Source organism: Sciurus carolinensis, chromosome 11 (genome assembly GCF_902686445.1).
Source record: "Sciurus carolinensis chromosome 11, mSciCar1.2, whole genome shotgun sequence".
NCBI lineage: Eukaryota > Metazoa > Chordata > Mammalia > Rodentia > Sciuridae > Sciurus > Sciurus carolinensis.
Window position 1 is genome coordinate 1,824,351 of NC_062223.1, and position 134,590 is coordinate 1,958,940.

General features: G+C 62.4%; 6 protein-coding genes across 29 annotated transcripts; 5 read left to right on the top strand and 1 right to left on the bottom strand.

The window, feature by feature from the left end:
- Positions 1–18,836: 18,836 nt before the first annotated feature.
- Syt8 (synaptotagmin 8) lies at positions 18,837–24,260 on the top strand. 7 transcript variants are annotated; one of them, XM_047519401.1, is made up of 9 exons: positions 18,837–19,027; positions 22,036–22,141; positions 22,231–22,397; positions 22,827–22,925; positions 23,033–23,191; positions 23,269–23,436; positions 23,521–23,626; positions 23,711–23,844; positions 23,940–24,260. In XM_047519401.1, the coding sequence occupies exons 2-9, from the start codon at positions 22,048–22,050 to the stop codon at positions 24,171–24,173; spliced, it is 1,161 nt and encodes a 386-aa protein (XP_047375357.1). In that variant the 5' UTR covers positions 18,837–19,027; positions 22,036–22,047; the 3' UTR covers positions 24,174–24,260. The 7 variants fall into 7 exon arrangements, with proteins under 7 accessions (XP_047375357.1, XP_047375354.1, XP_047375356.1 ...); XM_047519398.1 differs by having other exon boundaries at positions 23,711–24,230; XM_047519400.1 differs by having other exon boundaries at positions 23,278–23,436; positions 23,711–24,230.
- A 1,392-nt stretch (positions 24,261–25,652) lies between these two features.
- Tnni2 (troponin I2, fast skeletal type) lies at positions 25,653–28,061 on the top strand. Its single transcript, XM_047519405.1, has 8 exons — positions 25,653–25,730; positions 26,323–26,352; positions 26,547–26,553; positions 27,024–27,065; positions 27,145–27,273; positions 27,376–27,465; positions 27,576–27,752; positions 27,836–28,061. Exons 2-8 carry the CDS (start codon positions 26,345–26,347, stop codon positions 27,929–27,931), a joined length of 549 nt encoding a protein of 182 aa, XP_047375361.1. The 5' UTR covers positions 25,653–25,730; positions 26,323–26,344; the 3' UTR covers positions 27,932–28,061.
- Positions 28,062–37,412: 9,351 nt separating this feature from the next.
- Positions 37,413–69,294, top strand: Lsp1 (lymphocyte specific protein 1). Of its 3 annotated transcripts, none has more exons than XM_047518872.1 (11): positions 37,413–37,613; positions 59,789–59,926; positions 61,122–61,295; positions 62,951–63,092; positions 63,395–63,487; positions 63,721–63,764; positions 63,896–63,977; positions 64,519–64,653; positions 64,902–64,979; positions 65,063–65,165; positions 68,856–69,294. In XM_047518872.1, exons 1-10 carry the CDS (start codon positions 37,546–37,548, stop codon positions 65,150–65,152), a joined length of 1,044 nt encoding a protein of 347 aa, XP_047374828.1. In that variant the 5' UTR covers positions 37,413–37,545; the 3' UTR covers positions 65,153–65,165; positions 68,856–69,294. The 3 variants fall into 3 exon arrangements, with proteins under 3 accessions (XP_047374828.1, XP_047374830.1, XP_047374829.1); XM_047518874.1 differs by having other exon boundaries at positions 37,417–37,613; positions 61,122–61,286; positions 68,856–69,293; XM_047518873.1 differs by lacking the exon at positions 37,413–37,613 and adding an exon at positions 47,372–47,575.
- On the bottom strand, positions 64,119–71,160 carry Prr33 (proline rich 33). Of its 2 annotated transcripts, none has more exons than XM_047518856.1 (2): positions 67,979–69,850; positions 64,119–67,846 (listed from the first exon to the last, which is right to left on the bottom strand). In XM_047518856.1, the coding sequence occupies exon 2, from the start codon at positions 67,835–67,837 to the stop codon at positions 66,503–66,505; it is 1,335 nt and encodes a 444-aa protein (XP_047374812.1). In that variant the 5' UTR covers positions 67,838–67,846; positions 67,979–69,850; the 3' UTR covers positions 64,119–66,502. The 2 variants fall into 2 exon arrangements, with proteins under 2 accessions (XP_047374812.1, XP_047374811.1); XM_047518855.1 differs by lacking the exon at positions 67,979–69,850 and adding an exon at positions 71,107–71,160 and having other exon boundaries at positions 64,120–67,846.
- Positions 71,161–72,912: 1,752 nt separating this feature from the next.
- Tnnt3 (troponin T3, fast skeletal type) lies at positions 72,913–89,227 on the top strand. 14 transcript variants are annotated; one of them, XM_047518858.1, is made up of 17 exons: positions 72,953–72,979; positions 75,625–75,658; positions 75,783–75,796; positions 76,272–76,289; positions 77,765–77,785; positions 77,960–77,977; positions 78,984–79,004; positions 79,195–79,209; positions 81,681–81,699; positions 84,023–84,068; positions 85,117–85,233; positions 85,309–85,386; positions 85,618–85,731; positions 85,819–85,928; positions 86,049–86,139; positions 87,614–87,654; positions 88,974–89,227. In XM_047518858.1, the coding sequence occupies exons 2-17, from the start codon at positions 75,642–75,644 to the stop codon at positions 89,026–89,028; spliced, it is 795 nt and encodes a 264-aa protein (XP_047374814.1). In that variant the 5' UTR covers positions 72,953–72,979; positions 75,625–75,641; the 3' UTR covers positions 89,029–89,227. The 14 variants fall into 14 exon arrangements, with proteins under 14 accessions (XP_047374816.1, XP_047374819.1, XP_047374814.1 ...); XM_047518857.1 differs by lacking the exon at positions 87,614–87,654 and adding an exon at positions 87,060–87,100 and having other exon boundaries at positions 72,964–72,979; XM_047518860.1 differs by lacking the exons at positions 76,272–76,289; positions 87,614–87,654 and adding an exon at positions 87,060–87,100 and having other exon boundaries at positions 72,913–72,979.
- Positions 89,228–105,016: 15,789 nt separating this feature from the next.
- Mrpl23 (mitochondrial ribosomal protein L23) lies at positions 105,017–112,717 on the top strand. Of its 2 annotated transcripts, none has more exons than XM_047516879.1 (5): positions 105,017–105,146; positions 107,579–107,701; positions 108,618–108,700; positions 109,303–109,376; positions 112,447–112,717. In XM_047516879.1, exons 1-5 carry the CDS (start codon positions 105,130–105,132, stop codon positions 112,606–112,608), a joined length of 459 nt encoding a protein of 152 aa, XP_047372835.1. In that variant the 5' UTR covers positions 105,017–105,129; the 3' UTR covers positions 112,609–112,717. The 2 variants fall into 2 exon arrangements, with proteins under 2 accessions (XP_047372835.1, XP_047372836.1); XM_047516880.1 differs by lacking the exon at positions 105,017–105,146 and adding an exon at positions 105,220–105,355.
- Positions 112,718–134,590: the final 21,873 nt, after the last annotated feature.

The following is a 134,590-nucleotide window of genomic DNA, read 5'->3' on the forward strand; positions in this document are numbered from 1 at the left end:
AACACAGAGAGAACGAGGAGTGGACACAGGAACAGGAGGGCTGTGGGGACACCGCTCCTGCCAGGTCTCTGGAATGCTGCACACCCCAGTCCCACACTATGGAAGGAGTTAAACCTTTCTGGTACATCAGCTCTTTTAGCTGAAGATGCTTGAAAAACAGCAGGTGCAGAGAGATTACTGTGACCTTCCTGTCATTTCTTAAAAGCAGGAGATGAAATTCTGTGAAAGATGCAACATCCTTATCTTCAAAGACTGCAGGGCTCCATTTGGCTCTCATTAGCTCTTATCTGGGGCGCCTTCCTACAGAATTCAGTTGCTCTGCCCCAGCTTACTCCTTGGCCCAATGCAGTGCGAGGTAAGGCCTCCTGGCACCCCTTCAGGTCCCGTCCTCAGGAGGACCCCAGCCCGTAACACTTGCATGCCTCTCTCCTGTTGCTGCAGTCTAATGCTGGGGCCCGCCAGGACCCAGGAGGACCCAGAGCCCGTGCCCCTGCATTCCTGCACCGTGCTATCTGTGAGGCCTCTGGAGGGAAGGTGTCCACCCTGGGCAGAGGCAGATGGTCCAGAGCGATAAAGAAGAGGTCCCGGTCCAGGGCTGAACAGCTCGATAGCAGCTCCTCGTGAAATACGAGATTCCTAAGCTCCAGGTTCTTCCCGTGTGGAGCAAGCCCTCCGCACCAGCAGTGCCCTCCGAGATGTCCCACGTCGCTCAGGGACCAGCACGGGGAACCCGTGCCAGCAGAGGCTCAGGGGCTCCGCCGCCCGCTGTGCTGTGAGGACGCTGCTCAGCTGAGCAGCCGGAAGAATCCGAGGACAACAGGTTCCCGAGTCGTGGTAGACCATCCGGCTCCACCGTCAGAAGACTCAGCTGCCGAGACGGTCATCACAGCCAAGTCCCTCTGGAGAGCTCACACGGTCCCCATCAGAAAGCCACCAGGATCCAAAGCTTCTACGGAATCGCAAAAAAACTAGAAGAGCCAAAGTAAGTTTTTCAAAAGAGAATAAAGTTGAAGTCACCACTCTGCCTGGCTTTCGGGAGGAGTTCTCTGCCGTGACGCTGTGGCGGTGGAGACTGGGGCCGGTGCAGCCTGACTCAGGTCCGCAGCACAAGTGCAAGCCCAGAAACGGGCCCAGAAACAGGCTCACCGGAGAGGCGGATCGCGCTTGCCAAAGGCTTGAAGCAAGCGAAGGGAGGATGGTCTCTTTCACAAAGGGTGAGGAACCACCCGACATCCTCTGCACACGAAGCGAATCAAAGCTCAGGCTGCACGCCACACGGGAGAAAAGTTAGCTCAGCGGCCATCACAGACCCCGTGGAAGGGTGGCCCAAAGGCTGGTATACCAGCTTCATCACCAGGGAGCCTGGCTCTTCCAAAGACCCCACAAAGACGAGGAGAGGGCCAGCTCCCCGCCTGGAGAAAGCATCAGAGACGCAGGTGTCTGAAACACGTAAGCCCTCAGCATCTAACCAAAGAAAACGGCCCGATAAGACCGCGGATGGAAGACCCCACATGCTTTACCAGAGACACAAGGATGTGGGCACGGGAGACGCTCAGCATCAGCAGCGCCACACCCAGCCACCACGGCTACCCACCCTGCTGCAGCCTCGAAGACGGCTAGGAGCCTCTCTGAGGTTTTGGGTGTCCACAGCCCACCGGCCCTCTGGCAACCAGGACGGCCCCTCACCGTCCAGCACAGGGAACAGCCCCGAGCCTTCAGCGGATGTTGGAGAGACACCCCAAGATACTGCCCCACCTGGGAGGCCACCGAGCAACGGAGGAGCAGACCCTGCGGACCCCAAGGACCCAGCGGACAGGCGTCTCGGAGCCTCCAGCACAGGGAACTGACTGAGGGCGCTGTGCCCTGGTCCCATTCATGTGACATCCTGGAAGTGACAGAAACTATAGGGAACAAGGCCAGGTGGGTGGCTGCCAGGCAGGAGCGCCAGCCACCCAGAAAGCTCGGGCACCGATCGTTTGTAGAATCCTTGTATGTCCCCTTTTGATGGAATCCCGTGACTTTACACAGCCATCGAAAAAGCTAGATTCACGATGGGAGATCGGGGGCATGTGACATCGCGGAAGCCTTCACAGAGTTCCCTGCCGTGGGGCTCCCTCAATCCTCTCGGGAAGCAAGGTCCAGGGCAGCCACAAACCCCCATCTGAGGGATTATCAGCAAGCATTTTATTTCCACTTTTTAGAAAAGCCTTCCAAATTAGTTATTTCACTGTTTTTTTTTAATTTTATTTATTTATTTATTTATTTATTATTGTAAACAAATGGGACACATGTTGTTTCTCTGTTTGTACATGGCGTAAAGGCATACCATTTGTGTAATCATAAATTTACATAGGGTAATGTTGTTTGATTCATTCTGTTATTTTTTTCCCTTCCCCCCCCCCTCCCACCCCTTATTTCACTGTTTTTGAGCAAAGGTTGGTTCAGCCACACCCAAACATTGCACTTAGTGAGCCCCTGGTTTCTTGGGCTTGCTCTCTGATCGGCTGGTCTCTGATGGACACCTGGAAGGTCTCGCTTCCATCTGTGGGAGCGGCGCTGCCGGGGGCATTCCCAAGGAAGTGTCGGAGGGGATTTGGGTCTCGGTTTCTCTTGGGCCCAGGCCTGGGGATGGGACAGGGGCCACGTGGCACCTCCGTGCTCAGCTTTCGGAGGAACTGAGGACCGTTTTCCATAGCAGCTGCCCCTTCTGTCCCTGTCAGCAGCATGCGATGGCTCTGCTTGCTGGGTATGGATGCTCGAGGTCACCTTTTCAATCATAGCCATCCTAGGGTGTGAAGTGGGACCTCACTGTGGCCTCGTGGCATTCCCTGAAGGCTAGGGATGGGAGCCGCTTCTCATGTGCTTCTGGGGCATTTAAATGTCTTCTCTGAAGGACCGTCAAGCAGTGTGGGTCTTGGTTCGCACCCTGACACGCATGAGGTGGACTTTCTTCCCACGTGGCTATTGGTGTGGGCATTTCCAAGCTTTCGGAGTGATCACTTACACATTCACTTTTAGATGTTTTTAGTGGTAGATGGACACTGTATTCTTACGTGGTGCTGAGGATGGAACCCAGGGCCTCGCACGTGCTAGGCAAGCGCTGTGCCGCTGGGCCCCAGCCCAGCCCCGCCTACACATTTTGCCGTTTCCTGGTGCTGTTGTTTGATGATCTGTTGCAGCCTGACTTCCGTGGCTCTTCCCACAATGCCGTTGATGAGCGGGACTCGATGGGGAGGGGAGCGAGGGTTCCTCTTTTCTGAACGTCACCCAGGACGTCCTTTCCTGTCTATGGACAGGCCCTGCGGCTCTGTGACCGTGTGGCCTGTGCCAGTCCCAGGGCCTATGAAACTCTCCTGTCCCACACTTGGACACACATTCTAAGGTGATGACCATCCAGGTGTGCACAGGTTGCCTCCTGGGACTTGCCTGCCTTCTCGTCAGTCACCACTTGGACTGTGCAGGGAGCAGGCCTGAGGGTGCCCTGGCATTGGATGGGGAGTCCCTGGGCTGCTCCGTTCTCAGGGGCACCTTGGCTCTGGGCCCTGTCCATCTCCTCCCAGTCCATCCACTTCTACAAACTCCAGGGGATATGTGGATGGAGGCCTGATGCAACCCACACGTCGTTTTGAGAATAATGGTATCTGCAGAATATTAAGGTTCGAAAAGTTGACGTGCCTTTATTCTTCGTTATTTTGAGGTATGCTTGCCTTGAGCTCTGTAAAGTACACACCCGCCTGGTAAACGGAGGCACGCAGAGGCAACATTGGCACTTTTCCAAATGGTTGTAGTGGTCAGTGCAGGGCCAGTGTCCGAGCCAGGGCCCTGCAGCTCCACACCCGGTCCCTGGCCTTCTCGGGCTCGGTGTTCCTGCCGCTTGGATGAGAATGTCTACTTCACTGTGACTTGTTTCTCCAGCCACCGGTGTGCGCCTCCTGGTGTGTCTACTTGCCCACTCTCGATGGCAGCACCTGCCTTCCCTTATTGGTGCTTCGAAGTTCTTTCCACCCCAGGCAGGTCCTTTCCAGACCTGTGTGTGCCACGCACCCTGTCCCGCTCCTCGGATGACGGTGCTTACTCTTTATGGGAATCTATTTAATCAACTTCATTGAGATACGATTAAAGACAACGCAGCACGTTCCTGGCGCAGGGCGCAGGCAACTCTTGCGCGCATGCGTGTCTGCCGCCGCATGCGGCACCACGCCCCCTTCCTCGGCCTCCGCGCAGCTGCCCTGGGGCCTTTGCGGCCAGTGCGCCCAGTCCCGCGCGCCGGTCACCTGCCGGTCACCTGCCGCACTGCGCCGCCGGTCTCAGTACCACCCGCGTGGCTCCAGGACGCCACCTGGCTTCCTTCTGTCAGGAGCTGGCGCTGGACTTCAGGAGCTGCAGTAGGTGGACCCTGGCCCAGCGCGGATGAAGCCCGGCGAGCCCGCCTGGTCCGCTGCTGAGGGACCTTTGCGTTGCTCCAGACTTGCTGCAGTGGACAGTGCTTCCGTGAGCACCTGCGCGGAAGCCTGAGAACGTGGGTTCCTGCATCTCTTGAGTAGGTTTCCGGCAGAGAGGTGGGAGAGCCGGTGTGTCGGCTCCCTGGGTGACCGCAGCGCCTGTCCCCAGCTGCCTGCTTCCCAGGATGCCCCTCGCCACTCCAAAACGTCCCGAGTCGTTGCTGTTCTTCTTTCTTGAGTCGGGGTCTCACTGCGGGCTGGGTGATTCTCCTGCCTCAGCCTCCCTTATGCTGGGACCAGGTGGGCTGCTGTGCTCAGGTATGAAGACAGGCATACTGGGAGAGGATGGCCGCTGCCTAGCCACATGACCCCGTGGCCTTCAGACACGTGGGCACTAGCTTTCCCACCGTCGGGCTGAATCGGTGCCTGGCAACCCACCTTGTGTGGACAGAACTGGCCCCAGGGGAGGAGCATGTGGTTTCCTGGACAGGATTGGTGGCCTGGTTCCCTGGACAGGAACCAGGAAGAATCATGGGCAGATCAGAGACCAGGCATCCAGGGGTGGGAGCTGTGGACAGACATTTGAGAAGGCACAGGCCTGAAGACCCCTGGAACATGTCCACCCCGAGGAGCACTTGGGTCTTGGAACCAGCTGCCCAGACCTGGTACCCATGAGTGGTTCGACCATGAGCACACACATAGGCCACTGCGTGGACGGCCACTCACCAAGGCTGAGCTGGCCACTGCTGCCTCAGAAGTTCAACTGCCAGCAGCCAGGGGCAGCACTGAGCTCCCGGCTTTGTGCTGCTTCCTGGCGCCAGGCAGCCACACTGGATCCCTCTCGTTCTGGAGGGCTGGTGCCTTCTCATGACACAGGTTTGCCTTTCCTGTCCACAGAGACCCTGCCTGCCCCACTGTGGTGAGCTTATTCCCGATGCCTGGTCAAGGATCACACGAAGGCGCCACCCTGCCTGGGAACCCAGGGGAGGAGGTGGGGAGCGGGCCCAGGAGCAGACTCACTGGGCGTGCCACAGACCACAGCACCAGGAAATGCGGGCCTTGCAAAACACCGGAGCCGTCTTGGAGAGGTGCTGAGTGAGGGCTGCAAGGAGACCATGCAGGACAGGAGGGCACACCTTCAGGAGTAGCTGTGGCCAAGTCAGACGCAGCTGGCCACCAAGATCTGCTGAGGAGAGTGGAGATAGGAGGGGCTTAGAGAGGAGGGAGGCGGGTGACACGTCCCTGCCAGCCTTGGGGCCTCCCCCAGGACCAGCGAAGCCCCATGTCCTATTCCGAAGACACTGCAGCTTCTATTCACTTCTTGGGGGCCATGGGGCAGAGCACCACAGTGGGCGACTCAAAGAGGCAGACAGCCATTACCCCCTCGTCTTGGGATCCAGGTGTCACTGCAGGATCCAGGTGTCCCTGCAGGCTCCTCCTGAGCCCTGCAGATGGTGTCTTCCCCCTGTGACCCACATGGTCCTGTGTGTCTGTGCTGATGGCCTCTCCTCCAAGGACAGGATCACATATCCTGTGCCTGAGCCCACCTTGACCACCTCCTGGAAGACCCATCTCCCTGTGTAGGAATCTGGGCGTTAGGGCTTCAATGTGAGAATCTGGGGGAGGGACCCACTCAGTCCCTAACGTGGCTGCTCGGCACACATCTAGGGGCTGCAGAGGTGAGTCGCCCAGTGCCCCCAGCAGGGGTTCCACCATCCTCCATGGCCCAGAGGACAGAGGTCATGCTTATCCCCGGGACTGCATCTCCAGGGGAGTCAGGAGTCTGGTGGGCCAGCCCCTGCACAGCCCCAAGAAGGAGATTGCAAAGAGGAAACTGCACTGGTGTGGAGAGGGACACCCTCCACACCCTGAGAGTCCTCTCACTGTGGGGGACTTCTGAGATGGGGAGGGTCCCAAACGAGCCTTTGCCACCTGCCCCTGGCTTCCTGGAGTAGAGGCTTCCTTTCCCACTGGGGATCAGCCCTGGCCTCACTGAGCCGTCTTGGGCCTGCCAATCACTGCTGGTCATGCCAGCCAGGAAGGATGTGATGGACAGACAGGATGGCCTGGGACCTGTGCACTTGCTCCCCAGGGGCCCTAAAGGTTGCTTCTCCCCAGCAAATGCCTCCAGTTCTTTTTCCCTAGCTGGAGTTGACCAGGGGCAACCAGAGCAGTAGCCAATACTAGGTCCCCGATGATCGGGCTGGGGTGGGGGCCCACAGGCACTGGTGATAACATCGAAGAGTGGCTGGGCCCTGAAGCGTGGGCGTGGGGCCCTCTGGGTTGCCCAGTGCTCTGGGTGGCATATCAGTGGCAGTGCAGTCTGCCTCCCAGGAGAAAGACCAGGAAGTGGCCCAGGCACCCGCTCCCCTGCCATCCTCCAGGAAGGGCGCTGTGGGCGGCAGAGACATCTCCTTGCTGGGATATGGACACATCCACATCTGTGCCATCGATGGGGTGGTGGCCCCTGCCTGTCACACCAGCAGTGTCAGATACAGAGCTGCCAAAGAGGTGAGGTGCCCCACCACGGCAAGGCGAGCTCCAGGCCGTCTGGACGAGACCCCACACAGCGGGGCCCTGCAGCCTAGGGTGATGACCAGGCGGCTTGGAAGATACGCCAGCAGAGTGGCCGGTGGGCAGCATCACACCCGGGACAGCGCCGCAGAGGAGGGAATCTCAGGTGTCACCAGGACCCGCAGGTGGCCGCAGTTGGCCACCAAAACCTGCCTTGGAATGACTGGCACTCGCGCAGCTGTGCACATACCTGTTTAAGAGCAGACCTCTGTCTGCCCGTTGTTCCCAAGCGGGGTCTGGCTGAGCAAGCCACTGGGCGTCCACACAACCGTCCTGTGCAGCGGAGACAGGACGGGAGGCTTGGCCAGTGCAGTCCCAGCCTCAGTCTCCAGGACCTTAACCTGGACGGTGGGGACAGGGCAGGGTGGGGCCTGGTAAGCCATGGTCTATTACCTAAGAGAGGAACTGGACGAGCCTAGATAGACCTCGAAAGGTGAGAGAGAAAAGCAGGTTAACATAAAGGACCACGCACAGGGCAGAGAGGGCAGGATAGAGGAGGCTGTCTGGGGTTTTGCCATTTTGAAAAACTTCAAAGTCCAAGAAATACCTCACACAGGTGTGGAACACAGGGAACCAAGGTACAGAGCCCTGGAGAGGGTGGCGTGAGTCTTCAAGTCGGCGGCCCTCCCTCCAGAAAGAGTGTGTTTCAGCGTCCTGAAGGCAATGATTTGAGGACCTCCTCCGTCCGGCGGATGAGCGCGTGTGTTGGTGTTGTGCAGGAGCCGTGCACACCGGCAGCTCCGCTGCAGCCGCTAGGAAAGAGGGTTTCCACGTAAAAACAGGTACGAGCCAGAGTCCAGGAAAAGCGGGAAATCTTGCACTCGAGTAGGAAATACCAGGGCGACTTCAAGATGCCTTTTATCTTTACGAGCGTGCATCTCCGGCACTGGTGGAAAACAAAAGCACTGTGCCTGCACTCGTAGGAGCCCAGGGCCCTCAGACCCACGGGACGGGAGCAGAGGAGCAGGCCGGAGGACCTGAGTAGTGTTCAGTGGGGCTGGGCTCCGGCACGGGAGAGGAGGAAGCTCTGGGGCAGAGGTGGCCATGGCTGCACAGCAGGGTGCCCAGTGCCCTGGACTGAGCTAAGCACCGTCGAGATGGGGAGTGTGCCTACGTCTTGCCACGACAGAAAGCAGGGGGGTTATTTTCCGACCCCAGCTACTGGAAAGATCTAGAAACAAAGTGCACTGTGGCAGGTGCACCCGATGTGACCCTGTGGGGGTGACCCGTGTGACATAGCTGCATGTGGCCCTCCCCAAGTGCTGGTAGGCACATGCCTTGCTTTTAGCCAAGACTGTAGGGCAAAAGCAAGGGGGATCTGCAGATGTGACTGAGGACCTGGCTGGTCCAACTAGAAGGGCTGGTGGTGGGCCTGACCCAACAGGAAGCCTCTCTAGATGGTCCAGCCTTCTCTGACCTTAGAGGTGGACAAAGCAGAGGCCCTCTCTCTTTTGCTGGCTTTGACACAGGAGCTGCCAGGACTTCCACAGCTGCATGGAGATGGATCCCGCTGGCCCCCTGCATGGGTGCCAGCTGCTGGCCCTCCCTGGGCCTTGATCGCAGCCTTATGAGGCCCTGCACAGAGGAACCAGCCGAGCAAGGCCATGAGAAATGGCACTCATTACCCATTAGATATGCTTAGATCACAGGTCCACATTTGTGGTTTTGTAATCATATATATATATATGACATAAGAAAGTGTATCTTTTGTGCCCTCCCCCACCCCCAGTGCTGGGGGTGGAACTCAGGGCTCCACACATGCCAGGTAAGCGCTCTGCCACTGAGCCACATCCCCAGCCCCAGAAAGTGTATCTTTATAGAAGAATTCTTGCAAACTGATGATGAAGAAATGTGGGATTTGGAGAAAGGCACCTTGCAGCCCCTAATTGATCATATATCTGGCGTAATGGTGCACACCTGGGGCGATCGCAATGTCTGGAGACAAGCCTGATTGCACTGAGGGTTGCGCTGGTGCCGCGGGGTTAGGGACCAGGGACGCTGGTACATACCCTGTAGTACGTAGGACAGCCACACCACAATCAGGTAGCTGGAAGACAGACCCTGAGGTGACTCAGTGCTTTCGGCTTGCTGTTGTCCATGCTTCTATCTACTCCCCTCACCTTGAGAGCTGGTGCACCTGGGACTTGCTCCTGACTGGTGGGGACAGTTGTCACACCCAGGACAATGTCACAGTATTTACAGTGCCATCCTGGGAGAAGCAAGCTGCCTGAGAGACTGCCTAGGGAGAGGCCCATAGGCTCCTGGGGCCATGGGGTCGTGGGGGAGGACGTGGGTCCCCCAACCACAAGGAGCTGAACTCCTGGCTCACAAGCTGAGTGGGCCCAGATGCAGAGCCTTCTGGCTCCACCTTCAGAGGAGAACCAGCCCTGGCTGGTGGGGCTGGGACCCTCAAGCGAAGAACCCATCCCAGAGCCATAGCGCTGCCTTGCGGGAACCGAGGTGGTAAGTGCGTGGCATTGTAGAAGATGGCCAGTCCAACGGCTGGAGGCCAGAGTGTAGGGCTGGCGAACCCTGGCCTAGGGCTCGTCCCTCCTGGGAGGGAAAGGACCGGTCACCAAAGGTCTTTTTTTTCTTAAATTTTGAAGTTCAGTTGCTCCATGAGTCGTGCACGGCAGTAGCACGCGTTTATACATTTTGATAGATGGTGTACACGAGGTAACCACGTCTGCTTCACTCTGCCATCGTGGCCAGCCGTCCTGGTCTCACCAGCCCTCTGCAGCGCCCTGCTCTGCAGTGACTTTGTAACAAATAACCAGCTTGCAGCAACTTCCTGGCCCAGGAAATGGGCCCTGAGGAGCCCCTGGACCAGGGCCAGTGGGGCCAGACATGGGAGGGAGGGGCAGGAGAGGGAGGTCAAAATGGATAGGTCGACAGGAGAGTGGATAGAGGGTAGGTGGGTGGCTGGGGGGTGAATACATGCAGAGGTGTAGGAATGGGTAAATGAATGGATTGAGGATGGACATGTGGAATGGAAGTATGGGTGTGTGGACTACAGACAGACATGACTGGACAGATTAATATAAGTGAATGGGTGAGTGGGAGAATGGGTAGATGGGTGGATGGGTGGTGGGTGAATGGATGGGTAAATGGGTGGGCGGATGGGTGAATGGGTGGGCAGATGAGTTGATAGGGGGCTGGACGGGTGGTGGGTGGATGGATGGGTAGCTGGGTGGATAGGTAGATGGGATGGGGATGGATAGGTGCATGGGTAGATGGGTAGGTGGGTGGAAAGGAAAGGACAGATGGATGGATGGATGGATGGAAGTTTGGGTGAATGAACTGATGGATAGATAGATACATGCAGAGAGGTGGAGTGATTGACAGATGGACCCACATGCAAGGAGAGACCCAGTGCAGAGGCAGAGCCTCCTGGATGTGCCCGTGGACATCTCAGCAGAGGGATGCTCAGGCGCTGGCTGTGCACCTTGCACCTCCCCGTCAGCACCGATTCTGTCCTCACAGTAGCCCTATAGGCGGGCACAGGGGCCGTTCCGGGTCACAGAGGAGGGAACTGAAGTGCAAAATGTCCCAGCCTCGGACAGAGTCACACCAAGTGCCTGCAGGCACCAACGGGGACTCCCAGAAATGGAAGGTCACACAGTGCCCTGGAGGTCACAACACAACACAGCCAAGCTGGCAAGAAAAAGCTGGCAAGGTGTGACCATGGGTAACTCCAGAGCATGAAGAAGTGAGCTCCCCTTCTGCCCCTCCCAGACCCGGGAGCCACAGCCCTGAAGACCCTGCCCTGCAGGGGGCTCAAGGCCGGCCCCACTCTCCCCTACTGTGCCCTGCACCCTCCTGAAGGGGCTGCACATTAAGCCGGACTGCTCTGACCCTCGGGGCCCCTTGCCTAAGGTCAGGGTCAGGGCAGGGGTCCCTGCAGCTCCAGCCCTTGACTGGGTTCAGTTCAGAATGGGCAAGTGAGGAGAGGGAGGCCACATGGCTGTTGGGGACCGGGCTGGGCAGGCAGGCTGAGAGGGCAGTGCGTCCCAGGCACAGGCAGGCTCCTGGGCCATGGAGAGTCTCTGCATCCCCTGCCTATGGGGAGGGGCAGAAGCCAAGGACACAGGTACTCAAATCCCGGGGAGGCGGGCAGCACGCCCTCAGTCACCACACGTGGCTAGACACACCATGTTGGGCAGAGGAGAGAAGTGCCGGAGAGTGGGTCCTGTCCAGCTGGGTGGTGCTGGTTGAGGGTGCCTGGAGGAGGGTGGCAGGGCCTCTCCCTAATTCTGCTGGATGAGGCTGGATTTGGTTCTGTAGCAGTTGCCGGCCACCCCAGACCCCCGTGCCCAGCATGAATCCAAGGCCGAGACTGTGGTCAGGAGTGAGGGTGGAGTTGGGGAGCCTCGCCGAGTACTGCCCGGCTGCACCTGCTTCCGGGCTGGGGCCGCGGTCCTTGTGCCTCTGTGTGTAGCTGTCCTGCTGGGCAGTGCCAGGTGCCTGGGAGCTGGTGGCCATCGGGGAAACCAGACTAATCCCTTCTGTGGTGGGCCGAGGGTTTCCACCAAGCAAGCAGCAAGGCGGGAACAGAAAGGCACCCTCTTCCGGCTCCCCGAGCAGGTGGGATGGCCTCTTGGGTTTCAGCTTTGACAGGTAGCGTGCACCTGCTTGTGTGCACGCGGTCCCGTGTGCTCCTGTGTCCGGGAGTCCTGTGCCCGTGCCCGTGCCTGTGTTGGTGTGTCACACACCGGGGGGACAGCCCCCGCCTTTCCAGGAGGCGCTGAGCGGATGGCAGGAGCCCTATCACCAAGTCCACCCAGGGAAGCGGGGGGCTCTCTGGGGCCCTACCCTTATCTCCTCCCCACCCCCTCGGCTGTCCCTGCCCCTAGTCTTCTGTCCACTCCCTCAGCTGGTGGTCTGCCTGGTACTCTCCCACCAGCGGGGAGCCATGCGCCATCTGCCTGCTCCCCGCGAGTCTCTACTTCCCTCCCAGGACCCCACTCGGCCTCCGCCCAGGGCAGGGCTGCACAGCTCTCATCCCCCCTCACCCTGGAGCTGGTGGCCTCTCCGCGGCAGACCATCCGCAGCCTGGCCCAGCACACCTGGCTCTTCTGTGTCTGGAGCCCTGTGCGGGCCTCATGCTCCTGGGCCACTTCCCGCCTCTCCCAGCCGCTGGTGACTTCTGTGCTGCGGCCTGATCTTGGGGCCCTAGGCCTCTGGGTTGGAGGCTGGGGGAGATCCAGGATCAGAAGGCCAGAGCTCCTTCCAAGATGATCTGGTGTCCTGGGGTCCCAGTGAGCCCTGCCCAAAGCTTGTGTGGGCAGGAGAGGGTCCTGGGGGAGGGCTGCCCAGAGGGGACCCGTCCAGAGCATTCTGCCCAGCCCAGACCCCCCAGCACTGAGACTTCTACCCAGAGAGCCGGTCCTTGTGTGGAGGGAGCCTCGGCGGAGACTCTGAACCGCCAGGGGCCCAGGACAGCCCTCCTGGGAGGAGGGCCCCGGCTGTGGCTGGTGGTGGAGGGCCCAGCTGGAGGACTGTGTACGGAAGGGGGCGCTCAAAGGCCTGCGGGAGGGGAGGGGAGGGCAGGGCGGAGCCAGGCTGGCCAGGCGGGCGGGAGGGGAGTGTGAGCAGGGGTCGGGCGGGAGCCGAGGTCAGGCCGCTGTCAGGAGCGGCCAGCAGACAGCAGGGGGAGCTGGGAGCCTGGCTGGGCCTGCCCGCACTGCGCACAGCCCGCCGCCCCTGACCTCCCAAGCAGAGCGCACTGGCTGGGACCAGGCAGACCTTTCAGGGCCAGTGATTGCCCTTCGGATGACCCCCGAGGCCAACAAAGGCCCTGAAGACCCATGTGGAACCAGTCTGAGCCACTCACAGCCAGTTCAGGGACCGGGGCTTGCTGACCTGTGCACCACTGGCCAGGCAGCGGGGAGAGCCCCACCCCACTCAGACCCCTGGCCTGAGCAAGGGTTGCACAGAGAGAGGTGTGGCCCAAACCAGGTCCCCCTGGGCTGCAGGGAGACTGGCCAGAGGGCTGCTTCAGCCCCGAGCCTGTGACCCCTGCGTCTGACCACAGTGTGTCACTACAACTCTCACCCAGGGTCCCCACAGCGGGGTCCCCACAGCCGAGCCAGGGCCCATGGGGCTTTGCTTCATTCAGGCCCATCAGTCAAGTTTCAGGAAAGCCTTGGCTGGCCCCCAGAGACCCCCAGGCTGTTTGGAAAGGGTTCCTTGTCCATCCTCTGGGCTGTGTCCCCTGGGGATCCTGGAGGTGGGGCCGGCCTCGGAGGGTGCAGGCGAGGTCCTGAATGAGCAGCAGGGCAGGGTGGGAGACGCTCTCACCAGGTCCAGAGCTCAGGAGCCTAGGCCAGGGAGCAGGCCAGGCAAGGCCGCGGGGCAGGGTGCTCTGAACCGGAGGACCTGGGTCACCCAGAGAGGCGTCCTGCAGGGCAGGCCTTCCTCCACCAGAGCTACCCAGACTCCCTGGACAGAGGATGAGCGTGGCTCTCGGTCTCACTAGGACCCTGAGTGGCTCTGGCACCCCACGCATGCAGCACCAGGAGTCCCAGGACAACAAGGGGGTCATGTACTCGGTCCTCTTCACCTCTGACCCCAGGAACAATCACCAGGCGGGGAGGCCGAGCCAGGGCCATCCTTTAGAGAGCCACAGGGGACAGGGAGTGCAGGAGCAGAGACCCACCTCCCTGGGTCTTTCCCAGTGTTGGAGGGGGGCAGGGGTCTGCATTCTGGAGGTGAGACCCCATCGTGCACCCCTGCCCCAGCTGATGCTGACAAGTCTGGCAGCAGGGGGCCCCCCTTTCCTGGCTGGGCGGCAGTGGGTGGGCAGCCTCATCAGGAAATGGCGGCCGCGGTGGAGGGATCTGGCACATTCCTCCCACCCAGCACACACGGCCCCTCCTGCTGGCAGCTGTCCAGGCCGTGCCTCCGTCTCGGGGCTTGGCCCCGCACCCCGACGTCCCCTTGGCTGGAGGAACTGTGGACAGGGAAGGCTTTCATCGCATGCCCCCGAACCGAGGGTCCCGCTCTCCCTCCACGCCGCCCTCCCTCGGCCGTCCTGCGCCTGCTGCTGCGGGTGCTTGCGCCAGCAATGCTAGGGTTTGCGTTGGCTTTCAGCCAAACCCCGGAATGTGCCTGCTGGCTGCACGGCAGCTGTTCCTGGAACAGGGGTGACAATGGACAGACTGTCTTGGAGATGGGGGCGGACGGGGTGCAGACTGCCCAGGGCCACGCATGAATAGGGCACAGAGTCCCGAGACAGGGATGAATGGCCTCTCCCGAGCCCAGACACCCCTGAATGGGCCTGGGGCATCCAAAGACGCAGTGGAACTTGGCATGTCCACCTGGAGCCCAGGCTGGGCCGGGGGCCTAGGTGAGCCCTGAGATGTGGGACTGGAGGTGCTGGACTTGATGGGTGCAGAGACTGGACCACTGGGGACACATGCACTTGGGTAGTGAGTCGCAGGGACGTCTGAGTGGGGCTCTGGAGGGGTACGAGCTACAGCACCTGATTCCAGATGATGAGGAGGTGCTCAGTCAAAGGGCACGTCACAGTACTTGGTACTGAAGTTTTGGGTTGCAAGACACCCAGATCTTGGGTCAGTGGGATTCAAGTCCCTCCAATGCTCCTCAGATGGGGGCTGCAGACCTCCAGGGAGGGGCACAGACCGGATGCTCAGGAGGCCAGGTCGCCTGCCCAGCTCCAGGCACGCACAGGGCACGGAGGTGCTGGACAGGGTGGATATGGCCTCCGGAGCTAACAGGCCTGCCTCCATGACGGGCAGTAGCACCAAGGACACAGTGGGACTTGGAACTGGAATGTGGGCCCATGGGAGAGACAAGTGAGGGACAGCCGGGGGTGCCGGGCTGCCAGAGCCCCTGATGGAGGGGGATACGCAGTTCAAACCCTTGGGCGACAAGAGAGAAGGAGGACACGGGATCGCAGCAGGCTCCAGCTCCCGATGCTCCGTGGAAACTGGGCTTCAAGGACTGTGGGTGACGCCTGAGGTTCTCGTCACCTAGATGTGACGAGGTGTGGAGGAGTGAGGAACAGGCTACCAGACACAGAGGGGCCCGGGCTGTAACCTGGGGCCTGAGCAGGGGCCACAGGAACAGGGGCCAGGCTGCAGGTGGCCCAGAGGCTAAGCATCCACTCATTCTGAGGGGCCATGGTGTCCAGAAGCTTGGGGGCAGCCCTGCAGGGGAGGGCAGGACTTCTGCAGCCTCGGTGGCCAGGAGGACCTATGAGGGTGTGGGACTTGGTCACACAGAAACCTGGTGGCTGAGAGGCCTGGAGGTTGGGCAACTAGACCCTCAGCTGGAAGGAGGTGGCCGTCTAGTGTCCCACGGCGGGAGTCTCAGCACCCAGTCATTCTGAGGCTGGGGTGCAAGGCGTCCAGACGTCCACACGAGTGAGGTGCAAGAGTCCTGTGAATGATCACCTGGTGTCCAGGTGAGCAGAGTCCAGGCAGCAGACACGTCAGGGAACTGTGACGGGCGCCAGCCGTCTCTCCAGGACATGGGCCAGGCCACAGCCCTAAAGTGGGGTGCAAGCACTCAGGGCACCCAGAGACCACCAGGCCCTGCTCAGAAGGCGGCAAGCGGCAGGGGCCAGGTGCCCAGAATAATGGGGGCAGGGACTCAAGTGCCCAGACTAACGGGGTACAGAGACTAGGCTTAGGCTAATGGAGTACAGAGACTAGGTTTAGGCTAATGGGGTACAGAGAGTAGGCTCAGACTAATGGGGTACAGAGACTAGGCTCAGGCTAATGGGGTACAGAGACTAGGTTTAGGCTAACGGGGTACAGAGACTAGACTTAGGCTAATGGGGTACAGAGACTAGACTCAGACTAATGAGGTACAGAGACTAGACTCAGACTAATGGGGTACTGAGACTAGGCTTAGGCTAATGGGGTACAGAGACTAGGCTCAGACTAATGGGGTACAGAGAGTACACTCAGACTAATGGGGTACAGAGACTAGGCTTAGGCTAATGGGGTACAGAGACTAGACTCAGACTAATGAGGTACAGAGACTAGACTCAGACTAATGGGGTACAGAGACTAGACTCAGACTAATGAGGTACAGAGACTAGGCTTAGGCTAATGGGGTACAGAGACTAGGCTTAGGCTAATGGGGTACAGAGATTAGGCTCAGACTAATGGGGTACAGAGACTAGGCTCAGACTAATGAGGTACAGAGACTAGGCTCAGGCTAATGGGGTACAGAGACTAGGCTTAGGCTAATGGGGTACAGAGACTAGGCTCAGGCTAATGGGGTACAGAGACTAGGCTTAGGCTAATGGGGTACAGAGACTAGGCTTAGACTAATGGGGTACAGAGACTAGGCTCAGACTAATGGGGTACAGAGAGTACACTCAGACTAATGGGGTACAGAGAGTACGCTCAGACTAATGGGGTACAGGGATTAGGCTCAGACTAATGGGGTAAGGGACTAGACAAGACTAATGGGGTACAGGGCACAGACCCCGTGCACTGAGACCAATGGGGTGCAGACATTGGGCCCCTCTGGTGCAGGAAGCCAGCCGAGGAGTCCCGGGCAGGGCTGAGTTCGTCTGGGCACAGGTACACAGCCCAGACACCTGGGCGCTTGGGGTGGGCAGACGGCCAGCAGGCTAATGAATGGCACACAGAGAGGAGAGACAAGGGTGAATGGGACACATACAGCCGTGCTAGGGACCGGGCACAGCGCGTCCAAAACCACAGGAAGAGGGCACGGCCCCCGGGCCCTGGGCCCAGCATGCAGGCCCCCGAGCTGTCAGTGGGGGATTTAGTGGGCTCCACAAGCCAGCGCAGGCTGTCCAGGACCCTGGCGACCACAGAATAGAGCCCTATTCTGACGGGGGCAGCTCACTCAGGCTGTGTAGGCACTCGGGGTCGGCTCGTGGCTCAGGTATTCACAAGTGGTCAGGGCCCCTGACTCTAGGGGTCCCAGCATGAACAGGGAACCTGGGATAAAGTGCAGGGGCTCACACAAACCTACCAAAGGAGCCCCCAGGCCCCCAGGCCCTGTACCCCATCTTCCTGGGAGATGCAGCAAGTGGGGGAGGCACAGAGACCCCCCGCCACTCGGTGAGTGGGTTCCAGGCAGTGAATGATGGGTACGTGTCCCCAGACCTCCAGGCAAATGGGGTCACCTAGACTCCAAGGAGTGGGGTTCACAGTCCTGGAAGCCCAGATCCTCAGAACATGGGCCCTGCACCCAAAGAACCAGAACACACTGTCACGGTCAGAGCGGGGAGCAGGTACCAGTGCTCCAAAGATGGGGTGCAGCTTCTCCAGAAGTTCAGACGGGGTACAAGTTCCTCACATGCTGAGATTACAGCGTAACCTCCCCAGATATTCAGGAGACGGGGCAAATTCTGCCCTGGGGCTTGGATGATGGGGTCCAGTTTACCTCTGCTGTTGGAATGTTGGGGTGCAGCTCCCCAGGTGAACAGAGCATGAACGCACATAGGCTGGGACACAGAGAATGGTCTCAGGGTACAGAGGCAGGGCCGGCTGAGCACCCCAAGGCTGTCCCAGGCTCCAGGTGAGAGGGGCTCCCCAGGCAGCTGGGTGCACAGTGAGGTCAGCGCGGGCGGAGAGCACACGGGCCGAGCAGGCACGTCTCACTCATCTGTGCCAGCAGCACACGGCTCCCCGGCCAGTGTCTGCCTTGTGTTCCAACCTCAAACATTCCCCAGGCGCCCTCAAAGGAAGAGCCCCCGTCCAGGAGCCCCGCCAGGGTCTCCATGGGGCTGCTGGCTGCCAAGCCGCCGTCTCGGGGGCCGGGGGGCTGGCCGCGGGGCTGGGCGCGGGCTGCCAGCGCTGTTGGGTTTTCTCCTTCCTGCCCAGGAACCTCAGACGCCGTCTCGCCACGGAGGCGCCCTCATCCTGGGGAGGCACAGAGCCCTACACAGCCAGGCTGGGGAGCCGCTCACAGGCTTCCAGTCTGCTGGGCTCGGGCCCCAAGGTCCCCCAAAGCACAGGCGCCTGCCTGCTCAGGTGCCCTGTTGGCCCTGGACAGTGCCAGGGTGGCCCCTGACTCAGTTTCTTCTTAGGTCAGACTAAGGCCAGACCCATCTGCATGGAGGGATGTGGCCGTCCCTGTGCCCCACCCGCCGACCAGCCACACAGGCACACAAGTGCCTTACAAGCCACCCCACGGCCTGAGCATCCAGGGCCTGGGCCCCACCCATGCAGCAGGTTCTACGTTAAGCATTAACCAACCTACGTCTAGCTGCCAGCAGCAGATAAGGGGTTTGGTGAGACACCCTGGCCTAGGACCTGAGTGACTGGACCAGATTAGCTGGCCAGAGCACAGTGGGGGAGCTCGGATAATCAGGCCCAACTGAAGCAACAACCACTGAGGCTAGACTGCAGTGAGGACCTTGGCCACTGGCTCACCAGCCACCCGGGTGAGGGGTCACTCTTTGGGAAACCAAGAACTCTAGTGACTGGGGCAAAGGCACAGACAGGATGGCTTCCAGAATGTTCTCTGGTCCTGGAAGCCAGGTGGCAGCAGGACCAAGCAGGACCATGTGGCCCTCTGAGATCCACCCAGCATTGCTCAGGGCGGCCCCAGCCAGAGTGCCCTGCAGCCCCTGCCCAGCCACACCTCGCTCAGGCTTGCCGCGGTGGCCAGCAGGGCCAGAAGTCTGCCCCATGACTCAGAAGCCCACTTGGTGTGCAGCACTGCTCAAGCCAAGTCTGCCCCTCACCAGGTCAGCCTGCTGGGCCCATTGCCTCTCCAGCCTGGAGGACCCCTGGAAACAGGCTGGAGCCCAGACACTCAGACCTGGGCTTAAGGGGAGCCTTCCTCCCCGGGGGAGTTTCCCGGCTCCTGAGGGCCAGCAGTTCCGGCCGCGAGGTGGGGCTCCTGAAGCCCTGCCTCCCACGCTGGGCTTTCCTGATCCCTCGAGGCAGAGGGAGCGCCGGGCTCCAGCCACAGCAGCAAGCGGGCCTGGCCTCTTGGTGTCCAGGGTCTGAGAGGAAGGCCTGAGGCCAGCCAGCCAGGGAAGTGGTGGGCATCAGGTGAGGGGGCCACATGCCTGGGGTCTGCCAGCGGCTCGTGGGGTAATCTCGCTTTTCGGGGGGAAAGGCACACGGAAAGACACCCGAGTTTCAGCTGACTGGTGGTGGAGGAAACTAGTTAGCAGGCCTAACTAATCAATAGTAAGTGCCCAGCCTGGACTTTCAAAGAGTGGCACAGATCTGCCTGGGTTCCTGCCTGGGAGGGACTTCAGAGAGGAATCCAGCACAAAGCTGGCAGCCTGGAGGGCTTCCTGGAGGAATGGGGCTTGCTCAGGCCTCGAAGAGCTGGCGGGATGGAATGGGAACAGTGGGAGCTGATCTTGGCAGCCTGGGGAACCCTACCAGCAGGGTAGAGCAGAGCTGGGTGCAGAGGGACAGGGAGGGAGCCTGGGGGCGGGACCTCAACGTGGGAAGGACACCTGTTTCTCTCTCCTGGGAAAACTGCATTGTCCCCTAGAGAGTCTTTTCCTCTCGGGGCCACAGAAGACAGACAACTAATTTCAGGCAGCAGCATGAGAGGCCAGACTCCCCCTCAAGGAGGACGCTATCCCAGGCTGTCCCAAGGATGGCTCAGTCCCTGGGATGGGGTGGGACTCTCGGCTCTGAGCTACTCTGGCCCTGGACTCCTGGCTGCTTTCCCCTGGATGCCCAGTCTGGAGGCTGGCTGCTGCCCAGTGATGGGGACCAGTGGGGCGGACGGCGCCACCTGGTGGCTGTGTGCCTGCCTGAACCTTTACCACCATAGGAACCCAGGGGTCCGACGGGACCCTGTGGATTCTTCCAGCTCAGCAACTGGTGTCCTCAGGGTCCCAAGATCCTCCATGTTCAGCTTCCAGCCAACCCCTGTGGTCCTCTGCTGACTGGCTTTGCCAGGCCAGCCCAGGAATCCTGCCCGACCGGCAGCCCCAATCCACCATTTCAGGGTCCATCCCTGCCCTCTACCCCACCCTCCACTTTGATGAAGGGAGGTAGGACCCCAGGCAAGAGGGACTGAGGGAGGCCAGGCGGCCATACAGAAGCACACACTGATGGAGTCTGCCGGTGCTCTCCCGCGATCTCAGCCATAAAGTCTCAAAGGAGGCTGCTTCGGTCACAGAACGCCTCTCTGTGTGGAAAAGGTGGCTTTGAATTCTAATTAACAGGGAGCAGGGGGCTGTTTGGACCTTGCCGTTTTGTTCCAGGGACCCTGGGGGACCCAGTGAGACCCCTGAGGCTCCTGCCAGCTCAACCCATAGGCAACCACTGCGGGCGCTCTATCCTCGGGAACAAGAGGGAGGGCAGTGGGCTGAGGGCCCCCGACCAAATTATGAACTGAAATTATGAAGTTGGGGTGTGGAAACAAATTATAGACCAGATACACAATTTGTAGGGCAAGCATGGAATGAAAATATGCAGTCTCTTATTCAAAAATCAAGAATTTCAGGAGCAATGATAGGCATTCAACCCAGCAGGGGTCCCTGTCTGGGGTGGGGGTGCTCTGTGCTGCAGGTCGTAGCCCCAGAAGCCAGCCCACCCTTGCTTCCCTTTTTGAAGCCCATAACACCCCCAGGCCCTGCCCTGGGGTTGCATGGGCTCCGGCCTTGGTCCACGCTCCTGAACACTTCGCAGGGTCAACCTGTGTTCAGCCTCTGGCCGCTGAGGCCGGCTGTTCTGGGACCAGAGCTGCCCTCCTAGCCTACTGGCAGTGAGGCACTGAGGTTATGGGTGAGGGGCACCAGGAACGAGGGGTGCCGCGGGGGAAGGGAAGAGGGGGGGTTCCAAAAACTGGTTATTTCTGGGGGGCTGGCCCCTGAGGCCTGTAGGCTCAAGTGCTGGAATCCAGACTCTTGGCTGGCTACTGCCCTGGGGGCGGGAGGGAACTGAGCCAGAGCGGACCCTCCCTAGGGTCACAGAGGAACCCCAGCCCCCAGCTGGGGACCTGTCCTCCAAGCTCCTGGGGGCGGGACCACCCCCCCGGCCAGGTGTGCTTCCTCCCCAGCCCCAGGCAGGTGGGGTGCAGGGTGGGGCAGCTGTACCTCACCCTCCTTCCCACCCGCATGCCAAGGGGTGGGGGCAGGCAGGTAGGCGAGTCTGGGCAGGGCTGCGTCAGAGTGGAGGAATGTTCTGGCGCTCCCAGCTGCACCCTGCCCCTGCCTGCCCCCACCTCGCCTCATCCCCAGGCACTGCTGGCCTGGTGCCCACTAACAAATGTACCTGGGCCCAGGCCTGCTCCAACGAGCCCCTGCCCGCAGCCAGCCCTGTTCCCCAGACCCCCAGCTCACCCCCATGACCCCACAAAACTCCATGTCCATGGCGCCAAGCAGCCTCTGGGCCTGGGGCCACAGTGAGCAGGTCCACCTGAGAGCAGGTCCACCAGTGAGCAGGTCCACCTCTGAGTAGGTCCACCAGTGAGCAGGTCCACCTGAGAACAGGTCCACATGAAAACAGGTCCGCTCTGAGCAGGTCCACCTCTGAGCAGGTCCACCTGAGAAAAGGTCCACCTGAGAACAGGTCCCCTCTGAGCAGGTCCACCTGAGAAAAGGTCCACCTGAGAAAAGGTCCCCTCTGAGCAGGTCCACCTGAGAAAAGGTCCACCTTTGAGCAGGTCCATCTGAGAACAGGTCCACCTCTGAGCAGGTCCACCTGAGAACATGCAAACCCTAGCAGGCCCCGGCAGGAAGGGGGTGAAACCCCCACCCCATGAACAGGGAACCCAGGAAGGGCTCAGGGCCCAGGAAAGGGGCAGGGAGGGGGCTTCCTGGAAGGGGGACTTCCTGCAGTGGGGGAGAAGGTCCAGCTGGGGAGCAGCCATGAGACCGACCTGAGGCAGCCGGTGCTTCGGCCAAGGCCCTGTGCCTCCCTCCCTTTGGCTTGCTGTGCCCAGAACCCTTGTCCCTGGCCACCCCTGGCTCTTCCTCGCCCAGGCAGCCCCAGCATAGTTACTGCAGGCAGATGGGGCAGCAGGCAGGAGCCCGAGTGGCCATTCCAGCCAGGTGACCTGGCCACCTTGGCCATCTCTCTCGAGCCAGCAGGGCAGGAAGATGGGGCACCCACCTGGTCCCCCCAGCGCACCGGCCCCAGCTGGCACCACGGCTCTGCCAGGGCTCACTCCGGACCTCGTTGCCCAGACGCCCTGTGAGTGTGGAACCCGGAGCAGGGCGTGGGGATGGCATGGCCAGCTGGTCCCAGGGCGTCCACAGAGGCATCTCGGTCCCTGGCCCCAGGGCCCCGCTGGGCACTCGTCCTTGTGGCCCTGGCTGCTGGTGTGCTCACTGTGTCCTGCCTGCTGTGGACCTTCTGCTGCCGCTGCCGCCGCCGCCACAAGAAGCACCTCAGGGACAAGGAGGCTGTGGGCCTGGGCAGTGCCCGCAGCAGCACCACCACCCACCTGGTAGGAGCAGGTGCCTGTGCCTCCCTGGTGCCCAGCTCCATGCGGGCTCAGTACAGAGAGGGCAACGCAAGGTCCAGCCTCGGGAGCTCGGGGCAGCACAGGGAGTTAGGGATCAACTAAGCCCCCAGGGACAGTCTGATCTACCCAGAAGCAGGGGCAGGGAGGGCCCTCCTGGCAAGGCAAACGGGTAAAAAGGGTGAGGGAAGGCATCACAAAGGAGGGACAGATGATAGCCCGTGGGTCATGGGGAGCCACAGCAGGTTCTTGAGGAAGGTGGTGTTGCAACAGGGGTTGGGGGACTGGCCAGTCTTGCAGAGCTGAGCTCAGGAGGTGAGCCATCTGGCAGCCTGGCCTGGAGGTGGGAGGCTTGACCCACATCGTGGAGCTGCTGTTTGGGAGCACAGGGCTCTGATGGGGACATGATTCCAGGTGCAGCCAGATGTGGATAAGCGGCCAGGCACCCTGGAGGACCCTCGGCAGTGGGGGCGCCTGCAGCTCTCCCTGGAGTATGACCTGGGGAGTCAGGAGGTGAGGGCCCCTCGGCAGGCCCCGAGGTTCTGAGGCTCAGGAGGCTATGGTGGGCACAGTGTGGGGGTGCTGGAAAGCCCCTGGTGACCCGCTCTGCTGCCTCCCAGATCAGGGTGGGCCTGAAGCAGGCAGCTGACCTGAGGGCCAGGGGCACAGCGGACCCCTACGCCCGCGTCAGCGTCTCCACTCAGGCCAGGCATGGGCACGAAACCAAGGTGCACCGCGGCACGCTCTGCCCCGTGTTTGAGGAGACCTGCTGCTTCCACGTGAGTCTGGGCCGGGCAGCCTGGGTGGGCCAGGGCCAGGGCCAGGGCCAGGGTCCGACTCACAGGCCTGCTGGCAGGTCCCGCAGGCAGAGCTGCCCCGGGCCACACTGCAGGTGCGGCTGCTGGACTTCAAGCCCTTCTCGGAGCACCAGCCCCTCGGGGAACTCTGTTTGCCGCTGGGGGCCGTGGATCCGCAGCATGTGCTGGAGCGTTGGTACCAGCTGGGCCCCCCGGGGCCCGGAGAGGTGAGGGCCCAGGGTGGAGCAGTGCGGGCCAACTCCCCCCGGCAAGGACAGTCCTCCAGCCGAAGCCCTTCTTGACGTCCACAGCCCGAGCAGACCGGGGAGCTCTGCTTCTCCCTCCAGTATGTCCCCAGCTCAGGCCGCCTGACCGTGGTGGTGCTGGAGGGCCGAGGCCTGAGTCCAGGGCTGGCAGGTGAGGGCCATACTTGTCCACTCGGGAGAGGGCTGGCGGCCTGGTGCGGGACCTGGGACCTGCAACCCCTTCCTGTCTTCCCAGAGCACTACGTGAAGGTCCAGCTCATGGTGAACCGGAGGAAATGGAAGAAGAGAAAGACCTCTGCCAAGAGAGCCACGGCCACCCCCTACTTCAACGAGGCCTTCACCTTCCGGGTGCCCTTCAGCCAGGTCCAGGTGGGCTGGGGGCGCGGAGGCTGGTGGGGAGGACCTTCAGCAGGGCTGAACCGACCAGGCCTTTCTTCCTCTCCCCGTGCTGCCTGTCTGTGTAGAGCGTGGACCTGGTGCTGGCCGTCTGGGTCCGTGGTCTGCAGTTCCGAGCTGAGCCTGTGGGCAAGGTGCTGCTCGGCTCCCGGGCCTCCGGCCAGCCCCTGCAGCACTGGGCAGACATGCTGGCCCATGCCCGGCGGCCCGTTGCCTGGTGGCACCGACTAAGGCCTGCCAGGGAGGTAGATGGCATCCTGGCCCTGCAGCCCCGACTGCGCCTGCCAGTGCCCCACTCCTGAAACCATCAGGAGCCTCCGTTCTCCAGGGCACTCCTGGGAACCCTGTAATAAACACCTTCTTCCACCATGTGTGTTCTGCTGGGCCCTGGGGGGACAGGGACACAGAGCGGGGCTCTATCCCCAGCCATGGACCCTCCCAAGGATGGCGCAGGCTTTCCTCTCCAGACTCCTGGGGCCCTGAGCCTCTGCCCAAAGTCTGATCCCTGGGTGGGGGTGGGGTCCTGCAAGAGGCTCAGGTCCAAGCAGGGGGTTGGGGACCTCCCATCTGGTGGGCTGGCAATGGTATGGGAGGGGCCCGGAGCTGTCCCACAGGGACTTGGTGTGGGAACAGGGGGCGTTGTGGATGGGGACAGGCGAGTGAGGGGACCCGGCACCTTCAGGGACCAGCAGTTATGGACTCCCCCTTTCGGGCAGCAGGGGGCAGTAGACACCTTTGGAAGCTGCTTGGGGGCCTCAGGGGGAGCAGCCCTGGCCCAGGATGCACCTCCTAATCCCCGCACATCTGGAGGGCTTCAGTGCTCCAAACCTCCTGCATCTCGTGTCTCCTCTGATCCCCGTGGGCTGGGGAGCCTTCAGGGCTGGGCCAAGCGCCCCACCACTCAGAGAGGGTGCCAAGTCACGGCCGGTGCTTCTACAGGGTGGGGCCCAGGGGCGGATGGGGAAAGGGCCCTGGCCGAGTGAGAGGGCAGCGCAGGCCTGCCAGGCGGCAGAGGGGCCCCGAGCCCCCGCAGGTCAGAGAAAGGTTCCCAGGGCGGCACTGTGCTGTCCTGGGGTGGAGGACATGTTCCGAGCTGTCAGCCGAAGGCGCAGCAGGCAGGCAGGGCGCTGCGCAGGCCGGGGCGGCTCAACTGCTCACCCAGGGCCCCGCCCTGTTCCAGCAACCAGGCAGGAGGCAGGTCACGCAGAGGGAAGAGTCGCACCCCAGCCCGGGCACGGTCAGGGCCAGGAGGCTGAGTGTGGGCGTCCACTCCTCCCCAGGAGTGGGCTTGCAGATCTGCCTGAACAGCCAGCCCTGGGACTCGAGTGGGGGGCAGCCACCCAGCAAGCAGTGAGGGAGCCCTGTGGAAGCAGCTGTGGGGGAGTCCGAGGGGCATCCGACATGGACCTAGGCAGCCGGGTGCTGTGGGCAAGCTCGCGGTGGAGGAGGCTCCCCTGATGCGGGAGTTGGGGCCTCCCAAAGGCCCACACGCAAAGCCACCCAGTGTCCTCAGGGTCCTTGTTCCTTACAAGAACACGGGAGGATTCTCGAACTCGTCACTGAGCCCTAAATAGAGCAGCCCAACCGCACCCCCCCCCCCCCCCCCCCGCAAGACTTCTTGGACAGGACGGCAGCACGCGGCCAGCAGCAAGTGCCTGGGCTGGGCCGGGCCAGGCGGCCTGGGCAGGTGGGGAGGCCTCTCTGCTCTCTGTGCCCCCATTGGTCTAAGGAAGTCTCCATGCCCTTTCTGAGCAGGGGCCCAGCCTGGGGGAGGCCATTTATACCCCTCCCCCGGGCCCACCAGCCTACTCTCCACTGCTGGCCTGACCTCGCTCCCAGCCCTGCTGCCCAGACTCTAGGTGAGGCCCAGCCTAGCCCACTGAGGCCAGCGGATAAGGCGCTTCTCAAGTTTGCAGGACGGCCTGGGTCAGGGTCTTGAGGGTGTTGGGGGGCTGCTGCCAGCACCCCTCCCTGGGGGCTTTCACAAAGCAGGGAGTGAGAAGCAGCCGTTTGGGGAGGTAGCCAGGATGGGGCAGGGGTCTTGGGGGGCCCTGATGACCAGAGCTTGAATGGGGACACGGGCAGGAGTTTGCAGGTCAATGCTGGGACCTGAGCCCCCAGCCGCAGGGGCGTCTTCGGCATGCACTTGGGTCCAGAGCAAGAGGAGCAGAGTTAAAAATAACGGCACCGCGAGGGCAGCCACCTGTGCTGGCCCGTCCTCCCTCCCTGGGGACAGCTGCAACTCCTCAAGCCCTGCCTCAGGCATTTGGGAGCCTTGTGCCCTGGCTGCCCACCCTGGGGAACTCCTCCAAGCCCTTGCCCTCTGAGGAGGTCACGCTGGGGCCAGCAGGCAGGGGGAGCAGTGGACTTGAGGGCCACTGCCCTCGCCACCTGTCTGGGCTGGCCTCGTGTGGCACAGGCCCGACACCTCTGCCCCTTCTCTCCCCACAGGCTCCGAGCTCAAGACCTCAGGATGGGGGAGTAAGTGGCACCAGCACGGGGCCCCTACCGCCCCCACCCTCCCCTCATGGGGTGGGTGTCCCCACAGCTCCGCAGCAGCGGCCCCTGCCCACCCTGGCCCCATGAGCCCCTGATACCCCCACGCCGTGGCCACATGCTACCAGCATGGCCTAACCTCTCTCTTCTCTCCCTTTCCTGTCTTCCTCCTGGGACAGTGAGGAGGTAAGTACCCATTTGTCAGCCTGAAACCTGGAGGGGACATACCCCCCGGTTCAGGATAGGTCAGTGGGCAGCGCTGCCAGGCCGTGAGGCCCAAGGAAGATACTCCCGACCCCTGGAGACGCTGATGAAAGAGAGGAAGTGGCTGCCTGCTGCCTGGTGGGGCAGGGGAAGCGTGGCCGGGGCCTGGACACCCGAGAATCACTTCTTCTTTCTAATGTCTGCACCCTACGCACCTCCCCAGCCTCCCCCACCTCTGCGGCCCAGCCCCAGCCGCATCCCCCAGCCCCCTTCCCCAGCCACATGTTCCACCAGGCAAAGTGTTCAGCCACAGGCATGGAGTCCTTGGAGGAAGGCCCTGGGGTGGGGTGCAGGCCCTGGGGCCCTGCAGCCCCTGGAACCTCCAGGCTCAGCAGCCTGCAGGAGCCCCAGCCTGGCCGGCCTGACTCTGCCCCCTCCGCCCCGCTTTGCAGAAGCGCAACAGGGCCATCACGGCCCGGAGACAGCACCTGAAGGTCGGTACGGGCTGCGGGGGCCGCCAGGGGTGTGGCGGCCCGCAGCCCCTCACTGCCTACCTGCCACCCCACCCCGCAGAGCGTGATGCTCCAGATAGCGGCCACTGAGCTGGAGAAGGAGGAGAGCCGCCGCGAGTCGGAGAAGCAGAACTACCTCTCCGAGCACTGCCCACCGCTGCACCTCCCAGGCTCCATGGCCGAAGTGCAGGTACGGGCGCCACGCGCCCCAGGGGAGCACAGGGCGGGGGCAGGAGCTGGCCACAGCCGGTGTGGAGGGCGCCCACCCATGCCCACCCGCCCCCGCCCGCAGGAGCTCTGCAGGCAGCTGCACGCCAAGATCGATGCTGCCGAGGAGGAGAAATACGACATGGAGGTGAAGGTGCAGAAGAGCAGCAAGGAGGTGAGCGGCTGGCTTTGGCGGTGCCGGCACAGGGCAGGCGCGGGGCGCGGGGCGCGGGGCGCGGGGCACAGGCGGGCGCCCGCACCCACCCACGGGCCTCCCTCCTGCAGCTGGAGGACATGAACCAGAAGCTGTTCGACTTGAGGGGCAAGTTCAAGAGGCCCCCGCTGCGCAGGGTGCGCATGTCAGCGGATGCCATGCTGAAGGCCCTGCTGGGCTCCAAGCACAAGGTGTGCATGGACCTGAGGGCCAACCTGAAGCAGGTCAAGAAGGAGGACACAGAGAAGGTGAGCCCGACTGCCCCGCCAGGGCCCCGCCGCAGAGGGACCGCAGGGCGGGTGGCGGGGCCTGACATCTCCCGGCCCCCCAGGAGCGGGATCTGCGCGACGTGGGCGACTGGAGGAAGAACATCGAGGAGAAGTCCGGCATGGAGGGCCGGAAGAAGATGTTCGAGTCGGAATCCTAGACTGCCTGCTGCCCCTCCCCAGGCCCCAGTGCCCAGCAGAACCCACTGGGGAGGCGCCCAACACCCAGCCCAGTATGGTGGCACCTGGCCTCGGCCTCATCCCAGTGGTCAATAAAGGATTGAGACCCCACGACTGGTCTGGTTTGGTTCTTCCCTGGCCTGCGCTGGCCTGTAGCCCTTTAGGCTCGGGGCGGGGGGAGCCCGGGAGAGCCCCATGTGGGATCCACCCCAGGCTGCACTCCCGTTTCCTCAGGCCCGCTCTGGACACGTCCACTACCACAGGGCCCAGAGAAGGCCCTGAGGGCCCCACCACGTCTGCTGGGGAGTCCCAAGGGGAACTCACTGCATCGTCATCAGAGGTGTGCGGGGTCCGAGGAACCTCCTTAGAGGGGCACAGGGCCAGGCTAGGACTTGGCAGGCACCCCCTCCCCCGCCTCTCCCTCCCTTTTGAGGCCGGAAGCTGGAGCCACCTTGGGTCCCTGTCTGCTGTCCCCGTGTTCCCGCCCACATCAGTGTGGCGTGGTGTCCTTTCCTGGGACCTCGAGGTATGCTGTGCCTGCCCCTGGTCTGGGCACTGGGACCGAGTCCTCACTCTGTCTGCACAGGACTAGTGATGCCACTCCCCACTGTGCCAGGGGGCCTGAGCACCTTGGCTTCGGTGCTTGGCTGCAGAGTTAGGCCACGGGCCAGGCCCCAGACCCTCCCACAGAGGCATGCAGGTCACCTGGGCAACAGCCCTTCCAGGTGCCTGTGCCCACCGGGCAAGGGCTGGGTCCTTCATCTTGTGCTAGGACTGACAGCAGGTCCAGCCTGGCCACCCCCTGGGCCCAGAGGAGCTCGCCTCTGGTTTCTGTTCAACCCAGGCCCTGGCTGCAGCAAGAACAGTGTCCCTAACAGTCCCTGACGAGAGCTCCGCAGCAGGGCTGGGTGTAGGTCGCCCTGTGCCGTGGGCCCTCAGCAGCCCCTCTGCACAGTCTCCAGCGGGAGCCCAGGGAGGCTGCCAGCCCTTGCCCTCCAGAGGTCCTGTGCTGGTCTGCAGGGTTCCTGGAGGTAGTAAGGGCAGTGGCAGGTCAGCCCGGTGCCCTGGATGGCCTCACTGCGGACAGCTTCCTCCTGCCCACCCAGCTCTGGGGTGCCTACTGCACTCCTGTCAAGTACCCTGAGGACTCCCCAGCTTGGGGATCCTGTCACCCCAGCCCGAACTTCTGCCTGGGCACCAGCTCCTGCAGGGGAAGACAGCTCTCTGGAAAGAGCCCTTGTGCAGGGCCGGCGACTGGGCGCTAGGTGGGCACAGGTGCAGGGACAGGCTTTCGCACACGTGGCAGAGCATGTTGGCACTCGGGCCCCTCAGGTCCCGTGAGTAGGGCCCACGCCAGCCTGGGGTCGGGTGCCTTCATGGTGACATGCCAGAGCAGTCCCCAGGGACGATCAGGGAGGGAGGTGAGCAGGAGGAAGCAGGGTGTTCCAGGCCCAGGCGCGTCCCACCACTGGGACCCCACACCCAACGGGCAGGACTCAGCCTCTCGTCTGGGCTGACGCTGCAGGAAATTCCTTTTCATTTTAAGGCAAAGGCATAGAAATGACTGGGATAGGCAGGCTGAGCAGGGGCAGAGCAGGGCAGAGCCCCTGAGCTTTGGAGTTGGGCTGGATAGAGGACACGTGGACACCTGTTCAGGTCTAATGAAGGAGCAAGTGAAGTAAGGAGGCTGGTGCGGTCGACCAGGCCAGCAGATGACGTGACACGGGCCCAGCTCTGCCCCGGGCCAGGTGCTGCCCTGCGGCCCACGGGTGATTCAGGTGTCCCAGCAGGAAGGGCACAAGTCCACAGAGAGCAAGGACCCAAAAGGGCGATTCCTGTGAAGCACCTAGCTCAACACCTGGCCGGCACTGTCCTTGTCCAGCCTTGCTTTCTGGAAAGATCTCAGCAGGTGGAGAACAGGCAGAGAGCAGGCAAGACTGGAGGCAAGACGGGGGATGGAACCTAAGCCCGCACTCTCGCCTGGGGAAGGGGGTGGATGGAGACGCTGAGACCTCAGGCCTTGGTGCCCGGGCAGGCATGGAGCAGTGTGCCCCTTCTCCAGGGTTCCAGAGCATCAGGGAGCAGCGGTGGACCTGTGGGCTTGGGCCTGTAGGAGCTCTGCCGGCAGAGGCAGCAGAGTGGGGCTGGCCGGAGGGCAGATCAGGTGCCTCGGAGACAGAGACGCAGACTAGGTGCAGATCTTGGCAGATGCGCCGGGCGAGTCTGAGGGCAGGAGGAAGCAGGGAGCTGCGCCTGCGGGTGAGGCTGGAGGTCAGGGAGGGCAGGCCACAGATGTCACAAATGACCTGTGCCTGGCCATGCTGGGGGGAAGTGGACAAGGCACATAAAACCATGCTTTCCAAATCACGGCTGCTGGAGACCAGGGGAAGGAGGGCTGGAGTGAGGAGGCCAGCAGCGTGGGCACCTCAGCTGTCTCCCGCTGGACGCCCAGGAGCCAGGAGCAAGAGGGCGGGGCTCCGAGACCCTCCCCTTCCAAAAGCCCAGGGCTCCCTGGAGACACAGCGGTCTCGGGGCTGGGCGGGAGATGCACAGAAGAATCTGAGTTCTTTCTGCACCAGGAAGGCCACAGGCGGCTCAGACAAGGTAAGAGGAAGCAGGGGAGCCGGCTGCGGGCCAGAGACGGTGAGAGGAAGTCAGGTTCAGCGTGAGGCCCTGGAGCACAGCCAGGCTGGCCAGGGCCCTGCTGGTGTTGCCTAGTGCTGGGGTAAGAGAGCCGAGGGTTCGGGTTAAAGGGGGACAGGAGGGAAGGGAAACCGAGAGGCACCTGCACAGAGAGGGGCAGAGATGACAACAGGGGACGTGGAGGCGAGGGCGGGTGACGAGGGTTCGGGGCTCCCTCACTGTCCTTGTTCTTGAAACTTCTCTGGAAACTTGAGATCATTTCCCAAAGAGTCAAACTTCTTCACCTGCTTAGACAATAAAATTCTTAAATGACAACAGAAAAAATTAAGTAAAGAGCCAACAGGAGCCGGTGATGAGACTTCAGAGGCCAAGGTGTGGCCGGAGGGTGCTGCAGCCCAGGGAGCCATGCTGCTCGGGAGGATGCAGGCCCTGCCCCAGTCCTGGGAGCTCCTGAGGGTCAGAGGAGTCCACACCACTCAGTGGACCCCTTGGTCACGGGTGGCCACCACCTCCAGGGACAGCAGGAGCAGAGGCCAGACGCTGGACAGAGCAAGGGACAACAGGGTTCTTTGGGGCATAGGTGGGATCAGTGGAGGCAAGGTCTGGGGTCTGGACTCCCCACCTGGTCAAGAGGGCACCAGCAGTGGGTCCTGCAGGCTAGAGCACCCCCAGATGCCCACCTGCCGTGGCACCTCAGCCACTGGGCACCAGGACCCAGGCCAGCCTCTCCCTCCGTCTCCAGCCCTGCCTCACCCCAGTGACCTCCCCAGCTATGTCCTCTCAGTCCCCAACACCAGCTGGGCCCTGGCCAGCCTTGGTGTGCTCCAGGGCCTCACCCACCTCCTTGAACCCCTCTTCCTGGCTCTGGCTTTCCACCGGCCCTGAGCCCTTAGCGCTGGTCTAGGGCTCAGACTCCACTCCACCCAGATGCTCACAGCCTCCCGGCCTCAAGAGGAGAAGGGAGCACTTGGCTCTCAGGATGGGCACAGGTACCCCCGCCTCCCACCGCCCTCCCGTGGCTCGGTCTCTCCTGAGGGCCGCCCAGCCTGCCCCCAGCCCCGGTCCAGGCTCCCGGGCTTCACAGCCCCCGACCCGCAGTCTCGGCCGTTCTCCTGGTGATTTTCCAAACTGCCACTGACTAGCTCCTCAGCCGTGTGACTGGCTCTCTCCCACTAGGAGGTGAGCTTGGTGAAGCAGGGCACATGGTGCTATTCCTTGTGTCTCTGAGGCCAGGCATCGGCCCAATGCCCTGGGACGCCCTTCCAGCAGATAAAGCCACCAGACCCTGGGGCGGGGGCAGGGTTTCCCTGTCCATCACCCACATGTCCGTCACCCGCCTTGGGCTGCTCACACGGCAGTCTCCAGGGGACAGTCCCCAGCTTGCAGGGCTAAGTGTGGCTGTTCCAGGAGCCCAGGGACTGCCTCTCCACCGTGGCCGTATCTCTAGGGACACATGTCCTGTGGCCACAGCTCTGATGCCACGTGCCACGGGAGCCAGTCCCCCTGCCCTGGCACTTAGGCTGGGCCTCTCTCTCCACTGCACCAAGCTGTGAAACAAAGCCAGGCTCCCTCGGACCTCACGCCACTGCCTAGGGCACCTTCTGGGTCAGCACCCTCTGATTCCCGTGTTTCCTCTTTGCTTGGCTACTGCCCATTGCAGGGCCTCTCCACTGTCTGTGAGGGGCTCTCACCTCTCCCTAAATCCACTGGCCTCCCTTCAGCCCTACCTTACTGACCCGTCCACTCTGAATCCGTCCTCAGGTCTCCTTCCTGGCCTGGGGCGAGTTCCTGCCTGTTTCCTGGAGGGCAGAGAAGCACCAACTGGCCTGCAGAGAAGTGTCTGCCCCCTCAACCCTGCTGGCCAGGCTCGACCCGTCCATCCCCCACGCACCCCGTGGAAGTGACTCTGCACACAGAACCTTTGCGGGGATCCACTCCACCCTCTGGTGGGCCCAGCATCCCCCGATGCACCTTCTCTCTCCCTACCCCTACATCTTGAGGCCATGGAAGCGGAGGCCATGGAGGCTGGCCCCCACACAGACTCCCTTTCCTCCAGGGGCACGTCTTCAGCAAGGGAACCCCCTGGGGGGAAGGTCTGGGCCTGGGACCTCCCCTGCTTCCCTAGGTCTCTCTCCAGCCCCTGCCAGCCGAACACAGAGGACCAGGCCACTCAGGTCCCTGAGGGTGGAGCCTGGGGTCCCAGGACAACTGTGGCTGAGACCCTCCCCAGGCCAGGCCTGAGAACACTGGGCAGTGAAGAACTGGCCTGTCCACCCTGAATCCCACTTTCCTCGACCCAGGGGTGCGACCACTCACTACGGGCGTCTTGCTTATGTGACCAACCTCACCCCTGTGGGAGTCTCCCGGCAGCCGCAGCAGACGGCCACCACCGTCCCCTGTCCTGGGGCTGGAGTCCAGGATGCAGGTACCTCTCCTCCCTGTGTCCTCACCTGGTCCTCTGTGTCTGTCCTGGTGGATGTCGTGCTTGATGAGGGCCACGCTAGCGACTCGCCTCTTTAGGGACGCGGCTCGTGCTCAGCCACGTTCTGAGGAACGGCACGAGGGTTCCGTCCTGTGCTGGTCGGGGGCGTGGGCACCCTCCAGTCCTCAGGCCCAACTCTCCCAGCCCGCACCACACCCCACCCACAGTCCCTCCTGGGCCTGAGCCCTCCGTGTCTTCCTGCAGAGACGTCCATGAGCTCTAGACGGCTCCGGCTGTCCCTGCAGCTCCACTCTGCCTGGCCACGGCCCGCGGTGCAGCTTGCTGGCTCCCAGGCTGCCTTGGTGTCCCCAGGACAAGCCAGGCCATGGACACCTGAGAGCTTGCCTGGTGCAGGCCAGAGCCCCCTGGGACCAGTGGTGCCGGTTGCTCAGGCTGCAGTCACCATGCTGCCGTGGTCCCCTGGTGTAGGGTCCATGTCCTGGATCTCGTCCCCACGTCCTGGACTCTCCTCCTGGATCAGCCCAGCCACTCTGTCCCCTAGGCGTGTGGCCCTGACACTGCCAGTGGTCCGCCTGCCCCCATGTCGCGTAGAGAGGGCCCATCTCCCCTCAGCCCTTCCGCCATCGACAGGACACCCGAGGCTGGGGCCTTTAAAGGACAGAAATCCATTTTATGCTGGTTCCGAGCGCTGGAGGTCCAGGGCCAAGACTCTGGGGGGCGTGGTGTCTGGCGAGGGCTCTCTGCTCAAGGAGGGCAGCTCGTCTCCGCAGCCCCACTTGGCAGAGGGCAGGGGGCACGGGGCCCCGGCCGTTCCCCTGGCCTCTGTGCCGCCGGCATCCTGCAGGAGCCCGAGCCTCCACGTGCCCCTCAGAGCCCCACCCGACTGCTTCCCCCTCCCACATCTGAGCTGGGCCACAGTGCTGGCCACAGCTCCCCGCCGGCCGTCCCTCTGCGACCCCCATGGGTGCGACACTGTCTCCCAGCAGGGCCTGGATGTCATTCTGCCCCAGCCCCTTGCCCACCCGCTGGGCGGTTCCTTGTCCCCAGTGCCTCTTGGACTCCCCTCTCCCTCCCCCCTCGCCAGGCCCCACACCCCTGCCCACCTCAGGGCTGGCCTGCAGTCTGTCCCCTGTGCAGCTGTGGATGGCCTCAGAGGTGGACTTTGTCCAGCTCACCCCCTCCCGAAGCTCTTCAGAGTGGTCCCCAGGGGCCTGCAGGCTCTGCCCAGCAATCCTGGGCTCCAGGCCACCTGCAGCCCGGGCAGGCTTCCCTTGGTCACTTCGCCTGGACCATCCCATGTCCCTCTGCCCTGCCCATCTCACCGACTTCCTCCTGGACCACTGGGCTCCACCTAGCTGCCCACCGCATCCTGCCACAGTGCCTAGCACCTGGGTGGCCCTCTGTCCCTCGTGTGCTGCTTGACCGTAAGCTGCTTGCTGGACCCTCACCAGGCCTGAGGACAGGGGCTGGACATGGTGAGGTCCCACTCCCACATACAGCCTCAGGGTTTGAGGGAACGATTCCAAGTGAACCAAAAGTTGCGTCTGATTCTTGGGGAGACGCTCAGCTCCTGGGGTCCTGCTCCCGAGTCCGCTGCCAGCAGAGCCTCTGCAGCTTCAGGAGCTCACACGGGTGCCCGATGGGTGCTGGCCCCACCAGGGACGCTCTCTGGTCTGCCTGCTGGCCAGGTGCAGTGGGAGTGGGGCAGAGGCCAGGGCCTGGCTGGGAGGGGGAGGGGGAGGGCCCACGGCCTGTAGCTGACTCTGCTCTGGTTCCCTGCGTGTGGGCCTTGGGAGGCCCGCGCCTGGCACGAGAAGAGGGCGGGGTCCTCAGCAAAGGGCCCAGGAGTGGACGGGCTGGACGGAGAGCTTGGGGAGCAGGGCTCGGGCGGAAGGAGCACCTCTCCAGGATTTGGGAGTGGCTGGAGTCAGCGATGTCCTGGCCTTCACTTCCTCTGATATGAGGAGGGGCCCGGAGCCGTGGCTGGGGTGACTGCATGTGGCCCCACAGTGTCCAGGCTCCCAGCATCCTCATGGCCTGCTGGTCCTGGAGGACAGGGAGGGTGGTCCCACCCCACTGGACAGACAGAGGGGTTATTCAAAGGTCCTGTGGCACCACAGATGGGACTGGAGCACCATGGACGCTGGAGGCTGGACCCTCCCAGTCTGGTCCCTCCCAGGCTGGAGGCCCTGTCTCAGCTTCTCTGCTCCTTGGGGCCCTTGGTCCCTTGTGCGTGGAAAGGTCGCCGAGCTCCCCCCATCATGCTGTGCTGTGCTCCCAGCATGTGACAAGGGCACCAGTCACGCCGGAACGGGACCTTCCCTGCTGACCTCACCTTCTGTCACATCTGCAGCCACCCTGTTTCCAAATATGGTCCTGGAGTCAGGACCTCAGCGGACGTAGCAGGAGGGGCAGGTTCCTCCCTTGGCCAACAAGGAAGCACATCCCCTTCAAGGGCTGGGGTCTGGCTAAAGCTTGGAGGGTAAAAACTACCATCTCAGATGGGACTAAAAAGTCGGTCCAGGCGAGCTTGGAGGCACACGACTGATCCAGCGGCTCTGGAGGCTGAGGCCCAAAGCCAGCCTCAGCAGCTTAGCAGGGCTCTGAGGAACTCGGCGAGACCCTGGACGACTTTGTGAGTCCCTGTCCCAAAATAAAAAAGGACCAGGGACATAGCTTCGTGGTGAAGCACCCCTGGGTCTAACCCCCCACCAAAACCAGTGGTCGGGCAGGTCACAGTGGGCCTCCAGGTCCTGAGTGTCCTAGTCCCTTCTCTGTGGCTGTGACAAAATGCCTGACGGGGTGATTTATGAAGCACGGTGGTTCGTTGAGCTCAGGGTTCTGGGGGTCAGGTCCAGGAGCACGGTGCCGACATTGGATGCTTCTTTGAGGTCTCACAGTCCATCACAGGAGAGAGGATGAGCCTCGGAGAGGCCGTGCAGCCACAAGACAGTGCCCTTCCATGATGTCCCCCACTCCCTGACGTGACTCCTCGACATGCCACCCTAGTCCTGCTTCCAACATAGGCGCGTGGGGCACCTCTTTCGCCCCAGCTCCAGGCCCCCAAGGGTAAGGAGTGGGCCAGCCTTCAGGCAGTGGCCAGGAGAGGGAGGACAGGGGCCTCCGCCGGGCCTCCTCCTGTCTCCTCAGAACAGTGGCTGGGGTGAGCGGGGACTGGGGCTCCCAGCCGGGAGCCTGTGGGGATCTCAGCATGGGCTCCAGACGTGGCCATCCCAGAGCGAGCCTCTGGGCTCTGCCAAGGTCATGTGCACCAAGGGGAATTGGGGTCCCCGACCAAATGAGGGAACAGAAGTCCAGGGGTGGGCAGTGAAGGGGAAGCAGCCAGCTGCCCTTGGGCCTTAGGCCTTCCTGGTGGCCCCAGGCCCGCCCCGCTCAGGACTGCCAAGTGCTTGTGGCGTGGGGCCCCCGTGCTAAGGGCTGGTGTGGCGCCTTCACTGCCTCTTAAATTGTGTGCTGGTGGGTGGGTGCTGCTGGCCTCCGGGCCTCTCTCCTACCCCTCTATGCCTCAAGTCCCTGCGGTTGGGTTTCTCAGGACACCCGCTGGGTGGGACTGGGCAAGATGGCACTGGGCCCAGGGTGTTTCCCTGGGGAGCCTCTGCTGCCCCATGGTTGTCCGGCCTAGTCCACAACACCTCCGCCAGAGTCCCCCCAGCGGCACATCGGGGCCACACCACCCACCACCCCCTGCTGGCACCACTGCCCAGCCCCCCAACCAAGGACAATGGAGGGTGGAAATGGACTCAGTCCACTCTCAGTCCTGCCAACACCACCCAGGAAAGTCCCCGAGACTTCCCCCCAGAGCCTGGAGACTCCAACCAGCTTCAGGGACAGTTCCAAGAACCCAGAGCACAGAGGTGAGGGGCAGTGGAGTCCAAGGGACCCGGGAGAGACGGAGACCTGATGGCACCCAACAACTGGGATGGGCAGGGCAGGGCAGAGGCTGCTTGCAGAGCGTAGGCCTGCCCAGGAACACGGACCACACAGATGCCCAGGACGTGACCCCCAGGCAGAGAGCAGGCCCGCCGGATCAGGGGGCACAAGGTCGGGCCTCCGGGAAGACCTCCTCTGGACATGTCAGCCCCCTGGGGCTCCAGGGGGAAGCAGTGTCTCACAAAGGCATTGGGGGCCAGGGCGGCTGGCAGGGGCCCGGGAGGTGCTGGGTGTCCCAGCGGGGCCGCACCGGCCCTGAGCGGCAAGGAGCTGCCCGGCCCCACCCCTCCCTGTCCCCTCTTCCGTCACCCTGGGCGCCTGCAGCTTGCTTAACGCTTCCTGAGGGGTGGTTTGGGGTTTACCGTTTTTTTTTTCCTCTCCTCTTGCAGCAACAAATTAAAAACAACACCCCAACCCCAGCCGATAGGTCCCGAACCTCAACCTGCGGCGGAAGGGAGAAGTGAAACCTAGCTGGGCGGGGGCCCAGGACGGCTGCGCCTGCTAGACGCTCGAAGCCCTGGCACACACCACACCGGGCGGGGGTCCAGACGTGAGGACATGGCGGAGGCTCCCAGCGACCTGGTCTCTGAGGAGCGGGAAGACCTGCTGGCCCAGGAAGGCACGGGGTAAGGGTGTGGGGCCGTGGCCTGGGCTTTGCAGCTCCCCTGCGGTTCCAGAGGTGCCTCCTGGGACCCTCCTCACCGCCAAGGTGGATGGCCCTCTGTCTGCCTCTGCAGCGTGGCCTCCCCGTGAGCCTGTAGCGTCCAAAGCCCAGGACAAGGACAGAGGGGGCAGGCTGGGCACCTGGGCCCGGCCCCTGGCTCCCGGCCCACAGGCCCGTGCGAGGGCTGCTCTGTCCTGAGACCCTGGGGGGTGGCCAGGCCTCATGGGGAGGGGAGGGTCGCCGGCCCTGGTGGTGGAGGAGTCCCAGGATGCGGGCAGATGCCTGTCCTGGGCATCAGTCTCGGTGCTGTCCACTGAGATCTGAGGGGAAGTGGGCAGAGGCTGCGTGTGGGTGGCTAAAAGGAAAAGAAAAGAAAAGAGACCCCTGGTGCGGCCGCGCCAGACCTGCGCAGAGAAACCCGAGGGCTGCCAGCCTGCTCTGGAGCCGCCGGACACCTGTCCTGCGCGGGGGTTGGTGTGAGGGCTGGGCCCCTTGGGGAGGCCTGTTGGTGGTCAGACGTCAAGGCCCAGTGTGGCCCTGCGCCTGAATTGCCTGGATATCCATCTCAGAGGACTTGGGGGCAGGCAGGGCACTGAGGAGCCCAGGGGCTTGTTCTGATGGTCAGAGGGGTGGGGAGCCTGGGCTGGGGGACTGGAGGCCGGCCCAGAGCCGGACAGTAGGGCTGCTGCCCAGTGATGTGGGAGGGAAGGAGCTGGATGCAGGTTATAGGGCGATGGGGAGACCCCGGCCTGAAGCTGCTGGCAGGGCTGTGGGCAGGGGTGACCTAGGGCTCTGCCTTGTGCTGCTGTGCAGAGCCCCGTCTAGCAGTCGGGTCTCCACCACCTCTGGCCGGCTTGCCAAGTGGATCTGGGCCCTGCTCCTTGCAGATGGCAGGTGGCAGCTCCGCCTGAGCCCACGGGAGGCCAGGAGAAGGGAGCCGAGTGCGTCTGCGGTGAGGGAGGGGCAGGGCTGCCTGCCGCCAGCCCTCGCTGCACACGCTGCTTTAGCTTGTGGGCACCAAGGGCCCTGGAATGGCAGCAGAGGCAAAGGAGGCTGAGCAGAGGCTGGGCCTGTGAGAATGCGGGGCCTGGCCTAGGCCGTCAGGGCCACATGCCCCATGGAGGGCTCCATGAAGCCTGTCCCCCAGGTAGGGGCAAGTCAGCATGAGGGGCCACGGAGGGCCAGAGGATGCCCTGCCCAGAGGGCACGCCCCGCCAGGACACAGGCTGCTGGTTCTCAGACAGGGAGGCTGGGTGACAGCTGTGTCCCAGCCGGGAAGGGTGAACTCATGTCGGTGCCGTCCCCCGTGCTGGACTTGGCTCCTGCCGCCTCATGCCCATAGAAGGACACCGACTCGGTGGCCTAACGGGCCCGCCTTCCTCCTCAGCCCATCCTTGGCCACGCCCTCCCAGCTGCCTCGAATGCGCCCAAGACCCGGCAGGCACAGCTGATCCCCCGGCGCTGGGTGCAGGTCCGGGGTCTGGGGCTGCCCTGCGTCAGGTCAGTTAGGAGCTGGCCAGAGACCCAGGCAGACCCTCCTTGGACCCTGAGGGTCGGGGCATCCCCCAAGGACCCTCCCCAAAGTGCGCGGAGGGAAAGCGTGACACTGACGGGTCAGAAAGGCCCGCGGCGGGTGGGGCCGTCCTCCTGTGAGGCGGCTAGATGACTGGGGTTTTCCTCTGCAGGGTGTCAGAGAAGCCCCTCCCGGGGTCCCCAAGAGGGCCATGGCTGGGCAGGGTCAGCAGGACTGGAGTAGAGCGGTGGAGACCAGGGCCCTGCACCCAGGCCCACGCGGGCGGAGTCCCTCCACCGGGAGGGCAGGCGGGGCCCATGGCCCACCCTTCGGGACCACAGAGCCTTGTTTCCTCCTGGGTGCTCCCTCCCTACACCTGCTGCCCAGCAGCCGGTCATCAGCGTGCTTGCCTTTGTTCCTTGGGGACAGGATGTGACATTTGCACAGGGTTCCAGGCTGATGCAGAGCACTTTTCCCTTCTGTGGTCCCCCATGTGGCCCCCAGAGCAGGGTCACCTGTACTGTGCCACAGTCTTCAGGGGCCCTGGAGGGGGCAGGTGATCACCAGGTACCCTCAGGGTCCTGGATTCAACATGTCCAAATCCCGGAGCTCCATGGGGTCCCTCGCACCCACCCTCGTTAACACCGAACCTGACCGCCTGGCTGACACACACCCAGGCCCAAACCAACGGCAGAGGCCTGCCACCTCCTGGAGACATCCTGGCCTCCCCTCGGGCCTCCCGGGGCTCACTGCATAGAAGAGGCCACCTCCTGGAGTGCCTCTCAGGCCCACAGTGCCTCCCTCCACAAGCCATGGGGTGGGAAGGGTGTCCTGGTCCTTTCCTGGGCCGTCTGACCCTCTGACCTCTGAACCTCTGAACTCCAGCTTGGAAGCCTCAGGAGCCTTCACCTGAGGAGTGGGCGTCCACACAACAGAACCTGCACCCCTTGCCCTGGGAGGGGACTGGTCACCTATCCCACCCTGGACGGGGTCTGTGAGGGTGGGAGAATTGGGGCCAAGCCCCTTTGCCCAGGCTGCTGGGGTCTAGACCTGTAGGCAGCAGGGCCAGGCCGGCTCCCTGAGGGCCTCCTCGCCTCCCCTGGGTGGGGAGGAGGGAGGCCCAGCCCAGCCCAGGGGACAGGTAGCCGCTTCCTCCTGAGCTGGGGCAGGCGACCACGGGCTTCTCTCAGCTTCTGACCTTTCTGCTTCCCGGCGTGGGAGCAGGTGCCTGGCACGGGGCCCCACAAGCCCTATGCCTGCAGGTTCTGGGAGCCAGTAGCCTGTCCCTCCTGCTCATTCATGACTTCATTGTCCCCTTATGGGACAGTCCTCGGTCCCCACACGCAGGACCAGGAAGGTCTTAGGGACAGGAAGCTTAGGATAGAATGCCTGGCCAGAGTGGCGTTCTGAGTCTCACAGTAGTTGCCCACCCTCTGCTGCCTGCCCGCCTCTGCCTCGGTTTCCCTGAGAAGACGCCAGAGGGGCTGAGCAAGCCCCTGGGGAAACGCGGGTCTGGGCCAGTGGCGGTCTCGGGTGGCGGTGCCTGTGGTCTTTCCCAGGGAGCGCTTGGGCCGGTGGGGAGGGTGGGCTGGGCACGGCCCCTGCACGCGGGGCATCTGCTGCTCTGACCAGGTGAGCCCGGCCTGTGGGGCTTCAGGGTCTCCACCTGTCACCACTCAGACCCTCCACTCGACCACGTGCGTCCTGAGACCTTAAATGCAGGCTCTTGACTACATTCCGTAGCCGGGGGAGGGGGTCCAGGACCCTCCCGCACAGACAGGTACCCCGAGGCTCTGTTGAACAGTGTCTCCCCTGGGTGGCCTCCAGAGCTGGTTGGGAGCGTGGCTAACACTGCTGTGCCTGGAGGGGCTGGGTCGGCGTCTCCTGTGGGCTCCAGCTGGGGTGCTGGCTGCGCTGGGCCGCCCCGCATGGGGGGTCCATGCCCCCAGTGTGTCATGCTGCCCGTGCGGGCTGCCAAGGGGCCAGAGATGCACATGGGCGCAGCTCAGGCAAAGCAGAAGGTCTTGAGTGGGTTCTCTCCAAGGTTCTGAGGCAGCCCAGCCTCAGCCCAGCCCGGCCCTCCTGCCTCAGGGAGCCTGCTCGGCAGGGGTTTCTGAAGGCCTTCTGGGAGACGGGCCGGGACTACAGGGCGACCACAAGGGGGTTCCCAGCTGCCCTGAGGTGGATAGAATCAGGACCTCTGGATGAGGCTGTGATGAGACCCAGATGGGTCCCTTCTCAGGGTCAGCATCTCTCCAGCCAGGCACTGGGAGAGCGCCTCGGAGGGCTGGATGGAGCTGAGCTCATAGGGGACCAGGGATGGGACAGCCCGGCCCCCAGCCCTATCCAGAGGTGGGAAGGTGGGAAAGCCTCTGGCCCTGCCCTGGGCCAGGCCAGTCCTGGACAAGCTCCTGCTGCTGACTGCCTGCAAGTTGGTGGGGAAGGGAGCTATCTGACGCCACTGAGTGGCAGAGGGGCTATCTGGATGCCGGGAGTGGCCTGTGTCCCCCAGAGAGCCCAGAATGACTAGGGAGGGCCTGGGGTTCTGCCCTCCTCTGTGCAGGGCAGGTCTGTAGAAGGCTGGCAGGGTCAGCCCCTGACACCCCACACCCTAATCCTGGGATCTCTGGTTGCTCAGTGTGGAGGGAGAGCGTGTACGCGCACACACACACACACACACACACACACACACGCATGCACTCACACGTGCACACACGCATGTGAAGGGTGTCAGGAGGACCCATCTGCCAGCTGAGGTGGGTCCTAGATCCAGTTCCATGGCTTCTCCAAAGGCTACATAGGTGAGTCAGGGATCCCATCCCTGGCAGGTGGGGCCTCAGATCCTGCATCTTCCTACCTGGGCAAGAGCAGAACCCTTGTCCCAGCTGAGTCTGTGCCCCACCTCCTAGACAGGACCTACTCTTGGAGGGTGGCCTCCAAAGAAACCAGCGGCTGCTGGGCTCTCCTCTCCTCCGGTTCTCTCCTGGAAAGAGCTATGACTCCTGAGATGAGTGAGTTCAGCCAGTTTGTTCCTTAGGAATCTGGAAAGAAGCCTTTCACATTTCTCCTAGCCCCAGCCCCAACCAAAATCTGACCTTCATGACCACCACCCACCACCCGGGCCCTTGCCCCTGACTGGTTCACTTGCCCTCCGTTAGAGGTGCTTGCTCAGAGAGGTGGACTCACTGAACTGATGAGTGCCCAGGGCATCTGGAGGTTGCTGCCTCTGTTGATCAGAAGCTCCCCAGGAGCCACTGAGACCCCCAGCCCTAACGTCCTCCACCCCCAGGGACCTCACTGCCTCTTGTGGCTTTCACAGGAAGCATGTGTTGTCAGAATCCGTCTGTGCTGGGGATCACGGGAACATGTGTACTGCACTTCTCCAGGCTCTGCTTAGCCTCCTTCGTGGTTCTCGGTTTCCTGGGCCATGAAGGCCTGCTTAATTCTCAGCCACGAGCTATGAACCATGTCTTACTCACAGAAGAAATGAAATAAGAGAATAATAAAAGGAATAATGATGGAAAAAGTATAAATAAACAGAAAGGTGAATGAAGAAAAGTAGGAGATAGGAACAATGGGATGGATGTGTGGGTGGGTGGATGGATGAATGGGTGAATGCATGAAGGGATAAATGGTTGGATGGATGGATAAATGAGTAGATGGATGGTTGGGTGGGTTTATGAATGGATGAAAGGGTAGATGGATGGGTGGATGGATGGATGGATGGAAGGATAGATGGATGGGTGGATGGATGGATGGATGGATAGATGAGTGGATGAATGGTTGAATGGATAGGTGTATAGATGAATGGATAGATGAGTAGCTGGATGGATGATGTAGGAACGAGTAAATGAGTGGATTAGAGTATGGATGCATAGAAGGAAAGAATGGAAGGTGGATGAGTAGAAAGGTGGAATATAGACACTGGAGTGACTAATAGAATGATATCTAAAGAGATGATATGAATAAATATAAATAATGGATAGATGGACAGAAATACAAATGGGCAAATATAACGAGAGAAATGGATTGCATGATAAATGGATAAAAAATAAACCAATAAGGATGAATTGGTGCTGGATGGACTATTGACGACATTGATAAGTAAACAGGCACTTCTCAGTTGGAATGCAGCATTCTTCCCAGAATTGTTTCTCGTGCTGTGAGTATACAGTGCTCCCTGCACCTATCTCTTGTATGTTTTTCTCAAATCTCTTCAAGTAAGCTGCTTTTTCCCCTCCTATGAGGCTTTCCTTGACTGTCATATACAAAACATCAATTCTCTCCAGAGTTCCTCATTCCCTAACCCGATTTATGTTTTCTGAGTATTTATCGTCATCTAATATTTTACAATATATATACTTATTTGTTTGTTCCCCCTAAAATGCCAGTATCATAAGAATAGGAACTTTGTTAATGCTGAATTGCCATACCTCAAAAGAGCCTGAAATTCAATATGAATTTGTTGAATAAATATACAGATAGATGGGCACATACATGATATGCAAGTGGAAAGATGAATGGGGGCTGTTTGGCCGGACGCATGAGTGAGTGGTGGGGAGTTCTTGGCACTGTTTAAGGTGACTATTTTCCAGGAGTGATCTTAAGCATTAACTCGCTTGGCTGATTATGGGTACAGAAGGATACACACAGGTGGGTTCATGACTTGCTAGGATGGGAAGATGGGTCAAGGTATCCATGTGGAAGAAATGATGGATGTGATGTACAACAGGCAAGGAAAAACAGTAGAACATCTGGACAGATGAATGACAACAGTGACAGAGGAATATTTGGACATAGAAACGTGTATTAAAGAAATCGTCCAAGCTAGCCAAACAGACATGCTGATTGATGGGTGAACATATAGACAGTAGTGATGAACACTGAGGAGTGGTTTTTATGATCCAAAGGGATGGAAAGTTTACCAAGTGCTTCTTCTGAGTGTTCTACATGTATTGAGATAATTAAATAAGCAAATGGATTGATGGGTGTGTGGATGGATGGGTGAATGCATGGATGGATGGGTGAATGAATGGATGGATGGGTGGGTGAATGGATAGGTGGGTGGGTGGATGGATGGGTGGATGGGTGGATGAATGGGTGATTGAATAGATGGATGGATGGATGGATGGATGGATGGATGGTGGATGGATGAGTGGATGGGTGAATGGGTGAATGAATGGGTGAATGAATGGGTGGATAGATGCATGGATGGATGGGTGGATGGGTGAATGGGTGGGTGGGTGGATGGATGGATGGGTGGATGAATGGGTGATTGAATGGATGGATGGATGAGTGGATGGGTGGATGGGTGAATGAATGGGTGAATGAATGGGTGGATAGATGCATGGATGGATGGGTGGATGGGTGGATGGGTGGGTGGGTGGATGGATGGATGGGTGGATGAATGGGTGATTGAATGGATGGATGGATGAGTGGATGGGTGGATGGGTGAATGAATGGGTGAATGAATGGGTGGATAGATGCATGGATGGATGGGTGGATGGGTGAATGGGTGGGTGGGTGGATGGATGGATGGGTGGATGAATGGGTGATTGAATGGATGGATGGATGAGTGGATGGATGGGTGGATGGGTGAATGGGTGGGTGGGTGGATGGATGGATGGGTGGATGAATGGGTGATTGAATGGATGGATGGATGAGTGGATGGGTGGATGGGTGAATGAATGGGTGAATGAATGGGTGGATAGATGCATGGATGGATGGGTGGATGGGTGGATGGGTGGATGGGTGGATGGGTGGGTGGATGGATGGATGGGTGAAAGGATGGATGGATGGGTGGGTGGGTGGATGGGTGGGTGGGTAGATGGATGGATGGGCGGATGGTGGGTGAATGAATGAATGGATGGATAAATGAATAGGTGGGTGGATGGATGCTTGTTCAATGGAGAAATGTAAAGAGAGACATGAACATAGGTATGGATGGATAGAAGGTTGCTTAAAATGATTGACTAGAAGAATGTACTACGTTTCTGCAAATGAGCGAATGGATAGGTATATTGAGGAGTTGGTGAGCTGATAAATGAGAAATAGCAAGACAGACATCATGAAGAAAGGATGGATCTATGGATGAAGAGGGAGAGAGGGATGGAGGGAGGGATGGTGGATGGAAGGAGAGATTGGTGGTTGGGTGGGTGGATGGACAATTAATAGTGAAGCTGACATCAAAATTCCACCCTGTTACCACACCATACCATGTCCTAGTCAAAAAACTATGTACCTTGGCTGCCATGTTGAAGGATCAGCTCTTGCCACTCCCCTCCATCGACATTTCTGAAGGTTGACCATGCTCCCGAGGTAGCCCTCTTCTCTGTGGGAATAGTCTTCCTTCTTTTGAACCAAAATTGCCTTGGCCACATTTCTTTCTGGTTGTCTAGCCCAGGATGGGAACAGGAGGTAAGGGACAGGTGGGCTTACTTCTTCCCCCGCATCTGGATTCCTTGGGATGAGGAACTGAGTTTGACCTCCATCTGAGGCCCAGCCCTCCTCCATCAACCTCCTATTCCAGTAGAATCCTGAGGTCTCTGAGGCTCTGTGAGTGCTGGATTGGACAGTGGGTCCAGCTGTCTTGTTGTGCCCCCAACTCTCGCTGGCTTGTCTTGGGTGGTGTGAGGGAGTGGAGATGCTGCCAGATCTGCTCCTGGGACTGGCCCAGGGATGCACCTGGGGTGCGTGGCAGAGTGCTGTGCCTGCCTTTCCATGCGGATTCATTCCCATATGTGCCTCCTTGTCTCTGATCAGTCCACTCTGTAGTTCCTTGGTCCTGACTGCTTGACCTGGCGGGAGGTCACACCACCTGGGGATGAGAAGGGCCAGTCCTCTGCCACACGGGGCCAGAAGGCAGCTGGGAGCAGCTGCGGTGGGCGTCCAGCAGTTGGTAGACTGGCGTGGTTCTGGCTCTGCCGGCCTGACTCTGGGAACCTGGACCCCAGCGCTCCTGGCTGGGCCTCAGCTTTCCCACCCAGGATGTGGTGGGCACAGTGGCATCTGCCTCCTGGTGGCTGTGCATGTTGGCAAGCCAGATGCAGGCCTGCTCGCCCAGAGCTGGCCCACAAGGACTCCTACGAATGCGTCCCCGTCCCGTCCAGCCACTAGCCTCCAGTGTTCTCAGTGAGTCACGGTGACTAAGCCCAACCAGAAAAACAAAGGGCTGGGCTGCTTGTTTCTGGGTCTTGGCCAGAGGACTAGGCGAGGGGGGTCTGGCTGGCAAGGGCACTGACCAGTGCCCATGGCCACTTCTGGAGACCATGGCTCCCAACCCAGAGACGCGCTGTGCGCGGCATCTCTGCCTCCTGTGCCTCCCGCTCCCAGGGCCATTTGGTGGCCTTGGGGAAAGCAGTGACCTCCTCACCTGGGCACCAAGGAGGGTTCCCAGGTGCCCGGCCTCCCCTGTGGGAGGCTGAGCAGAGAGTTGGGAGTAAACAAAGAGAAGATGGAGCCCCAGAGGGAGGGAGGAGGGAGGGAGAGGGAGGGAGAGGGAGGGAGAGGGGAGGAAGGGCTGGGGAGGGAGGGGGAGGGAGACGGAGATAGGGACAGAGGCACCAGGGGAAGCCAGCGGAGAGGGCGAGGGCGAGGAAGGGGAGGAGGGCAGCCGGCCAGGAGGGCCCGGCCTGGCAGGGCAGGAGCAGGTCTAGAGAACTAGGCCAGGAAAGGAGGGCAGCAGGAGGCCAGGCCAGGGCCAGGGCAGGCGCAGGGGCTGGAGAGATGGGGGTGGCAGGGGTGTCCGGCGCCCGGGAGCGAGGGACGGGGCAGCAGAGTGGGGGACAGCAGCAGCTCCCAGGGAGCCCAGGGAGAGGCCAAGGGAGGGGCGCAGGGGAGGGAGGGGGCAGTCGCGCTGCCCATCAGCGGCCGGCCGCAGAGGGCCGGCTGAGCCCCCGCTGCGGGCTGGGAGGGTTCTCTCGCTGACATTTTTACTAGTCTCGGAAGGAGGAGGAGGTGGAGGTGGAGGAGACCAAGGGGGGCGGAGAAGGGGCTTGGGGGACAAAAGGAAGCAGCTGTGAAGCCTCCTGAGGGAGGAGAGGGAGCGGGACCCACAGAGGAGGGACCCAGGGACAGTGGACGGCCCAGGGCCGGCAGCTGGGAGCCAGCCCAGGACCCCCAGCCCAGGGCCAGAGGGACCAGACGGGCAGACAGAGAGAGGGACAGGGACAGGGGAGGGCGGGAGGGGCAGGAGGGGTGCAGAGGAGGGGGAGAAGGAGAGGAGAGGGAGGAGAGGGAGCCGCAAGGCAGAGCAGGCAGAGCAGCCCAGCCGGGAAACAGGAGCCTTTGAAGAAGGCGGCCGCGTCCCCAGGGCCGGGGTCAAGCCAGGTCGCGGGCGGGCCGGCCAGCATGAGCCGCGCGGCGCTCCTCAGGAGGAACCCTAGCACGCGGGGCCTGGAGACGCTCTGCAGGTAGGTCCCTCGGGCCGGCAGGTGCCTGCGCCATTACCCCGGAGTGGCGGAGCCCAGCCTCCGGCCTGGCTCCCGGCGGCAGGGCCGGGCACGTGCGCGCAGAGGCAGCTCGAGGTCACCTCCCGCCTGGGCCCTGCCGGCCTGCGCGCCCTCCACAGACCTGCCCACGCCCTCAGGATGGAGGCCGCGGCTGCCTCCAGGACCCAGGCTCTCCTGCGACCCTGGGGCAAGGCCACCCTACTCTGCAGATGGCGGCATTGAACTTGCAGCCCTGGCGCAGGCTGACCTGGCTGGCGCTCCAGTCCTGTGTGGGAGGCCCCCGTGCCTGACCACAGGCCTAGGGTCAGCAGAGTCCTCTCTCAGGCTCAGTGTCATCCTCTGTGCCGTGTGTGGTGGCAGAGGCCTGGGGGTCACAGTGGTAGAGCTGGCAGCAGAGCCCAGGACCCACAGAACACAGCACGGCGGGCTCGGAGCTGCCCTCTCAGTGACTGGCTGCTCACTGCCACCCTCTGAGCCACCCGCAGCGCCCTTCCTCCTTCTCAGTTCTTCCGGGATTTTCAGGACCCACGGCAATGCCACCTTCTACAGGAAGTCAGCGGTGGTCCTCTGGTTGCTGGCCCCCTTCCCTGGCAGGGAGCACACGGGTCTCCCCGGTAACCCACCACCCTGTGCCCTTGAGTCCTGGCTCTTGGTGGGAGGCTGCTGGAGCAGAGGCAGGGATGAGTGGCAGTGAGTCTGCAGTCCAGGTGGAGCTGGGAGGGCCTGGGTCCTGGCTCCACCTTGCCAGGGACATGCAGTGCAGAGCTGACCTCTGCGGGTCCTCACCCAGGCACGGCCCCCGCCCACCCCTGGCCAGCGGCAGGACCAGCACCGGGGTTGGGGGTGGCCTGGTGGCATGCTCCCTAGCGGCCTCCTGCTGCCCCAGGCCCCCGACCACCCCCTCTAGCACCCTCCACCTGTCCCTAAGACCCAGCTCCTGCCTGCCCAGGGCCCTGAGGCGGGCTGTGAGACTCAGGTCAGACGCTCCCTCCCTGGCCAGCAGGAACACCGTCCCCACGGCTCTGCACAGGCCCCAGAGGCTGTGTCTGGGGGTCGAGAAGGGACTCAATCCCCTGGCTCACCAGCACCGCTTCACCGCTAGGGAAACCAAGGCAAGGGAGGGAGGGCCTGGCCACAGGCGTCTGTCCACTGTGGCCTTGGCTGGACCCAGACCCAGGACTGGGCTGCTGCCCGTGACCAAGAGCACTCAGAGGGCATGCCAGGCACGGGGCTTGGCAGGGCCAGGCTGGGCAGGAGCCCCAAGGACCCAGGCAGAAGACAGGGAGGGGGCCTTAAGGCCAGGGCCCGTGGACAACTGGCCAGGCGCAGGGCAGAAGGAGCTGTCCCCAGAACTCCCTGGGAGCGGGACTCCGGGAGAGAGGGGCAAGGACAGGGAGCACCTTGTAGAGCCCACCAGCCGTGAGGAGGGCGTGAGTCCAGAGCCCACGGGAGGCCGGGTGCAGCTCACCTGCACACCCTGGACACCGGGAGCCTGGGTGGACAGGGTCAGCCGGCTCAGCGCACACGTACACACACGCTACCACCGGGACCGCCAGGCCCCTCCGCCACCCAGCACGAGGTCACGTCTCTAGCACCCCCGTGGTCTCTACCGCTCCAAGCCCTGGCCGGCAGGCCCTGCCTGGTCCCTGTTAGAAGAGAAACCAGGCTCAGAGAGGTTGAGAGACTCACCCAGGGACCTACAGCAGGGACTGGCAAGCCTGCCTGCCTCGTCTACCCGTGTCACCCCGTCCTTCCCGGGGATGCCGAGCTCTCCCACCAAGCCCGCGTGCAGGCCCGCCTGGCCTTCCCTGGGACCAGCTCTGCAGGGCTCTGCTGGCCACCTGCCTTGCCAGGGTGTAAACTGAATCCAGTTTAAGCTCATTTAAAAGGATGCCATGGGCCAGCGGAAAAAGTGTCCTCCTGACCCACCCGCTCTCCCTGTCCAGGTCGGGGTGTGAGCGGGGCTTGTGCAGCCTTGGCCACCCGGACAGCCTCCCCCAGACTGTCCCTAGCTTCGGACTGACGGGGCGGACCCCAGGGCCTGTGCCCCTGCTCTTGCGGGTATGTGGCAATCTTCCTGCACCCCACTCCCCTCCTGCCTGCCCCTGGGGGCGTCCAGGCCCTCCCAGGCCCAGCTCGGGCTAGGACCGTATGAGGGTGGCCAGAGACCTGCCCCTCCCAGGTCACCCTGGTCTGTGGCCCTCCGGGGCCTGGCACTGTGAGGGGCTGAGCTGACCTAGAACACCCTGTAGCTGGCACAGAGGGAGGGAGGGGCTGCGCCAGACCCACCCTGGCTGACTCCTGCTGGGCACTCTGGCTCTCCTGTCCATGGCCAGCTCCCAGCCTGGGTGCCTGTCCCAGGGGCCGGGGGCTCACATCCACCCAGAGACACCGTGTTCTTCTGCACCAGGGCTCTCCCCAGGGTTCTGAGCACCTGGCCCGAGGGCCTCTGGGGACCCATGTGGCCAGCTGGGCCGGGGCTGGGGCTGGTAGCCTGCTGGGCTGGCCCCACAGGGCTGGGTAAGCCAGGCCTCCAAACCACAGTGTCCAAAGGGGCGTGGCTACCGGGCCCTCCAAGGCCTGCGATCCTGAGGCTGGGGTGGCCCCCGCCCTGGCAGGGCCTGGCGTCTGGTGGGCGGCACCGTCTCCGGTCCGGGTGGTCTGTTGGCCAGAGCCCATCCTGCCCGGAGCCCGGCTGAGCCAGCAGCAGGGGGTACAGGGACCAAGTGGCCCAGCCCCTGGGCAGGGTGTCAGGGCCAGAGCCCAGAGGGCTGCGATTCCGACTGCAGTCCCAGCCGGCAAACCAGAGCTGGGCAGAGCGGGCGGCGAGCGGCCAGGGTGTCCCGGCATCTGGGACTCACCTGCCTGACGCAGCTGCTGGAGCCCCGAGGGACGCCCTGCGGCCCCTGGGACCCCCGCGTGGCCAGAAGGGCCCTGCCCCAGGGACCTGCGCAGAACTCAGAGGCTCGGCAGAGGATGGTGGTCAGAGCTGACCACAAAGGCCTTCTGAGGGCAGGTGGGCACGCAGTGGCTGGCGGGTGTTCTGGGAGTCAGAGACCCTCTGGCCCTGGCGGGGGCCGGGGCGGGCGGGGGGTCGGCCTGGCCCCAGGTGCGCAGGTGTCGGGCCTCACCCTGCGCCCGGCGGGCTGGGCGCCAGGCCACCTTGGAGGCACCCATGGGCTGTGAGCGGGGCTGCCGCCTGGGACGCACAAGGACGGGAGGGGTGGCCGGGGGTGGAACCGGCCTGGCTGCTGGTGGCCGGTCCCAGGCACTGGGCGTGCTGGGGGCGTCTGGGTCCCACCGAGAATGCGTCCTCCGGGCAGCAGAGGAGAGCAGGAGACCCGGGCGGGAGGCAGGGCCGGGCACCCTGCGAGGGGCGGTGGGCAGGAGTCCTGGCACCCTGGGACCAGGCAGGGCAGTCACGTCCCCCCGTCCCCCGCACTTCCCAGACAGGCACTGGGGCCTGAGCCGGTGGGGGGCAGGCGTGGTGGACGTGGGCGTCCGCCCTGCCCCGCATCCTGCAGACAGGGGAGGACAGGGCACAGGCACTGCGAGCCCTGAGTCGGGGGCGGGAGGAGGGGCAGGTGGACGGCCCCCAGGGAGGCCTGGTGCTGCCTGGCCCGCCCTGTCCTGCACACGGCTCTCAGGGCCCAGGACACTGACCTCCACCGTCACTGGCCTCCGTGGCTCCTGGCCCTCGGAACCTGGCTGGGCGGGTGGGGTCTCCGTGAGGACCTGGTGTGCCGGCAGGTGCCGACTTTGCCCCTTTAAATGCGGCAGTGCTGGTCTGACCCTTGGCCTTGGCTGGGGCCTTGGGACCTGGAGACCAGAGTGGACCTCAGCCACTGTGACACGCAGAGGGACGAGGGTCTCCCCTAGCCTGCTGAGGCTGGCCTTTCAGGTTGGACAGTGGAGCCTTAGGGACCAGAGCAGCTCGCCCACCGCCCTGTGGGCAGGTGGCGGGGTCCAGGTCTCGGGAAGCACGGTGGGCTGCACGGGAGGGAATGGGGCCAGCGCCCGCCCTGGGCCACCCACACCCCGACAGTCCGTCCCACAGGGCTCGCGTCACCCGAGGGGTCAGGCAGGGCTGCCGGGCTCCACGGGCCCACACGGCAGAGGGGAGCGTGGGGTGCAGAGGGGCTCAGGCCGGCGGGAGCGCCAGGCTGCCTTGCCCACAAGCCCGGGCACTCCCACCACGGGGGCCAGGGTGGGACGAGGTGCCGGGCGGGCTCGGGCAGGGCGCATCTGGCCGCGGCTGTGGGCAGAGCCGGGCAGGGCCTGTGGGGTGAGGTGGATGTGGGCACGGGCGGCCAGCAAGGGGGGACAAGGGCACAGCAGAGCCCCAGCCTGTGCCAGCCACCACCGCGTGTCAGGGGAGTGCCCAGCCTCGCCTGGGAAGTGCTGCGAGCGCCCTGCCAGGGCAGCCCTGCTGCGGGCTGAGGAGACGGGGCTCCAGACCTGTGCTGTGCACCCCACTGGCTCTGGGGGACGTGGGGACACAACCCAGGTGCAGCTGAAGCTCACCCCCCGGAGGATGCCCCGTGGGGCTCGGGTGCCAGGAAAGTCTCCAGGGCTGCTCTGCACTTGGCCTGAGCCCCTGCGGCGTGTGGTCAGTGACACCAGGAACAGAAAGACCCAGGGACGCAGCGCGCACAGTGCCAGGAGGGAGGACGAGCAAGCTGGGCCAGTGGGAGCCACAGCCACACCAGGATCCAAGAGGCTGGGAGGGCGAGGCCCTGACCCCTGACCCCAGGTCCCCAGGGGCAGGACTGACTGAGCAGAGACAGGCAGAGATATAGAAGAGTCACAGTGCTGGGGTGAGGAGGCTGTCGGCATCAGGTTGACCATGGAGCACATCACAAGAGGTAGGGCACCCAGACTGAGGGAGGTGACAGTCTGGTCAGCAGGACATCTCGCTGTGTTCTGGACCCCACACTGAGGGCAGAGGAGGGAGGACCCTGACCTGGCCTCTGAGGGAATCGTGGGATAGGGGAGCTGAAGGGGACGTCCTATTTCCAGTCTCAGGGGTCTTTAGGGCTCTGTGGAGCCCAGCTCTAGCCCTCTGAAGAAGGCGTGGGATCTGGTCCTGAAGGTCAGAGCTGCCTGGTGGTGTGTGGGCACCTTTTCCAAGGCTGTGTGGGCAGCTCTGGGGGTCTCCTGGAGACCTGGGAGGTGCGATGGGACGCCTGGGCTGCAGCCCCTGACCAGCACTAGCAGTGGGGCTCCCGAGGGGCTGTGGGGTCCCCAGGTGGCCACCACACCGGCTCCGGGGTCCTGGTGCGGTGCAGGGCTGAAGGCAGAGCTGTCCAGGCAGAACCCTCCCCACCCCAGAGCCGAGCGTGGCAGGGGTGGCCGCAGGGCCGGGCAGCCAGCTGGGGAGAGGTCGGCAGCGGTGGACGCGGCGTGGAGCAGGGTGCCCGGCAGGAGGCCCGGGGAACGGCCTGTGCTCCCGGGTCCTGCTCCACCTGCTGGCCCCAGGCCCCTCCTGGCGCCCTGGCCCTGGCCCTGGAGCTGTCTCCGGGTCCCCAGGCCCCTGTGCAGTTGCCGTGCCAGTCCCTGCGGCGGCCTCTCCACGCGAGCCCCCAGGGCGGTGAGAGCACAGGACCCTGCCCGCAGGAAACTCCCTGCGCTGCACCCCAGAATCTCGGAAGAGGGGCCTCCCCCGCGGCCGACCCTCAGGCGAGCCATGGGCCCTGGCCTGGCAGCAGGGGAGAGCACCACGTCTGGGCCCTGGCACCTCAGGGAAGGACCCGGCCACCATGAGCCCGGGCGGGTGGCACCTCAAGGGAGGGACCCGGCCACCATGAGCCCGGGCGGGTGGCACCTCAGGGAAGGACCCGGCCACCATGAGCCTGGGCAGGTGGCACCTCAGGGAAGGACCCGGCCACCATGAGCCTGGGCGGGTGGCACCTCAGGGAGGGACCCGGCCACCATGAGCCTGGGCGGGTGGCACCTCAGGGAGGGACCCGGCCACCATGAGCCTGGGCGGGTGGCACCTCAGGGAGGGACCCGGCCACCATGAGCCTGGGCGGGTGGCACCTCAGGGAGGGACCCGGCCACCATGAGCCTGGGCGGGTGGCACCTCAGGGAGGGACCCGGCCACCATGAGCCTGGGCGGGTGGCACCTCAGGGAGGGACCCGGCCACCATGAGCCTGGGCGGGTGGCACCTCAGGGAGGGACCCGGCCACCATGAGCCTGGGCGGGTGGCACCTCAGGGAGGGACCCGGCCACCATGAGCCTGGGCGGGTGGCACCTCAGGGAGGGACCCGGCCACCATGAGCCCGGGCGGGTGGCACCTCAGGGAGGGACCCGGCCACCATGAGCCCGGGCGGGTGGCACCTCAGGGAGGGACCCGGCCACCATGAGCCCGGGCGGGTGGCACTTCAGGGAAGGACCCGGCCACCATGAGCCTGGGCGGGTGGCAGGTGGGAGAGGCGGGGAGCCGGCAGGCTGGACTGCAGTTAGTGGGGCTGTGCAGCAGGTGGGGCCGCACATGCGGGTGGCAGAGGCTTGGCCCTCCCCTCCCCCAGAGCCAGTGGGGAGACTCCGAGGCCAGCCTCATCCTCCCCGATCTAACCTGGGGGACAGGCCTGCTCGGCAGGCTGGGAGCTGTGTGGCAGCTGGGCCGGGCGGCTCTAAGGGAGGTCCCGTGGGCGAGGGCAGGGTCCCCCGCGCGTGCAGCGCTCTGCCTGAGCCAGAGTGGGAGGGCGGTGGGTGGACCTCCGCAGAGGCGGCCCTCCCTGGGTCAGCCCCGACCGGCACTGAGCTCAGGCAGCGGCCGGGCCGGCAGGAGCAGAGCTGCCTCAGCTTTGGGGGTTCTGGCGAGGGTCCGTGGGCTCCCGCAAGAGGCTCTGCGGGCTGCCCCACGTGGGGAGAGGGGGCCAGGGCCGGGCCGCAGGGCACAGGGTCGCAAACGCGGCAGAGGCCCGCTCTCGGCAGCACTGCCCTTCCTGTGCAGGGCCCTCTGCAACGGCCATCTGACCTCTAGTCAGGGCCCTTTCCCACCCAGGGCTCAGCCAGGTGCTGCTGCCTGCCCCATGCCCGGCACTGCTCTGGGGAGGAGGCAGCCAGAGCCCTGGATCCGGCAGAGCCACGCCGCCTCCTCTGGGGTGGTCCCTGCAGGCAGAGCTTGTCACAGGGCCAGTCTCCATCCCCACCAGCTCCTCGGCGCCCCAGCCTGGGCCACTCCTCTACTGCCCACAGGGTGCACCTTTCCCTGGTGGTAGGGAGGCCAGCCTTGTAGGCAGGAGCCCAGGGAGGCTCCCAGATGTGATGTGCCTGCCCGGGCCAGGGGGACATGGGCAGGGGCCCTGGGAGGCCTTGACTGGGCCCAGCCGGCTCCTGGTCCCAGGACCGGGGAGGAAACGCACTGCTCAGAAAGGGTCTCTGCGCTCATCCTGCTGAGCAGGCCGTGGCCTCCCTTCTTTTGCACAGAGGAGTGGAGGCTGGGGAGGGTGGGGCTGGGCTTGGACAGGAGTCAGGGAGACTGAAGCCCGTCCCTCGCCACCTCCCCTGGGGGTCCCCTCAGGCACCGTCCCTGCTTCCCCATCCCTTCTGTCCTGGCCTTCCCGATACCTTCCCCTCACCCTGAGCCAGCCGAGGGCAGCAACAGGCTTCTGCCTCCACCAGCAGCCAGAGGCTCCTGACTGCACTGCTCAGCCCCTCCCCGCCCAGAACCTGCCATGACCCACAGCCACTCAGCACCGTGACCATGCCCGGGGTGTCACGGCCTCCCTCCAGGAAGGGCCCTGAGGACGTCCCCAGGAGAGCGTGTGGCTCTGCACGGTGGCCACTTGGTCCCTGCAGAGGGAGGCGGCTTGGGCGGCCAGGCTGGAGACCTGAGTTCTGGGGCTGGCCACGGTGGAAGCAGTGAAGGTGGCCAGGCCGACCTGAGCTTCCCCAGCCCCCCGGGCTCCTCTCCGCTGCCTCCGGCTGCCCAGGTGCTGCCCGGGGTCCCTGACGAGTTCCCACCCCGGGGCCAGCGGGGCCTCCTGCAGCTGTGCCTGGTGCTGGCCATCTCTGGGGGTCCCCACACAGCCCACCTGCAGCCCAAGCTCTGCCCACGTCGCCCCAGACCGTGCTCCGTTCTGCCTCCCCACAGACGGACGCCAGTCTAGCCCTGGAGGCCCCGGTCCCTGTCCCCCATTCCAGCACAGCCCTCTGCATCCCTCTTGCTTTGGTCCCTCCTCCCTGTCCACCCTGCTGGCCCTTCCCAGCACAACTGGCCACTTCCACTCCTGCCAGGGGACAGCCAGGGCCGTCCAGAGCCCTCCCTCAGCTCTGCGGCCTTCCCGACTTGACCCTCACCCCCCTCTCTGGCCCCGGGACCCCGGCTCATCTTCTAGACCTAAGCTCAAGGTCACGTCCCCTGTTAGGGTGGAGCAGGGTCTTGACCACAGGAAAGGTGCCACCCACCCCCGCTCCGTCCACACGGAGCAGAGCAGACTCCCGGACGGTGATGGAGGGAGGGCCACTGAGCAGAGCAGACTCCCGGACGGTCATGGAGGGAGGGCGCCTGAGTGTGGGCAGGCCCAGTGCCAGGCACCTGGGTCCAGGCATCAGGCAGAGCACCCCTGCCCTCCTGCCCCCACCCACCTGATGGCCCGGGCTGTGCTCCTGGACCAACTGGCACCCCTGCCTCCGTGGCCTCCAGGATGAGTGACAGCCAGGCAGAACCACACCCTTGCCCGCCCTGCCCAGCTCCCGGACGAGGTGCCTGCCACCCTCCCCACAGGCTTCCAGGACAGACCCTGACCTCTGCCCTGGGGGGCCTACTTGTGAATGTCACGGGCAGGGGTGCATGCTGTCCTGGATGTCCTCCTTTTCCCAAGGGCTTTGCAGTTGCTCAAGAGACAAGTGTCCGTACTGGTGGACAGTGTGAGACGCTGGGGCAGCTGGGCTCTAGGCAGCAGAGACTCTGACGGTCCCAGGGAGCCAGCTCACCTACTCCTGGGGGCCACCAGCCAGCTCCCAGGCCTGGTCACTTCCAGCCCCCTAGTCTCCAGTGTCCAGGAGACTTGGGGTCAGGAGAGTTTGGGTGGCCTGAGGAGGAGTTGCTCCTGGCCATTCTTGCTTCGGTCCCAGTCCCACAGCTGAACCCTCAAGTCCTCCCCAGGGCTGGGGACAAACGCTGCCTGACCTTCAGGCTGGGCTGGATGGGGCAGTCACCCAAGCAGCCTGCAGGGGGCAGAATTGGGACAGGCACCGAGTCTTGCTGCCCCTGCAGGAACTATCCAGAGGGGAATGGCGGGGGTGGGCAGCTGGGAGGGTCCAGCCCGGGACAGGCACTGTTGGGGTCTCAGGGGGGACTCTCTTGGGGTCTCAGGAACCCCAAGAGCAGGGAGCTCCCCCTCCCCAGCCGGCAGAGGCCACAGAGCGGGAGGCCGGCCTCTTTGCAGTGATGGGAGCCAGGTGTAGGGAGTTGAGGGCTTCCTTGGGCTGCAGTTGAAGGCCGGTGGAGATGAGGCAGGCAGCTGGCGGAGGGAGGCTGGAGCCCCATGTGGCTGGGGGGCTTCCTGGAGCCTAAGCCTGGGGGTATTGTGGAGGAAGGAAAAGAGGGGTAGGTGTCCTGAGTTGGGGGCTGCAGATACTGGACATGGTCACAGGGAAGCCTGAGCTCAAGAGCCCCACTGAAAGTGGGGACCAGGTCTGGGGTCTGTGTGTGGGTGCATTTGCTCAGGGCCGAGCCGTGCTGAACCCAGGGCTGTGCAGGCATGGGGGCCGGGCCCCCGCTCCCTGGCCCGTCAGGCTGAGCCCTGGGCCCTGGAGCCAGAGCAGACGCAGGAAATGGCTGATTGCGTTCTGCTCAGGAACACCAAATCCCTTGCAGCTGCGCTTGGCGGGCCAGGGCCCCGGGCGGGGCGGCCATCGCCAGAGTCCTGACAGCTCTGCAAAGCTTGCCAAGGTCCCGGCCAGCGCCTTTCCCAGGCCAGAGGCCCCCACCCCACCCCAGGAGAGCCGCCCCTTTCAGTTCCCAGAACGGAGCCCAGCTGTGGAAGAGCGAGGGGTGAGGTCATGGGAGGGGGCCCATTACTCACATCCTGGGGCCGGCGGGAAGGGAGGAGGCAGGGAAAGAGGCCCAGAGGCCTCCTTGTCCTTGGCTGCTGGGTCAGAGCGGGGGCTGGCGGGGTTTCTCCCAGCGTGGGAGACCCTTCCCCGCGCTACCCTGTCCCCCCAGCTCCTGTCCAAGGAGGGCTAAGTGGGGGTGCCCGTTGGAGGGACCCTGGCTCTGCAGCAACCATGTTCCCAGAAAACACACCTTGCCCCCACCAGGCCCTGCTCACTGTGGTCCTGGTGATGTGGAGGAAAACAGCACATAGGGAGGTGGGTTCACCCCCAGCATGAGCCTGGGAGGGGGACGGACCTGCCGCTTTGAAGCCCTGCTCCTGAGCCCCATGTGCAAGGCTCAGGGACGTCCACGTGTGTGCCAGCGCTGTGTGGGGTGCCCACGTGGGCCCAGGAGGGCAAGCGCATGGGCGTCCACCCTGCTGGTGGGACCGGGAGAGCCACATGGGCTCATGTGACTCTGCCCAGGGCCCTGTGGCGTCACGACGCTGTGCAGGGGTCCGGGGAGCCAGGCTGACCCCATCCCATTCAGTGAGAGGCCACGGGAGACCTGGGGCCAGCCCCAGGAAGGAGCGTCTCTGTCCGGGGTCCCAGCCCCACATGCCCACCTGGGCACATGCTTCCCGCCCACACACGCTCCAGAACCTCCGCACGTGTGTGCAGACTTAGAGGCACGTCCGCCTGTGCACACGGAGATCCCCGCTGGGAAGAGCTCACCCCGCATGGGCTCTCCCTGGGCCGCCTGGGGGAGGCAGGGACACCCCACCTGCCAACTCTGACGGTCCGCTGGGGGGCTGCTGGGGTGCCAGCAGGAACCCCAAGAGCAGGGAGCTCCCCCTCCCCAGCCGGCAGAGGCCACAGAGCGGGAGGCCGGCCTCTTTGCAGTGATGGGAGCCAGGTGTAGGGAGTTGAGGGCTTCCTTGGGCTGCAGTTGAAGGCCGGTGGAGATGAGGCAGGCAGCTGGCGGAGGGAGGCTGGAGCCCCATGTGGCTGGGCCTTCCTGGAGCCTAAGGAGAGGCCTGGCTTTCGTCTGGCAGGCTTAGGGGAGACCTGGGGAGATTAGATCATGTGCTGGCAGGGCTGCCTGGCCAGGGGACTGAGGCCCAGAGGGGAGCGGGCTGTGGGGTCATGCGGCGGACACGGGCCGGGAAGGACTGAGACCCCAGCAGGGAGACACAGCCCTGTACCAGCTCCGGCCTGGGCTCCTTCCCTGGTGGAGGGGGCAGTGAGACCCGAGACGGTCCCCCTCCCCAGCTCCCCATCCCCTTGGCCTGGGGATGGTCAAGGCCTGTGGTGCCTGTGGACAGCAATGGCCAGAGACCTACTGGGCTGGGGTGCAGGTCCCGGGCCCACCTTGTGCCTGGCTGTGTCTGTCCCCAGCCCTGCTGTGAGGGACCCTAAGGCTGGTCCAGAAGCTGCTCTGCCTGGACTCTCTCCCCGACTTTGAGCTAGCCCAGAGACGCCAGAGAGGGCTCTGAGGAGAGGGTGGGTGCCGGCTGGGGCTGGGCAAGCGCTCAGTGGACACGGAAGGGGCTGGCAGGACAGGACTACCTGCTGGGAGGCTGGGTGCAGACCACCCTTGGCTGTGGTGTGGAGCCCACCTCCTCTTGACACTCGGCTGCTGAGGAGGAGGAAGGCCTGCCCCAGTTGGGTGGGGAGAGGGTGGCTGCCTGACCGGTCACCTAGTGGCACCGTTGTCCAAGGTTGTGTGACCTCAAGAGGCCAGTGTTGGGTCTGGACCCCCGGCCACTTCTTCCCAAGCCCTTCCGGAGCAAAGCCTTACTGCTCTAGGTCTGTGCAGTTGGGTCCAGGGAGGCAGGCGGGTGGGGAGGGCAGTCTTGAGTTCCATCTTGGGTTTTTCAGGCCCACCTGGACATTGAAGCCCCCTCTGTCTCCAGGTGCACAGAGATGCATGGAGCCCAGGGGCCTCCCCCTAGACCAGAGGCGGCTCCATGGCTGCGAGCATGACCTCTGTTTTGAAGATGGGTAAACTAAGAATGAGAGAACCTGTCCAGGACTGACCCTAGCCAGCCAGGCAGGGCTGTCCACTGCTCTCACCACATGAGCCCTGTCTCCACCGTGCCATGACTGTCCCTGTCTCCCTCCAGGCTCACCACTCAGTGGAGTGTGGAGGATGAGGAGGAGGTGGCCCGTGAACGGCGCCGGCGGCAGCGGGAAAGGCAGTTACAGACCCAGGACCAGGAGGAAGGTGGCCATTACCCAGACCGGCCGGAGCAGGAGGCACTGTAAGCCACCTGGGCCCTCGAGCGCTGTCTGCAGCAGCCCAGGCCTGGGTAGAGGGAAGTGTTGGTGGTCAGGCCCTGGACTTTGAGATCCCAGTGTAGGACACTCTTGGGCAAAGGTGGTCGGCAGCCTTGGGTGACCCCATCTGCCGGACGCCTGCCTGGCCAGAGGGTGCAGAGAGCCATGAGAGGACACCCCTCCCGGCCGGGCTCCTGGGGTCTGACTCAGGCTCTGGACACTGCCTGGTCCCAGCCCTTGCCTGGACCGGTGCTGACCCCAGCCTCGGCCCTGGCCCCCGAGCCCCCCGCCCAAGTTCCCTGCTGCCGGTGACTCATGGAGGCCACGTCCAAGTTGGCGGCCACAGGCCTGCTCGTTTCCTCCCCGGACCCAGGAGGCCTCCGTGGCTGGGCTGGGCTGTCTCTCCAATAACGCTCCCTTCCTCCTGGCCGGTTTGTTCCATTTTCTCCGAGTCAGCAGCTCGGGGCGGGGTGGGGTGCTGCAGCGGTCACGGTCCCTCGGCCAGGCCCTCGCTCACCCTGAGCCTGAGAACCCCTTGTAGCCCCTAGCCCATGCATAGCTTACCCTGCTACGCTGGAGAGTCAGTGAGGACAGCGCAGGGCAGATGGGGAGCCCTGGATGATGGGGAGGCACAGCCAGCTCTAGGGGAGCCCTGGATGATGGGGAGGCACAGCCAGCTCTAGGGGAGCCCTGGATGATGGGGAGGCACAGCCAGCTCTAGGGAGCCCTGGATGATGGGGAGGCACAGCCAGCTCTAGGGGAGCCCTGGATGATGGGGAGGCACAGCCAGCTCTAGGGAGCACTGGACAGATGGGGAGGCACAGCCAGCTCTAGGGGAGCCCTGGATGATGGGGAGGCACAGCCAGCTCTAGGGAGCACTGGACAGATGGGGAGGCACAGCCAGCTCTAGGGGAGCCCTGGATGATGGGGAGGCACAGCCAGCTCTAGGGAGCACTGGACAGATGGGGAGGCACAGCCAGCTCTAGGGGAGCCCTAGACTCATGGGGAGCCCCAGATGGATAGTGCAGACCCTCCTATCCTCAGGGGTCATGACCATGTGGAGCATAGCCTTGCCAGGGGAGCCAGCTCTGAAGCCGTTGGGTCTCCCACACTTGGGGCCCGTGATCTGCTGGAGGGAAGCAAGTGAAGGCCCAGGCTAACACCTCCACTTCTCTCCAGTCTCGGACTGAAGCCCTCAGAGGCCCCTGAACTCGATGAGGATGAGGGTTTTGGAGACTGGTCCCAGAAGCCAGAGCAGCAGCAGCAGCAACGCTGGGTCGCAGAGGGGGCCTCAGACGGAGGAGAGCCCCCTAGGACTGAGAGTCCGGAGGGCGAGCAGGACAGGCGAGTGGGGTGCGCCAGCCTCTGATTCTGTCCCAGCCAGCTCCCCCAATGCCCCCTCGCTGTGAAAGCGGAGAAGGAGGGAGGGAGGAAGGGAGCGAGACATGGGCGGCGGGAGGGGGCTGCAGGGAGGGCGGGGAGGAGATCTCATCCCTGGGCTCCCCAGGGCCCCTGGGCCCCATCCAGACCAGCTGCGGCAGGGGGGTGGTGGTGGGGGGCAGCCACATCAGCGCACAGCTGCGGCCGACTTACGTAATGCTCGCTCTGCAGCCCCGCAGCCGCCACCCCTCCCTCCCGGGGGCTGTCTGATCTCCATTCCCACGGAGGGGAGCAGGTATTTCCAGATGTGTGCCTGTGCCTCAGCCCGGGGAGGGGGACACACTTTCCAGATGTTTGGACGTGTGTGCCTCTGAATCAGGGCAGTGGGGGCCCAAAGCACCCCTGGGCCCTCAGACAGGGTCTGTTCCAGAGCCTTACCTTGCCCTCCCCCGCTCAGGGTCTGAGGGCTCTTGGTAACCCCGGGGCCACTTGCAAGAAGACCCCCAGCCCTAGCCTGTCAGGCCTGGGCACGGTGGGCTCCAACCCCGCTCAGAATTCTGCTACAAGCTTGAGGTCTGAGCTTTGCGTGGACAGGGCAGTGGCTGTCTGTCCGGGCTCCCTGATCCAGACCTCTGAGGCCCTCCGAGGCCCCGGGCAGCCAGAGCTCCGGCTCAGCCCTCTCCTGTGTAGTTGCTGCCCCCTTTCACCTACAGCCAGGCTCCTGCGCCCGAGACCACCTTCCTGTCCAGGGCCCTGGTCCCTGCCCGCCCACAGCTAGCCTCGGTTTCCCGTGCATGGTCCTCAGCGTCCCTGCATGCTGTGGGTCTCGGAGGGCTGCAGCTCCGCTTGCTGGCTTCCTCCTTCTCCTGCCCAACAGCAGGGGGCGCTTTTGCTCTTCTGGTGGATCTCTGGGCCCCTGTAGCCTCCACCCCACCCACACCTGCCTGGCCACGCAGACAGCCAGCTCCTGAATGGCCTCTCTGTGTGGCTGCCCTGGCTCAGACCCTGGCCCACCTTGGGCGGGTGGGTCTAGGCCTTGGCTGGCATGTACTCCAAGGGCCTGAAATCATGGAAAACACAAGAATTCACCATCTTCTTCTCCAGCTTCAGCCCCGCTCAAATGCAGAGCCACACCCAGTTGCCAAATGGCAGGCTGTGCCTCCCTGCGGCCCCTCTCCCAGGTCATGCGGTCCCTGCCCCAGCCCCCCAAAACATCCCCAGACTCCTCTCTCCCTCCCCTGGACGTCCTGCTCTGCTGGCCCACTCGCCCACTGAGGAGCAAGGCAGGCAGAGGCAGGAGGTTGTGGAGACAGCCTCGAACCTGGCCTCACAGAGAGGGGCTGTAGGGAGGGTCCCGCCCCAGTGCCTGGGTGGCCCTATACAGCCTGGACCAGGCCATGGCTGCTGTTCTCTAAGGGGCCTTGCCCTCAACACAGAGGCCCGGAAGACAGGGCTGGCTCTGAGTCCTTGGGCCTCCTTCTCCCAGGAGCCGGAGTCACAGGACTCCGCAGACAGCTCATCTGACTGCTGCTGTCTTATAGGTGGGGAAACTGAGACCGGGAACTGGAAAAGGATGGAAACCAAGCGATCAGTGACTCTCAGTCAGTTCTGCCTTTTCAACCCCACAGGTCCTGCCAGCAAACCTGTGGAAATGAGGTCAGGGACAGGCTGCATCAGGCTAGTGTCCACCTGGAGCAGCTGTGCCTGAGCCAGGAGGGGACATGCCCAGAGGAGACTGTCCAGGGCCACGGGGAGGTGGCAGAGGAGGAGGTGAGGGTACCCCAAAGGCTGGAGCACCCTCCCACCCCTGCAACACCCCGTGGGCACCATCCAGAGAACTGGCTCCCCTGCCCCACACTGTGGGGGTGGTGAGGCTGGGTGACCCTCTGGGCGAGTTCTTTCCACGTGACCAGGACACTGTCCTGCTGTCAAGAATTCCAGAACTGGAGTGTGTCAGGGCCAGACAGGACCTGAGGCCCAGCCAGGGGAAAGTGTCTGAACCCGCAGGCCCAGGGTGGGGCAGGAGGCCTGCAAGGAGGGGCTACCTGGGTGTCTGGACTTTCTATCCCCAGCACCAGAGAGGTGAGCAGCCCAGGGCCCCCAGTCCTTCGGTCTTGGAGGGGAATGCCGGACCACGCTCGCCTCCCCTGAGCCCCACCACCAAAGTAGGTCAACCCCAGCATCATGCCCTGTGTCCTCTGCTTCCCCCGGCTCCTGTCCCTGTGTCCTCTGCTACTCCTGTCCCTCGCTTCCCCCATGCCTGCTCATGGCCAGCACTCCACAGCCCTGCGACATGGGAGTCACAATCCTGCACTGAACCGATGGGTAGGGTCATTGAGGGATGGAGCATGGCCTTTTTCTGGCTGCCCAGGACCCACCGCTCTGTCTACGTCCACAGCTTGCCGACAGGACTGAGTCCCTGAACCGCTCCATAGAGAAGAGGTCAGTCTGCAGGGTTCTCCAGGACGGGTGGAGGAGAGTGGCCGAGTGGGTGGAGACCTGGACCCGGGCGCTCCCAGAGGGCTGGGCGGGTGGGAAGGACTGGGGTAGGAGGCTCGCTCCCCTCCCTCCAGTAACGCTGTGAAGAAGTCTCAGCCAGCCTCGCGCATCTCCAAGATCGACGGGCGACTGGAGCAGTACACGCAGGCCATCGAGGTACGCCCAGCCCTGGTGTCGCACACTCCGCCGTGAGGCGTGCCCAGCCCTGGTGTGGCACGCTCCCTTCTCCGTTTCCGTACCAGTTCTCCATGCCACCGACACCTTCTACCTAGCAGTGCTCGCCATCTGGGCGACACCCTCCATCCACCAACACCCTCTATCCAGCTAACACTCCTCCAGCCAATGGAAGTCTGGTCAAAGCCATTTACTCAACCAATGTCCCCCTTCCATCTAACTCATGCCACTCTGTCCAACCAGAACTCCGCCATGCAATCAGTGGCCTTCCGCACCCCCGGTGTTCCTCCAGCCCCATTCCGTGAGCAGCGTGAAGACAGACCTCCTGTGTCTCGCGTGCCATTGGGGCTCCTGTGTGCTTCCGAGCAGGAGCGTTCCCCAAGCGGGTTGGAAGGGAAGAACTCCATTCCAGCCTGACCTTGGGGAGGATATGAAGATGAAAAGGGCCTCCCGGCCAGACCCCCTCCTATGCCCCACGGTGGCTGTCCACTAAAGCTGCCCTGGGGCTCTGTCTCCTCTGCAGTCTGCTGGCTGGATGCCCAAACTATCCCGCCAGACCTCCATAGAGCTGCCCAGCATGGCGGTGTCCAGTACCAAGAGTCGATGGGAGACAGGAGAGGTGCAGACTCAGTCTTTGGCCAAGACCCCCACCTGCAAGGTAGGGCCCCTCTGTCGACAGAGAGGAGCTGGGAAGTCAGAGCCTGCAGCAGGAGAGGTGCCCTGTGTGGGCTGATCCAGGAGAGGCAGAAGGCTGGCGTGTGGACAAGGCTGGGCAGCGGTTGAAGCTCCCCCTGGGGCCTCACTCGAGAGATGAGGCAGGCGGGTCTCCAGGCCAAAGAGAAGGGCCAGGGCCACCGGCGCCCATGGGCGGGTCTGAGCCATGACAACTCGCTTGTCTGTGCCCAGGACATTGTAGCTGGAGACATGAGCAAGAGGAGCCTCTGGGAGCAGAGAGGAGGCTCCAGGACCTCGTCCTCCACCAAGGTAGACCCTGATGTGGTGGAGCAGGGCGCGGCCGGGCCGGGCGCCATCTCCAGCAGGAGTGCCTCCTCCTCTCTTCCCAACAGACCACCCCGTCTGGAAAGAGGTACAAGTTCGTGGCCACTGGACACGGGAAGTACGAGAAGGTTCTTGTGGACGAGGGCCCGGCGCCCTAGGCTGTGCACCCCGGTGAGTCCAGGGCAGTGACCAGTGCCGTGTGCTGAGTGAAGTGTGGGACGGAGGCAGGGGCAGGGCGGCTTGCTCACGTCTCAGTGGAGGCTGGGCCTGGGGCTGAGGCCCGGCCTCAGAGCTGGCTGCAGCTCAGTCCCAACTCAGTCTTCTGGCCTCTCGTCTCACACCCGCCTGGGACTGTCCATTTCTTCAGGGTCAGGATGGTCAGCCACCTCAAAGTGCCCCTCGGGATAGCCTCCTGTCCCTGTGGAGCCTCCGGAGGGCAGCCTGGCCACTGCAGCAGTCGAGCTGGGTGGGGGAGTCCCCAGGAGCCTGGCTCCCCTGTGCCTCGCTGCACTGAGGGTCTGAAGAGGGGCAGGACCGCGGTCTCGCCCTCCCGAGGGTTGCTGGAGGTTCTGCTGCCCTCCCCGTCCAGGGCGGAGACAGAGGCACCATGCTGTCACACATTTATTAGTGGCCTGGGTCCCAGGCTCCATCCCAGCACCCTTCCGCCTGTCACCTGCATCCTTCCCCTGCTGAGTCCCACCCGGGGGGCTGGAGGCCTCGGTCAGCTCCTCAGGCTCCCTCTCCCTGTGGTTGGTGGCCATCGCAGACTGACCGAGTGCAGCCGCAGAGCCCCTTCAGTGCCTCTGCCCAGACCCGGCCTCTCTTCAACCTCTGTGGCCCTGCTTCCTTGTGGTCCAGTGCGGAGGACGCCACTCCCTGCCCGCTATGGGAGCTGGCTGTGACCAGCACCGTGACCCGTCCCACTCTTCCATCAGAAGGTCCCCAGGTTGCCAGCCCAGCAGGGAACCAGAGGGGGCAGGGAGTGGGCTGCAGCCTTCCTTCCCCCCAGCTCCCACTTGGGCCAGCCCTTCCACACCTGGCCCTGTGGTGTCCGGCTCCTGCCCGCCGATGGGCCTCTCAGGAGCGATGACATGCCGACCAGGTGCCAGTGCTGGTACCAGCTCCCCTCACACCGAACGTGCCGGCAGAGGGCGGGGCGGCGGGCTGCCCTGCGGGGAGGGCAGTGTGCCAGCATGAGTAGCTGCCCTCCCGTCCCCCTCGGCCCCACGCTGACCCTGAGGCGGACCTCTGCCACCCCCCACACTGCCCAGACTGCCTCTGTCGGCCCGCGTGCTCCGCACCCACGCCCCTTTCCCACTTGTCCTACGGCTCCTGTCCACTTGACCTGCCCCCAACCACCCACTGGACTCCATGGCACCAGGACGTGCCTGCCTGGTCCCCAACACTGTCCTCCTGCATCTCCTCTTAGGACAGCATGGCCTCCCATGAGACCTTCAGCCTGTCTTGCCTACCCCTGGTCCTAGGCCCTAGGGGCCACTCTGGCCACCTCACTGGAGCCTCCAACCTGCCGCTGTCCGGTTGAAGTTCTTGGGTCGGGGGCTCAGTTCCAGGCTGGATTGGAGGGAGGGAGGCGGCCGGGTGGCCTCCTGCAGCTTCCGGGCATTGAAGCGAGGCCGGTATAGGAAGGGCAGGCGGGCAAGGCTGGCCGGGGGACGGTCCCCATCCCTGGGCCCCGCCACGCAACTGCGGGACTCAGCCACAGACATGCGGTAGAGCACAGCATCCCACATCCTGGAGGCCCGGGAGGCGGGCGGCCGGGCGCCAGCCCCAGCAGATGCCTCTGGTTGCGCAGGCAGGAGGCTGGGCTCCTGCTCTGGGAAGGGGGCATCCTCTGCGTCTTCCATAAGCTGCTTCTTGAGACGTGTCCAGCCGCTGAGCCGTGGCTTGGGTGCAACTTGGGGGACAGGGCATGGGTGGGGACCCAGTGGTAGTGCCAGGGACGAGCTTCCCGGGGGCATGGCGACCCTCTCAACCTCTGCAGCAGGGCTGGACACAGGAGACTCCTCCAGGTGCCCAGCTTCAGGGGCCACAGCAGCCGGGCTGTAAGGTGGGGGCCCGGGAGAGCGGTAGGTGGGGGCTATGGGCACCACCACCCTGGTGCTAGCCTCTCTGGACACTGAGGCCTGGAAGCTGGGTGGTGGCCTTGCTGCAGAGGGCTCCTCAGGCCCAGGACTGACCTCCTGGGCCCGGGCAGGCAGTGGGCGGATATGGGCCACGGGGATCAGAGACTGGGCACTGGCTGCGTCTCCCTCCTGAACCCTGGGGCTCTCATCTGGGGCTGTCCTCAGAGGCTCCGGGGCCCCACCCTGTGGGGACGGTGCCAGCTGAATGTGCACCTGGGTGATGTGTGTGCCCCCAGACGTTGGGGCTGAGACAGGGGAAAAGCCACTGGGGAGCTGGGTAGGTTGTAGGGCCAGGGCTTCAGGCCTCGAAGGGGCCTCCAAGTGGGTGGCCAGGGCCCTGCGCTCGGTGAGGCTGAAGGAGAAGGTGGACCTCTGCGGGGGCGAGGTCACGTGGTGGATGATGGGGGCACGCGGGGAGCGGGGCAGGGGTGCCACCGTGCGCAGGGCCTCAGTGGTACATGGGGCCACGGCCTCCAGGTCGTGGCTGGCCTCACTCACAGGGGACAGGGAGGTACGGAAGGCCCCAGGTGGGGCCGGGACAGCCCCGGCCATCTTCCTCCGAGCTGCCTTCCTCAGAAGTTTCTGCAGACGCAGGTTGTCTTTTCCTGGCTTAGGAAGCAGGGGTGGTGGAGGTCCAGGGGGCCTCTGGGGGCTCGGGCCACCAGCCTCCAGGGTCACTGACGTGGCTGAACCGAGCATCGCTTCACCCTGGGTGGGAGGAACAGCGATCAGGCCCCTGCCCTCCCTGTGACGGGCACGGGCTGCAGTTGTACAGCAGGCCTTGGGCTGTAGAGTTCCCAGCAATAGCAGCTTTTCCCGAGCCCCAGACTTGCCGGGCACCTTCTGTGCTGTGCATCAGTGACTGTGGGGCAGCTCCACGCCTGGTGCGGTAGGGAGCTGTGGAGGTCGCTGGGGGCTGGCAAGGGGGCGGGCAGGAGACCCACCGGCGAGCCCTCTGGGGAGGCTGGTGTCTGGCCAGCCGCTGGCCACAGCCGAGGGCGGGAAGAGCAGGCTGCCCACAGACACGTGAGGGCCGCCACGCCGTCGCCGGCCCGACCACAGGCGCGTCCGTCCTCTGCGAGCCAGTGGTGAGGGGCAGCGGCCAAGAGGCTCAGGGACGCTGAGGCCGCGTCACAGAGGCAGGTTGGCGGGAAAGTTGGAGCGGATCTCGCTGAGCTGTGCTGGATGGTGTTGCTGCAGACCGCCCAGCCCGGTGGTCCTGGCCAAGCCACCCGCCCTGGTTTCTGGGCGCCACGAGTCTGCAAGGACGTTGACAAATGGCATCTGGGCCGAGCCAGAGGCCGTCTGGTTTGGGGAGGAGGGAGGCCCGAGCTTCCGCAGTGGGGCTGGCTCTGCAGAGGCGAGAGGGTTGGCCTGGGGCGGGTGGGGATTCTGCCCCAGCTCACTCCCGCCTGGCTGCCTGCACACAGCCAGGCCTGTGCAGCCAGCAGAACCCCAGGGCCAGCTCCTGGGGGCTGCTTGGGTTGGTGGGCAGACAGTCAGCAGGGCCCAGGTCCAGGGTCTCAGCGTTCACTCAGGGGCAGGTGTCCCAAGAGGCTGCAGCAGGGTGCTTCTGACCGTAGGCAGGAGTGTGGGCAGGGCCAGGCAGCCACCAGAGACGGCAAGGGCCACAGAGCCAAGGCTGTGCGGGGGCAGGCTGCAGCCCATCCTCGGCTCCAGACTGACGCTGCCCATGCTCCACACCGTGTTTTGGCAGGTGCACGCCAGAAGCACCTCCGTGTCCCCAGACCCCACCAGGACACCAGCCCCAGCCCTGGCTATGAAGTTGCTTCCTGTCGCCAGGGTAGCCTGCCCTTGTCCCTCGGACACCCGCACTGCTGACACCACCTCCTTTAGCTTCTGGACACTCCAACCTCTATCCCACTCCACCCTGATCCCCCAGCTCTGCCTCTGGCATCTGGGAGGGAAGATTCCTGACCATGGGCTAAATGCACCATCCCCTAGAGAGGCCAAGTGTTCCCAAGGAAGAGCGGAGACTGAGACCCAGCCTGGCAAGAGAGCCGGTCACCCACCAAATATGAGGAGCACCCACACTTTGCTGGACACAGACTTGCATCCCTCCCTGCCTCCTGCCTGCAGAAACCCCGTTTTGTGCAATAAAGTTCCTCATGCTCATACATCCCCCACGCTGGGCCTCCTGTGCGCTCTGATGGGAGGGATGGGGAGTGGGACTGCCCAGGACTGAAGGGCCATCCCAGGGGGCCAGCCCTCCCAACCGCATAGCACAGCTGGCTCTGGATTCCAGCACCGAGTCCTGTCCCTCAGCTTTCTACAACAGCAGACTCCAGAATCTGGGCTGTGGAACCATCTAACATGGGGGACCCACCAGGGGCAGCGTCCCACATTCCTCTTCAGAGCGTCTCTGACACCACCCCCTGACCCACCCAGCATGAACCTCATAGCACCTGCAGAGTGCGCTCTGGTCTGTGCCCCCAGGGTGCAGGCCCTGAGGGCGAGAGCCACCCAGCACCTCCCAGTGCTCAGAAGGTGCTCAGTGAAGGTTGGTGGACAGACAGACGGATGGGTAGATGGAGGGATGGGCGGATGGATGGACAGGCCAGGTGGATGGATGGGTGTGTTGGTGTTCGTATTGATGGAAGGATGGCTATGTGGACAGATGGACGGGTGGGTGGGTAAGTGGTTGGGGTAGATGGGTGGATGCATGGTGAAGGGAGGAGGGTGGAAGGAAGGGAGGAGGGGAGGCGAAGGTGAGCAGACGTGCTGCGGCTGGTGGTGTCCTCCCCAGCACTCCCTGCTCTCGCTGGGACTGCACTCTGGCCTGCCCAGCCCTACTTCCTTGTGTCTGGGTCCCCTGGGCCCAGATGGTTCTGACCCGACCCTGCCACTCACTCGGCTATTCATCCTCCTCTCTCTGAGGCCTTCGTAGTCTCACCCTGTCTGCTTCCCAGAAAGAGTTTCTGCAGCTCACGCTCGGCAGGGTGCCGCTGCCCAGGCCAGGAGGCGGCGTGGCCGTTGTCCCTTCTGCCCACAGTCCCACCCCAGAGGAAGGGAGCAGGGACACACCCTACCCTCCAGCAGGCCCCCTTCCCTTCCTGTTCAGTCTGATGGGATGGCGGCCAGGACGGCTGACGGAGGCCACCCCAAAGTCCACAGCGGGCAGGGAGCTGGACATAAGCAGAGGACCAGTGCAGATGACACCAAGCATAGGAAGCAGAGCTTCAGTGGTGCCCAGCTCCCCTGACCAGTGCTGCCCCTGGCTCAGCCTCAGGGATGAGGATCCCAGGTCTGCCCCTTTTAGCCACAGCCTGCCCACAGGTATGGCGTCCTTCCTCTGCTGCCTCTGCCCAGGGCCAGGGTTCCACGAGGCCACTGCCCAGGAGGCACTTGGGCAGGGATGCTGGAGAGCGGCCCTCCCTCACCCTGCCCACCCCGGGGGCCCTTGGTGGTCCACTGCCCCCTCCAGGCACTCGAGGCAGCCCCACAAAGAGGGGACGCCCTGAGGGCTTCACAGCCAGTCGGGGTCTCTGCGGCTCCAGGAGAAGCCCACGGGCCGGGCCAGCCATCGGGGTTGGAGCGGCTGCGTCCCAAGTGCCTCGTCAGCGGCTCCTATCCTGGGCCTGGCAGAGTCCGCCTGTGGCAGGTCAGCCCAGGGCACCAAGCAAGGCACAGGGTCCACAGGCTCCTCTGCTTCCACTGGGGGCTCCAGGAACTGGGGCTGAGACCATATCAAAGGATTTCTGCCCAACGGTCTTACCGGGGTCCCCCTAAGCAGGCCTCCTCTTCCTGGGCTCAGCTCAGCATTTGCCAAGTGTACAGGCCCCTGTAGCCCCCAGTTCAGGGCCCAGTGTCATTGGTCCTCAGTGTCCTGTGTGGAAATCAGTCCCCTACCCAACGGAGCTGGGCCACCCTCTCCCTGGCCTCCACACAAGTCCCTAGTCCACCACCCCACTCCCCAGGGGAGGCCAGGTGGGACCTGTGAGGATTACCTGTTGTAGACCCTCAGCAGCCAGTTGTCCATCTAGCAGTGCCCACTTTATGCTGTCTTGCTGTACCCTGGGCCTGGTGCCTGAGGAGGAGGTGGCCATTACCCAAAATAGGACCTGCCTGCCCCTCTGACCTCACGGGAAAGCACCTGCCAAAGGCTGAGGCTCGCTAAGCGGGCAGCCACCGTCCTCTGCTGGCTGAGCAGGGCCACTGCAGAACCCGTGGCATGACCACCTGCAGGCACAGCCCTGAGGATGCCCACCCAGCCTGGCAAGGGCGGGGGCTGTAGGACTTCGGGAGGCGAACCCTCCCTGCTTCTTGTGTGTGCTCTTGCAGGGGGTGGGCTGCAGGGTGGCGGAGCCTGGGCTGAGGCCGGCCACCCCAGAGAGAAGGTGGCTCCGGCACCGGCTCAGGCCTCCGCAGACGCGGAGAGCTGGACAGGTTGCCCAGGGGTCTGGGCTGCCTCCGATGACATGGGCAGGTGGAGGGGGACACACAGGTTCTGACCAGGAGGAGGGGTGATCCAGCAGTTCCGGGGGCTTCCCAGGCCAGGCGCATGGGGGAAGGTGGGCAGGTGCCCTGTCCTGTGAGCCCACAGCCTGAGGGTCTGCTTCCCCTGCTGGGTGAAGAGGCATGTCACTGCCTGCCTCCAGCCTCTGCAGCCTTCTCTCCACACACGAGAGGGAACTGGCAGAGTGTCCACAGACAGGGCAAGGCCAGGGGCTAAGGGGACTGGGGCCCCTACCAGGCCATCCTGATGTCCTTGGCCCTGGAGGACAGGGGCCCTGCCTGCCTCTCCTGGGGTTTGCCCTGTCCTGGATGTCAGTCTACCCTTGACAGCGACTTCCACCCTGGGCTGGGCAACAGTACAGGTCCCTCAGTTGTGCCCAGCCTGGGGCCGCAGAGGCATGGAACCAGTCAGGATACCTCCTTCCACCCCGTGCCTCAGTTTCCCCAACCCAAGGGGCAGGACCACAGGGGCATGTGGCCTCCCTAGTAAGCATGGGGGCAATGGGAGGCCCATGAGATGTGTCTGTTGGTTGGATGGGGCCCCCTGGGGTCCTGAGGAAAGCAAGGTTAGCCTCCATGGGCACATGGGCCAGGGGGCCCAGAGCTAAACCCTGCAGGGGGGCCCCAGGGAGAGAAAGTCTCCACGGTCTGGGCCCCTGAACAGAGAGTCCCCAGGCCAACAGCAGAGGCCTGGCCCACCTTGGGAGGAAGCCCCTGCTGGAGGAGATGCTATGGACCATGGACAGAGCCACCGCCGGGCTCAGGTCACTACTTCTGCCTGTTTATTCTGCATTCCCCAGTAGCGTCCTCGCAGAGAAGTAGGTCTGGCTGAGTGGAGGCCCTCAGATGTGGGGGGCTTGCTGCTCCTCTGGTGGAGGGGGTGGGGCCCGGCCAGGTGCCACGCCGGGTAACGGAGCCCTGGCGTGCAGACCCCCGGCTGGACAAAGTACGAGCCTCCACACGGTGCCTCAGTCAGAGGGCGGGTGCTGGGGGACTTGGGGCTCAGCTCTGAGGACCCCACACCAGTCCGGCCAAGGACAGCCAGCTCCTTCCTCCTCCCCTCCACAGCCCATCAAGAATGTGCCTGCCCCAGGGTGGTAAAAATAGCAGCTGACACCTTCCTGGGCAGGCGGGACCCTGTCTCCTTGTCCTCGCCGCCTCTGCCTCCTTCCCTGGCCATTCCTATACTTGGTAAGGGGACCGCATGGGCACACCCGGCCCCCCTCGTCCCGGCTGCCCAGCCGCTGGCCAATGGGCTGCTGGGAAAGCTCAGATGCTGCTATAACACGAGCGTGCAGCCGGGAGGCAGTGCCTGGGCTGGTCCTGTCCACGGGGAGTTCCTGTCCTTCTCAGGCTTGACCACAGGTGGGTACAAGAGCGAGCCACCCTCTCGGCAGGGGTCAGTGCCTCCTGCACTGGGACTGGGCCCCCCCAGCATCCAAGGAGATGCAGGACCTGGGGGCTGAGGTCCTTGGCCAGCGTACTGCCCACACCTCAGCTGGAAGCATGGTGGCCAGGACCCTGGTGGCCACCCAGCACCGGTCTCTCTCGGATCCTGATGTTGTGCCTGGGTGTTCTCTGAGCTCAGGGTGGTGCAGGAGACCTGGGCTCAAGCCAGAGCACAGGGTGTGGAGGTGGGGAGGGTCTCCAGAGCCCTGAGGTCAAGGGCCACTCACAGCTGGAGCCCAGAGATGAGGGACGAGGCTCGAGGGGCCTGGACTGCCCACAGCTGGGCTTTCTGTGCGTGGCCCAGGGAGGGGCACAGTGACTTCCCTGAGATCCCCAGGGCCTCTGCCTTGAAGGGCCCCTGCTTCTGGTCCTGCCACTTTGTAGACCACAGCGGGGCAGGAACTACCTCAAGTCTTCTCAAGGAGGAAGCCACAGGGAGACGCCCTGGCAGCCCTCCGGAGCCCAGGTCAGAAATGGACAGGGTCCAGGCTCCAGGCAGGGTCTGGACACTCCTGCCCAGAAAGGTCATGTCCAGTCTCATTCTTGGCTGGGAAAAGCCCGGGCTCCCAGGAGGCCCCCGCCAGCCCCCTTTGGCCTAAGCCTCTGAAACCCTCTGGCTGGGTACCCTTGCCCTTCAGGTCCTTTGGAGCTTTCTAGAGGTTCTTGGGCATCCAGGAGAAGGGGACAAGGTGAGGCTGGCCACAAAGGAGCAGGGCCCAAAGCGGGGCATGGGCGTGGTCCCACTGCAAGGAACTGGCAGGGCCTCCTGCCCCCCCCTCGGGTCTTGTCACCAACTTCCAAGGAGGGAAAGATGGCATGTGTCCCCAAGGAACTTGACCTGACAGGCTATTTTCATACCCTGTCCTGAGGTGGAACATGAAACTGGACAACTGGTCCCCCCTCAGCTGTTGAAATGCCATCCCCATCCCCACCTCGCTCTCCCCAGCTGCGACCCAGGACAGTGACACAGACCATAGGCGGGGGCACGAGGGGGCCGTGGGCCTCAGGCTCCTGAGGAGGAGCCTCAGCCTCAGCTCCCCCCGTAGAGTGGACTCTTGCCACCTCACCTTGGAAGGAGCCCTCGCAGGTGTCCAGCCAGAGACTGGGCATGAGGAGGGCCGCCCTCTCACCCGGGCACTGTCTTGGGTTTCTGGGCAGAGGCGTCTTGCCGATTTCGGTGTCTATTTCTGGACGTGTCAGCTGCCACTGCCCCTTGTACTTAGCTCCCTGGGTGTGGTCACCGCCCCTCCCTCGGCACTGACAGGTGTTGACCCTGCTGGGTCAGAGGTGGTCACAGCAGGGGCCCACCATCACAGCCCCTCCCTGACCCTCCCTCCCCACAGAGGGGCACTGGCAAGAGGCGGGGCAGTTAGTCCTGGACCTGAGGAGTGGGCAGTCCAAGGATGTGGAGAAGCCAGAGGGGCTGCTGGGGGCCTGGCAGGGCCTGGCCAGAGGAGTACCACTCCCACAGGCTGCCTATCCAGGGGGGCCCAGAGTCCAGGGCAGGAGTCTGAGAGGAAGCTGGGTGCCCAGGGCCTGGACGAGGATTCTGGAAACACATGTCCGCTAACTTTGCTTAGAGGTGAAGGCACTCTGGGAAACCTGTGTTCCCCACAGGGGGCTCGGCACAGCTCCCACCTCAGCAGCGAGCCGCAGAGGCCGGCTCGCAGATGCGTGGTGCTTTCTTAGGCAGGTTCCCATAACCAGCCCTTCCAGCGAGCCGCGGTGTGCTGACGGCTCTGTTTCTCAGCCCCGGGGCCAGCCTGACCCTGCCGTCAGAGCACTCCCAGGCCCCGTGGGTGTGTGCAGGGGCCAGCTCACAGAAGACAGGCCCTGCACTTGCCGGCCTCGTGCTGGCTGCACCTGGACACCTGTGGCCAGTTCTGCACGGGCACTGATTCAGGATGCTCTGTGCGCCTGGGAAGCTGGGCATCAGCTCCCATTCCTGAAGCCCAGGGAGCCAGGGACGGTCTCCATCTGTTGAAGAAGAGGCCAGACGAGGGGACAGGCCACTTGTGCACTCTGATTAGGAGGAGGGGAGCTCCTTCCTCCAGGAGGACATGTGGCCTGGAAGGGAGCTTGGGACTCACACTGGCAAGAGGGACTCCCAGGGGGACCACGGATTAGGCAAGCCAGAGAAGATCCCTATTGCCCATCTGGAGAGCCAGGTTCAGTCATCTTGGGGGTCCCAGGGAGGCCCCCAACCTAGGCAGTGGCAGAGGCCACCAAGAAGCAGATTTTAGCTCAAATCAGCCAGACCTTCCCAGCATCCCGAGACACTCTTTGGGGTGCCGTGGAGAGGGGTGTCTGCCCAGGGAGGAGTGGACGCCCAGCCAGCTGCCGGATTCCAAGCTCCAGGCTGAGCCAGGGCAGGAAGGAGCAGGGTCTGGGTCTGGGGGAGGGCGAGGAGGGCTTAACGGGGCCATGCGCCAAGGCAGACCCGCCCAAGGACCACGGGCTGGCTCTCACCCTGTCCACAGGGGCCCCCTTTCCACCCCAGCTCCGAGAAGCCCCTGCTTCTGAACGAGGCTGCTCCTAACTCTCCCCCTCTCCTCCACCAGAAGCAACCGACGCCACCATGTCTGACGAGGAAGTGTGAGTAGCACCGCCTGCTGCGTCGGCCTGCCCGGGGTGTGGGGGGCTTGAGCGCAGGCCCGGCCAGGCCGCCCACCTCACCTCCCTTTCTCTCTCTCCCTCGCTCCCTCCCTGGCCTCTGCAGTGAGCAGGTGGAGGGTGAGTACCAGCCATTTTCTCCCTCTCTATACGTCTACCTCTAGACAGAGTAGTCTCTACTGGGGAGGGGTTCACCCTGGATGCCATAAGTCCCTGGGGAACCCCGGGCGTGAAAGTCCCAGATCTGCTACAAGGTGGGTTTCAGAGCAGCCCCTCTGGAAGTGGCCCTGTGCTTCTGGCCTCCCTGGCCTCTAAGAGGTGGTCACATGTCAATCTGCTCCACTGGCCAACTTGTTGGGGGCTGTGTGGCCCTGCGGAGCTCGAGGTCTGGTCTCGTGGCCGTGATCGGACATGTATCCGGGGCCTCCAGCATCAGCCTGTGGCCATGCTGTTTTCTGTTCCACTGCGAGACAGCCTTCTTTGGTCCCCCACCACCCCTGGCCCTTATGCTTGGCCAGCAGGAGCGGCTGGACTTTAGGACAAGCGGCTGGCCCCTGCTAACATGACTCCTCTCTTTTGTTCTACTCCAATGCAGAGCAGTACGAAGAGGAAGGTAATCCCGGCAGCCCTGGAGGCCCCAGTCCCAGATCAGGCCTTCCTCTTAACAGAGCCCTTCCCTGCTGCTTGGTGAAGGCCTCCATCTCTCTGGGACCTGGGGTCCTCCTCGGCTCATCAATTAACTGTTCATCTTCCTCACCATTAATTCACCATTAACCATTACCATTAATCATTAACTTGTTTAATGATTAATGCATCACTTAGTTAATGGTTAATGACTTTGTCATTAATCAAATCATCATTAACCCCCCATCATTCCCACCGATTAATGGACACTCTAATTGCTTATGAATGCCGTGTGTTCCTTGGTGCACAGTGTGTGGAGTTGACCGGGGCCTGGTCATTAAAACTCTCACCCATTACTATCAGGGCTGGGCACACGGCTGCCACCTCTGACATCTCTCAGCTCCTCCCGTGTGTCTCTCTACCCCGTCTCTCCCAGCATCTTCCCGGTCTCTGTCTCTCTCCCTCAGTCTCTCTCTGTCCTGTTGTCTTTCTGTCTCCCTATCTCTGTTTCCCTCCATCTCTTTCTTCCTCAGCATCTGTCCCTGTCTCTCGCGCTCTCTCTCTGACTCCCTGTCTCTGTCTCTCAGCATCTCTCCATACCCCCCACCCCTGTACCCTGGGGCAGACTCGGAGACACCTCCCTGGCTCTGTCGAGCCCAGGCAAGCGTGGGCGGGCGGGATCACTGGGTGCGGGCGCACCTGGGAGCGGTGGGCCGTGGCGCTTCCCAGGCCCAGCGGGCGCTGCTGAGGATCCTGGCACCCTCACCTGGGGCGGCTTTCACGCGGCTTTAGCAGGCAGGGCTATCCGGCGAGGTCTTCTGGTGTTATGTTTTGAAAATATTTTGAAAACACTCGCTACCTTAACAACATGAGCAAAACGTTTCTTTTTCTGCCGAAGAGGTGGCAAGCTCCTTTCTGAGTGGAAATGCGGCCCTGGGAGCTGCCCTCTGCTGGGGATGCCCCAGGAGGGTCTCCTGCAACGTGTTCCTCAAAGGCTCCTGGTGCCAGGCTTCCTCCAGGCAGCCCCGAGACAGGGACCTTCCCTGTCCCACAGGCCACGCACACAGGTTTTCTCAATGCACGGAAGTTCTGTCCCCTGCAAAGCAAGACATAGCCAGAGCCTCTCCATGCACAAACGCCTCCCTAGAGACACGAAGGCCAGGCCCGAGTGGGGAGTGGAGGGGGGCTGATCCCTGCTGCAGAGAAGGCCCAGGCCAAGCCCCAGCCAGGCCGGGCATGCACAGCATCTGGGTGCCTGATTATCTAGGGGGCCCTGCTCACCATGGCCAGCAACTGGGGCCAGAAATGCAGGAGCGACCACCTCCTTCTTGCCCCGGCCAGGAGAGCCCTCTGTGCTCCTCCCGCTGCAGGCCAGTCTCCTAGCCCCTCTTGCCTCTTCCCTCTAATGACTGTCCTGTTCCTTCTCTCCCCGCTCCCTCCTGCTCTCGGCTTCTCCGCCCTCAGAAGAGGCCCAGGAGGAAGAAGGTAAGTGGTCCAGTCTTCTTGCCCACCTGTCCCACCCTCACGGTGGCCCTGGCTCGCTCGCCTCCCCGCTGGGTCAGCGCCTGGCCCCCGCCTCTGAGGACTTGCGGACTTCTCCTGTCTAATTCTGTCCTCTCTCCTCCCCGCCCCCCTGCGCTCCCTGGCACTCCTCCACAGCAGAAGTCCATGAGGAAGGTAGGAGGACACGGACTTCTGGTCCCCATGCGGGGCCCGGGGCCTGGCTGGAGCCCAGGTGGGGTGGGGAGGCGGGCAGTGAGGCACCAGCCAGCCAAGGGGCCCCACATGTGGCCCCCAGTAACCCACTAACCAAGGCCAATGCTTGACAGAGAGGGTGCAGGACCCCAAGAGGCCCCAGGGCCAGCACAGCCAGGGCCTCCCAAGTCCCTGTTTTTGGGACCTCGTGCTGCTCAGCTGGAGCCAGCTGGTCTGAGGATCAGTGGGGACATGGGGACCAGCATGGACTGAGCCCTCTGATCCAGGGGAACATGAGCGCCACCATGGGGGCAGCCTCTGACCCCGCGGCCAGGCCAGGACCTGAGGCCAGAGCTCAGGAGAGCTCAGGGGTCAGGAGAGAGGGCCTACACGGGCAGAGGCCCTGCAGCCTGGCCTGAGGCAAGGAGACCCTGGCAGAGGCCTCCACCCCAGCCTTCATGGGGTCTGGGCCAGGCAGGGCAGCCAAGGGGCATTCGCATCTAGTGATCAGGATGCAGCAGACAGGGCCTCCCGGGTGTGTGCCCTTCCCTTGTCCTGCTTCCCTGGACTGCAGCCTGCCTGGTCGGCCCCTGGGGCCATTGCTGGGCCACAGGCCTGAACACTCTGGGGCCCAAGACAGACAGGAGGGGCAGGGCAAAGACGGGGGAGCCCACCATGACAGCCCCCTGGGATGGACTGCACGGGGTGGCCAGGACTCCCCAGGCTCAGTTTCTCTGTTCTTGAGACAGGGTGGGCCACAGGTGGGCCCGGGCCTCCTGGCCTCCCTGCTCCCTGATTCTGAGTGGGCTGCAGGTGCTGGGGGATGAAGGGCTGGGTGGGACAGCACCCAGGCTAACCGCAGCCCGTGTCTTGCTCGCCCCGCATGCGCCCCCTCGGCCTTGGCGACGGGCTGCTCCCACTTAACCTCGGACCCCTCTCCTTTGGCCTCTGACCTGCCGTTTGCCTCTTGTTCTGTGGTGCTCCTTAGCCCCTGAAGTTCATGAACCAGGTATGTGACATGACTTCAGAGCCACGTGGCCGTGTGTGAGTGTGTGCAGGAGCAGGGCCAGCGGGAAGCCGGGGGCCGACCCCCCACCCTGGTCCTGCTGTCTGCGGCCACTTGGCCCCGCCTGCCCTGGACTCACAGAGGTCTCTCCTCCCTCTCTCCCCACATCGGTGCTGCCTGGTGCTGCTTCCAGAGGAGGTCCAAGAAGGTAGGCCTCGTGCTCCAGCCAATCAGAGCTGCCCCTTCCTCCTCTGCCCCTGGCCCCCAGCACCCCTCCTGAAGTTCCCCACCTTGGACTGAGCCTCTGGCCTTTGACTAGCTGGAGTAGGACTGTCAGCCCTGAAGTTTGGCTCAGGTGGGAGTAGAGACAGGTGCAGCTCCCCGTGTCCTTCTGCAGAGGGTTCAGGGGCAGGGGCCGTGAAGTCCTTCCTGGGCTACCAGCAGGAAAGTGGAAGGTGTGAAGCAGACCTTGGGAGGAAGGTGCTGGGATCCACTGGGACCCTCTGGATTCACCAGGTAGAGTGGAGAAGAGCAGAGGAGGAGGGGTAGGGTAGGTGGCTTCCACCCTGCTACAGATAGGAAGTCAGAGGGGGAAAGTAAGGAGGGGTGAGGCAGAAGGGAGGGTGGAAGGGCAAGTGGGGTGAAGCAGAACACCAGGCTGAGGTCCAAGGTGGGGACGTCAGGGACCTGGAACAGCCGGGGGCCCTGCGTGCAAATGAGCAATTGTCAGGCCCCAGCATCCCACCCATTGCCTGGGCCAGGGCCAGACACACCCCGGCAGGTGAGAGGGGCCCAGGGCCTGCCCTCCCTGCAGCAGGGCTGGCTGTGCCGGGCGGAGCTGCAGATCCCGGTCAGGGCCAGCTGGGGGGCTTCTCTCCAGCCACACGCTGCCTCGTTGGGCTCGGGGCTTTCCGGCTTGGCCTGGGACCCCCACACTTGCCTTCCCTGCCCCAGAGAGGTCACCTGGACACACTAGGAGAGGGACTGGGGTGGACTCGCAGGCCACACAGGACAATGGTGCCCTGGAGCCAGCCTGTTGGACTCAGGGCTACCAGGCTCAGGCCCACGATGAACATGCAGGAGGGACGGAGTTGGAGGAACAGGAGTTAGCGCCACACGGGAGTGTTGCTGCTTGGGCGGGGGCTGTCCTGTGGCTCAGCTCCCCTGCCCCTGGCCCCGGGAGGGCTGCTCCCACATGCCTCACCAGGAGCCCCACTTGCACAGGCCTTGGGAAGGGTGGCATGAGGCCACTTGCAGAGTCAAGCCACACTGCAGGGTCCACTTCCTGCAGTGTCCCTGGGCAACTCTGTGGTCACGAACTGGGGAGCACATAACATGGACTCCACTAAGCACATGCCCTGTCCAGTGGCGGGGCAGGACCCCCACCCAGTCCCAAATGGGGATGGCTGCTGGCCAGAGATGCTTGCTCAGCCAGGCCCTGTGGGTCTGACAGGCAGGGCCATGCAGACCAGCCATGGGCCCCCTCTGTACCAGGCCAGGCCCTGCCGGGACTCCCCAGAGTGGGCTGGGGTGGACACCCCCAAAGGAAGCAGCCCCCACTAGGCAGGGCCTAGAGGTAGCTGGGGGAGAGTAAGGAGTGGGTGTCACGGAGAGGCCCATTCCAGATTCCAGGGGAGAAGCCTCTAAGGGACAGAGCGCAGGCTCACAGGGGCCAGGAGGCCCAGTGAGAAAGCCCTTGTGACCACTGTGGGGGCCAGAAGACCTTCTTGATGTAGGTGGGCAGGATGCAGGGATTAGAGTAGATAACCGTACAGGCATGCAGACATCAACCTGATGGTTCCTGACCCGCTGGCTTCCAGCCCAACACAACTGGCCTCGAAGGGAGAGGGTCAAGAGGCTGTGCCCAGCCCCGTCCCAGGTCGAGAGGGTTAGAGGCCAGCAGGGCCCGCTGAGTGGATTCCCCGCAGCTCCCTGCATCGGCCCTTCCCAGGCACGGTCTCCACGGCACCCAGTCTTTCCATGCCCTGGACAGCTGTGCTCTGGCTGCAGCGGGGTGCTCCTGGGGGGTGTGGCACGGGCTGCCCACTCCTGCTATCCTGCTGGCATCGTCCAGTGCTGCCCCGCCCCAGCTGCCTGGCTTTTCTCTTGCATGTGTGCTTTTGCCTACCCACGAAGATGCTGTGGAGGAGCGGGAGGACGGGGAAGGGAAGGGCCCGCCAGCTCCCCGCTGCACCCCACTTCACGGGTCCCCTGGGACCTGCCTGCTCTCTGGCTCTCCAACCCTTTCCCGCCGCCCGTCTGCCTGCCCACCTGTCCTCTTGGTGTCGCGCACGGGTCCTGGGCCACAGAGCCGATCTGCTTTGTGCGGCGTCCACCATGGGGCTAGGGTGCCGGGCGAGCTTCTGCCTGCAGAGGTGGCAGTCAGGGGCCAGCCTCAGACCCACAGCTCCCGCCTCTAGTCGCCCGCCTGGTCTCAGTCCTCCAGCTGCAGTTCCTCCCTCTTCCCTTCATCCTGCACCCCAGACTTTCTCAGGGCCCAGGGACTCTTGTAGACCTGAAGTGGGGGGCTGAGGGGTGGGCTCAGCTGGAGAGGCAGGTGGTGCCCACAGGCCAGAGCACAGGAAGAACCTGTCCTTGTGGGTCCCTGTTGGCAGTAAGGCGCCTCCTCTCACCGGGTCTCTTTCTCTCCCCCTCCCCGCACTGGTGCTGTGTGACCAGAGAGGAAGCCAAGACCCCAGTGAGTATGGCGTCCGGGTGGGCTGGAGCAGAGGAGGCTCATGGCCCCGGGCGGGAGGCCTGGGTCTGTGCGGGAGGAAAAGTCCCAGTGCTCAAGGCCACGGGGACTGAGGCCGCCCGGGAGACAGAACAGGAGGCTGCAACTCTGCCCAGGTTGTGGGCGCAGGCCTGCAGGAGGGGGCAGCGGCCGAGGGAGGGGCAGCTGCAGGGGACCCAGGCTGCCTGCTCAGCCCTGCTGTGCCCAGCTCTGCTGGGCTCCAGGTGCACAAATGGACATGAGAGTGGACGTGGTGGGATGTGGAAGGAGGTCTCGCCCAGAGACCCATGTCAGAGAGACTGTGTCCACTCAGCTTACTGCAGGGCACTCTGTGCAGGCCGCTCAGGAATCCTGCTTTTAGGGAGGGTCTTGCCTTCCTTTTGTGGGCTTTTTTTTGAATCCCACTCTGACTTCCTGGCTTTGGGGGGACTGGTCAGCCCGCGGCCCTTTCTGCTCAACCCCTGGGGCCCCCTCCGAGCAGCCCTGCCTGCCCCTCACTCTGCGGGAGGCGGGACTTCAGGTTTGTGCCCTGTGGGGGCTTCGCAGAGTCTCAGGAGGGTAAAGACGCATGAAGGGTTTGACTAGCTGTTCCCAGTCTCTGCGCTGTATTTTTCGGCAATTTTAAATAAAGTAATGCCAGAACACAAGATATTTTCTCATTTTAGAAAATAGTTTGTGTTTTCATTATGAAAATAAAACACCTTATTAAAGAAAATTTGGAAAATACATAAAAGTCAAACGAAGAAAAAGAAATTCATCCATAATTCTCCTACCCACCCACCAGCCCGCCAGACTGTGGAAAGGAACAGAAAGAAATAAAAATACTTATTTCTTCCTACTCTTTTTCCATGCAAAGGACTTGGAAAAAAAGATCTCAACTCTTGCTGTTTTTCAAACATCAGACTGTCTATACAGCCTTGAATTCTGCTTTTTTTAAAATTTAGCACTATTCATAAGTATTTTTCCATGTTTTTATATAGTCTTCTTAAATATTTTGAATGGCCACGTAATATTCCCCCAATTGGATGAACGGTGGTTTTCCTGCCCGTGCCCTGCTGCCGGCTCCCCAGTCCTTCGCTATCGTTAGTGACGCCGGGTGGACGCGTTTTCCGTCTTCATGGCTATTTCCCTAGGCCACATTCCCAGAACTGGGATTCCTGGGTCAGAGTGCGCGTTCTCAAGACTGCGCTGTCCAGTGCCAACTTGCTCTCCACGAGGGCCTGGCCAAGCCGGCCTCCGCCGTGGGATGTGAGCCGTCTGTGTCCCACACCCTCCTCACCCGAGGCCCAGGCTGCCTCCCTCTGCCTCCGCGCTCGCCCTTGATGGATGGCGAACGGCATCCCACGGTTGTTTTCCTTCGCATTCCTCTGGTGGCGCGAGGGCCCGCCTTTCCCGTCTGTGAGGGGTTGTCTTTCTTCGCTGAGAGTCAGTAGTTTGTGCCCTCTGCTCATTCATCTCGCAGTGGACACGTCTCTATGTTTTCTCAATCATCAGTTTGCATAAGGATATAAGTCTTCTCTGTATTTGCTGAAAATATTTTCTTAGTCTGGGCTCCTTCCCCTGGCTCCCCGCGGTTGCCTCTTCGCACATACATAAGTTTTTCATTTGCATGGAGCCATCTGCACATCTCTCCCTTGGAGGGAACTTCTGATGCTTCCAAGCTTAGAAAATCCCTTCCCGCTCCAGCGTTTGATCGACACTCGCTCCACTTTCCTCTGTGGTTGTTTGAAAAAGCCCTTGTCTCAACTCTCTGCTCCATCTGGAACATATTGGTGGAGGAGGGGGCTGTGTGGCCGGTGGATGGGGGCTCCTTCCTTTCAGAACGCCTCTTCCCTTCCTTGGGCCCCAGAAAGAAAGATTAAAGAGTGGCCAGGAAAACGGGAAGGGTCTCCTCCATGGCCGGTCCCAACCACAGAGGTGGATTTCAGTCCCTGTTCCTAGAGGGCCTGCAGGGGCCACCCTGCCTCCTGACGGGACCAGTTGCATTTGCTAATTTATTTTAGAAAGAAACTGAGGTGCCCTTTCTGGAGATTTGGGAGAAACAACTGGCAAAGCCCAGGGAACTGGAGATGGTGGAGGCCTTCTCCAAGGGGTCAGGCACTGGGCATGGGGGTTACAGGTCTGATGAGAACAAAGTTCAGGTGAATGCACTGCCAGGCACAGTGTCCTCGGCCAGCAACCAGCATGCAAGTGCACCAGGTCGGGGGGACAGAGGGGCCAGGACAGGCTAATGCCCTTGGGTGGGGTCTCAGCTATCCTTGCTCACCAGATTCTCTCTCTTCCTCAGACTCACTGCTCCTAAGATCCCGGAAGGGGAGAAAGTAGACTTCGATGTAAGTTTATGGGACCCAAATAAAACCCCCCAAATCCTAGCCATTGAGCTCCAGGGTAGGCCTCTGATCCTCTCCTCTCAAGCAGCACAGCCAGGGCTTCCTGGCTCCAGGCAAGGCTTCCAGAAGTCAGTCCTGGACCACAGGACACTCCCAGAACACACACCCTCTTCCCTTCTCCCCCATCTGTTCATCAATGTATCCACTCATCTATCCATTTATCATCCATTCATCATCCATCCATCACCCATCCATCCATCCACCCGTCCATCCATCTACCCATCCATCCATCTGTCCATCCATCCACCAGTCCATCCATCTACCCATCCATCCATCTGTCCATCCATCCTCAATCCATCCATCTTTTCACCCCTTCATCCATCATCCATCCATCCTTCCTTCCATTAGTCCATGAATCCATCCATCATCTATCTACCTATTCATGAATATACCCATCCATTCACACACTTGTCTATTCATCACTCATCCATTCATCTCTCCATTCATCCATCCATCCACCCACTTGTCCACTCACTCATCCATCCATCTATCCATCTACCTTCTATACATTCACCCACCCATTCATCTGTCATCCGTCATCCATCAAACTCCATCCATTCTCCAATCATCTATCTATCCATCTCTTTATTCATCCTTCTATCATTCATCCACCCACTTACCTATCTTTCCTTCTATCTACACCCATTCGTCTGTTCATGCAACGAATATACATGTCTCACTCTCTCCCCTAGGCTCAGCCCATGAAAGGAATCTCTGAGCATGTTGACAGGGTCAGTCCATCCCAGGGATGCTACTGACCTCACAGCAGAGCAAAGCCTGGGCTCAACTCCAGGAAGGGCAACATCCCAACCCTGAGGCTTGGGGATCAACCACCCGTAGCCCCAAGAGGGCAGCAGCTGTGGAGTCATGGCAGGAAAGACAGTTGTCATGGTGTCCAGGAGGCAGGGCTTCTTTGGGGCAAAGGTGTCACTTTCCCGGGTGGGAGCCAGGCTGGGGAGGCAGGTGACAGCCCAGTCCCTGCTGCCCACAGGACATCCAGAAGAAGCGCCAGAACAAAGACCTCATGGAGCTGCAAGCCCTCATCGACAGCCACTTTGAAGCCCGGAAGAAGGAGGAGGAGGAGCTGATCGCTCTCAAAGAGAGGATCGTGAGTGTGGCCGCAGGGTGGGCGCACGGGAGGGCGGAGGTGGCAAGGCTGGGCTGACCTGCTTCTGGGCCACAGGAGAAGCGCCGGGCAGAGAGGGCTGAGCAGCAGAGGATCCGTGCAGAGAAGGAGCGTGAGCGTCAGAACCGACTGGCGGTGAGCAGGGCACCAGGCCCCTTATCCCCAGGGTTTTGGGCCAGAGCTCATGCTGGGTGGGCCAATGGTCAGAGCCATGAGTGAAGCCCCTGCCCAGCTAAAACACTAACCCTGGAGGTTCCTTCCAGCAAGTTCCAAGACCACGGGTTGGGGGGCGGGGTCCTTGAAGCCGGCCTGGAGAGAGCAGCCCTGGCCCTGCACCTGAGGGTCCTGGGGATGTGGCCTCCACAGGAGGAGAAGGCCCGGAGAGAGGAGGAGGATGCCAAGAGGAGAGCCGAGGACGACCTGAAGAAGAAGAAGGCCCTGTCCTCCATGGGCGCCAACTACAGCAGCTACCTGGCCAAGGTGCGGCCGGGGTGGAGTCAGGGAGGGGCGGAGTCCGGGAGGCCATCTGGCGCACCAGCCCCTCCTGAGGCCACGTGTCCTCTTCAGGCTGACCAGAAGAGAGGCAAGAAGCAAACGGCCCGTGAGATGAAGAAGAAGATCCTGGCAGAGAGACGCAAGCCCCTCAACATCGACCACCTCAGTGACGACAAGCTGAGGTGGGAGGCCCGGTCGCGAGGCCCAGGCGGGCTGGTCCCTTCCTGGTGGCCTGAAGAGGCACAGGGCCCCGGAGGAGGCCCCCAGGCAGCCCAACCCAGTGCCCTCTTTTCCACCCCCAGGGACAAGGCTAAGGAGCTCTGGGACACCCTGTACCAACTGGAGACTGACAAGTTTGAGTTTGGGGAGAAGCTGAAACGCCAGAAATATGACGTGAGTCCAGGCACCTTGGCCGAGGGCCCGCCGGGTCTCGCCCACTGGGTCCAGCTGGGACAGTTGCTGGAGACCACCCCCTGGGGCAGCCCCCAGCACCCTGAGGCATCAGCCAGGCCCTCTGGATGCACAGGCGACCCTGCGTAGGGCTGGCATGAGTGGGGGCCGCAAGGGCCCCCGAGGGGTCTGTGTCCCCAGCGCCAAGGGGTGGCAGGCACTCCTGCTACCGCCAGGGAGCTCACAGTCTGGGACGCTGGCCTCGGGGGACTGGCAGCCTGGAGTTGTTGGGGGTCGAATGTGGAGCAGCCTTGGCCCAGAGACCCCGGCACGAAGGCAGAGCCCACGTCAAAGGCAGGCTGCCTGGGGTGGGGGCATCAAGGCCTGGCCCACCCACAGAGGCCCACGTGGCACATGAAGGGCACCTGTCCTGGGTGACCATGTGCCCAGTGCAAGCATGGAGACCTTGAGCTTCCCCCCAAAGTGACGTCACGCACCCCTGCGTCCCCACCCCTAACGCCCCTGCAGCATCCACTCGGGGAGGGCCATTCTTGCCTGAAGGACACGTGCAGGGCCATCTCCCGCAGACACCAGGACAGACAACCTGCACGTCCTGGCTCCTCGGGAGCCCTGGGCAGGCCGCCTCCCTGTCCTCGCCTCTCAGAGGCAGACGCAGCCCAGCCAGGCCCTGAGTGGTCCCAGGAGGACGGCATCTCTGCCCCTCCAGGCTGCCCAGGGCTGGCCTGGCAGCTGCCCTCAGTGTCCACCACTCAACCAGGGGTGGTGGCCTCCACACACACTGCCCGCATTGGCTCTCCCGGGACTCAGAGCCTTGAGGGCCATCTCCAGACTAGCCCAGCACTCCGCAGGGCCTTGAAGCCTCAGCCGCCCACCCAGCACTGTAACCATCTCGGTCTTTCTAGATCATGACCCTCCGGGCCAGAGTGGAGATGCTGGCCAAGTTGTGAGTAGCCAGAGTCCGCTGCGGGCCAGGCTGGGCTCGTGCGTGTGCGGTGCACGGTGCTCCTCTCGCATGGCAAAGCCCGGGTGGCCGAGTGCGTGGGAGGCAGGCTGGCCCTCGTGGCCTCCGCCCCTCCTTCCCGCCCCAGTCCTCCTCCTGCCTCAGTCACGGCCTCCAGGCTGGCCTGCCGCCCTCGCTGGCAGGCCAGGAAGGGCCTGAGCTTCCCAAGAGCTTGGGAACCAGGTGCCTGGGCCACCGTAGCTGGGAGCAGGAGGGTCAGTCAGGGGTCAGGGCTGGAAGGAGGGTCTGCGGACCCAGGGCCTGCTGTAGTTGGAAGGTAAGTGGCCAGCTCTGGAGCTGCTGCGTGTGGTACCGAGGGCCGGCACAGGCCAGCGAGGGTGAGCCGAGACGGTGCCCTCCTGAAGGAGCCAGGAGCCAGCAAGGGAGCCACAGCCCTGCCGCCGTGGCCTGGGCCTCCAGGTCCCCCGCGCAGTAAGTCGCCTGTGTTGTTTGCAGATCACCACCCTCAGGAGCCGCATCGACCAGGCCCAGAAGCAGTGAGTAGCCTGGCCCACCCTTGCTCTGCACTGGGCACAGGGGCCAGGGGGCCTGCTGCCACTGCCCACTCAGGCCTGGCGTTTCAGCCAGCCCCTGAACCAGGGCCAGTCGTGGCCGGCCCTCAGCAGAGCAGTAACAAAACTAACCCAGCAGAGACCCTTGCCAGCGTGTCCAGGTCCTGTGCCCAGGGGCCTGCAGACGGGAGGGGACGTGCTCCCAGGAGGAGGGTGCCAGAGAGGGTCAGAGGGGATGCCCTCTGCTGCCCAGCACCAGTCGGCAGGAAGAGGGCAGCCAGGGCCCAGCCTGGGAGGCTCTGGGAGGGCTTCAGGGGGCCTTGCGCAGCCAGCCTGGACGTCCAGAGGGCCTCACTCTCCAAGGCCACCGGGCTGGGAATTCAGAGACTGAACTGGGGGGACACGGGCCCTCTGAAATCATTGGCTCCTCGGGAAAGTGCCCTTGGTCATGACACCCGCCCCATGGGGTGCAGGGCTCCATGGCGACAGACGCTCCCACCCCTGGGGCTGTGCTCAGGGGCCACAGTGACATGCCACCACAGGGTCTTGTCACCAAGCCTGGCCGTGGGCTGTCCACCCTGAGGGACATGGGGGTTCCCGTGTCCTGGGTCGGCCCCTCCTCCCATAGGCTCCCTCCTGCTCCCAGATACGGGCCCCTCCTCCAGGGAGGGTCTCGGTTCTGTGGGCCTGGTGGTTACAGGCAAGCATGTGCATGTGTGTGCACACGCGTGTGTGTGCGTGTGCGTGAGGGCTGGGGAATCGTGCTGTGGGGCCAGCCTCCTGGGGCTCAGGCCCTCTGTCCTCCCACCTGCCGCAGCCCCACCCAGCACTCGGCCCTCCTGGCTCGTTGGTGCACAAAGGTCCTGGAGCCTTCAGGACAGGCTCCTGAGGACGGCCACCCCACTGCCACCCGGAGTGGCAGACTGTGCAGGGAGGAGAGTGGTCATCTGCCCAGACAGTCTCCCCCTGCCCGAGTCTGTGTGCAGCAGCCCCCAGGCAGGGCAGGGATGGCAGAGGGTGGCCCTGCCCCATGCCCACCCCTGCTAACCACACTAAGCCCCTGAGCCCCAGGCCCAGGCCAGGCCAGGTACAGGTGAGTCAGTGCTGTGCAGAGGGGAAGAGGTGTGGGCGGGTCACGGGGCCTGGCCAGAACCTCGCCCTGTGGGCAGCAGCATGGGGAGACCAGGGACAGAGGTCCAGAGGGCCCGGCCTGGGGCTGAGGCAGGAGGGGCTCTGCCTCTCGGGCCTGCTCTGCCCGGGCCCAGCCGATGCTCTGCTGAAGACCACTCGCTTCCCGTTCACAGCAGCAAGAAGGCCGGCGCCACGGCCAAGGGCAAGGTCGGCGGGCGCTGGAAGTGAAGGGGCCGCGAGGGCTTGTGGCAGAGACCCTGGGCCCTGGCCACTCCGGGACCGTCGCTCCAGCACTCACGCCCAGGCTGCTTCCGGAGCCCCGGGACGACCCCGGGGGTGGAGGGGCCACACTAGCGCACCCCCTTGTCTCTGCCCTCCCCGTCCCCACCCTCTGGGGCCTGTGAATAAAGCCAGCAGACCCCCCTCAGCCGATGTGTGCTGTCGTGCATGGGGGCAGGGAGGCGGCTGGGGCTGCCTGCGCCGGCCTCTTGGGGGGCTCCCGGGCCCGCCTGGCTCCGTGGCCGCGTGGGTGCCGGCCCAGGGCACCTCCAGGACGTGCGGTGGCACCGCCCAGCACAGGCTTTCACCCCCGGGTGCCCCTCTGTCCCCTTCCTGGGCCCGCCACGTCACACAGGGCTGTGCCCCCAGAGGAGCCCCTCCACCTGGGCCGGCCCCGGGACCATCTGGGGCAGGATGACTGCTGAGGAGGTCGGGCAGGGCAGCCAGCCAGCGGGGAGGCTGCAGACGCCCCGAGGGCGGGGGAGACCCCAGCTCTTCTCTGCAGAGCTCAGCACATCCAGGGCGAGGAATGCAGAGAGGCACACGTCCAGCCAGAGAGCAATATGGGAAACACACAGCGCCTCTCTCACAAGAGAGCACAGAGCACGACCGTGCCATGAATCTCCACGTCCTGACCAAACAGAATTACGGAAAATATAAATCACGTAAATTGGATCAAGACGTGGAGCCTCGTACAGCAAGGTATTCATGGAGGAAGGCATTTGTCCAGAAGGGCCTCTCCGGGAGGCTCAGGGCAGGGTCCTGAGTGCCTGCAGGGGACAGAGGGCTGTCCACAGCTGCAGCAGCTCAGGGGCTGGGACCCCAGGGACAAGGGAACCCCAACAGCTCGAGCACACGTGTGTGCAGCATCACAGGACATGGCCCATCCGTGTGAGCACCAACACACACACACACACACACACAGAGCGACGTGGCCCATCCGTGTGAGCACCAACACACACACACACACACACACACACACACAGAGCGACGTGGCCCATCCGTGTGAGCACCAACACACACACACACACACACAAACACACAGAGCGACGTGGCCCATCCGTGTGAGCACCAACACACACACACACACACAGCGACGTGGCCCATCCGTGTGAGCACCAACACACACACACACACACAGCGATGTGGCCCATCCGTGTGAGCACCAACACACACACACACAGCGACATGGCCCATCCGTGTGAGCACCAACACACACACACACACACACAGAGTGACGTGGCCCATCCGTGTGAGCACCAACACACACACACACACACACAGAGTGACGTGGCCCATCCGTGTGAGCACCAACACACACACACAGCGACGTGGCCCATCCGTGTGAGTACCAACACCCACACACACACACACAGCGACGTGACCCATCTGTGTGCACTGACACACACACACACACAGCGATGTGGCCCATCTGTGTGAGCACCAACACACACACACACAGCGACGTGGCCCATCTGTGTCACACACACACACACACACACACACAGCGACGTGGCCCATCTGTGTCACACACACACACACACACACACACACACAGCGACGTGGCCCATCTGTGTGAGTACCAACACACACACACACACACACACAGCGACGTGGCCCAGCTGTGTGACACACCCACAGCCCTGCGTGCACGCCACTGAAAGAGCTCTGTCGGCATGGCCATCAGAGCCCACGGAGGCCTTCCCAGCTCGGCATCAGGGACACGGGCCCCGCGGCAGGCCTCGCAGGGGGACACAGGCTCAAGCCCAGACCTCGTGTGAGCCCTTGGGTCACCTGGAGCGGGTGGAGCAGGGCCCCACCAGACACGGGGAGCCAGGGGGTCTGGCCCCTGGCCGGGCAGGGCCCTTTGCTGACGCCGACTGTGGCGTGGCCAAGCGGAGCACCTGCATCACACCTCAGCACACACGGCCACAGGACACCCTGCGTGTGCAAGGTCCAGCACCACACGGCCACCTGGCCCTCGGGTACAGTGCCCGCCGCATGGCACGTCCCCAAGCTCACTCCCTCTGCCCCAACAGGTCTCCGCGCAGTGGGTGTAGAGCAGCTAAGTGGGACTGGACACTCTCCAGCCACCATGGCCGTGGGGACATGGAGGGTGCTGGGCTCCACGAGGCGCTGGGCCGGCCTTGCCTCCTCGCGCTGAAGGCAGGAACGGCAGGGCTGGAGGGGAGTCAGGCAGCCGTGTGGGTCGGGGCGCCTGCTCTGGGGGTTGGCAGGGATTCAGATCCTGAACTGCGTGAGCTCAAGGCAGGCGGAGGACGTGCGGGACAGAACAACCAGCTGCCGGCAGGACGGGCGGAGCGGCCCCTCCAGGCCAAAGTGCTGACAAGGCTGACCTCAGCCTGGGACCCACAGCAAACTCAGGTCCAAACAACACGCACGGCCAGCCAACCGCCCACCCTCTGCAGGAGCCCAGGCCACGCGGAGGTGACTCTCTGTCTCTGTTGGACACGTACAGTTTGCTGTGAGCACTGTGCGTCCAGGGGCGTGGAAGAGGGAGGCGTTGGGCACCTGGGCCTTGGAGCTTGCTCATGACAAGGAAAGGCCTCCAGTGGTGACCAGAGACACGTCCAGCCTGAGAAACAAGCAAATGAACGAAAGCTACACCAGGAGCCAGAGAAGCAGGAAACAGAGAAGAGAGTGAGGGAACAAGACCCAGAATCAGAGCGGGAGATCCACAAAGTCAGAAGGGGGTCTGGGAAGGACAGGCCAGGTGGGCCAGCACGGTCCTAGTGACCGAGGCAGAGGAGGAGACACAGGGTGTCAGGAAAGAGCCATCTGGGTGGCAGAGGGCAGAGAGGGGTATGTAGGAAAAGGAGACAGCCACCCAGAGCCAGTCCCCAGGAGGACTGGAACACAGGGCGGCGCGGGTCGACGGGGAGCTCAGAGAGGCTGATTCGTTCTGCAGACGCCCAACCAGAGGCAAATTGCCTCCCTGGAAAACACCGTGGTTTTCAAAGCTCACAATCCGAGCGAGGGTTCTCTCAATGCAGAACACGGGGCCGTGTAGCAACCGTGTGCATGACGTGAGAGATTCTGGGCTGCAAACACAGTGATAATCGCGGGGCTGGGGTGGCTAGTGGTGGAATTTGAGACCACCATGCACACGGCCCCGTTCTGCCCCTTCACCACAGACGAATTCAAAGGTGACTTCCACCACCGTCCATGAAGAAAATTCTCAGGCAGTTCAGGATGCAAGGGGAGGTCCTGGCTCCTCAGTGAGTCTGGTCCTCTGTGGCAGGGCCTAGAAGGTTCCCTGGGTAGCAAGAGTGAGGCAGGAAGTTAGCTTCCTGCTCCTTTGCTCGGGCCCGGTGTTCCAGTTCCAGCTTGAGACAAGCAAAAGGAGAATTTTTAAAAAAGCACTGGTAAGAAAGAAAAAGAGCAATCATTGTTCACAACAGCATAAACATTTACGGAAACCCGGGAGAGTCCAGAGTTTGAATTGTCAGAAGCGAGCAGTCTAGTCAGGCTGCGTGAGCACGAGGTAAAGAGCAGAGCAGCTCTCCTGGGCCTGCAGCCAGGTGTCCAAAGGGGACACCCATCGAGAGCATAAACCCTGATACTGAGAACTGCTCTAAAGAAAGGCAAGCAATGGCTTATGGGAAGGCATTAGAGAAAACCTGTACCTAGGCTCATTCTAAGGCTGCACCTAAGCTCGCTCCCAGGTCCTGGTAGCGTGCTGCACTTTGGCGATGGTAGCCAGAGTCCCTCGGAAGGTTTCGCCCAGGGACCCCAAGGCAGGACCTTGCAGTGGGGACGCCTCCACTCAAGCCTAGGGCCTGTGTGAGCAGGCAGGGTCAGCTGGGGCAGGAGGAGCAGGGGACCCACCCGACATGGGTGGTCGGGGTGGAGGGGTCTTGCCGGCTGGGCTGGAACAGCCTTTGCTAAAGCTGCTGACAGAAGGTGCACTGGCAGGCCCAGGAGAGGGCCAGCTGCCCGGGTCAGGTGGGGACAAGCAGAGAAGCTGGGTCAGAGGACGCAGTGTTCAATAGCCCTGGAGAACCTAGGGCACCCGGAGGAAAGGGAACCAGCTAGGCGGACGGACGTGGCCGGCACACAGGCGGGCAGGCAGAGGGAGTCAGACCCTCTGCCAAGGTGCTACCCAGCACTGTGGGGAGCACAGAGGGAGCATCAGGCGGCACGAGAAGCCCATCTCTGCGGAGGGTACTCTCACCCGGAAATGGGATGAGAGCATTCCAAAAACGCCCTTGGCGGCCTCCAGTGTGACTGCGACCCCGGGGGCTGGCGGGGGCAGCATATCAGACCTAAGGAACCACCCGCCTGGCCAGGTGGGCTGGCCAGCACCTAGAGGTAACTGGTGGCACACACTGTGGGTCTCCGGCACCACTGTGCAGGCGGAGGAGCCGCCCAGGACACATCTCCCCAGGGCCATTCTCACCAGAATATCCAACCCCTGTGAGGAGCTGCCCCTCCAGCCAGGACCTCTTGAGACCACTGTCCTACACTACCTAAGTTGCCATTGGCCCAAAAGAAAAAAGAGTGCAGTGGATTGTTCTAGATTAAGTGACCCAAGGAACATGAACTAAATGCCAAGCCTGAGACTTGACTGCACACCAGGCCAAAACCCCGAAGGGGCTCTGGCATTGCAAAGTGCAGCTGGGTGTCTAGGTGGCTGAACTGAGGCAGCCACAGCAACCCCAGGCCAGCCAGCAGCGGAGCCCAGGCGCTCAGCTCTGGTGGACAGAGGCCCATGAAGATGCGCCTGGGCTGTGGCAGAGGCTCAGCCCTGTCCACATATCCTCTGCTGGGCACAGACTGCTGCTGAAAATGGCCCCAGATCAGAGCCATCGAGCATCCATCAAGGGCAGAAGGACAGGTCGGCTGCGGTGAGCTCGCAGATGGATTCTCCACCACCCAAGCAATCGGGCTGCAGCCACGAGCCCCCGCTGGCAAAGCCCAGAAGGCTTGCTGGGCAGGGGGAGGGGAGCAGACCGCACCAGGCTTTACCTGCACGCCACCCTCAGGCATGTTTACATCTAAAAAGCGGATCACACGTGCCTGGGCCTGCAGAACACAGGACTCAGATGAAGGTCACCTCCAGCCGGGGGCAGGGGGCACCCTGGCAGAGGGCCACGCCGGGAGGGACAGACTGCTGTGTTTCTCATATGCCAGAGGTGGGTGGGGTGGCAGGTCTTCCTGTTTTTATTTATACCTCCTGATATATCTTACACAGTCCTAACCGTTAACCGTGGCGGAAGGGCCTTGCTAAGAGTCAATCTTTATTTCTGAAAGCAAAACAAAACACAAGCCCCGCAAGCTACAGAGAACTATAAATAAGTGCTTCCTCTATCTCTCCTGGCTGCACATTCCAGCGAGGCAGGAGCCGCAGGAGGATGCCTGGTTTTCCCATCACTGCTCTGCCCTGTCTGGAAATGGAAGACAATGCAAAGATGTGGAGCGGAAATAAGATGTATAACTTCTGGAGAGGGGAGACCAAAATACCACATTCCAGGCCGAGCCGAGGGAGAGCCCTGGGGCCCGCCAGGGGTTCAGGCGCAATGCACTGCACATCAGTATCTCTTTATTATTTCTACCACCAAGAAATCAGAAGACAAAGTAGAATCTGAAAAATCTCAGTCTCAAAAAAAAAAAAAAAATTCACACACACACACACACACACACACGCACACGCACACACACACACACAAAAAACATCTGTCAAATGCATGGGAGCTCCAGCAAGGACCCTCTTAAGAAATGCTCGGGGTCGGTAGGAGGAAGGCAGCAGACCTCACTGAAACAGAAAGAGGAATCCAAAACAAAGAAGAGAGGAAAACCACCTCATGCTCTTGAGTAGGAAGTTTGACTCTTAACGAAAATCAGTTTTTCCAAAATTAATGTATAGGTTTACCAGATTTCAACCCAGATTCTGACAGGCTTTGTCTGGGGGTGAGGGGTGGCTTGGGATGGGAAGGCACACGGCAAGATGAACCCAGATCCCTGCAGAACTAGGCAGGAGAAGCAGGTTCACACGGACCCAGGCCAAGTGCTGGCCTTCGCCATGCCGCCCATGGCCAGGGGAGGGTGGACTTCCACATGGGGTTTTCCAGAAGAGCAAAGGGGAGCTCAAAGCCAGACAAGCAAAGCCCCGAATCACGCAGCCAGTGGGCCACTGCTCAGCCGTGACACCAGGACTCACAACTCCCACCCTCGACGTTCTGAGTCGGGTGGATTCAGCATGACACCACGTGTCCCTGAGGATCTGGCACGTCAGTTCAGTGGGGGTTACGAAAAGAAGGTTGAGAGCCGGGAGTGCAAACACATGCCTGTCATCCCAGCAGCTTGGGAGGAGGATTGCGAGTTCAAAGCCAGCCTCAGCTACTTAAAAGGCCCTGTGCAACTTAGCAAGTCGCTGTCCCTAAATAAAATTTTTAAAAAGGGCTGGGGATGTGGCTCAGTGGCTAAGCTCCCCGGGTTCCTGGTACCTGGTACCAAAAAAAAAAAAAAAAAAAGGCTGAAAAAAGCAAGTACACATTTGGGAGGAAAAAAGGGAACGAGATCTTCACTCCACACCCACGGCCAAGGTCCCTCCAGGGAGAAGCCGAGGGCTCGATGTGAAAAACAAGTGTTTCAGTGCCGCTGAGGAGACGCCGGGGCGCGTCTGTCTGCTTTCGTGCTGCGGAACGTTTTTCTTAGCTTAAAAATAAAGGAAGCATTATGGAAGAAAAGAGGAAGCTCGATTAAATTCCACTACCAAATCCTAGGTTTCCTTAAGTCAAAAAATTCTCCATCAAAATGAAAAGGCAAGTTTCCACTTTTGGCCAAGATGGAGGAAGAGAGACCGGATTTACTGCCTGCCTGCGACAACCAACAGAACAAAACAAAACAGACCCAAACACACGAAACAATGGTGTCCAAGGCCTGGACACCAGGCAGCGCAGGACAATGATCCCCGAGGGGAGGACAGCCCGGGGGGCCTCACGGTGCCCCCCTCACTTCCTTGAGAGAGATTCCAGGCCTCAGCACAGGAAGGGGGAGCTGAGGTGGGGCCACGGGTCCTTGAGTGGATGCACTGAGCCCGGATCTGAGCAGAAAAGGCAACTGGAGTTCACCGGGAGTCCAGAGCAGGGGGCTGCACAGTCAGAGAGCCGGGCCCTGCAGAGGCCCTCTCCCACGGTCAGCAGGAATGGTCAGCGCCAGCCTGGGGCTGACTGAGCAGGAGAAGCTGGAGGGGCCAGGGCCTGGAGCTGCCCCAGGTAGTCAGGGCACAGGGGGCTTGCCTTGGTCCTGGGGATGTCAGCCCCAGGCGCGTGCTCCTCCAGCTTAACTGACGGATCAGGAAAGCAAGGCCTGATGGGATCAAACCACTTCGAGTAACAACTGCAGCCCAGAACAGAACTCCAACACAGTCACAGAAGTGTAAACCACTTAGCACACACCCAGCAGAATTCACAGGGTCTGGCACCAGGTACAAAAGCAGGGAACAGGCAAAGAATCAGGAAGGGCGGCCGAGGGAAGGGATTCGACCTGTCAGAACCCACTGTGATGAGTTAAAGCTTCGAGTAAAGACCCCTGAGCTCCAAAACTCCAGGGTAACAACTGGGTGTGGCTGAAACTCCCAGGGAAGGTGGGGCAGACAGCAGACAGCAGACTCTCCTGAACAACCCAAAGCAGGCCGAGAAAGCAGAGCAGGGAGCACAGGTCACAGGACGGAACCTCACAGAAGGTGGAGGCGCAAGCCACACTCCAAGCTCTGGCGCCAGGGTGTGGCTCAGGGGGCAGAGCACATGCTTAGCATGCAAGAACCCAGGTCCCTCCCAGCCACCCCCAAAAGTAATCAGTCTTAGCGCCCCTCTTAAGAAGCAGGAGGTCAGACTGGATGGAAAAAGAGCAACCATGTGCTGCCTACACAAACACAGACTTGAGGCAGGCACAGTGGCCACACCTGGGGTCCCAGGAGGCTGAGGCAGAGGACGGCAGCAAGTTCTCTGGGCAACTGAGTGAGGCCCTGTCTCAAAATAAAACATACGAAGGATTGGGGATGTAGCCCAGCGCTAAGAACCCCTGGCTTCAATCTCCAGTATCAAAAGGAAAAAAAAACTCTAAACGTGCACAGAGAGTGGCTCAAAGGAATGACAGGGTTTCAAAATATATGTGAAGAAAAAACCGAGAGAAACAGACAAACACACAGTGAAAGCTGTGAATTTCAAAACCTCACTTCTAGTCGTTAGTAAGAGAGCAGGCAGAAGAAAACCAGCAAGGAGAGGGAGGGTCCCAGCCAGGCCGTGACCGGCTGACGTGATGGACGCTTATGGAGTGTTCCACCCAAAGCACATTCTTTCCAAGGGTGCAGGGAACAGGCACCAGTGTAGACCATGTTCTGGGCTTCACACCCCTCTTCATAGGTTGAGAGGGATTCAAGTCTTAGGAATTATACGCTTTGGCCATAATGGAATTAAACCGTAAATCAATAACAGAAAGATCCTTGGAAAATCCCCAAGTATTTGGAAACTAAATAGCACACTTTTAAATAATCCATGAGTCAAAGACAAATCAAAAAGGAAGCTAGGAAGCATTCTCAACAGGATGGAAAGGAAACCCAACATATGGGAACTTACGGGGTGCCGTGCAGGCAGGATGGGGGAGATTGATGTCACCAAATGTGTCAGGGGAGGAGGGAATGGCAAGGAGCCAGTGAAGCCTGCGTGGGGGAAAGCAGAAGAGAAAGAGAGGAACAGGAAAACCAACCTGGCTCCCGAGAACACTGGCGACACGGAGCCTCAAGTCAGTTGTGTGGGGCGGGGGACAGAGGAGACCGAGGTCAGGCCCCTTTACATATTCTAAGGAAATGTTCTGAGCAAACAGACGTGACAAGTGAGATGAGACGAACCTACTTCTTGAAAAACCCCAGATATCAAAGTTTACTCCAGAAGAAACGGTGAATCTGAACGGGCTCTATCTACCACCAGCTGGAAAGTGCACCTACAAACCACCCCACCCAGAAGACTCGCCTACACAGCCTCACAAGTGGGCTCTACCAGTACTGAAGGAAGCTAGCAGCAATTATGACAGATTCTCCAAGAAAAGAAACAAACGACGAGAAGAGAATGCTCTCCAGCTTGTTCTACGGGTCAGAACCGCCCTGATGCCCCAAAGACATCAGAAGAGAAAGAAAGTGCAGGCTAACATTCCCCATAAACACAAAGGCAAAAACTCAAAATAAAAATGTGACCGGTAAAAGACAACTAAATGTAAAAGGGGTAATGCCTTGTGATCTGGTGTGGTTTGGGGTCTCAGGAAGCAAGGTTGAGAGTAACATTCGAAAAGCAGAGAAATGCACAGGGTTAACCACTAGGGGAAACCACGTTCAGCTCCAGGGGTGCAGAAGAGATCCTTTGGAGAGCTCCAGCCTCATTCTAATTCAATGGGAAAATCTCTCTGTAATGGGGAGTAGGCCTAGAGGGGCTCCTTGGCTCGCTATGGGCACCCCGTGGCTAATCGGGAAGATGAACACTTCCTTGCTAAGAACTGAGGAAGCCGACATCTGCCGCCATCCCTCCCATCCAAGTGTCCTGGAGGTTCCTGCCAGTATGGTTTGGAAAAGAAGAAATGGGAGTCACAGAGCTTAGGGAAGAAGGCAGGAAGCTCTGTTGTTGACAGATGACATGATCATCTAATCTGATAGATCTAAAAACAAAATCGTTACAAGAGTGGTGGGTTTAGCAAGGCCAGGACCCCAGAGCCACATAAAAAATGGCCATAGGGGCTGGGGAGATAGCTCAGTTGGTAGAGTGACCCTGGGTTCAATCCCCAGCACCGCAAAAAAAAAAAAAAAAAAAAAAAAAAAAAAAAAAGGCCATGAACCATTGGATATTAACGTTTTCAAAAATGCCGGTTCCTAGTAGTGTAAAGATGTGGAATATTCAGTGATAAACATGATAGTAGTTGTGAAATAACCACACATTGCAAAGTGCAAAAACATCACCGAGAGAAATCAAAGGAATGAATAAATGGATGTATATACGGTATTTGTGGCTTGTCCATTCTCACTAAATTTGTAGAAATTAACAGGCCGATTGTAAAATCTGTACGGATTGTGAAACTTGCTGATGCCAAGATAAAATTGTTCTTGTCAGACCCAGACAAAACCAGAGTCGGGAAGTCATAAAGGATTGCTGCCTGCCTGTCTGAGATAAGTAGTTTCTCAGGGATTTTTCTCAAGTCCCACCAGAGGTCCCTGGCCATTCCACACACACCCAGTGCCTCCCGTCTCCGCACGCACGCACGTACGCATAGGTCTTTGAAACCAAGTTTATCTTTGACATTCTTTAAGAATGCAGCAATTCAGACAAGATGCTCTGGACTGAGCATGAGAAGCAGCACCTCCACCAGGCGCTGACGCCAAGGTCTGTCCTGGATCTCCAAGACCTACCCATGAACCCTGCGCCCAAGTGGCTTACGCAAATGTCTGCCTCCTTGCTCTTGAGAACTTCCGCTGGCCTTGACCCCTTTGAATGCGCCAACTTGACTGTGGCACATGTGTCCCACCACACTTCTTCCCCAATAAACGCCCCTGTTCTTGGGAGACTGTCTCTGATCGTTATTTACGTTGACAGGATAAAGCAAACTACGCAGAACAACCAAAACAGATTTGAACAAGAACAATGAAATTGAAGTGCTAACGTTCTAAAAACGGGTAATCCAAACAGGGTGGTATCGGCGTAAACATGGGAAAAGCTCAAAGGCACAAAATAGATCAGAAATAAACCCACACGTCCACGGACAACAGACTCTTGACAAAGGTACAATGGCAACTCAGCACAGAGATGACAACTGTGTTAATAAATCAAGCTGGAACAACTGGACATCCATGTGCAAAAAGAGGAAGGGGGACTTGGATTCCTACCTCAAACTTTTGTAACAATTTACTCAGAAAAGATCATAGATCTAAATGTGAGAGTAGTAATATAAAAACACAAGAACTAATCTTGGTGGTTCTTACATTGTGCAAAGATTTCTTAGACATGGCACCCATGGGTTCATCCCTAGACAAGCCAGAGTCCATCAAAAAAATCCTAAAATTTGTTCTTCAAATGTCAGCTGTAGAGAGAACGAGGAGAAAGCCATGGACTGAGAGGAAATCTTTGCAGAGCATGCACTTGGTCAGGGCCCGTCCAGAATGTATAAGGAACTTTCAAAATTCAGCAATAAGAAAGTAGACAACCCAACTAAAAAATGACGGGCAAAGGTTTGAACAGACTCTTCACCAAGAAAAATGTAAGAGCACAGATAAGCCCAGGAGGAAAGGCTGGATACCATTAGCTGTTGGAGAAATGCAAAAACCAAACTAGGGAGCACCGTCCACCTGTGAGAGGCCTTAGTGAAAGACAAGGTGGGTGTTGACAGGGACAAGGAGAAAGAGCCACTGGTGGGCTGGCACAGCCAGCAGGCTTCAGAAACCTGAGCACAAGCCTTCCCTGGACCTGTCATTTGCTTCTAGGCCTCTTCCCAGGAGCAAAGGAAATGCACCCTTGCAGGCCGACCCGATGTGAACGCACACAGCAGCATGGTGTCAGTCATGACCTGGATTCCGCCCTTCTCCTTCAACGGAGCACTGGGCCAGTCCACGGTGGTGTGCCCACGCCGTGGCAGGAGGACCCACATCCTGTTGCACGGCAGGCAGACCTCAGATGGGCCAGGACGCAGCCCTGCCCGGGTCTTCACCTGCACGGCACTCCCGAGGATGGAAGCCAGCCAGCACTCAGCGCTCAGGAAGGGGTGGGGAGGTCGGAGGGACCTCAGGCGTGTCCTCTCCTGATGGTGGTTTCATGGTGGTGACACATGTCAAGACTGATCGCTTTAAACATGTCTGTCAATTACACTTCAAAAGAGCCGCTTCGAAATTAAAAGGCGAGTGACAAGTAGGGAAAAGGTTTGCGTTGGCTGTGACAGACAAGGGGTAATGCAGTGAAGACACTAATGCACCTGCAAACACCGCAGAACACCTCCGCCCGGATGAGGCAGCCAGCGGGGCGCTGGGACAGTGCCACTGCCGGGGGCTCCAACGGCAAATACCCACTCCCACATCCTGGAGGCGGGCAGTCTCCTGGCTGTGTCCGCCAAGGTCACAGGGAGGGTGACTGGGATCTCCTCTCCCCCTAGCCAGGTGCCCCCTGCAGCCACAGGAACACTGCCAGGGGCTCCATCAGCCCCAACCTCCTCTTCTCAAGGACTCCGGTCAACCTGGACGGGGGCCCACCTGCCCAACATCCTGTGGCACCGCAGGCGGACGCCAGACTCAGTCACCTCTACACGTTCACACTCTGAGGGGCCGGAGGTCAGGACTGGCAATATATGAATTTTGGTGGGCAGTAGAATCCAGCCCATAGGAAAAGAAGACACAGTCGAGTCACACACTGGGAGTGCAGACCACCAGGGAGCCCACAGAAGAGCACAACGCTCCCACGCCAAACGGGCGGAGAGGAGCCTAGGGGACCCGGAAGGAGGGAGTGTGGCAACAGCCTCGATCAGTCCCCAGAGGCCCCCCGCCCTCCAGGGTCAGAAGAGCCTGGGGGAAGCCAGAGGCTGACCAGCAAGGGCCGGAGCCTGTGGGCAGGGCTCCTGGACCCACAGCACTGGAGAGGCAGCCTGGGGCCCCCACAAACGACCCTGCCACCTCTGCTTTCTCAGAACCCGAAAGCCATTGCTCTTGAGGAGTACTAGGGCGGGGCACCTGGACCCCAGCCCTCAGCCCTCACCTGGGCTGTCTGTCCCCTGACATCTCCCCAGGGCCCTCCAAACAGAAGGGACCCCTACCCAGGTGGGAGACTGCGCCAGGGGCAGACAGGTCAGGCCAGAGAGCCCCGCAGAGGGTTAGGGTCAGGGTCAGCTGCTCCTCACCTGGGCTGGTCCTTGGAGCACACTTTCCTGAGAACCCAGGGTTCGATGGTGTCCCCTCTCCAGGACCCCCTTTGAGCCCCCATCCCCTGCTCCTGCCCTTTAGGGAAACTTTCTTCCTCAGGTTCCAAAGGAGGGGGTGGGAGAGGAGGGTGTCCCTCCAGCACAGCCCCCGGCGCTACAGACCATGGTGCCCTGGAAGTGCCCTCTGCCAGGGGACAGCTCTGATGCCTCATTTGAAACGGTGCTTCTGCCCCCTGCCACCCTTCCCACGTGGCTTTTCCTTCTCCTCCTAACAAGGGGTCTCTGGGGCTACCACACGCCCACTGGTCTGTTCTGTTCGGGGAGCCTGTGCTCACTGATACAGGATTTCCTGGTTTGGTGCTTTTCTTTTTGTACTGGGGACTGAACCCGGGTGTGCTACACCCCTAGCCATTTTAATTTTATTTGGAGACAGGGTCTCACTAAATTGTCCAGGCTGGCCTTGAACTTGTGATCCTCCTGCCTCAGCCTCCCCCAAAGTCAATCATAAATCCCCCAAATATTTCTCTAACCTCCCCCACCCTTCTGTGTAGGAGTTGACTCCAAAGAAGTTCTCTGACTGGCTGTGTAGGTCTGGAGGTGCTCATTCTAGGAAAGGCCCGGCCTCATACCCTAGAGGAAGGTTCACCACGCAGGGGGTCAAGAAGCATCTGGGCCTTGCTGGGCTCCCCCTCAGCCGGTGCCTGGAGGCCCATCTCATCTCCACAGGCTGCCTGAATGCCACCAAACCTGAGTGTGGAAGTGGACACTTCCCCTATCTTTGGGTCTTTATTCTGAGGACTGGAGGTCAGGTAAGACTTAGATTCACTGTCCCTGCCACGTTCACCTGACCTTCGTCCCAGGCTGTGACCCTTCGCAATGGGAGCAGAGATTTGAAGCAACCAAGAGGTCCTTCAGCAGGTGAACAGGTAAACTGAGGCACCAAGACAATGGATTATTCTTCAGCCCTAACAGGAAGTGCATTGTTAAGCCACAAGAACACAGGCAGGAAGCCTGAAAGTCCATTTCCCACTGAAAACAGGTGGTCTGCAAAGACTACAGCAGTTAGAACCCAAGGACCAACGAGGAAGTACCCTGAGAAAGGCAAACCGTGAGGACACTGGAAAGATCAGGCCTCTGGGGCCTTGGGGGTCGAGGGGAGGTGGCTCGGGGGCCATGAGGGCAGTGAGATGGACTCTGTCCAGGTGGGCACAGGAGTGAGCCTTCCTGCAGACCCTGGACTTGGGTTAACAATACTGCCTCGATAGTGGTTCCTAAGTCCTAACAAGATGCAACGCGCCAACAGAAGATGTAGGTGGCAGTCTATGGGAACTCTATTTTCTGCACGATTTTTCTGCCAACCTAATATTGCTCTAAAAAATAAAACCCATCTTAAAAAGAAAAAAGATTAGTTGTTGAGCTGAACCTCAGATTTACCTGGGCATACTGTATTTTATCTGGCAATGTAGCCCCTGGCCCCAAGAAAGAGGCAAGCAAAGAAAAACGGCATGTATGGGAAAGAGGGAGAGGGTCTCTGCTGGCTTCCCAGGCGTCCCAAAGCTGCTACACGCAGCCAGGTGAAGCCCGGATCCTCAGTCCCACGCCACACTAGGTCCAGGCAGGGTCTGGACACCTGCTGGCCCATTTTCCCTCTTCCTCCCCCGGAATCTGTGCCCCCAGTGCCCCCTCCTCATCCTGACCCTCCCAGGGCTGCTCCCTCCTGGGCACAGCCCTCCTCTCCACCAGTGCCAGCCTCCCACTTGCCCTGTGCTCTCCTCAGGTCCCCATTCCTACCTGGGCCAGTCTCCCTACCTAGCACCCTAGCCAGCCGGGGCCCTTCCCTCCTTCCTGGGGGGCTCCAGGCCCTGCCCCATCTCCCAAGGACCTCTGAGAGCTGTGGGTGCACACAGGAGCAAGCCCGCCCGGTGGGGAGCCTTGGCCAAGGGACTGAGGAGAGGCAGGGAGCAGAAAGGAAACTCAGGAACCTGAAGAGTGGGGCCTGGGGACAGGCAGGAGCGCAGTCCCCTCCTCCCCCACAGGAGGTTCCTGGTTGCAGCACGAAGTCAAGGGAAGGAGTGGGGGGCAGGGGTCCCCTGAGCAAAGGCCTGCCTGCCAGAGCCTGGAAGAGGCCCAGCCTGAAGGGGGATGGTCCAACCGAAAGGCCTGGAGAGGCCAGGGGCCTCTTGGAGGAGGCCTGGCTGGGGAGCCAGCCATGGGGAGTGTGCAGGGCTGCTGGTGAGCAGGGCTGGCCCGGAGCTAGCGGAGGAGGGGGAGGGTCCCGAGAATCCTGACCGGAGTGGAGAGTGGGCGAAGTAGCCCCAGTCAGGCCCCAGACCCTGCGACCAGCCCAGACCGCCACGTAGAGGGGCCCCCACAGGCTGTGACTTCAGTGGCTGGGAGGGGGAGAGCGGACACTAGGGTGGGCGACTGTGGCAGAGTCCCGATGGGGTTGGGGTGTGGAGGCAGGCGCAGTTCGGGGAGAGAAGGGTGGGAGGAAGTGTCCAGAGGTGTCCACTGTTGAGGAAGGCGCTGGGGCGGGGGAGGGACGTGGCGGGTATTTGAGGCCCAGATGTCCAGGGTGCGCCTTATGGGGCGGGTGTGAGTGCGGGTGCGGGGAAAAGGTGGGGGAACAGAGTACGGGAAGGGGAACCGTCTAGGGGCTCACAGGAATGCGGGGCTGGGGGTGTGCGGGAGATGATACCCCGCAGCAGGCTGGGCTGGGCGGGGCAAGGCGAGGTGTGTCGTGCAGTGCGGTGCGTGAAGATGCTTGGCTGGGCGCTGGGGAGTGTGGGGCCCTGCAGGGGGAAAGGCGGGCGCTGGGGGCGGGGCGGGGCGCAGTTCCCTGCAACGTGAGACGTGGGCGGGCCCTGCACAGTGGGGGGCCGGAGCGGGCCTGTGCGGGGCGGTGCGGGGCGGTGCGGGGCGGTGCGGGGCGGTGCGGGGCGGGGAGGAGCGGGGCGGTGCTGGACGCGGGCAGGGCGGTGCGGGTGGGGTGCGGGCCTGGTGCGGGGATGCCTTGCGGGGCGTGTTGCGGGGCGGTGCGGGGCGGTGCGGGGCGGTGCGGCCTCCGGAAGCGAGGGGGCGCTGTGCCAGCGCGGGCGCCGTGCGGGACGGGCGCCGCTCCTTCCTGCTGGCCCAGGCGCGTTCGCCATGGCGCGGAACGTGCTGTGAGTAGGGTCCCGGCAGAGCCCGTGCGGCCGCGCAACGGGAACTGCGGGCGGGGGGGCAGGGGGCGGGGGCGGCGGTGCGCAGGCGCGTGCGGTGGTCCTGCGTAGCGCGGGCCGCAGGTGCACGCCGCCCAGGAGCCCTGGCCGGGGTCGGGACGAGGTCCCCGCAGGTGCCCCGGCCCGTGTTGCTGGCCGCGGCCTGCCCGAGTGTAAGCATGACACGCGCATGTTCTTGGCGAACACGTGACTCAGTGCCCCAAGGAATATCAGCCCCAGTGGCTTTGGGGAACACGGTGGATTTGGGGACCCCAGCACGCACAGCTGGAGAGAGGGCTGCAAGAGAGACCTCGAGGACCCCCATAGCTTCCTTGTGCAGACATTGGGACAGGGCTGGACCAGGACCAGGGGCCCCTGCCCTCCTAATGGAGACTTTGCGCCCAGGGCGGCAGGAGAGGCAGGGCAGGGCCTGGCCAGCTTTCATGTTCATCCGAGGCTCCAGAGGAAGCTGAAGGGACCATCTATGGATGGGATGTGGGGGTGGGGGTGGGGGCGAGGGCCTGGGTGGGATCACGGATGAGTCACCGCGGACCATGGGGAACCCGATCTGAGATTTCGGGCAGGGCGGAGTGGAGTTCCACTTGAGATATGTTAAGTTTGAGTTATTTGTGAAATATCCTCAGGAGCCTGGTTTGAGGCTCCCCCCCAGGACCTCCCTGGCCAGGGGGTCAGCAAGCAGGCAGACAGGCTGGGGGAGCTCTGTGCCATCCCTAGACCCAGGAGAAGGGTGTGGGCACTGTGCTTGTTCCAGAGCCAGAGGCCCCAGGCCACTAAGAAACCCTGGAATGGGGCCTGGGAGTCAGGGAAGACAGGCCTGGGAGAACGTGGACCTGTGACTGGTCCACACTGCGCCAGAGTGGCCTCTACATCAGGTGGCCTCTGCCCCTCCAGACCCCCAGCACAGTACCACCCTTGGGCCCCAACTCCCAAGGCTTGGAGAAGGGCTTGTGAGTCGGGGACCCCCTTCTCCACCATTAGGGAGTGGGTCCTCTGTTTTGTCTGCCCGTATGTGGTGCATAGCTGGGCACCAGAGGGAATGTGTGCCCCTTGGGCTGCCACAGTGGCATGGGCCTGTCAGTCAAGGCCTGCCCCTGTTCTCATGGCCCCACCTGCTTCAGGGCCTTCTTTTGGGACCTTCCCAGTTTGTGCCCCTTGCCACCTGAACTCAGGCACAGAGAGGCCCTGGCCCAGGCCCTGCCCAGGAGGGTGTGGGCAGCACCCTCTCCATATGGAGCTGCTGGCCTGGCCTTGGCGTGTTCCCTTGCTCAGCAGGTGGGCACACATTTTGCCAGGGTGCTGCCTCAGAATCCCCAGCAGTCTGGCCACCTGTTGAACCCCCCAGGTGCCTGCTTCTTAGCTTTGAGGCTAGTCCTCATGTCCAGCCCTGCTTCCTGCCTGGTTCCTTGGTGCCCCTAAGACCTGGGAGGTTGAGGACCAGCATGTGCAACCCCTGAAGCTAGGTCAGTGTCTGCTCATGCAGTTCCTCTGCCACGGTGCTGGGTGCTCCCCAGGGCAGGGCCCACGTGCAGCACCTCAGGTTCACAGAACTGTGGGTGGGACCCCGGACGGCTCCCCCCATGTCCCTTCAGACCTTGCAGACCTTGAGCTCCTGGGTCCTGGAACTGGGACAGCCATTCCTCAGGGTTGAGACCCAGAGGCAGGTATGCAGGTGGGGCTCCATGTCCACCCTGCCAGGCCAGGCGGCATGCAGGACCACTGGGGACTCTGCTTGAAATTCTACTGGAGCATAAGCCCGATGGTGGTGGAGGTGTTAGCTCTGCGCACCCCTCGGCTGCTTCTGTCCGCTTTGGGGTCTGCCCAACTTGTTAAGGAGGCATGAGTTTGCTGAGCACCGTACTCACAGCCAAGCCTTAGCTTGCTCTTACCAGGCCAGGGTCCTCTGTGTAGGGAGGGGGCAGTCCACCTGCCCAGCCACAGTACTTCTGCTGCTCCACCTCCTGACAGCAGGGGTTGACTGGCCCTGGGTAGCTGTTCTGTGGGGACAGGTGGCTCCTAGTTGCAGCCCACCTCTGGTCTGTTTTTGGGTTGCTCCCCTGGCTTCTGTTCTTTCTTTTCTTTTTTGGTGGTGTGGAGTTGAGCTCAGGGCCTCGGGCATACTAGGCAAGTTCTGTGCTACTGAGCTATATCCCAGTGCTAAATATCAGTTTCTCTTCCTCTGGCTGTTGTTGGCACTTGGGTTCAACAGACCCTATTCCCTCCAGCTGATGCTAGGGGCAGGGAGCTGCCACCCACATTGGGCAGACCATGAGGTGGGCTCAGACTGCTCTGGGATCTGAATTGTCCCAGCCCTGGGGATACTAGGGCCTGCCATGTGGCCTAAGTATGTGACATGGACCCAAATCTCTCCTGAGCAGGTACCCCCTGTACCAGCTGGGTGGCCCCCAACTCCGTGTGTTCCGAACCAACTTCTTCATTCAGCTGGTGCGGCCCGGCACGGCCCAGCCTGAGGACACTGTGCAGTTCCGGATCCCCATGGAGTAAGCCCCAGAGGAATTTGTTCTGGGGAGTGCCTTGGGGGCTGTCCTAGCTCAGTTCACAGGGGCAGATTCTCCTGGAAGGACGAAAGGACAGGACATGGTGCAGAGCCCCAGGAAGTGGGGAGCAGGGATCATGCCCTCTGCCGCTTCCTGGCTCACTCTCCGCCTGGGGAAGGCTTAGCTGAGAGCCCGCATCTGGACTTGGTTCCTCACTCTGTTCTGTTGTTGAATCCTTGCCCCAGTCTTCTTCCCAGGAAAGGCATCCCAGAAGGCTGGACTGGGGACCTGCTGTGGTTTGCAGAGCTGCTCAGCGTGGCTTCCAGAATGTCAGCCCTCAGTTCCCGCCTGGTTTGGCTAGGGTGACGCAGTTATCCCAGCCAGACTGCAGGCCTTGCTTTGAAGCTTCAGGGTTCTGGGTTACCAGGTCGGGTTTGGTGGACAGTCGGGGGCAGGGGAGGGCAGCAGCAGGTCTGGAAGCTGAGGGTCTGTACTGCCAACCCATGGGCAAGGGCAGAAGAGGCCTCAAAGCTGAGTTTGGGGTGACCTTTAAGATTCTGCTAAAAAAACATGAATTTGCCCACTGAGGCCTGCCTGGGAAGCCTGTCTGTACCCAGCAGCATTTGGGTGGGCAGTGCCCTTGTGGGGGCTCAGCTGGGCCAGGAGGGAAGCGATGCAGTGGACTAGGCTAATGGAGCCAGGCTCCAGTGCCTGAGGCCCCATCCCCCTGTCGCCCTAGTCCCCGGTGCCCAGGGAGACAGGGCTGGGATGAGCAGCCAGCACCATTGGTGTTCCGGGGTCTTCCTGGCCCCACCCGGCTTCAGACCAGTGACGCCAAGCAGTCCTCACTCAGGACCCCCTGCTCTGGCACACTGCCTTTCAGCCTGTCCTCCCTCCCTTTCCTTTGTCCCTCGCCCAGGATGACCAGGGTGGACCTCAGGAATTATCTTGAGCGCATCTACAGCGTGCCGGTGGCTGCCGTGCGGACCCGGGTGCAGCATGGTGAGTGGCAGGGCTGCTGCCCTCTGTCTGCATGGACTTCGGGGCGCTGGCAGCCAGACCATGGCTCCCGTGGCACCCGAGGAGGGGAGGCTCCCGGCGTTGGGGTGACTTGCCAGGGCCACGCGGTGCTCGGGGGTGGACTGCTGCCATGGCCCCCGCAAGCGCTGCCCCAGCCTGCCATGCCCCGCTCCCGGGAGGACCCTGCGGCCGGCAGAGCCCCGTTCCCCATCCTCCTCCTGGTGCTCCGCGGGTGTCCGCGAAGGACCCCTCCCTTCCCACACAGCAGACCCAGAGCCCCGCGTTCCGGTCAGGGTGGAGGGGAAGAGCTTACTGGTGCCCTCCGAGGCCGAGTCCCAGCCAGGAGTTTCAGCAGACGCTGAGACTGTGTTCTCTTTAAGTCTTTATTATTTTCATTTTCAGAGGTCATTTTTACTTAAACAGGCTAATTTTAGTGGCACTAGCCAGTGGGTCTGAGTGCTTCTGGTGCTGCCTGCTGCTGGGTCAGAGCCCCTCAGGGTGTCAGCCTCTCTGAAGGTACTCCCTGGGCGGTGGGGCTGGGGTCTCTGCTGGGGCAGGGAGTCCAATCTGCTTCCCTCCCGTAGGCTCCAACAGGAAGAGGGACCATAGAAACGTGAGGATCAAGAAACCCGACTACAAGGTGGCCTACGTGCAGCTGGTGAGTGCATGGCCCTGGCCTCCACTCACGGCCACAACTGTGTCCCTGGCCTGCTTGTGCAGCCAGCGCTAGGGACCAGAGCCCTGAGGGAGGGCTAGACTTTGTGAGGCCAGGTGGGAGCTCGGGACCTCCAGGGCCCCAGCAGAACCCAGCCATCTCGCAGGGAGACAGGGCCTCCTCGGACATGCGCTGCCGCCCTTCCATTCCAGTGGCAGACTCCTCCTCCCCGGCTTTGGCTCTGACAGAAACCAGAGTATCCGAGCATCTTAAGCTGCCGGCCCCTGAGAGCCTGCCCTTGGGTAGATTCCAGGCTTGAGTGTCCCTGGGGGCACATGCCACCCTCCTGGCCTGGGTGTGAGAACCACGAAGGGGTAGTTGGGGTCCAGGGTGGTGTGGGGCGGGCCCAGCACGTTCCACCAGGCCTTTGGTCCCGTTCAGCCCTGACAGTCTGAGCACGGGGCGCTAGAGCCAGAGCTGAGGCTGCTTCTCCCCGTGTCCTGGCCAGGGGACCCAGGCTTGTTGGGACTGAGACATGGTTGGTGGCTCCTCTGTTCCCTTCTGGAGTGTGTGTGGCCAAGATGTGCAGCAGCCCAGCCGGCTCCTGTCTCCAGGCAGAACGCCCTCTGACCTTGCAGCGGGCTTTGGGCCTGGGGCCGCATGGCCGCTGTGGGAATCTTGCAGGGCCGGCAGGGTCCATTAACTGCCCCCCACTGCTTGGAACCTGTGGGGGAGGGGGCTTCCTCCAGTTTCTGTGTAAACAACCCACCAGGGAGCCCTGCCTGTGGGCCCAGCCGCTAGATGGCAGTAGCGCTTTTGTGAACTCCCAGCCCAGCCGGGTGGAGCCCCAGGGCAGGGTGTTCAGAGGCCCCTAGCAAGGCCCTCTGCGGACACTGGGCTCCTTGTAAGGGGCCCTGGACTCATCGTGCTTAGAGCAGCCGTCTGGGTGGGCAGAGCGACCACCGCCTGGTGGGGCTGTGTGCTGCTGCCTGGGTGACCCTCTTGGTCATGGCGTGTGGGCGACATCCCGTGCCGGCATTTGCCACAAGTCACTTTAGAGACAGCTATGGTTACAAGTGGCCTTTGAGTCATCTGAGCCCCTGCGTCCCCCAGCCCCACCTCACTCATGAAAGCTGAACTCATGAAGGCAGCGCTTAGATCCGGTGTCTGCAGCTGCCGCCCAGCCCGCTTTCCCCCTCTGAAATCCAGGTGGCCAAGGACAGGCGGGCACCTGGGCCCAGGCGTCCCTGTCAACATTGTTCTTCCTGACCCAGGGTTAGAATCTGGAAGGCCCCCACCCCAAACTCAACAGGTCTTTGCACAGCCTAGGCTGTGGCTGTTGGTCCCTGTTCCCCAGAGGGACGCCAGGACCCTTCCCTGTCTGCATGTGCTGAGGGTGACCCCGGGTCCCCAGGGGCGGAGGGCTTCTAACAACAGCTCATTGTGAGGCACCCGCAGAGTCTACTGGAGAGACGAGAGAGCCATCAAGCTGATGGAGGGCTGGCAGTCCCCAGAGGGACGCCAGGACCCTTCCCTGTCTGCATGTGCTGAGGGTGACCCCGGATCCCCAGGGGCGGAGGGCTTCTAACAACAGCTCATTGTGAGGCACCCGCAGAGTCAACTGGAGAGACGAGAGAGCCATCAAGCTGATGGAGGGCTGGCAGCAGTGGCCGGCGCGGTCCCTGCGGGGACGCCTCTCTCCCCTGACAGCCTGACAAGCCCCTCTCTGGCCCTGGGTCCTGAGGGAGCCTAGCACGCCCTGAGTTACCCACATAACAAAAAGAGCATTGAGGGCGTTGACGCAGGGCTGGTTTGAGTGAGCGGTGCACACCAACCGTGAGCGCCCGCCCCAGAACAAACGCCGCCGGCCAGGGGCAGGCTCGTTCCGCCCGGCAGCGGCCCAGAGGCCCGGGATTAGGGGGCCAGGCTGCCTCCCTGTTCCTCTGACCTCCCCTCCTTCCCTGTTCCCCTCTCTGCGAGGAGGGGCATTCCCCAGGAAGCCAGCGGCACCCAGCCCAGGAGCTGAGCGTCCCCGTGCTGGCTGCCCCCGCCCTTCCCCATGCCACCGTCCCCTGGTGTCCTCGTCAAGTACCCCTCTGGGGCTCCCCACCCCAGAAACCAGCAGGATCAGCTCAGGTGTTACACACAAGTCCCTGTCGGCTCGGCCTCTGTGTGAACTGTGACCCGTGGGTGTTTCTAAAGAGCGAAAAACAGGCCTCCAGCGTGCAGGGCGGTCCCCACAGGCTGGCGCCCTGTGACCAGAACTGCAGGCCCACGTCCTCAGGGGTACGTGTCTGCCCCGGGGCATCCTTGGCTGCCTGCCAGTCCAGGTTTCCTGACGGCCGCGAGCACCCCTCTGCTGTGACCGCGAGCACCCCTCCGCTGTGTCTCGGTGGTCTTCCAGGCTGGCTGGCTGGCTGGCGGTGAGGAGGGCTGCGGCCCCTCCCTGCCACTCCGGACTTCTCTGAGCTGCCTGCTGATACCAGCGAAGGCACGGTCCCTTCGCCCCAGCCCACTCCAGTGCCTGGCCCCTGTGCTGAGCCCTGGGCTGGGACATGGCCATGCTGACATAGAATGAACTAGCGAAAGACACAAAGCCAGTTAATTTGCAAAGCTGGTCTTGATTTATGGACTGCTGCGTGTGTAGGTTTCTGCGTATTTTCTGTGTGTTTTATTTGCCAAGCTCTGGGCCTGGGGGAGGGGCAGCCTTTAATGTGGGTGACGGCCTCCAGGTATTTTGGGTGGAAAATGTTTTAGCATGGCACCAGACGTCATTTGTGTCCTGTTTTTCTGTGCCTAGTTCCTGCCCCCAGTTCAACCTGGCTGCTGCCGGTGGTTGGGCCTTCCTTGGGCTACTTTTAACAAGCCCGGGGCTGCTGCAGCCACCATTGCAGGGAGAGCGTGGATGGAGAGGGGGCGTTGGCGGCCGAGGGCTTCCGCTGCTAGACAAAAGCTGGGGGTTGGTGGTCTGTGCAAGCTCAGGTGCCGCTGCTGGGCCTCGGCGCCATCCCGCTGCAGGGTGGCAGCAAGGCCCTGCCTCAGAGTGCCCAGCTGAGCTGCCTTCTCTCCCCAGGCCCACGGGCGGACCTTCACGTTCCCGCACCTGTTTCCTGAGAGAGAGCAGAGCCCTGCAGGAGGCCCCGTGGAGGACGGGCCCCGCGGGATTCCAGAGGAGCCCCAGAGGCAGAGCAGCAACCCCAGGCGCGGCGGCGTCCCTGGCTGGTTCAGCCTGTGAGCAGGCCGCCTGGCCCGGGCTGGGGCGGCCCAGGCCCCAGTGGCTGAGAGGTTCCGACAGCCCAAATAAACGTCCTGCTGTGGTGAGAAAGGCTGGAAGCTTTGCTCCCTTCTGTCTGGTGCCTCTGGATTTCGGCCGTGCGTGCCCACAGTGGCCAGTCTGGCTCCGTGAACCCGCAGGCCCGGGGTCACTGGCTGGGCTCTGTGTGGCTCTGGCAGTGGGGGTGTCCAGGACTCCCCTGAGGACTGAGGGCTGCGACCTGGAGGCCGGGCTGGCTCCCACAGTGGAGGGACAGGCAGGCGAGGACCACGCCAGCCGGCTCCTCCTGTGACTTGAGCTCAGGTACCGGGAGGCAGGGGTGCTGGCAGAAGGGCATGTGCCGCAGGAAGAGCCCAGCCCCACCCTCACCGAGGCAGCCAGGGGTTCTGAGGCGGGCGGGGTTCTGGCTGGGCACAGTCAGCAGGATGGAGCTGGCGGGTGTCGAGTGGAGCAAAGGACACTTAGAGAGGAGCTTCGCGAGGGAGGCAGGCGTGGCCTGCGCCTCACAGCCCACTTCCGTGTGGCTCACTAGTGGTGGGGACAGGTCAGGAAAGGAGAGGGTGGGTGTGGGCACCCAGGGTCCTGTTGCGGTGCAGAACATGCCTGCATTTCCTGGGTTTCTTCTGCAACTCGGCACTAAGGCCTGGCTGTAAGGCACCCTTAGCTGGACTTAAACGTGGCAGGCAGGCCCGGAACCTCGGTCCAGTGAGGCTGGACAGACCAGAACAGCCTCTGAGAGCCCTGTCTGCATGAGGAACTTGAGTTTTGGTTTTGGGAGTCTTAGGTTGCACCCTCCAAGAGTCCCAGAGGGCTCACAGCCCCTCCCAGTCTTCAACCCGATGGCTGTGAACCTTGTTTCCAGAAAAGGGCCAGAGTCCAGACAGACCCCAGGGCTGCCTGAGCCTGGGTCTCTCGATGCCCTCTCCCAACCAGAGCATCTCAGAGCAGGGACTGAGGCCTGAGAGCTTGTCTGTCACCTTAGACCTTTGTTGATTTCCGTGCTTTTCCCTGTTTTCCTCTGTTTTCTCTGAGAAAACAGAGGCTCAGAAGACTGGGACTGGAGAGTAAGATGAGGGGCCAGGGTGTGGTCTGGGGTGGGAGTGCTCCCTGCACCCAGCTGCCCTCTGCGTCCCCACTGTGGCCATGCAGGTGCGGTGGAAAGTCTCCTGCACACACCTGCGCCCTTGAGACCTCCACACCTCAGCCGGGGGGTGCCCTGGCCGCCCCAGCGGGGACTGTGAAACAGCACAGGACACACACCTGGCACCTTCAAGCCCAGGCACCCCCATGAGCAGAGCTGCCTGCTTCCCCGGGGGCATCTTGTCCGTTTCTGGGTGGACACAGGCTGAGGCCCAGCCTCTGCGGGCAGGAAACGCCATAGGCGTTTGGTGGCTCTGGTAACATGTTTGGTGCTAGTGGTTCTGCTGGGGCCGCTGGGAGGCAGAGGTGGGTGCCCGAGTCTGCCCTGTGGAGAAGGCCTAGGGCCAAAGTGAGTGCCAGCCATCGGCCACTTGGGCCAGGTGAGCAGCTGGTGTGGGTGCTCCAGGTGGGTGTGCTCCAGGTGGGTGTGCAGTCGTGTCCAGGTCTTGGACGGGCACCTGGAGCAGGGAGGTGGACAGATGGCAGGGACAGGTGCCAGCCAGGCCACTGCGGCCAGGGGCTGTGGACGATGAGGCTCAGCAGGGAGAGCTGAGGCCCCAGGGACACCTGTGGAGCAGGAGCGGGAAGGAGGGGGACGCGGGCTGCCCACAAGTGGCTGCAAGCCACAGCCGCTGGCAGAGCCGGTCAGCTGGGGCCCCCCAGGAGCTCCCACAAGTGCGGGTGCGTGTGTGCGATGGCAGGGGAGAGGGGAGCGGGCCCGAAACCAGTCAGGTGCCCTCCAGAGAGCCCGCCACACCCTGCGTGGCCATGGCACCCCCGTGGGCCTCCTGCCCCTAGCACTGCCCTGCTGATCTGCGCAGAGCCCGACTCTCCCCCACCTCTCGGGCCTGGAGATGGAGACGGAGTCGGCCCCCGCGCTCCCCCAGCCGCAGGCGGAGGGCACCCTGCAGGAGGGAGGGCGGGCAGACTGCACCTTCAGTGTTGATTTAGGGGAGGGGAGGTCAGGAAGTGGGGCAGGAGGAGCGCAGCCGACGGTATTTTCCTTAGAGATATAATTCATGGGGCCCTGGCGTCCTGAGGACCCTCACGTGGGCAGGGGAGGAGGGAGCCCATCCGTCATGGTGGGTGCACACACAGGACTGTGAACGGCCCCACGGGGGCTTCAGGCAGCGGCCAAGGTCGCCCTTCATCAGGCCTGCCATGCACCCCCAGCCCCGCAGGGTTCCCCCAGGCTGGCCAGGGCAGAGGCGGGGCCTCGAGCAGCTGAGACCTGTCCTCAGCACCTGGGCGGCTTCCTGGTTGGGCGGCGCTGGCCTGGATGGAGTCTCCTGCGGCGAGACAGTGGGGGCTGACGTGTGGGGGCAGCCGTGGCCACGGGGCTGGGGTCAGGAGCTCTCATCCCCAGCCCTCCCTGGGCCCTGTGGCCTACTCTACCTGCCAACCCCAGGGGCTGGCCGAGGGGAGGCCCTGGCACCCTCAGGCACATGCCTGGGGCCTCCCAGGCATCTGTCGGAGCCCCAGGGGCGGCTGGCCTGCCCTGCCACCCAGGGGTTCTCCGGGCTCCCACCACCCTCTGGCTCCCAGATGCCTCTGCTACTTTTGCCCCTCTGGGTACGGAGGCCCAGCCCCCAGGAGCCCTCCTGCCCTCACGGCAGAGCTGGCAGGCTGCCCAGCACCGTGCAGATGAGGGCCCAGGTGACAGGCGGGGTGCGGGGCTCCAGGCTGGGGAGTGGGCCCCGCTGGGCCTCCCTCCCACCCCAGGCACTGCCCCCTCTCCTGGGGCCCCTCCCTGTCATAAGACCTGGAGGGCGGAGAGCAGCACCTTGCAGGCCCTACACAGGTATTTTCTTGTGCAGCAGTAGGCGGTGGTCAGCCTCTCGTTCCACCCTTGCCTCTCCAGTGACTCCATGACTGGTGTCCCTAGTGCGGTTCTCTCCATGTGTGGACCCCTCCCTTGCACATCAGCTGCACTCCCTGCACGCCTGAGCAGGACCCTGTCCCTGCAGTGGGACTTGACTGAGACAAAGATCCCGGAGCTGACAAGAACCATGTCCCCATTGCCTGGGCGGCCCAGGCAAGGCAGGGTGGGAGAGGTTTCCGAACCAAAGAGAAGGTCCAGATGGGTGGGGGGCTCTGCCTGGGCTGGCTCCCCAACACCCTCCCTCCTAGGAGCTTCTGCTGCCGGGAGGAGGGACGGGCTTCCTGAACCAGCTAATCCCTCTTGTTTTTTTCAGGAGCCATCTAATTCCACTGCAGGAGGGACTGAGAGACCCTCCAGGGTTCCTCTGCACAGGAAGGGCCCACCTCTTCACCCGTGTGCATGTTACAGTCACTGCAGGCCTGGGCCAGTGGCCTTTGGAGACATCCTGGCCCCCGGCAGCTCCAGGAGAGCCATGCCGCTGATGCAGCAGGACACCCCGGCAGCGTCCGGCTCTGCTCCTCAAGGGCCGGCAACCCTGTCCTGCAGAGGTCTGCCCGCCTGGCGTCATGGCCCCACCTCCACCTGCCTTCACTCGCATAACAGGGAGCAGGTGACTGGCAGGAGCTGGTGCAGGCGAGGCAGCCTTGCAGGCCTCTCGGGCCCTGCTCAGGGATGCCCAGGTGGGGCCCAGGTGGGGCTCCTTGAGGTCTTCCCACAGTCCCCTGAGTCCAAGGACATGGCACTTCCTCCTGTCGTCCACCAGGTCCAGTGCAGAGGAGAAGCAGAGGAAACCTTGCCCCTGGAAGTCAGCTCTGCAGAGCTACAGCCAGGCCACTGGGGTCTGGGCACGCGGAGTGGCCCAGGCCCCGTGGGTGTCCCCAGCCCCAGGGTTTCCACCTGCACAGGAGGCCTCCGCTTCCTGGCATCTGGTGACACTGTCCCCTGCCTGACCTCACCTGGGCAGAAAGCGCTGGCCTTGCAACGCTCACTCTGCTCTTTGAGAGCCTTCGTTGAAAGGTGGCTCGCAGGCCACATGTTCCACCCACCTGAGCGGGTGGCCTGGTGGCTTTCTGGTGTTGCTGGAGCTGCCTCCCTGCCACCGTGAGAACACTTCGTTACCCCGAAGACAACCCCGCGTACCTTAGCCGTGGCTCCTGCTCTCCTCCCAGCCCCTGGAGACCCCCACCCTGCTTTCCACCCGGATGGACCACACTTGGTTCTTCGGTCATCCACCATGGCCTGGTGGCTACTCCCATCCTTGGGCTCTATAGACACTGTTGCTAGGCACATCTTTGGTGGACCTGAGTTTCCCTTCACCCCATCGTGGACATGCCTGGCGCAGGCCATGGGCCCTCTGCACGCAGGATTCCCTTCCTTGCCGTCCTCTCCCACCTCAGTGCCTCTGGCCACTACCCTCGAGGCTGCCCACAGCCCTCGCCACCCTCCACAAGCACCACTCCCAGTTCTGGCTGCTCCCCCCTTGCCACTGACGGCAAGTTCCTTCTGGGTAGAATCGTTGTGGCTCTGTGCCCTGTCTTCAGGGTCCTCTCTGCTCTACGTGCGTCCCTTGGCCAGTGGGCACAGGGATGCCCAGAGTGAATGTTCAGCCTGCCTTCTGCCAGGCACGCTGCATCCTCCCAGTGGAAGGTGTCCCTGGGAGCCTGGTCCACGGTCCAGCAGCTCAGCATGGCCGTAGCTCTGTACCAGGAGGCCTTGGCTCACAGGATGCCCCATGGGGATGGGGGGCACAGTGCTGGAGGCAGCTGCAGAGAAGCCACCCCGTGCACAGGAGAGCGACCTCAGCGTCTGCGTTACCAGCCCCACCCCGTCTGAGATCATCCCCAGCACCAATACCCGCAATCACTTCGTTATTTCTTTGTAAATAGTGTTTTTGTCAGTCAACATAATCAGCTTTTTTTGTTGATGCTGCTCCATCTGGCTTTGATTGGCCCTGGTCTCCGTGGATCCTGGAGCCCTGACGTTATGACCCATGGGGGAGGGGGCCCTTGTCCCACCTCCCTCCCTGCACCACCTGCACCAGGCCAGCCCCTCCCTGCTTTGGGTAGCCCAGCTCGCAGGGCGGGTCCCTGATCCTGCCTTCTCGGGGTTGGGCCCTCAGGAACACGCAAGCTGGACTGTCCCTACTGTCATATCCACGTAGGGGTGCTGGCCTTCAGAGGGGGCTTCCTGCCACCTCCCTCACTGAGCCACCATAGAAGATTCCAAAGCTGTACCCAGCCCTTCTCCATGATTCATGGAGTCTGGGATGAAGGGGTCTTGCCTCCCTGTCCCTAGCTCCTGGTCACAGGTCAGAGGAAGCCACAGGGCCCGTGTCACGCCCCGGGAAACTCAGGCTGGTTTTGGCAGCGGTGCCCACCTGGGCCCTCCCCTCCGTCCTGAGTGCTCACAGCTCACCTTTGCTCAGCTTCTGGGCCCCCCCGAAACCCCCCTGCCGCCAGGCCGGACTTGGGGCAGCTGGCGGGCCAAGCTTGGCCACCCTTCCTCCGGAGTCTAGGCAATGGGCAGCCTTACGCCCGCTCCCTGGTGTCCCTCAAGCCCTGCAGCCTCAGTTCTGACTCCGCACCCCTTCCTCCCCCCATCCAAGAGAAAGGCACTGGGTCCCTGTGTCCCCTTGTCTCTCGTGAGCAGAGGGCGTCTGGGTGTTAATGCTGGTGGTGGAAGGGAAGGGCCGTGTCTGGCCTTACCAGGAGTGCTGTGCTCTGGGTAATGTGGAGGTGCTCAGCACCCCAGAATCTAGGACTGCAGGTGTCCATGAGCAATGATTGACAGATGTGCCTCAGGCTGCACGCCGTTTGCCCCAGAGCTCGTATCAGCAATTTGGGGGCTTCTGTGCTCAGGGGCCTGGCTGGTCCCCTTCACCATCCCTTTTCTGACTGCAGGACATGCGGCCTGGCCCACTCGTGGCTGCTCTTGGCCAACTGGACTGACCAATCACAAATACCACGTGACACCTGGTTGGTGCTGGTCAAGTCCACAGCATGGGGGGTGCACCACTGGGTCCCTGGCATGGTCCAGGCCGGCAGAGTTTGCCCACTGACCCCAGGAAGCACCAGCCAGAAGGAAACCTGCAGCTGAAGATGGGGCACAAAGACCACTGAGCGGGTGCAGCCTCCATGTCCTGGGGGTGCAGAGGTGTCCCTTGGTGTGGGTTAGACACTGAAGAGGTGCACCCCCAAACGCAGTCCCTCCGGCGTTGCTGGTCCCGAGAGGATGTGCAGCCTTGCAGCCGAGGCCTCTCCTGGGGCACCCAGGGCAGCGGAGCCTCCTGCTAAGCAGAGCAAGGTGCTCCCCTTTCCTTTCCTACCTTCACTTTACGAAGTGTTTGGAATTCCGACAGCCCAAGCAGCTGGATGCGCCTTACCCCAGTTCTCCCTGGGACTTTACCGGCGGCCAGGGCCTTAAATAATTCTTATAAAAACCATGTCAGCCCCAAACTGTGTGATATCTGATTTGTAGCACTCATAAAACCCCATGCCTGCTGCCAGAGATGGGGAGGGCCGAGCGGCCTGCAGGGGTCTCATTTCCCGCTGGAGAATGTGTATGTGCACGAATGGCAGAAGGGTGCTCGGGGGCCAGAGGGTCGCCCAGGAGCCGAGCCCCTGCCGCTCCAGCTTTGCTCCATGGCCCCAGCCTCCCCACCAGTAGAAACTGCTGACCCCTCTCCTTCCCTCGCGTTCCGACTGCTCACGGAACTCGGCCTGCGGAGTCTGACTGCTTCACGAGAGGTAGCCATGGCTGGAGACCAAGATGAGATGGGCGGTCAGAGCCACAGGGGTGGCCGCCTGCCTGGAGCAGGCTCCTCAGGGGCTGCTGGGGGGTGCAGCCCCGGCCAGAGGACAGCTTTGGGAAATGGAAGCTAAGGGATTGGAGGTGGTTGTCCCAGCACCCTGACTGAACCCCAGGAGGGAACAGGGATGGAGGTGACCAGGATGCTCGAGGAGTCACATCCTGGCCCCAAGCTCCAAGGGAGAGTTCAGGCAGAGTGGTGTCTGGGTCATGCCAAGAGGCCTCTATGCCTCGAGCTGGGGTCGTGTACAGTGCTTCTCTGGACGTCCCCAGCAGGCCCCAAGTGCTGGGAGGTTACAGAGTACTGCTCAGGGGACCCCCACATCATTCCCGAAGTGCCCCGGTGCCCAGGGACAGGTTGGCCTGGACAGCCACCCAGAGTGTTCTCTTGACTCTGAGAGGGAGCAAGAGCCCCAGAACCGCCTTGGGCTGCTGGTCAGTGGGTCTGGGGACAGGGGCTTCTCAGCAGGGGGTGGTCATTAAAGGCCCAGATCAAAGGTGCCGAACACATTCCTTAGGAAGGCCAGGCAGAGCAGCCCAGCCCAGGGACACTGAGAGGAGCCTGCTACTCATGCATATTCTCTGGGATGAGAAAGCCCACTGCTGGGGCCCACACGCTGGGGCCACAGATCATCCCCAGGACCTGGCCATGGCAGCCCCCTTCAGTGGTCCTCTGGGCTTCTCTGAGGATCTCCAGCAGGCTATGGGGACCTTGGACTCCAGGGGCCTCTCGGGTGTGAGGGCCACATGCGGGCCGTCTGTGGGCCGGGGGTGGTCTCCTGCTCCCTAGCAGGTGACAGACAGCAACCAGAGCTGGACAGGGCTTGCACCGAGCGGCACGTTGGAGCTGCCGGGGGATCAGGAGTGGGTCAGTGGGTCAGCTGGTCAGTGGGTGGGAGCTTGCAGAGAGGGTACAGCCATGGGGCATAGCTGGGCTGTGAGTGCTGGGGTCCTGGCTTCCACTCTGAGCTGCAGCCCGTGACCACCAGGCCCTTGGCGGGGGCCTGGTCCTTGTCTAAGGTGGCGATGGTGATGCTGGCTGTGGAAGGAGCCCAGCGCCCGCTAAGTGCTCCAGCTGGGAATCCGCCCCCCTGGCCTGCCCTTCTCTGCCCAGCTGGTCTCTGCCCCTGGCTGTCTGTCCCTCCCACGGCCACGGTGTGGCAGAGTGTGGCCAGGATGGGCGCCTGGAAGCCCAGTCCCGGTGCAGCTGGCCGTTCCTCAGAGGTGGCACTTCACTGCTGGCATGATGGGAACCTCCTTTGTGCCGGCCCAGACCCTGGCCACGAGGTGGCGTGGCCTGCCCGTCCAGCCACCAAGACCGCCAACCCATATGCCAATTCCAGTGACTCTCAGCCTCTACACCAAACCAGGGCCTGTCCCAGACTCCTGGGGATGTCCCGGCCCTCAGGGTCGCCCCAGCCCTCGGGCGTTCAACGGCACTGTGCCCCCAGCCCCATAGGCTACCTCCTGCTGCCTCCTGGCAGTCAGGCATCGTGTGGGGCCCTGTGTCCACGGAGCCCGCCCTGCTCCTGGGGCTGCAGGGGACCCCTCTGCAGGTGCAGGGGACCCCTCTGCAGGTACAGGTTTCCGCCACGTCCCAGGCCTGGCCTCCAGAGGTCGACCAACTGAGTGGGGCTTCACACTGTCCTTCTCTCCACTGAGGAGAACAAACCCTGCTGTTGCCGGACCCCTTCCTGGGGGGCACCCCCTCTTTGCTCCACCTACACGCAGACCGGACTCAGGAGGGTGACTTCAGACTCACAACCCCACCGACAGCTTAGCCCGGCCATTTCGAGGCAGTGGGTTTGCACACATTTCATTCAGAAAGGGGCAGCCTGCCAGGGGCTCAGCCCAGGCCCAGGCCTGGGGGCTCAGGGCTTCGGGTGCTGGGACAGCCCTGGGTTCCTGCTAGGGTTCAGGTGGCTGAGTGCTTGGGGCAGTGTGTTCAGGCAGAAGCGTCCAAAGAGCCAGAGCCCAGATCCTAGGACCGGACAACCCTAGATCCTGGGGCAACCTGTTGGGGTACGTGACCACCTTGAGCTTGTCCCTGTGCCCTCGGGAGGGGGCAGACAAAGCCCTCCTAAAATAAATCCTGGGCTCATGGCTCTGAAGAAGGCCAGTTGGGGTTAGGGCCAGCTGCTGTTCCCATCTCGGCCTGTCCTCACCTCCTGGAACATCCCCTGCCTGCCGGGCCCAGGCCTCTCCCAGCTAAATCCGCCTTGGCCCCTGGGCCAGTACATAACAGGAAAACTATGTGTTCCGGGCCTCCTCTGGGGCTTTGGGAGGACATGCCCACTTGTGCTGGGGTAGAGAGCCGACAGCTGCCCGGGGAGGGGATGAGGGATGCCAGAAATGCCCTTCATCTGAAAATCCCATGGGGCTTGCCTGATATGGGGAAGCTAGAGTTCCAGCCCCTCTGCTGAAATAGAAATGGCTTTGGAGAGGGGTCACAGTTGCCCCTGTCCATCAAGGCGACTCCAGCCAGAAAGGCGGCTTCCGAACTTTCCCAGCCTTGGACTTTTCCAGGGTCCTCTGCCTGGGGACCCCCATACCTCCAGGCCAGGGAAACTGCAAGGCCCCCAGAAGCCCTTTGGGAACAGGGCCAGGAAGGGCTACACTGGCCGCTCAGATCATGTGTGCACCCCAAGTCCTGAGGTCTGGGCCACTCCCCAAACACAGGGAGGGCACGAGGAGCCGCTTCTGTGGGCCCCACGCACCGCCTCAGTCTCCCACTCCCTCATAGATTCTCCTCCCCACCCTGGGGCCCCTCGCAGGTAGCATGGTGGGGACCACTGGAACTGGGGGCCAAGGCCTGTGGGGACCCCGGTACAGAGGGGTACAGGCTGCAAAGAGCCCCCATAAGGCAGTGGGAATGAGCTGGAAAAACAGGGAGTGCCCACTCCAAAAGGTCTGGAGCTGAGGGCTGTTGTCCCCAAGAGGGGACGAGGTGGACAGGTGGGGTCACAGGCCCCGGAGTAGGCGCCGGCCCGTCGGCTTGGCCTGGTGTGCGGGGCCACGTGCCTGTGTGTGGAGCTCATGGAACATTCTTGGTGGGGCGGGGGGCAGAGGCCGGGGTTGGGTGCAAGAGTCGCAGGGGGTGTCTGGCGCCTGGCACGGCGCCCCCAGCGCACTTAGTCACCTCTGAGGTATGACCCCCCGCCGCACCCTGGGTCATCGTCACGGCAACGCCGGGAGGGGCAGGCAAACAGAAGACAACAGAGGTCCCCTGCCCCTGACTGTCCCCTTGAGGGGATAGGACAGCGAAGAGACACCACCAAGTTTGGGAGAAGCTCTCGCTGGCCTTAAGCCAGCCATGCGCTCCTCTGTCCTGCCCCTCCCGCCTGAGCCAAGACCTGTGAGGGGCTATGGGGGGCCGTGGGGGGCTGTGGGGAGCTGTGGGGGCCCTGGCTGAATGTGATCAGGTCCCAGGGTAACTAGACCTGGGGGTCTGTGGAGAGAGTAATGTAGGCCCCTCCCACCCCCAAGTTTTGGGGGCTCCGGGGTCATTCGTGCACAGGACAAGCAGCCCCAACACTTTAGGGGGTCTACATGGCCTTTCCTTCAACAGGGACCCCAACTCTCGGGACACCTGGGTCTCCCATGTTCAGAGGAATACTGGCCTGGGTCACCAGCCAGTCCCCGGAGTGGCCCCGGGCTTCAGGTTGCCTGGTGGGGGCAGTAGAGGAGCACGGGTCTGTGTGTGGTGCACCTTGGGACCTCCTGCCCCCAAGCCAGGCCAGCTGACTCCACATGGCGCCTTCCCACCACCCTCCCCCGGAATGCGGTTGCAGAGTGTGGTCTGGCTCACACCCCAGACCACCACCCCTTCGGGGCAGGGAGGTCTCGGCCCAGGGGTTTCCTAATATTCGAGGTAGAGCGCTATCCCCATGGGGACTGCTGGGGACAACCTAGAGAGGTTTTGTTGCTTCTCTTGGGAAACTGAGGCAAGAGCTGAAGGTTGAGTTCCTTTGTTCACCCTTCCCAGAGGCCTGTGCCTGGGGCAGTTCATAATCCCCAGCACCCACACCTAGACCTCAGATAGCACCAGGGGTGTGTGCAGGGAGTCCCCAAGCCTTGACCAGGGGTGGCGCTGCTGACCGGGAGGCAGCCAGACACTGGACAGAAAGGTCGTGCATGGAGATGGCCAAGCTGTCCTTCCCGGCTTAGCTGTTCGAAACCTGAGACAGCAGCAAGCCTAAATCAGGGCCTGAGGGAGCGGGTAGGAGGCCGCCGCACACTGAGAAACCTGAGCCCAGCGGCCAAAACGACCTGCCCAGAGAAGGAAAGCCCAGCGCACACGCAGGGCCGCCAGCCTTTCCAGAGAGCTCAAGCGTCCCCCGGTGTGCACGTCCTCCAGGACAGTCCTCCTGCTGGGCCCCCAGCCCCTGCCTGCCCGCGTCTGCTTTCTGTGTTAGAGGGATCGGGTTCGCCCCTCCTCAGGGGCTGTGTCTTATCTCTGGGAAAGAGATTACAGAGCTTCTGACATTAAATTTCCATGCTGAACTTTTCAGCATGTAGTTTGAAAAGTGGTTTTTCTTTCTCTTCCTCCCCCCCACCCCCAAATAACACCTGGAGAGGAGGCAGACAGGAAGGCCATTCCCACAAAACCCTGAGCTGGGCGCACAACCATGAGCTGCTGCCCGCACTGTGGCCGCAGGCGACTCCCGCCCTCCCCGGCGTGAGGCAGATGGACTCTGGCCCTGTGGGCCTCTCCGGCACCCGCGCCCTGCCCGGCCCTGCTCCTCAGCCCCTGCTGGGCTGGCTGGCGTGGGTGCCACGGCCCTCACTGCTGCACGCAGCTCTTCGAGGCCTTTGTTTCCTCGCGCGGCTCTGGGCAGCCCGCTTGCCAGTGCGGGAGCCCCCAGAGCCAGCTGGCTGAACCTCCCTGATGCAGGAGAGGGGAGCTGCCCGGTCTGGGGGTCCCCTCTGAGCCCGAGGTGGTCCTGAGACCTGGCCCCTGAGCTCCCTTCCGCGGGAAGCGGTAATGGAGGAAGCCTGTTGTTTGTGTCTTTTGGTAATTGAAGGGGCCCACTTGGAAAATCTAGTCTCGAGCTTGTCCGTTGGGTCATTTTGATTTGGGGATTTCCAAACATTGGGGCCACGAGAGGTCACCCCGCCGACCCCAGCCTGCCTCATTATGTCACAGCCAGATTGCTGTGGCACCTGATGGGATCCAGAAGGCCCAAGCCAGTGGGCGGGGAGGCCAGAGCCTGGGGGCGGGGCGGGCAGGGGGCTGCAGTAGGCTCAGCTCACCCCCTTCCCAGCGCCCTGCCTGCTGACCCTGCAGCCCTGAGCTGGATGCCCTTGAGCATGCCAGCCTCTCCCAGAGCCCCAAGTCCAGCCCACACAGGGTCCTGCCAACCTGACTCCTCAGCGCCCTGCAGAGGCCCTTGTCCTGGCCCTCCCTGGCCCCGCCTGGGCTCCCCTCTCCTCCCAGAGGCTGCAGCCTCTCCCTCTCCCCCGCCACGGGGCGAGGAGCTGAGCTTGGGCCGCGCTGGCTCAGCCTGGCCTCCAGGCCCGTGCCATCTCACCCAGGACCTCCTCGCCTTCCCGCCCCCGCCCCTCTCTGCCACCCCAAGCACTAGTGTGGCCCAAGGGAACGTCACTTTAGTGGCCCGGACCCCCGTCTGCTCTCCAGCATCCCGCTCCAGAGGCCTGTCTGCTCCACATCACACTCTCTTGGGGGACTACTGGCCTCAGACCCAAGCCCCCAGCCGTGACCTCCCTGGCAAGCCTGTGGCGTGGCATGCAGCCTGTGAGAGGCATCTAGTCCCCGAGGGAAGGCTTCTGCACCCAGCTCTCTGTCCTGCCCAAGGCTGTGGCGGCCCAGCCTGCCTTTAGCCCCACTTCCCCGCCAGAGCCTCACTCCCTCTGAGGGTCCCCGGCAGGACTCCATGCCCGGCCTGGCCTCCTCCCACCCGCGGGCCCAGTCGCTGATCAGTCATACTAGTGCCTGTGACCCTAGCAGGTGACAGCAGGGCCAGGAGGGCAGGCAAGGGCACAAGCCTGGTTCTCCTGACTGACCACTGCCCTCAGAGTTCCAGGCCATCCTCCCACCTCCACAGAGACACCTTCCCTGTCAGGGCTAGTGCGTGAGCAGGACCCGTGTCCTCATGGGAGGGATGGGGGCTGGCTGGAGCTGGGTGCCCCCACCTCAAGCCTTCCTCTGCCAGCAAGAGTGGCCCGCCAGGATAGGAGGGGGCCAGGCCAGGCCAGCAGCTCTCTGCTTCCCACACATCAGAGGCACAGGTGCCTCAGCACCCAGGGGGCTTATGTGGCGAGGTACCTAAGATACCAGGCAGAGGTGTCCGAGGAGGGCGGATGTTTGACCTCTTCCTGGGGTAAGGGCCAGTGGCCCGGCTGAGCACCACGCCTTGCCCGTCCCTAGGTGCCCTGGAAATGGGAGACGGGTCAGCCGTGCCCAAGGCTGGGCAGTATTTGGGGGCACCATGCTCCTTCCTGTGCCTCTGAGCCTGGCTTGGCCCATGGGGCTTAGCGGGTCAGCACTTTCTGCAAACCCCACACGCAGCAAGCAGAGCCGGCCAGTGGGGCATGGTGAGCCTCCGGAGGGAGACTTGGCCAGGCCAGCAGGGCTGCTGGGCCACCTTGTGCCAGGCACGGCCATGTTCCCCCTGCCCTCTCCTCGCCATGCCAGCCACGTTCCACCCCCTCCCCTTGAGGCTCCTCTGCCTTCTCTCCAACCTCCCGCCTCTCCCTGCGCGTCCCACACACAGACCTCCTGAAGGCTCAGAGAGGGACAGAATGGTCACCCCACCACCTGCTCTTGGAGCAACTGGTCCAGCTTCCTCTTCCAGTAGGGGTGGGCAAACCCAGGGAGGAGGGCACCCCAGATCTGCTGGAGTCCTATGGGTGGCCAAGGCCCCGGAAGGCAGGGTTCCAGAGGACGGGCCAGCAGGACCTCTCCGGATGGGAGTCTCCTGTTCAAGTAAGAGCTCGGTAGTTCTGGCGTGGTTGTTGGGTTGGCTTTGAATCCCCATTCCCTACACCACTGCACCAAAGCGTTTCCAAAGTCCCCTGTGGAGAGCCCACAGGACACAGTGGGGATGCCACACCAACCCCAAGGAGAGTGGTGGTTCCATTGCCAGTGCTGAGACATGGCGGACTCAGACAGACCATGCAGACATCAAGGGAGCTGTGCCCACTGACTCCAAGGAGAGGCCTCTCGGGGATCTGGCCACCCCGGGTGCGGCTCCCCTGTTTTCCCACATCTATCCCCTTGGGGAAGTACCCAAGCCACAAGCCCTCTGACCCAGAGTCCCCAGGCCTGGCCTCCCCTTCTGATGCTCTTGCCATTGTGTAAGGAGGACCAGAAACAGAAGTTTCTGGAGGATGGGAGAGGGGAGGCTGCCAGGTAGTCCGGACAGTATTTGCAGAGGATAGAGGGGCTTAGAGGATGCAAAGTGACGTTAGAGCAAGAGAAGAGCTCTCAGGGTAACACGTCCAGGGCCAGACTGAGAGAAAGTGGAGTGCTTGGGGCACCGAGTGCCCTGCCCGAGGTGGGTGGAGGTCCGGAGCAGCCGGGCCCAGGATGGATATCCAGTTGGGGGTAGGGGCAGCTTCTGGGGAGATAGATGTCCTGGGAGAAGCATGGACAGAGAGCAGATTAGCAGGACAGAGAGAGAGTCCCAGAGCTGAGAGGAGATGAAGAAGGATATTTGACTGCCATGTGGTCGAATGAAGGTCCTTCCCCAGCCAGAAGCTGGTCAGGGGGGTGCCATTTTGTAAGGCCATGTGTTTCCAAGGGCTAAGGCAGTAGAGGACCCTCAGACCCCTCATGGTTGGGATGCTGATCAGCTGGCAAACACAAAACAAGCAGTTCTGGGGAGAAGAGACACACCTCTGCGTCTTGAGGGTGGTGAATGATTGCGTGGTGTGCCGTGGGCTGCGGGACAGGTGCTTCTGGCCAGGGGGTCCGGGAACCCATTCTCCCCTCTTGACAGCCCCTCCCAAGAGACTGGGGCATTTCTGGGTGACCTGGAAGCCAGGAGGGAGAAGGGGTCCTAAAGTGATAGACACAGGATGGTCGTCTCCCGAACTAACCTAGTGGTTCCTCCCGAGCCATGACAGGGCTCTCGGGTTGAGGTCCAGGACTGGGAGGTAGGGGTCTGGTACTCTCCCTGGTCCAGTGAAGGGGTCTCATCCCATGGGGCTCAGGCCAAAAAGAGATATGGAGAAGTCCTAGGAACCCACGTGGGTCCCTCATTACTGCCGTGTTCCTGGGTGCTCCACCACACTGGGGTGGCTTCCTGGATGCCCCTCTAGGTGAGGAGGCCGGGCCCATTGGATCCATCTTGCACAGGGCCCAGGGCTGGCTGGGCCCCCAGCTGCCTCTCTGCTCTCTGGGCATCTGCCCTCCTGCTCCATCGCCAGCTCCATCACCATCTCCCATGGGTTGGACTCTAGGGCATCTGGAAGAGCTCTAGAAAAACGCAAAGCCATGTTGTGATCTTGAGATCATGGGATGGGCAGGAGGAGTGCAGGGAGCAGAGCTCAGATTCCGGGCCACCAGGCCTTGGGCCTTCTGTTCCCTGGAGCAATTATCTGCTCAGGTCAAAGCTCCCCGCCTGCTGAGGTTGGGGCCTGGGTCAGGGTGAGGGGTACAGGCGTCTTTCCTCATGAGGTCGGCTTATCCCCAAGGCTAATCAGACTTCAGAGCAGAGGTGCAGGACTGGCACCTTTGTTCCGGAGCTGGAGCTTATCTGCTCAGAGGGGCGCCCTTCCGAGGTCGGGCAGGGAGGGGCCCTTGGCTCTCCACCTCCTGGAAAGCCAGGAAGGAGCCGGCTGCAGTTAGATGGGATCAGGACTCTTCCCGACGTGGGAGGGTGGCCTCTTCCCCGGGCCACAGTGGCCCTTCCAGGGCCAGCCTACTAGGAGCTGGTGGGGTGGGTGGCCGTTCCAGGTGGGGCCGTGGGTACCTGGGCCCACAGAGGTGGACGCTGGGAACCACCTCCCGTGTGATCTTCTCAGGAGAGGCCGTGTCCCACGGGCCCCGACCACGGTGGCCCTCCTGAAGTCTCCATGCTGCTGCTCCTGGTGGGCCCTCACTTGCTTCTCCAGCGCCAAGGCTGGAGCTGGAGGCTCTTCAAGGGCTCGCTGTCTTCGGCCCCCGGGACTCCACTCTGTACATCCTGGAACTGACCTGTCCCGAGCCGAGTGACCAAGATGCACGGGTGGCCATGCTGGGCTCCGGCCCATGATGGTCCCCGGGCTGGTGCTGGGTGGGTCAGGAGAGTGAGCTGTTTTCAGAAGACGTCCTCTCTCCTGGCCTACACACTTCTTCAGCCGTGGACAGAGCTGCGTGCCGCTCTCCATCATGGGCCCATCCTTGACCATCTCACCAAGACCCAGGGACCCAAAGTGGTTGCTCCCCCACTGGCCAGCTGAGAAAAGGACCTCGGTGCAGGGCACACGGCAGGGCGGCCCGGGATTGGTCACTGCCCGAATGTCCCCGGACGGATGCCCGTGTGCCCTTGGGCAGCCTTCCCCTCGGACACAGTGTCCAGGCGGGGGAAACCCTAAGCCAAAGGGATTAAGAAGAAAGGACAATGACTGCTCCGTTGGCCGTGCTAATTTGTGCTTCATTTAGTACATATTCACCAGGGGGTCGGATCACGGAGGGGATGACGCCCTTGCTCAGGTCAGCCTCCGCAGAGGCCCGGCCCCACCCGGCCCCGCCCGCGCACCCCTGCCTGCCTCTCCCCAGCGGCCATCTTGCACATTCCTGTGGCTGTGCAGGAGGAGTCAGGAGCTTCCTCGGGGCTCCTGGGCACTCCGAGGGGTGCCAGGACCCTCTGCATGGGCATCAGAGCCAGTCTGTAGGGGATGAGAGAGCTGGGTCTGGATCTCAGGGTTCTCTATGCCCATCTGCCCTGGTCCCCAAGACCTGAAAGACCCCAAGCTGGCCTCTGTTGTGCGAGAGGTGGGAATGCAGACGCTCCGGGTAGCTGGCCTGAGAGTCCAAGGCTCTCTTCTCCTCACACGGCTCCACCAAGCTGGGCTTTTCCAACCGAGGGGTTGCCAGGACACGTTGAGGAGGCTCCTGTGGCCTGGAACCGGGTGTGGCTGGAAGAGTTGGGGTCTTGGGTTCTATGGGACATGGCTCCACTTGTTGGCCCTGAGTACACTAAGCCCTGTCCTGCCTCCATCGCTGTCTGGAGGCCTCCTCAGGGCTGTTCCAGGTGGGTGGAGAGGGGTGAAGCCGGCGTCCTTCCTAGGTAGGGCTGTGGGAAAGACTCGGACCCCCTCCTGCCTGTCAGAAGCTGGCCATCAGTGCATCAATGGTGGCCTTGACTGTAACTTTCTTCTTTTTCTTCTTCTTTTTTTTGTACCAGGGATTGAACCCAGGGGCACTTAACCCTGAGCCACATCCTCAGCCATTTTTGTATTTTATTTAGAGACAGAGTCTCCCTAAGTTGCTTAGGGCCTCACTAAGTTGCTGAGGCTGGCCTTGAACTTGCAATCCTCCTGCCTCAGCCTCCCAAGATGCTGGGATTACAGGAATACCCCATTGCACCGGGTTTGACTATAAACTTCTTGAAGGACAGAGGGACCCTGGGTGACAGGGAAGGACTAGGAAGGGTCAGTCCTCTCTTAGCTCCTGAATTTCCAACTCCCTTTGGCTTGCTCAACCCCCCACCCCAATCTTTCCTGCCCCTCTGTGTTCGGTTCTCCCTTATGGCCAAAGCCCCAGAGTGCCAGCTTGGAGAGGGTGGGTTGGTGGGGGTGGGGCGACCCAGACCTGGGGGTGGCATTCTTTTTCCTCTCTCCCCAAACTCTCAGACCAGACCACTTAAGAATAATGAGGTCCAGGTGGCCCCGTGTGAGCCTCCATCCTCTCTGGCTGCGGGGCCCAGCCTCCCACCCGCCCCTCCTCCCGCCGGGAGCAGCTAATGACAACCAGAGTCTGGAAGGTGCGATGCCCCTCTGCTGTCAGGACTGTGTGGGACCCTTGCCAGCAGGTGGGCCATCGGGCAGGGGCCTGGCCAGGCTGAAGCGTCCACTCTCCTGCCCCGCCCCAGGGCACAGCCCTGGGCACTAGGTCACTGCTGTGGAGTTGGGTCTCTACCCCGATCCTTGTGACCCTTGTGGTCCAGCAGTGCTCTCCTGCCAGGGGCTTTCTGAGGGACCCTGGGGACAGGAGATGACATGTCTGCTCCTCCATGGCCCCTTGTTGTCACAAGGTGTGGCCTCTGCTTCCCATCTGCCCAAGGAGGAGGGAGCAGGCAGCCCCTGCAGAGCGGAGGAGCCTCCTGGGAAGGAGCCCTGTCCTCTCGGCTTGAAGGTGCTGAGCAGCCTCTGCGCTGCCTGTATTTCACCACATTGAAGGGACAGGCCTGGGGCCGCCGGCAGCCAGGGTTCGGGGAAGCTCCTGTGGTCACCGGGGACAAGACAGTCCTTCTGGCTGTCCCTGGTTTGCAGAGCACAGACCCTGCAGTCCGCTCTGGGGGAGGCCAGGGCCTCCGGGCCTCCCTGTGGCCCTCACCTCCTGGGAGACTTTCCCTGTGCTCTTGCCTCTGACCCCTTCCTGCCCCAGCCTCCAGCTTTCCAGTGCTCAGTTCTTGGGAAGGGGAGGCCACCCAGCTTCAACCCAGGCCAGTGCTGGCCATCTGTGATAAATGTGGGGACACTGTGCAAAAGCCACATGCCCCTGGAGCACATGGGCCCCAAACCTTTGAGGGACACAGTGACTCTGCTGAAGACGCCCCTTGGGGGAGATCAAGGCTCCTCCAGGAGGCCCAGGGGGCTGAGGGGCCTGGGAAGGCCAGGGGACTGTGGAAGGAAGCAGCGTCTCATTTCAGAGGGCAAATCTGAAAAGGCCGGGTGAGAGGGAGAGTGACCCAGCCGAGTGGAGGCACTGATAACGCGATTCCCAGCCCCACAGCCGCAGCTCGACGGGGCCCTGTGGCCAGCTGCTCGGTCCATTCCCACAGGAAAGGAGGAGAATTCTGATTTTTATTATGAGAAGGAGATAAGAAAGACCAAAGTAAAAATGGAGGCCGAGCAGGCATGTCAGGGCCTCAGGGAGGAAGGGGCAGGGTGGGGCTGAGCTGGCCACAGGGGAGCTGGCCCTGAAGGGGGGCCGCTGGGCGGAGGCCAGGGATCAAGGACGGCAGGCAGTGGGTGGCGGGAAGAACAAAGACCGAGCTGGCTGAGGACCTGCCGATAATCGCACGGCCACGAGAAGGGCGCCCTGGGCCCACAGCCCACCCGGCGCGAGGGTGTCCACCGGCAGCGATAAGTCGCTGGTTACACAATTACAGGCTGATTGTGACCAGGGCGGCTGAGAGACGCCAGCCGGCCCTGGAGAGCTTGAGGGGAGGCTGGGGTCCAGGGTCTGGTCTCGCCTTTGCCCTTCCGCCAGGCCCTCCCCAGCTGTTATCATCAGCAAACCTGCCCTGTCTGCAGGGTCGGTCACCACGTGGCCAGGAGGCCACCGCTGTTGTCTTCTCACTAAGCCTGCAGCTTATCCCCCAGCCATCCTGGATGAGACGTGGGTGTGGGGTGGGAATCCCACAATCCACACAACCTCGGTGTGCCCCCCTGGCTCTGCCCACCACCCTCTCCTGCCTCAGAGGCAAGACCTGGCAGCCAGCTGGCACTTAACCCTCTCAGGGCAGGAGCCGTGACCTGTGCGGAGCCCCCTCGCAGTGGTCCCCTGTGAAGCATGTGCTCCTTGGGTTGGCCTGGTCCTGTCCTAGTGACCTAATGGTCAGGAGCTCAAGGCCGGGTGAGCTGGTACCCACACTTGGAGCCAGGTAACTCTGGCACAGGCAGATGGACATTTTTGGCAGGGCCTGTAGCCACAGAACACAGGTGTCCCCAGTTGGGACTCCCATCTGCTTCTCTCTAGGGCCACTTGGAGGACAGAAATCCAGGCGGTGTGGAATGGGACGTGCGGGAGGGCCCCTGGGCAGCCTTCCTTCGCAGCTTTCCCATGACGCCCCATAATCGGGCTCTTCTCCTTGGCGCCCCCACACCTCGCAGCTGCCCAGGCATAGCCAGCTGCTCCTTCGCCCCCCGTGCTGGGCGCAGCCCCGCCCAAGAGGAGCCTGTGTCCCCCGGCAGCAGACTTTTCCCATGGCCGGGATGGGGCCGGCGCGGGCGGGTGGGGGAGCCAGGAATTTGAGGAGGAAACAGCAGCGGCCTGAGAATGTGGAAAATGTGTTCGACCGCCTGGGCTCTTGGGAAGACGCCGGCAGGAGGATTAGAAGTGGAGGGTGATGGCGGGGCCGGCCGGGGCTGGGGCCGGCGGCCTGGCTCCCCGCATGGGAAGGGAAGCCCACGTGGGGGCCGCAGCTGTCCCAGTCCGTCAGGGTGTCTCCCCTCCTCCAGCCTCTAATCAAAGACCTTCGACCCAGGTGGGGTGGGGGCAGGATTCCTGACACACCTTGCAGGTGGCCCCAGGCAAGGCCCCTCCAGACCTCCCCCTGTCTGCACAGCAGGGCTCAGGACTTGAGGGTGGGTCCTCAGAGGCCCCAGGCTGCTCCAGGAGCCCCCTCCCCTCCCACAAAGCGAGGGTGGGTGGTACTGGGGGCGTCCCCCTGGCAGGCTGGTCCCTGGGAACCCTCTGGAACAGCAGCTGTCCCTGCCGAGGAGGCCGTTGACAGGTCTGCTGCGGCCCCTGGGCCCACACGCCACGGTGATTACAGTGGGCACTCACACCAAGAGCGGGCCTGGGAGCCCAGCCACCCTGGGGGCCTGAGGTGCTGAGGGGCGCCGCTCCCTCCGCTCCCCGCCCCCTGCCCTGCTGCCCACTGGGCTCCACTGGCCCCTCTGTCTCAGCGCTCCCTCCCATGCCTGCCCCTCCTCAAGGACCAGGCAGGACCCCGGGGCCACAGGCACAGGTTGGGTAAATGGAGACATCTGGTACCTTGGTCCCCCCCTCACGTACTGAGGGGACCCTAATGGGGCAGTGTGATCAGTCATCCCATCCTGTGGCCCGGGCCAGGTCCAGGCCAGGAACAGCATGGGGGTGGGCAGGCTGCTCAAGCAGGCAGGCTCTGCTCCAGAGGGGACAGGATGGTTCACAGACTCTACGTGCCCCAGACATTGTGTGTGTCCTTTGGAAGAGGGGCCGACCCCGTGGGCGATGCTGAGCTGGCTCTGGGCCTGAACTGGCTCGGGGAACAGGTGGAGGGACCGTGGGGGCCCTGACCCTTGGCCCTACGTTTGTTCAGCTTGCTTTGTAGAGGGGACACTGTATGCTGAGGGAGGCCCAGAGGATAAGAGTCCCCGGGTCGTTGACTTCTCCAGCCCTTGCTGGCTCAGCTCCCTGCCCACCCCACCGCCAGCCCCCAGGTCATTGTCTCACTCCCTTCTGGAACCTTCTGAGACTGGGAAATGCTTTCCCACCCTATGAAAGCTCAAGTCACCCGCCATGGTGGAGGAGAGGAGCAGGCGCTGCTGTGTGGTCTCTTTGGTGGCCCTGGGGTTCCCACAAGGCCGCCTTCCCCTTCCTCTCCTGGGCCTGGCCTGGAAGCCCCACAGCCCCCTCCCTTGGGACTCTACACAGGCCTGTATCTGCCTGCTTATCTGCCCACAGCCCACTGATGGCTGGGTCCAGACACAGGGCGAGGACCCTCACATGCGGGTGAAGACCCAAAGAGCCCTGGGTCTGGTCAGTGTTCATGTGGTCAGCTCCTGCTGGGGATCACAGTGGGGCAGCAGCCAGGCTCAGGGAGACAGCACATAACTGGGAGGCCCGGGTGTGAATTCACTCCCCATGGGGCACAAGGGGCATCCTGAGAGGCTTCGTCCCCGGCCTGGCCTCCCCAGCTCCTCCCAGCCCAGCCCGCAGCAGAGACGGCGTAATTGTGGGAAATGCAATCCACATGCCCGGAGCCCATTTGCACTTAATTCAGTGCAAGGGGCTTCCTGGGCCTTTGAAGTCCAGGACCTTTAGTGCTCTGTGGGCTGCGAGACAGGAAGCTGGGAGTTTGGGGGCAGAGGCAGTCCCTCCACCCCTCTGCCCCTCTGCAGCCTGTCCAGGCCCCTAGGGCCCCGGGCCAGGACCACCAGGGGAAGGGAAGGGCCCACTGTTCCCTGCAACCTGCTCACAGGGGAGCTGCATGAGGGACCCCCAGGAGAGAAGCT

What these genes read in the sequence shown, in the direction of transcription:
- Tnni2 (XM_047519405.1), top strand. An exon ending in CCCGGAGACAGCACCTGAAG is followed by an intron (nt 27,066 to 27,144) that starts GTCGGTACGGGC and finishes CCCACCCCGCAG; the next exon opens with AGCGTGATGCTCCAGATAGC. An exon ending in AGAAGGAGGACACAGAGAAG is followed by an intron (nt 27,753 to 27,835) that starts GTGAGCCCGACT and finishes CCGGCCCCCCAG; the next exon opens with GAGCGGGATCTGCGCGACGT.
- Prr33 (XM_047518856.1), bottom strand. Translation starts at nt 67,837, where the DNA reads ATGCTCGGTTCAGCCACGTCAGTGACCCTGGAGGCTGGTGGCCCGAGC.
- Lsp1 (XM_047518872.1), top strand. Translation starts at nt 37,546, where the DNA reads ATGGCGGAGGCTCCCAGCGACCTGGTCTCTGAGGAGCGGGAAGACCTG. An exon ending in CTGGCCCAGGAAGGCACGGG is followed by an intron (nt 37,614 to 59,788) that starts GTAAGGGTGTGG and finishes GTCTCCCTCCAG; the next exon opens with GCTCACCACTCAGTGGAGTG. An exon ending in GGACCTCGTCCTCCACCAAG is followed by an intron (nt 64,980 to 65,062) that starts GTAGACCCTGAT and finishes TCTTCCCAACAG; the next exon opens with ACCACCCCGTCTGGAAAGAG.
- Syt8 (XM_047519398.1), top strand. Translation starts at nt 22,048, where the DNA reads ATGGGGCACCCACCTGGTCCCCCCAGCGCACCGGCCCCAGCTGGCACC. An exon ending in GCCCCCCGGGGCCCGGAGAG is followed by an intron (nt 23,437 to 23,520) that starts GTGAGGGCCCAG and finishes TGACGTCCACAG; the next exon opens with CCCGAGCAGACCGGGGAGCT. An exon ending in CCTGAGTCCAGGGCTGGCAG is followed by an intron (nt 23,627 to 23,710) that starts GTGAGGGCCATA and finishes CTGTCTTCCCAG; the next exon opens with AGCACTACGTGAAGGTCCAG.
- Mrpl23 (XM_047516879.1), top strand. An exon ending in CAGTTCCGGATCCCCATGGA is followed by an intron (nt 107,702 to 108,617) that starts GTAAGCCCCAGA and finishes TCCCTCGCCCAG; the next exon opens with GATGACCAGGGTGGACCTCA. An exon ending in GCGGACCCGGGTGCAGCATG is followed by an intron (nt 108,701 to 109,302) that starts GTGAGTGGCAGG and finishes TCCCTCCCGTAG; the next exon opens with GCTCCAACAGGAAGAGGGAC.
- Tnnt3 (XM_047518858.1), top strand. An exon ending in TCGCTCTCAAAGAGAGGATC is followed by an intron (nt 85,234 to 85,308) that starts GTGAGTGTGGCC and finishes TCTGGGCCACAG; the next exon opens with GAGAAGCGCCGGGCAGAGAG. An exon ending in ACAGCAGCTACCTGGCCAAG is followed by an intron (nt 85,732 to 85,818) that starts GTGCGGCCGGGG and finishes TGTCCTCTTCAG; the next exon opens with GCTGACCAGAAGAGAGGCAA.